The following is a 122,776-nucleotide window of genomic DNA, read 5'->3' as shown; positions in this document are numbered from 1 at the left end:
GGAAGAAAAGAAGGAAGGAGGAAGGAAGGAAGGAAGGAAGGAAGGAAGGAAGGAAGGAAGGAAGGAAGGAAGGAAGGAAGGAAGGAAGGAAGGAGAAAGAAGAAAGAAAAGGAAGAAAAGAAGGAAGGAGGAAGGAAGGAAGGAAGGAAGGAAGGAAGGAAGGAAGGAAGGAAGGAAGGAAGGAAGGAAGGAAGGAAGGAAGGAAGGAAGGAAGGAAGGAAGGAAGGAAGGGAAAAATCTTAGCTCCTTTGGTCAATGTTGCAACTGTAAAACTGGTCGAGATGCAAGGTACATTCTTTAAAGGAGTTAAAGAACAGTTTTATCAAAGCACCTGCTTTTCAGATGTCTCATTTTTTTTATAAGTAGTTTTTTATCTGTAGTCTTTTGGCTGGGACAACCACAAACAATATTGCATTCTTCTGTCATCACATGAAAGGGCCAGGATGTCTGTCCCTCATCTGTGAGAGTAACTCTGTGACTTCGTTTAGATCCTGCCCATTCCCCCCACCCCACACTCACCCAATTTTTTTTCTATTAAGCATTCACTGTGAGTATAACAGCATATTCTCAGTAGCTGAAAACAGGACTGGAGAGATAACACAATGCTTTGCACACAGCTGGTCTGGGTTTGATGCCCAGCACTGCTGGGAGCAACCCCCTGAATACAAAATTGGGAGTAGACCCCAAGCACTGCTGGGTATGGTTCATTCTCCCCCTCCCCAAATAGCAAAAAACTGAAACCTAAGAGTGTATTTTTCTTATTTATGGATTTGGGGGACTGGTGAGGTGGTTCCATGGAAAACCACTTGCCTTGAGTGTGTGCTGCCCTGGATTCAATTCCTAGCCCTGTCCAAAAAAAGTAGAAAAGAAAAAGAAGAAGAAGAAAAGGAAGAAGAAGAAGAAGAAGAAGAAGAAGAAGAAGAAGAAGAAGAAGAAGAAGAAGAAGAAGAAGAAGAAGAAGAAGAAGAAGAAGAAGTGTTCACAGAATAATTTATAACAAAAGAAAAATGAAAAACTACAATTACACTTAAAAACAGACATCTTTTAAAAAAAAAAGATTCCATTTGTCATGGTGCTGGGAAAACTGGACAACTACATGCAAAAAAATGGGCTCAGATCTCTACCTAACACCATGCACAAAGGTCAGATCAAAATGGATTAAAGACCTCAACATCAGACCAGAATCCCTAAGGTACATTGAAAACATGGTCGGCAATACCCTCTATGACATCGAGGCTAATGGTATCCTTAAAGAGGACACTACTCCACTGGCCAACCAGGTGGAAACAGAGATAAACAGATAATATTACCTCATACTGAGAAGTTTCTGCACTGCAAAAGACATAGTGAACAGAATTCAAAGGCAATCAACAGAATGGGAAAGGATATTTCACCCAATACCCATCCGATAAGGGGTTGATATCAAGGATTTACAAGGCACTGGTTGAACTCTACAAAAAGAAAACACTGAACCCCATCAGAAAATGGGGCGATAAAATGAACAGAAACTTTCTCAAAGAAAAAATCTGAATGGCCAACAGGCACATGAAAAAAATGCTCTTCATCACTAATCATAAGGAAGATGCACATCAAAACAACAATGAGATATCACCTCACACCATGAGACTGGCCACATCCAAAAGAACAAAAGCCACCGGTGCTGGTGTGGATGTGGGGAGAAAGGGACTCTCCTTCACTGCTGGTGAGAATGCCCACTGATTCAGCCATTTTGGAAAACAATATGGACGATTCTCAAAAGATTAAAAATGGAGCTCCCATTTGACCAAGCAATACCACTTCGGGGAATATATCCCAGAGATGCAAAAAAGTATGGTCGAAATGACATCTGCACCTGTATGTTCATTGCAGCACTGTTTACAACAGCCAGAATCTGGAAAAAAACCCAAGTGCCCGAGAACATATGACTAGCTAAAGAAACTCTGGTACATCTACACAATGGAATACTATGCAGCTATTAGAAAAGTTGAAGTCATGAAATTTACATATAGATGGCTCAACATGGAAAGTATCATGTTAAGCAAAATGAATCAAAAATAGAGGTACCGACATGGAAAAATTGCACACATTTGTGGAATATAAAGTAACAGAATGGAAGACTAACACCCAAGATTATTAAAGATAAGTACTGAGTGGATTACTCCACAGCTTAGAAACTGGCCTCACATACTGAGGGAAAAGGCAGTTCAGTTAGAGAAGATATCACCAAATAAATGGTGCTAGAAGGATCTGCTCAGGATGGGAGATGACCCTGGAAGCAGGCTATAAACCAAACATGATGACCACTCAATACCTCTATTGCGAACTACAACACCCAAAAGGAGAGAGAGAGCAATAGAGAATGCCCTGCCACAGAGGTGGGTGGGGGGAGGGGGAATGAGGGTAGGGATGGTGGGAGGGATGCTGGGACCATTGGTGGTAGAGGATGGGCACTGGTGGAAGGATGGATACTTGACCATTGTATAACTGAAATATAAACATGGAAGTTTGTAAGTCTGTAACTGTACCTCATCGTAATTCACTAATAAAAATACAATTTAAAAAAATTCAATTTGTCTGTATTTTGTTTATTTATTTATGGTTTGGAGGCCACACTGGTTTCTCTGCACCCAGGAATCACTCCTGATGAGCTTGGGGGATCATATGGAATTCCAGAAGCAAACCTAGGTCAGCTGAACACAAGGCAAGCGCCTTACTTCCTATGCAATCATTCCAGACCCTGTCAGTGTTTTAAAATACGCTAAACTGGTAGTAATCAGAAACTACTCTCAGCTTAGTGCTCAAAGACCAAGAGGTGTCGGGGATGGCCCCCAGGCCTCCTGCATGCAGAGCATGCGCTCCTGCCATTGACCCATCTCCCTGGCCCCTACACACTGTAGAAGAAGCACTGTTGTCCCATTGTTCATCAATTTGCTCTATTGGGCACTAGTAATGTCTCCTTTGTGAGACTTGTTGTTACTGTTTTTGGCATATCAAATACACCACGGGGAGCTTGCCAGGCTCTGCCATGCAGGTGGGATACTCTCGGTAGCTTGCCGGGCTCTTCAAGAGGGATGAAGGAATTGAACCCGGGTCAGCCACATGCAAGGCAAATGCCCTACCCACTGTGCTATCGCTCCAGTCCAGACCCTACGCAATATTATTTAATTATATATAAATACACAAATATATTTAATTATACATTATTTGATCATATAATATATTTTAATGGCATGTAATTATATAAACATATAATTAATTATATTTAATTATATGCAGCATTTATATAAAGTACACAAAATATTATTTTATATGGGGTAAAACTAATAAAAAGACTAAAAAGTAGCCAGAACCAAAACTTTGCATAGTGGTTTTATTTAAGGTAAAAGGAAGGGTGTGGTTGGAACCAGGTTACATAGAAACATTGACCTCAAGTTCTAGAAGCAAACACACACATACACACACACACACACACACACACACACACACACACACATACACTTTTTAAAAATATGGACCCTTCTCTATTATGACAATGATGGTTAGAAGGGATTGCTCTGGATGGGAGATGTGTGCTGAAAGTGGGTAAAGGACCAAACATGATAGCCTCTCAGTATCTGTATTGCAAACCATAATGCCCAAAAGGAGAGAGAGAGACACACAGACAGACAGACAGAGACAGAAACAGAGAGACAGAGAGAGAGACAGAGACAGAGAGACAGAGAGAGAGACAGAGAGAAGAACCAAACCGTGCCTGTCATAGAGGCAGGTGTGGGTGGGGTGGGGATTGATGGGGTGGGGGAGGGGATATTTGTGGTGGGAAATGTACATAGATGGAGAGATGGGTGTCAGAACGTTGTATGACTCAAACCTGATTATGAAAGTTTTGTAACTGTCTCACAGTAATTTAATTTAAAAAATTATAAATTAAAAATATTTTAAGCGGGCTGGAGTGATAATACAGCGGGTAGGACTTTGCTTTGCACATAGCTGACCTGGGTTTGATCCCCAGCATCCCATATGGTCCCCAAAGCACCACCAGGAATAATTCCTGAGTGCAGAGCCAGGAATAAGCCCTGTGCATCGCTGACCCAAAAAGCAAAAAAACAGTTTTTTTAAATGAGTAAAAATATTTACTTATTTTTAAAAATTCTCATTTTTAAAGTCAGTTTGAGTCGTCTTTAAAGTCAGGTAGGGTTCATAGGGATAGACTCTTACCCCGCAACCCGTCCTGAACACTTGGCCTCTGCTGACATGTCATCTGACCATACTCACCAATAAAATGTCATCATCTCTCATTACACTTAATTCAGACTCTCCAGGTTCAGCAGCATTGGGCCATCTCGGGACCATATTCCTTTGATGGGGAATTTTATAAAGTTGCTCAGATCCCACTTCCACAAGCCGATGCTCTAACCACCTCACCACCATCACCACCACCACCACCACCCCCATCCCTGCCCACTTCTGGAGGAGGCGACCCAGGGTGGGTGAGTGAGGCTGCACTCTGGAGGGCAAGGAAGGTGTGGAGACAGGCCTGGGTGATGCTTACCTTTGAGGAACAAGGTGGGGGAGGGTAGGTGGAGACAGAGTAACCAGCTTTCCCAGATTTCCCATAATTAGTCAACCCCTGCCTTTCTGAAGCGCTCTGCAGCTTTCAGAGCTGTGTCTGAGAGTGTTCCTCCCTGAAGGAGCCAGTGACAAATTCTGACAAATTCTCTTGTGCCATGGATATGTTCATTCTTTCCATATCTGCGTAGATCAGCCTTACCTCAGGTCTTGCCTTGAGCACTAGAATACAGATACAAATCAGACAGAGTTCATTGACTGCAAGGAAAAAGGAAACTGTCTATTGGGAAGGGGGTTAGAGGGGGGACTGCGGAGATACTCCGAGAGTTGGAGCACCAACTCTTCATTCATTTGGAGCACCTGCAAATGACTCTCAGATTCAGTTACCTGCACCATACCGTTCCCCAAACACTGCTGGGGGAGGAACTTGGGGGCTACTACATGTGATGAGTAGCCCCCAGTAACTCCCAAATTCAAAAAGAAAAAAGATTTTGTTTTCATTTGTGATTTAAACCTATGGTGAACTCCTATTGTGAGTCAGCCTCTGCTTAGAGAAATAATGATTCCTACTTCAGGAAACTGAGAGGCAGGGCTAGACAGCCAAGGATGCTTGCCTTTGAGGGCCAGTGGGGGTGGAGGAACCGGCTTTCCCTGACGCTCCCCCGTAATTAATCAAAGCCCTCTTTCTGTGAGTAAGTCTTCCATCAGAGCTAAATCAGAGACACAGAGAGAAATCTCTGTGAGCCCCCAGGGTACCAGGAGACAGTCTCCATTCCTTCTGGTTGCTGTAATATAACTCCCAGAGACCAGAAGGTCACAGCAGAGAAATTTCTTTTGCAGTATCGGGGGGCTGAGATGTCCAGGGTTGGTGAGAAATATAAAGTCTGGAGAAATAGTACAAGGGTCACAGCACTTGCCTTGCCTGACACTGTTTTAATAAATAAAGTCTGAACAGAGTTGGTATTTGATGAGTGATTTTCTGGCTCCAAGCTGGAGGAAGGGGCCAGGGGGTGGTCTGGCATCTCTGTTCTAAAGGCACTCAGCCCATTCATAAGGACCCTCCCTTCTCTGATACCCCCCAGGGGCACTGGGGAGTGGCTTTCAACATGGGTATATGGGGTTGGGGGAAGGACACAACCAGGGGGCTGGAGTGATAGCACAGCAGTAGGGCATTCGCCTTTCACGAGGCCGACCCGTGTTTGATGTGTTTGATTGCTCCGCCCCTCTCGGAGAGCCTGGCAAGCTACCGACAGTATGGAGCCCGCACGGCAGAGCCTGGCAAGCTACCCGTGGCGTATTGGATATGCCAAAAACAGTAACAATAAGTCTCTCAATGAGAGACGTTACTGGTGCCTGCTCAAAAAAATCGATGAGCAATGGGATAACAGTGACAGTACTCATCTGGTCTGAGGCTGTGCCCCAGATCAGTGAAAGAGACCTCCCTTAAACTCCTCTAAAGGCTATGGAAAGATGGACCAGTTGGTGACTGGAGCAGAACAGAAAAGGAAATGATTCTGGCAGAGGAAGCAACCCAGGCAAAAACTCACTTGAGGAAGAAGATGTTGAGGCTAGAGGTAAAAACACAGCATAGGAGAACTCCAAACGATGCCTATAAGACAGAGAAGGATGTGCCACCAGCCCACCTCCAGCTCATCAGGTCTCTCTACACCCAACCCCCACTGTCTCTGCAGAGGCACATGCACATTTCAAACCACACGTCTGTTCTGTTTGACCCACCCTACTCGCTTAAACCTCCTACTAGGAACCTACAGAGGCTCACTGTAGATCCGCTTCTACCAACACCTCCCCCATCATTAGAATTTGCAACCTGACTCCACCCAGCCTCTCCTGCGGAAAAGAATCCTGGTAAGGCAGCAGTGGCAGCCAAAAATCAAGCCACATAAATAGAAGCTTGACACAGCGAGCAGCAGGCCAGGTGACTGCTCCTACCATCTGGAATTTGCAGTTCCCTCCGTAGCACCCACAAGGCATTAGGAGCAATGAGAAAACAGAGGAATTCAATGGCTTTAGCAGACAAAGGCAGAAGTCCAGCTAAGTCCTCAAATTTATTGAAAAATTTCCACACTGCCCAAGGATAACCTCAGTTGCTCTCTTCAGGAGAGCAACAGTCTCTTCTGGAATAACTGACATTTAAAAAAAAAAAAATCAGGGGGCCGGAGCAATAGCACAGCGGGTAGGGCGTTTGCCTTGCATGCAGCCGACCCGGGTTCGATCCCCGGCATCCCATATGGTCCTCCAAGCACCGCCAGGAGTAATTCCTGAGTGCAGAGTCAGGAGTGATCCCTGTGCATCATTGGGTGTGACCCAAAAAGCAAAAATAAATAAATAAACAAATAAATAAATAAATAAGCATTGAAAATCACTCAGGTTGAAGAAATATTGGTGAAAATCATTGCTCCTTCAAGGGTCAGAGAGATAGCACAGTGGGTAGGGCATTTGCCTTGCATGAAGTCAACCAAGATTCAATCCCTGGCACCCCATATGGTTCCCTGAACACTGGCAGTAGTGATCACTGAGCACAGAGACAAGAATGAGCCCTGAGTACTGCCAGTTGTTTCCCCAAAATCAGAAAGAGTTAAAAAAAAAAACCCACATTATTCATTTAGTTAGAATTGAAGGAACTAAGGAATGCAGTGGTGAGTCATGGCAGTAGAAGTGAGGAACTGAACACCAAATTGGAGTACTGGAAGACAAGACAGAAGACATTAGAAAGAAGAGGCAATAGAAAGGAGACACAGAGTCTGGGAAACAAGATAGGGGTTAAGTGAAGACAGACCAGATGACTGCTCCAGCCAGATGGAATTTGCAGTTCCTTCTGTAGCACCCACAAAGCATTAGGAGTGATGAGAAAACAAAAGAATTCAGTGGCTTTGGCAGATAAAGACAGAAGTCTTGCTTTGCACTGCCTTGCACATATAAGCTTTTGAGCCCCATCAGAAATTATCCCTGAGCACAGAGCCAGGAGTAAGCCCTGAGTACCATAGGGTGTGTACTGCCTGTAACCTTGTGAGGGCAAGGCAGGGGGAGGGGCAAGGGAAGGAAGAAAAACAAATGGAGAAAATTTTGAAGAAAATAGAAAATATCGGAGGTTGATGCTGCCAACAGGTCAACCTGTATCTGCAGGGCAATTGCATCAGCAGCCTGATGGTGCCTTCAGGCTTCCTGACACCCCAAAATTGCTGCTGTGCCTTTGGCCAGACCCCAACAATGTGGGACCAAGTTTACCAAGAAATTAAACAGCCAAAATTTAGGTATGTGGGAGCCACACCCACAAACCACCTCTGGCTCAGCTAGACAAGCTCATTTGTTGGCCTTATTTTAGAGACCCATAGGTAAATCTTGGAAGAGACCAAAAGCCACAGTTAATCTCGGACCCCCCACATGTCTGGACAGACTGGGGTAAATCAGAGGGGGACGGGTTGGCCTGGTGGCCTGCCCAAGCAGAGCCCTCAGCAGCTGCTTACTTCTGCAATCCAAAATCACCACCATACCCCTGGCCTGACTTCACCGTCTTAGGACAGACCTCACCAAGATATAATCTGCTGAAAATTCTGGTATGCAGGTTTTCTGACTGAAATCTCCAGGTTTTCACGGAGGTGGGTTACCTCCCCCCACTTCTCGATGTACGTGGAAGCACTGGCAGTCACCCCCACAAACCAACTCTAGTGCCACCCTGTAAACTCTATTACTGGCCTTGCTTCAGAGACCCATAAATAAATCTTGAAAGAGAGAAAAGCCAGAGACACAGCAGCAAGTCCCAGAAGACACCACAGAGCCAGAGATCTCTCTGGGCCCACACCAAGCCAATTTCACTGGGGCACCCCAGATCGAGCAGGTGCAGTCTCCCCGCCTACTCCAGATGGAATCCCAGAGATCAAGAGCTTCAACAAGCAAGCCCAGGTATGCGGGTTCCAGGACTGAATCTCCATGCTGCACAGCAGCAGAGGCACCTGGCTGTCCCTTCCCAGCTCCCCGCCCACTCATTGTCCTGTCTGTCACCTCCACAATGTGCCTCTGGGCACCATCTTCATGCTCCAACAGCCCTGGTCCAGAGACGCCTAATTGAATCCCAAAATGAATTAGTGCCCTACAGAAATGTCTCTGGAACCCAACCACTTACAATCTAGGATTCCAGAAGCACACAGCCGTGGCACCTAAGATATTCAAAATGAGCAATGGGCAATAAATGATCTAGCCTCTGCCCCTGGCAGGCACGCTTGACTGGTGGTGGGAAAATTCGAGCAAAACATAATGCCCAAAAGTAGAGAAGAGAGTATTGGGGAAATTGCCTGCCATGGAGGCAGGGTGAGGACTGGGAAGGGGGGGTGGATATTCTGGGAACATGGTGGCAGAAAGTGTGCACTGGTGGAGGGATGAGTATTAGATCATTGTAGGACTGAATCTCAAACATGAAAGTTTTGTAACTATCTCACGGTGATTCAATTAAAAAAAAAAAGGAATGTGGAGTTCATTGATTAGGCAATTCAAACAGCCTAATCAATGACTGAATAAATAGCAGTACTCCTACATTTTTTAAAAAAATAGAAGGGGCTGGGAGCAATAGCACAGTGGGTAAGGCGTTGTAAGTGGGTAAGGGTAAGTGGGTAATGCATTGCCTTGCATGCGGCCAACCTGGGTTCGATCCCCGGCATCCCATATTGTCCCCCAGCACCGCCAGGAGTAATTCCTGAGTGCAGAACCAGGAGTAACCCCTGAGTATCGCCAGGCGTGACCCAAAATAAAAAAAAAAAAATCTCCTGCACCTGCTGTGATACAGTCTGTGGGGTGGGGTGGAGGGGGTGATGGGACGGAAACTGGGCTCACTGGTGCTGGCAAATGTACATTGGTGAGGGATGGGTGTTGGAGCACTGTATGACTGAAATCTAGTCATGAACAGCTTTGTATCTCACAGTGATAGGACTAAAAAAAAAAAGTGACCTAAATGGAACAATGTTGCCATTTTGATTATAAGACACATTGTAACCAAAATGGCAAGAACCAAAGAGAGTGGCAGATTATGGTTACTTACCATAGCAACAGAGAAACAAAACTGTAAAATTCATAGATAATCTCACAGGAAACCCTGCAGACAAAGACTGAAGAGACCCAGAGGGACCCAGATCCCATTTCTAAGCAGCTGGGCCTGCAGTGTGCCTGGCAGCAGAGACACCTGCGCCAAACTGTTCGTCCCAGGATGAATCTAGTTCATCCAGCTATAGGCCCCTCCTCTGTCTCTCAGAGGCTCCTTTTCCCACGGCAGGGCTGAATTTACCCGTCTTTGGGGGTGCTTATATTTTGATTTATCATTGATTTATAACATGATAGAATTTAGGAGACTACTTTGATAGCACTAAATGTGCATAAGTCTCACCACAACTACCACCAAAGTTCTATTGTCGTGCCACACTCCCAAAACTCCTCAATCAGTTCTTCCCATCCCTTTTGATGTCAAGGTAGCTTGTGGCTTATCCTGGATCCATCCAAGTCCCTAGCCGGGACCCTCCTTTTGGGGGTGTTAGGAAGTAAGGGCAACTGAGGCTTAACTCAAATAAATATGGTGGATGCCCAGGAGTAAAAAATTAATTCCCATGTACAAAAGCATAGCATCAACTGTCTTCCTGTGTCTACACAAAAAGGACATTGCTAAACCATAAAGGACAGAGAAAAGCAATATGGGATTAGGAGTGTCTGATGGAATTGGGTGTGCCTCAGGAGCACTGTGATGGGTGAAACCCAATAAACCTAAGTTCCCTGAAGTAGGAGCAAGGACAAACCAACACAGCCCCTTTTAATTTTTTGCTTGTTTTTGGCCATTATCTGACTGTGCTCAAGGCTTCCTCCTGGCTTTGCATTGGAGGAATACTTCTGGTGGGGCTTGGGGGACTCTATATGTAGCTGGGGATTGAACCCAGGCAGTTTTATACAAGGCAAGTGCCCTGACTCTGTATTATCTTTCTGGCCCTGGGCATGGAGTTTCAACAGTCATTCTTCTTCTTCTTTTTTTTTTTTCTGAAGGTGGCCTCATGTGGGCAGTTTGTGTTTTCAGATCTCTCAAACCCCCCAAAAGAAACTTTGAGGACACATAGACAAGGTATGGGCACCACCCCTCCCCCAGCCCTTCATGACCGCCACATGATGTGACCCAGTTCCTGATACTCAGCAGCCATACCACTGGAACTCTGGGGGAAGCTGTTGCTGATCATTCCACAGCTTTATCTTCCCAAGGTTTCATAACCATGGGTGGTTGCACAACGTATTTCCAAGGCACAGGTCTTGGGACTTCTGTTCCTGAAAAGTTGAAGATATGTGAGGATAAAGGATAAAGAATTCCTGTGTTGCAGAACTGCTCATGTCTATAGGCAGATAGCATTATCTTTTTAGTTCTTTTTTTTTTTTTTTTGCTTTTTGGGTCACACCTGGCGATGCACAGGGGTTACTCCTGGCTCTTCACTCAGGAATTAAGGAATTACACTTGGTGGTGCTCAAGGGACCATATGGGATGCTGGGAATCGAACCTGGGTCGGCCGAGTGCAAGGCAAACGCCCTACCCGCTGTGCTATCGCTCCAGCCCCGTATCTTTTTAGTTCTTGAAATAAGTTTTTATGAGGGTGGGAAAGGGGGGTATACCTAGGATACTGGTGGTGGGGAATGTGCACTGGTGGAGGGATGGGTGTTTGATCATTGTGAGATTGTAACCTAAACATAAAAGCTTGTAACTATCTCACAGTGATTCAATAAAATTTTTTAAAAAAAGAAGAAATAAGTTTTAATTTTGATACCAAATTTCCTGTATGTCCTTGATTTAACTCATCAACTGCTAAAATTTGCCTCATTGTTCTGTGTTCAACTTCTCATATGCAGGTTCCGTAGACAATATATTAAAAAATATCAAAAATATAATAAACGTATGACTATATCATTATAATTTGAGAGTAAATTACAAATATTACCCCCTGTATCCCTAATTCTTTCAGGGCTGTGGAATTCCTTTTTCTTTCTGTGGTTTCCTTGGCCCTGTGGAGAAGCCAGAGTTCCTGAGTTCTTTCTTAATTGCTTCTCTCTCTCTCTCTCTCTCTTCCCCCCACTGTCCTCCTATTCCCTAAATTAAGCAATTTTACATTTTAAAAAATAATTGTTTTTTACTTTGAGCATTGGCACATTGTCATTATCAAACTTAGAACATTTAACATTGTTCCAGTATAATTTTCTAACCCACAGCCTATGTTCAATTTTTGTTCATTGTCTCAAGATCCTTTTTTTCCCTCCCTCTTAATACTTTCTGTATCACTGTCACTGTAATGTCTCCATTCATCCTAGCCTGAGATTTTAGCAGCCTCTCTTTACTCATCCTTCTCAATGGTGCCGCATTAGAGGTTCTTCAGGGTCAGGTGAATGAGACCCATCATTGTTACCGTATTTGGCATATGACTACATCACGGGGAGCTTGCCAGGCTCTCCCCCGTGCTGGCAGTAAACTCTCAGTAGCTTGCCAGGTTCTCCGAGAGGGAGAACTAGGCTTTCCCTCTTTATTAAAACTAATACTAATTAATACTAATACTTTCTACTTTATTAAAATGAATTCAGGGAGATGGCTTATGAGGAACCACCAGTTTCTTACCCAGTTGTGAAATTACTATTCAGCAACTAAGAACAAGAAGAAAATTCTACTTGGGGCTGGAGAGATAGTACAGTGGGTAAGGTGTTTGTCTTGTACATGGCCAATCTGGGTTTAATCCCCTATACCCCCATAAGGTCCCCAAGTAACACCAGGAGTGATTCCTGAGTGCAGAGCCAGGAGTCAGCCCTGAGCATTGCCGGGTGTGACCCAAAAAGCCAAAAAAATAAATAAATAAAATAGAGAACCCACTCCTGGCCAGGGTTCCACCAACTACCAATGCAGTGTTGCTTGGGTGAGTGGTTGTTGGAAGCCTCTCATAGCCTTGGGGCGTCGGGGGAGGGGCCTTGGAGAACAGACACTAGGTCTTAAAAACTAAGTCCAGAAGGACTTGCCGGTTGTTTTGCTTGCTCATTTCCCCTCTTCCCTTCCATTGTTGCTGTGACAGGGGGTTTGCACACTTGACTGTGACAGTTGGGGTCTACTCTGAGGTGGGGGGGGCAGCACTTGGTCTCACAGTTTAGTGGGGGTTCTTGTACAGACGTGGGTGCGTGAGACAAAGATCACACTTTGTTATGGTGTCAGAGGCCCCCAATGGTCATGCCACGTTGTATCCTAGAGGATGGAACTAGTAAGCTGAGTTCAGGTCACAAGAGCACAGGATGTGATAAAGGATCACAAGCTGTGATGAAATAAATGCTAAAAGAGGGACATACCTCTGAGTTACAACCCCAGCACCGTAGGGACAAACAACACTGTAGGCCTGGGCTAAAGGGTCACAGGTGTGGGCCCCGCACGAAAGCCTTCTTGGGAGGCCCTGTCATGTTCGGGGCTGGGGCAAGCAGTGACCTTACAAGGAATGAGCCTCTACGGGAACAAGGGAACCATCCTCCTGGCCCCCAGAAAAGGATGTTTTTTGGAGATGGGGCACACCCAGCTGTGCTCAGGGCTTCTTCCTGGTTCATTCCTGACAGGGCTTGGGAGAACCCTATGGGATGGGATACCATGGATTGAATCTAGTTAGGCCTTGGCTAGGCAAGCACCTTACCCACTGTCCTATCGCTCAGGCCCCTGCAAAGTGTTGATACCAGACCTTTTTCTGGTGAAGCAAGATACTTTCTTACTAAAACTTATTTAGAAAGGTGTGAGGGGGAGAGAGAGAGAGAGAGAGAGAGAAAGAGAAGTATATGTTTAAGAGAAAACAATGGCTTTTCCAGAGCAGATAAGCAAAAAAAAAAAAAAAAACCTTAGACAAGCAAGGGAGATAACACGTTCAAGGGAGAACACGGGTTTGAAGAGCAAGCTAATACTGATGTAGGCAGGTAGATAGGGAAAGGCCCTGGACAATGAAACAGGTCACCAAAAGTTCTGGGAGGAAAATTCCAAGGCTGATCCACTTTGTGGATATGGATAAGACCTTGAGCAGTGAACCCTGAGGAGACTGGACCCCTCCCCATGAAGGAAATTCCTCGAATTCCCTCGGACCTCTCCCTCAGTCAGAGTAATTCAGCCCAAAGACCATCACCACTCCCAACCTCCCCGGCAACCTCCTTAGCAACGAACTTTTACCTGGGAAGAAGCCCCATGCGGGGGCAGGTTGGAGAAACCCTATAAAGGCCACCTTGAACAAAGGAAGGGCGCGCATATGCAGCCTGAGCCCATGTGCTGGTTGCGCCCACGTGGCCAAGCACATGTGGTCCCTGATCACATGTGTCACCCGAATCTCCCCTCTTGAGATGTGTACTTTCATGCTTTCGTGTCTAGTGCTAGGATGTGTGTAGAGGCTCTCTCCGCCCCTGGAGAAGCCCATGTTCTCTCTTGAGTGCATTACTCTTCTCTCTTACTCTCTCCCCCTCCACACCTTAGAAAGCCTCCAAACAAAATCTGTTTACTTCACTGCTTGTCTACTCTTGAAATTCCTTTCTGCGAGGTGAGACAAGAACCCAGTAACCCTGGGTCTCGGGTGGCAGAGGTGGTTGGGGAGAAAGTTGACCCTCTTTCTCCTCCCTGCTTCACATAAGTCACCTCTAGGGCCCACCGACATCAATATCAGATTCTTTGCTAGTGGTAATCAGCAGATGCAAGCCAGTTATCAAGGTGTCAAAAGATCTAACGCTATTTTAGCTCCCTCAAGTAGAGCTGCGGGCATTGCAGACATGTGGAGAGGCTCAAGAGCAAAACCAGAGGGTTAAGAGGTACTGCTTTGGAGCTCTCAAAACACAACAATGAAATCCAAATTCTGCAGATCCAGGAGCTTTGAGAGGCGGCGCTGGCAATCATTTTGGCACATCTAGAGCGCTTGAAACAGGTTTTTAAACTTCCGCACTAACAGGAACAGCCCTGAGGTAAATAATAAATTATTTTTTATTTTTCCTGGACTCCGTCCCTAGAATTACTGGAGGCCCCGGAACTTGCCTTTTAACCAGTGCCAGGGATACGACCGGTTCCAAGGGGGCCTCCAGGTTTGCTGTGTTGGGAAGAGCTGCGAGATTCTGCCTAACCCGTGGGGCCTTAAGAGGTTTGGAGTTCCTCCTTCGGTCACGTTAAAGCAGCCAGGGAGCCCGGCTTCCTGCAACACCCAGGGCGCGTGATCTGGCTGCTGACAGCCTGGGGGCGCCCCCGGACGGGCCCTTCCCTGGGTCCTTGCCCTCGGGCAGCGGCCCCTAGTCACCCTCCAGGAATCACGCGGTCGCCGGGCCCCGGGTCCCCGCCCGCAGCGGGGCGGGGCGGAGCGCAGGGCGGTGCCTGGCGCGGGTCCTTAGTCTGGGGACGCCGAGCGCCCTGCGCGGGTGCCGGTGGCGGGGCCGAGAGGCTGCGGGGAGACAATGCCCGGGCTCATCCCTCTCCTCTCTTTGCTCCTGGTGCCGCTGCAGACGAGCGCGGCTGGCCTGCTGCGTGTAAGTCCACCCTCTCCTGCGCCGGGACGCGCCGAGCGGGCACGGGCTGGCGGAGGACCGGGCAAGGACCGCGGCCCCGCGCTTCTGGGCTGCGCGGGGCGCGGGGCGCGGGCCCCCCAGGACGCAGCGCCGAGCCGACAACAGCTGGCGCGGCAGGCAGTGGCCGGGCCCTCCCGTCGGGGGCGGGCCGGGCGGGGCGCGCGTCCTTCTCTGCAGCGCTGAGGCTCCTGGGTTCCGCTTCGGCTGCCCCTTTGCTCCCGGTCACGTTCCCCATCGGCGTCACGAAGGGGCTAGTAGCAGGTGCGCCCCAAATTTGCAGCGGGGCATATACAAATTGAGGGGGGGGAGTTGTGTTATCTCGGGAGAGCGCGTTTTTGCAGGAGGCGGGGGTGGGCACCTGAGACTTGGGGACGCCCTCCCTTGCCCAGTGTATGCTCTGCTGGAGCGCTCCGGAAGGAGAAAAATAAAACGGGGTCAGGAGAGAGGCCCCCCCACTCACGCTGCCAATGGGAACTTGGGGCTGAGCGCTTCCCAGGCGTGCGCTTTCAAACGGCTCGCGCCCTCCGCTCGGCGCTCCCCGCCCCCGATCCTCCGGGGTCTGGGATTTGCCAGCCGCGGTGGAGGGGGGCGGGCCGCCGGCTGGCCCCCAGCGGCGCTGCAGAGGGTCTGGCGCGCCAGGTAGGCGAGGTGCCCGGGCTGGCGCCCGCGGCCCAGCGGAAGCTCAGCCTCTGCCGCACCGTGCGCGCTCGCGGGGGCGCAGAGGCCCGGCCGCGGACGATGGGGGCCGGGGGGATAGAGGGGGGAGACGTGGGCGCCCGCTCCAAGCAGCTGACTTCCGTACCTCCGGGAGCTGGGGGTGGGGCGGGGCCCTTCTGGAGCACGTTTGATGTAGATAAATGCTGGCTTGGGGTCCGTGGCTTGTAAATGACACGCTTTGATGAGTAGGTGCCGAGGTCGAAGAAGGTTGGGAGAACGTGAAGTATTTGAACAGTAGCCGCTGAGAATATTTTTATATTGGGTTCTTAGTGGGAGGTGCGGGAGGGCGGGGAAAGCAAATATTTGCTGACCTCTGTGTACCTGCCCCGACTTCCAGTTTGGAGTGAAGCGGGGCTTCTGGGAGGCCTGGAGGAGCCCCGGGTGAGAGCTAGCTAGCTCTGAGACCCCCTGGTACGTGGAACTGTTGCGCTCTCGGGAAATATTTGGAAGGAACGCTGTCAGGGAAGGGGAGGCGGGGCGGGACAGATGTAACCCGCCTCTGGGAGGTTTGAGGGAGGGAGAGAGGATTTATGGGTGAGGGGCAGGATAGCGCCTTGTGGGTAAATGTTGCTTTTCACTCTGTGCAGCTTGGTTCTGCAGAGGGCGCTCTGATTGCCACAAGGGAGGCTTCACCCCAGCCGTCTCGTTTGTTCTCCCTGGACCTAATCCTGGAGGCCCCCAGTAGGCCAGCGTTCAGTGATCTCTTAGAACCGTGGTTCTCAAACATTAACTACCCTAGTCATTGAGACAGGGAACTTTGTTTCGTTTTGTTTTCTTTGTCCACACCCAGTGTTACTCGCGTCTTAACTCCTGGCTCTGGGTTCAGGGATCACTCCTGGCAGGGCCCAGGGGACCTTGTGGGGTGCTGGGAGAGAGACCCCTGGTTGAACGCCTGCAAGGCAAATGCTGATACTGACTTCCACCAGACAGAAAACTTTATTTATTTATTTATTTTGCTTTTTGGGTCACACCCTGCGATGCACAGGGATTACCCCTGGCTCATGCACTCAGGATATTACTCCTAGCAATGCTTGGGGGACCCTATGGGATGCTGGGAATCAAACTCGAGTCAGCCTTGTGCAAGGCAAATGCCCTACCCACTGAAAACTTTAAAACAATAACTTGTTTAAGAAATAATTTTTAACTTAATATAATTTTGAAAAATAACAATATTCCCCCCCAATTTTTTTTTTAGGGTACAGAGTGGCATTGTTTGACGTTTTTTGTAAAACTCTCAGTCTTCATGAGTCAGGTTCTTCTAGCTTTCTGTACTCAGCCTTGACCTATCTCATGTCACTCAGCTTCTAGAAAAACTACTTTTCGGTCATGAAGGAAGGAGAGCTGGAGGGGCAGTTATGGCTTAGCACTATTAATCATACTTGGAAATCCAGTCATTTGAAAGGATTGGGGGATGGAGGGAGACTGGATCACTCTGGTGGAACTCAGGGGCTCCTAGTGCTATATGCTCTTGAGAGGGGCCCAGCCCTTGTGCAGTGCTGGAGTTCAAACTTATGTGGTCAGCCACCTGCAAGTCAGGTGCCTTAACTTTACCCTGTACTATCTCTGACCCTGACTGATTTTAAGTGGCTAAGCATCTTCCTGTGCATGGTGGCTACACTTTAATCATTCCCCCCCCCCAAAAAAAAAAAAAGATAACTGGAAGTAAGCTCAGTTCACTGTCTGTGCATGCTTTGTAAGAGCAAGCTGTCTGTAGCACCATCTGGCACTGGAGTGACTTGTACTCTAGGCGGGTTGGGCTGATGTCAGTGGCCTTCAGGTTTTGAGTGGGGACAGCATGGCTCTAATATCCCACAAAGCTGATGCCAGTTCCTGGTTGCAGGCGGAGCTGACCTGGAAACCTCTCCTTGGCCTCTGTCCTTTCTAAGGAGCTCACCACACAGGACTGGCAGGGGGGAACCCTCTTAGAAGCGGAGGAAATGGCCATCTTCAGGCAGCTGTCCATGGGCATGAAGGCCGGCCTGGCGGCGGGCACTATCCTAGTGTCCATGATCATCTCCCACTCCTATCTCGCAGAGAGCTTAGAGCTCCGGGCCTGGCGTTGGCTCTTCCGCCTGCAGATGGCCCTGTTCACCAACTCTCTCATGCTCATTGGCTCGCTATACATCTGGCGAGGCACCGTGGGCAACCTCAGCCATGCCCCCACTGCAGAGTCCACTTGCTTCCAGCTCTGGAAGATGGCTGTCTTGGCCTTTCTGGCCATGGCCCATTCGAGTTTCTTCACCACGCTCTTTCTAGTGGCCGAGGAGCCCTATCTCTTTTCCTTGGTCGCCTATTCCTGCCTGGGGGCCTACATCATTATGGTCTTTTTCCTCTGTACGCTCAGCGGCATGGAGCAGGCGTACCAACTCCTGGCCTGGCGCGGCACGAAGGCCACGGGCAGCCTGGACAAGAGCAGGAAGCTGGCACTCAGGCCAGCCCTGGCCGTGGCGGTGACCGCCGTGCTCAGTGTGGCCGGGCTTCTGAATGCGGCCCAGCCCCCTGCCGTGAAGACCGTGGCCGTGCCCATCCACCAGCTGCCCCCCTCGATGGACCGCCTCAAGATCGTGCTTCTCTCCGACATCCACTTGGGCCCCACTGTGGGCAGGACCAAGATGGAGATGTTTGTGAGGATGGTGAACGCACTGGAACCGGATGTCACGGTGATCGTGGGGGACCTCTGCGACTCAGAAGCCTCCATCCTCCGGACCGCTGTCACTCCTCTGAGCCAGCTTCGGTCCCGCCTGGGCACCTACTTTGTCACGGGCAACCACGAGTACTACACGTCAGATGTCAGCAACTGGTTTGCTCTGCTGGAGTCCCTGAAGGTCCAGCCTCTGCACAACGAGAACGTGAAGATTTCCGCGGGCCGTGCCCAGCACGGTGGCGGTGGCGATGGTGGTGGTGGTGGTGGCGGTGAGGGTGACGACTGGATCTGCTTGGCGGGAGTGGACGATATCGAAGCCAACATCCTGCACTACTCTGGCCACGGCATGGATCTCGAGAAGGCACTGGCCGGCTGCAGTGCTGACCACACCACCATCCTGCTGGCTCACCAGCCCCTGGCCGCCAAGAGAGCCCTCCAGGCCCGGCCTGATATTAACCTCATCCTCTCCGGGCACACACATGCTGGGCAGATCTTCCCCTTGAACGTGGCCGCCTACCTCCTGAACCCCTTTTTTGCGGGCCTCTACCAAGTGGCTCAGTCCACGTTTGTTTATGTCAGCCCAGGCACTGCCTACTACGGGATCCCCATGAGACTGGGGAGCCGGGCGGAGATCACAGAGCTCATCCTGCAGCGGGCTCCCTGAACCCGCCCCACCACCCTGTCCACCTCTTCCAGCCACCCCTCCCCTCCCCCTTCACCTGCTTCATCCCTTCCTGTCTCCTGTGCATCCCTAATCAACTCACCCCTGATCAAGGGTCTCCTGCGGGAATGGCGATTGGGATGGTTTCTCAGCACGGTCAATTGTAGGAGCCAGCTGATTTGCTCTGTGCATCTGGGAGGCCACTGAACGTCCCACCTCTGTGAGGACACGCATCGGCTTTCCAGCCCCGTGGAGTGAGCACCTGCCCGCTGCAGAGCGGTGTCGGGGGAAAGCTCAGTGTTTTCCAGCTGCTCCTTAGGACTCTTCTGGAAACACTGATCTGGAGCAGTGTGGCTGAGTAGCCCGAGAGAGCCGGTGGGCAGAGTGCTGTTCTCCCCATTTTTGTTTCTGTCGCTCACCGATGTTGCAGGCCTCACAGAACCCGCTGGAATCTGGGGCTTGTCCTTTGCGTGTTTTCAGCAATGCCATTCAATTGCCTGGCTCCTGGGCACTTGGGGTTGGGGCCTAGGTGGAAACGTGAGCACAGTGCTCGGTGATGCACAGGGCGTTGCCCTCCCGGCCTCACTCGCGGTGAGGCCCTTCGGGACAGATGCTTGGCCCTATTTGGAGACTAGGAAAGGAGGCAGAGAGGGCCACAGCCAGGGCAGCCAGATGAGGGCTTGGGAATTCCTGGCTCACAGGTGCTCTTCAGCTGTGCCCCGAAAGTGCTTTCCCGACACTGTTAGAAGCCACTCAGGTTTCAGACTCGCTTAGGGAGAACTAGTGATGCTTGCCTTGTGGGGGTTTTGTTTGATTTTATGTTTGGGGTCAGACCTGCAGTGCTGGGGACGGGGGGTGGGGGTGGGGGAGTTGACTCCTGATGGTGCTCAGGGGACTGTGTGGTGGCAGGGATGGAATCTGGGCTCCCACATGCACAGTATCTGGCCTAGTGCTATATGTTGTGTCTCTAGCCCAAGATGATGTTTGTTCATAGCATTTCCTTGAGGCTGGTTTTAGGATTTTTTTTTTCCTGATTTAAGTTTTTTTCCCCCCTTAGTTGCAGGGGTGTCACTTAGGCAAGACGTCTTCTGCCCTGAGCTACATCCTCTGCCGCTGAGGCTTGATGGCAGTCAGGGTTAGCCCGTGTCTTTGGGGGTCAGGGAGAGAGCTCAAGGGGCTGGCAATGTGAGGGAGGCCAGGGCACAGGAGAAATGAAATGTGTCTGAGGTGTGACGGATCCCCTGCCCCCCACTCCTCTGCAGGCCCCCTTCAAGCTGGGAGTCAGTTGGGACTATGGTGGAGGACCACGGGCCTCCAGCTGGGCTGAGGTGCCGTTTCCAGCTCCCGGCTCCCCGACTGCCTTCATGATCCCATGCCCAAGAGCACCCTGCCCTGGCCTTAACAAGTGTGTTCCCTCAACCCTGTCCGTTTGCTGTGACCCTGTTCCATTTGGGGGGTGGGGGTGGTCATGTGATTTTGGAGAGGAGCCGTTTTTGGCCTTATTGGATGATGCTCCAAAACTATTCCTGGCTCTGTGCTCAGGGTGACTCCTGGCCATGCTCGGGGATTGTATGTGGTGCCAAGGGATTGAGCCTAGGTCAGTTGCGCACACGGCAAGCACCTTAACCTCCTGTACTCCGTCTCCAAGTCTTATTTTTGTTTTGCTTTGGGGTCATACCCGGCTGTGCTCAGGGATCACTCTGGCAGTGCTCAGGGAGTATGTAGTATGTGGTAGCAGGGACTGAACCCAGGTCAGCCTCCTGCACAGCACGCGCCCTACCTACTGTGCTATCTCTCCAATACCCCCCACTACCCCAGTCTTAATTTTTGAATTGATGAGCTTGTCTCTTTCTGTCTCAAATGCTACTGTCCCCCCTCCTTACCTTGAATTTCTAGCTGGACTGATTTCTCTGTTGGCAGAAATGAACGCCTGAGGAGTCAGCACCTTCTCGTGGCGAGGGGAGTGTCCTGCAGTGCTTCCCTCTAGTGCCCAGCTGGGACCCTCTTTTTCTTCTTTATCCATTTACCTTCTTTATTTTCTTTGCTTCTGCCTAGGGAAGTGGTGAGAAACATTTACTTGAAGTTTGAAAATTCCTTCAATTCTAGTTGAACCTTTTTTTAAAAAAAATCTATCAAGTGCAAGTGAAAAGGAGAGTCTGGGGAGATGGCTCAAAGGGTAGAAACACATGTTTGCATGTGGGAGCCTTGCGTTCAATCTCCAGCTCCACATGATCCTCCAAGAGTGGCTCCTGAGCACTGTCAGGTGTGGCCCCTCTCCCACCTAAAAGTACAGGTTAAATGGAATACTTCTGATAAATAATGTAGAATGATCATATTGTTATCGAATCTCAAATTAATCCTACCACCATCCATAGATCTTTTTTAAACATTGTGTTTGGCCCAGGGTTGGAGCTGAGTAGTCGAGACTTTGCCTGGCCTGTGCGAGGCCCGGGGAACATCTCCAGCACCACACACCAGAACTGGTATTGTCTGACATTTTTTAATGAGGAATATTTAGAAGTATTCACCAAGTAGAGAGAACTGCATACAAATTCCCACGTATTCCTCACTCAGCATCAACACTGCTCTTCTCACCTCTCTCCGTCCCTGGGGGCTTCCTCCCCTCTCTCCGCCCCCACCACCCAGCTGTAATATATGAAGACAGATCTTAGAAAACATTACTTCACGCTGGAATACTTCAGTATAGACCCTCGTAAAGAAGTATATTCACGGTGCCATTATCGCAGCCGTTGAGATGAACAATAATTCTTCTGTTTGCGTTTGGGCCACCCCCGGCAATGCTCAGGGGTTACTTCTAGCTCTGCCAACAGGAATTATTCCTGGTGGTGCTCAGGAGACCATATGGGATGCTGGGGATCGAATCTGGGTCAGCTATATGCAAGGCAAATGAATGCCCTACCTGCTGCTGTTCTATTTCTCCGACCCCCTGAACAGTAACTCTTTAAGATCGGCTACTGCCTCGGTTTGGGGCTAAAAGCCAAGTCTTCTACATCACACCAGAAAGAGTGGCTTTCCACTGTCCAAGTAAGTGGCTATATCTGTTACAGAGATCCGGATTCAAGTACAGTTAATTATGTAAAGAGTGTTCCATTTTTTTCTGATTATCTCAATTGTTGTTTTTAAAATTATGGTTAAAAAAGCATGGCATAGAACATACCATCTCAGTGGTTCTAAGTGCACAGTTCATTCCTGTTAGGTCTGCTCACATGTTCTGAAACAGATACCAAGCCTTTTCATCTTGCACGTCTGATGCTCAGTTTCCTCTGAGTAACTCTTCTCCCCTTCTCGTGAACCCCTGCTATTCTATTCTGTTTTCTGCTTCAGTGCAGGATAGAATTGCGCTGCTCCTTGTATGTCATTTAAGTGGAATCCTGCAGTATTAGCTTTTTGTGTACCCTTTTTATTTTTTGTCCCAGTTAATGCCCTTTGCCTTTGTCCAGTTGTAACTTGTGGTCACTTTTTTATTTTTATTTTTTAATTTACCCGTGGAGACAATATTCCAGCCTAGGCATGGACCGTGTTTTGTTTATCCATCCGTCCATCCGTGGATATTTGGCTCATCTTCACTTGTGAATAACGCTGCTAAGAACAAGGGTGTACAGATATCCCTGCCACACGCTGCTTTCTATCCTTGTGGCTTTGCGCTTACACTGTAGGATTGCGGGACCATCTGGGAGTTGGAACTTTATGTTTTTAAAAGGAGCCTTCGTACTGTTCCCTCTAGCACTGACCCCATGTCACTGTCCCATCAGCAGGGCCTCACGGTCCCTGTCACCCTCAGATTCTCTAGATCTCTGTTGATTGTCTCCATTGCTTATGCGGGACTTGCTTCTCCAGCCTTGGGAGGTAATGAGCTTTCAGTGACTTTGGAGGTTGGAGAGGCGCTTGGCTCTGGAGTAACCAGTCATTTTCTAGTTCTCTGAAATATTCCTCCCCTTTCTCTTTGTTCTGTGGAAATGAGAGTCTGGGAGGAGCATTTGGGCAAACACCCTTCCAGTGTTTTTTTTCCCCTTCCCCAATCCAGTCTTCTCTCTTCCAAGAGGGCTAGCAACCTGGGAGGAGGTGGTCTCTACCCCCGCCCCTCCCCAACCAGAGCTTAATAGCTTGTGCCAGGAGTGCCCAAATGTTGCGCTCTACCCGGAAGTGGAATGGACGTAAAGGCTCCTGTCAACGGAGACGCACCCGTCGAATATGCGCTTCTCAGAGTTCTAGGAAGGACTCCCAAGTCTTCACCTGATCAGCATGGCCTATGACCTGCGGTCGCGCCCAGCTCCTTTCATTCCTTCCAGTTGAGGAACAGGCCCCAGCATTGTAAATGCAATGCTCTTTAGTCCGGAGGGTCAGGAAGCATGCGGAATGTACCCGTCACCTGGTAATGGCGTGTATTAGTGTTAAATTTAATGTCCTGTTTTTTAAAAAAAAAAAAGTGCTTCTTGACCACCGAAATCGCCTAGGACAGATCACTTAACTGTGCACATGCTCCGCTGAACAGTATTTGGTCCTGCTGTGTGTCTGGCCCACGTGTATGCTGCTGTTTTCCCTCTCAGTATTATACCACATGCAATATGTACACAGGGGAGAGGGGGCTGGTGGGGTGAATTTTCCCTTGCTGGGAATTGGGGTTTATTTTGTAAATTTTTTTTTTTTAATGATCACATCTGTTGTAAATAACAATGCTGCTGGGCCTGTGTGTCTGAAATAAAGCTGTCCTGCTTCAGTCTGCCCGGCTTGGCCAGTTCATTCGGAGAGGGTGGTTGTCTCCGCAGCACTTCTGTGGGTCCAGAATTCAGCCTGCAGACAACCTCCCCGAGGGTGTGACTCCACTCTGAGGGGACGGGAGAGGTGTTTAGAAAGTTGGGGACTGCGTCCCCCAGGGGACGGGGGCCCTTAAATATGCAGAGCTTCAAGGAGGAAGTAGATTCCCTTGAATTTCTTAGCTGGCACAGATTGAAAGTGCCCCCATGATCCTGCCTCTGTATGTGGCCACCACCCTCCCCGCCAGGTCACTTGTCACTGTCCCCTAGTCCAGAGAACCTGGTGTTTTATCTGTATCCAGTGGGGTGAGGAGTGAGTCCAGGCCTGGGGGTAGGGGAGCCCCTGGAGAGAGTGTGTGGAAGGTCTTGCCCAAGACACACTCCTTGGTTCTTTTTTGTTTTTCCTTTTTGGGTCACACCTGGCGATGCACAGGGGTTAGTTACTCTTGGCTCTGCACTCAGGAATTACTCCTGGCGGTGCTCAGGGGACCATATGGGATACCTGTAATCGAACCCAGGTTGGCCGTGTGCAAGGCAAATGCCCTACCCGCTGTGCTATCACTCCAGCCTCTACCCCATCCCCCCACCCCCCGTTAGTTCTTTTTGTTGATAGCTTCAAAATAGCGAGAACAGCCAGCTGGACACCAGAGGCTATGGATCTCTTCCAGGAACAGCCCTGCTGGCTCAGGGGCTCCCACTGGGAGGGGGAATCGGGGCTCACAGGGGAATGGGTTGGAGGCTTATGGGGAGCACGGATCCCTGTGGTTCCAGGAAGATTGGACCTTCTCTCTGCAATGGCCCCTGGCCCATGGTGAGAGCCTCACGTCAGCCCGTCTATTCATGTCTGGGCTCAGGCAGTGGAGATGGGACCCCTGAAGGCCAGACCCACCTCCTCTGGTCTGCCTGAGAGGTAGGGGGCGCTCAGGACACCCTGACCCCTGAAGCATCTCTGACTCCTCAGCAAATGACACCACGTCCCTTTGGACATCACAAGTCTCACTAGGAAAGGATTGGGGCACTTTTCCCCCCTTAGTTTGGGGGGGCCACACCCAGCGATTCTCAGGTCTGAGTCCTGGCGATGCTCATGGGTGCCAGGGATTGATTGAACCTGGGTCAGCTGCGTGCAAGCCAAATGCCATAACCCCCATCTGCTTTCTCCGGCCCCAGGACTCGGGGACTCTGCAGTGTGTGTCCGGGCGGTGTCACTGCAGGGCCCTACCTTGAGAGGACCCAGCCACCCCTCTATTTCTTTCACTTCATTTTGCAGAGGGAGAGCCCCCCAAGCAGGAAGCCAGGGATGTGTGTGGGGCTGTGCGGGCGGCCCTCAGTGCAGGCATCCAACTCAGGGCCTTGCGCATGCAGGACTAGCACGGCTGCCCTTTGAGCTCCTTCCCCAGCCCCAAACTCTCCCTCTCGTCACTGGACTGTGTGTGTGTGGGGACTTCCCCAGAGCCCTGGCCGGAAGGAGTGGCTTTTGCCTTGCAGCGCTGACACTGCCTTTGGCCCACACATTCTTGATGAGTCTTACAGATGGACATGTCAGGGATCAGTGGCAGGTGGCCCGACCTCCTCACACTCCAGGAATGCTGTGGCCGAGTCGGTGTGAAGGTGTCTCTGGCCTGCACACCTGAGCAGCAACTCTGACCTTTGCCGGTCGAGGCAGCGGGCTGTCCGTGTGCTTCGGATGGTGACATGGGTTCTGTGCATCCTGCCAGGATCTCTGTGTCCCTCCCCTGTGTCACCCTGTTTCCTCTGCCCTCCTTTGCCCACACAGACAGCTCTCAGGTCGCTCCAGGGCCCTGGTCCCCACCTTCCCTGCCACAGCATCATCCTCCGGGCTGTCCAGGGAAAGGCGGTCAGGTGGGAGGTCATCTGGCCCCCGCTTTTTTTTTTTTTAATTTATTCTTTTATTGAATCACCATGTGAAAAGTTACAAAGCTTTCAGGTTGGCCCCCACTTTTATGTTTTCACCCTGGCTGTGCTTGGTAGTACTCCTCATCTCCCCGTCACAGTGGCCGCTGGAGCTGAGACCAGCTTCTGGAATTTACTTCCACCCCAAGGGGCACTGTGTGAGGTGCCCGTACAAAGATGATGATAGGGAGCCAAGAAGCGTCCCCCTGCTGACACATGTCCACCAGCCGTATCACCCCTCAGCAGCCTCCTCCCGAGACCCCAGGGCTCCCCCTGAGGTCAGCTTTTCTGATAGAACTACAGATTCCTTCGAGGAGGCAGTTTCCAGAATGTTCAGAGTGTTGGAGAATGTTCCAAGTGGGACCCTGTTCTGAGCCTGTCAACAACCCAACTTTCTTTCCTCTTTCCCTTCCTTCCTTTTATTCTATTCTTCTGCCACATCTAGCTCTGCTTGGGGCTGATTCCTGGCTCTGTGCTCAGGGATCACTCCTGGAAGTGCTGGGGGACCATATGGGTGCTGGGGCTCAAACCTGGGTCTACCATGTGCAAGATGGGTGCCTTACCCACCACAGTCTCTCCAGCTGTCAACCAGTCTCTTCAGAGCTTCCAAATCTATTAACAGAAGCCAGGCAAACACATCAGGACGCATGACCTGCCCATTCCAGGGGTGGGGCTGCCACAGATGCCAGCTCCTCCATTTCCGTCTGTGTGCATGCCGTGGGATGTCACAACTCACCTAGCACCAGCTCCAGCGTCTTGTTGTTTGACTTCTAGGAAAGACTCAGGTAAGGCTCACAGGGAGGAGCAGCACTTCAGGCTATTCCTGAGGCCTGTTTCTTCACTGGGGTTGCCCTGGAAGCAGAATGTGAAGCCAGGGCTTGGGTGCAGGTGAGCGGAGAAGTCATCCAAGAGCCCAGGAACCGGGGATGGCAGAACAGGGACCTCAGTAACCCTGACTGCCAGAGCTGTCATTCTGCATGATCGCCTGGGAAATATGCGAAAGGTCTCCGGAAGGGGGAGAATGTGGTTCTCCAGCCACTTTGGTCGGGGCCGCTCTGGCACATAACTTCCCCGATGTGGCGCAGCAGGTGCCAAAGCCTGGAGGAGTGGGTCTGAGCTGAGACACTGTCACGGGCCCCAGTATCCTCAGCTCCTAAAGCTCTAATTAAGTTCAGGCCGAACTGATGGGAGGAGGTTTGGAGAAACGTGTCTGCCTTCTCTGTTCTACTCTGTATGGACCTGAGATCTGGCCCCAGCTGGTTTAGGAGAGCATCGTGCTAATCTCAGGAGCTGCATACTGTGCCAACACATATGGGGGTAGGCACACACTGCATATATTATCCACGCGTCGTAGACAGCTCATTTATCTAATCATCCTCCTTCATTTCTCTCCATATTTGACTAGGAGAAACCTTTCAGAGAGCTGAGTGTTAAAGCATTTTAGCGTGACCATAGAGATGCTTCCATGAACATAGCCCTCCCCATCTGTCCCTCTGTCTGTCCACATTTTTTTTTTCTGGATGCATTTCAATGAGTCGAAGACATTGAACACTTCCTTGTCACACTTTGCCATCGTGGGGTAATCATTATTAACTACAGGTTGATATCTGCACAGAACTCTTTAATAGATAGATGTGTGCGTATGTGTGTGCGTGCGTGCGTGTGTGTGTGTGTGTGTGTGTGTGTGTGTGTGTGTGTGTGTGTGTGTGTGTGTGTGTGTGGTGACATATATAATGAAATGCACAATTTTTTTTTGGAGGGAGTATTTGGGGCCGCTCTCAACTGCTCTAGACTTATCCTGGCCTGTGCTCATGAATCACTCATGATAGTGCCCAAGGGACCATATGCCATCCTGGGGATCAAACCGCTATCAACCCTCTGTTAGGCCTGTGTATTAACCTCAGTACTCTCTCTTCAACAATGCACAGATCTCAACTAGACCATTTAAGGAGTTTTGACAGATGTACAGACCAGTATAGTCCAAAGCCTATCTAATATTCCCATTATCCCAGAAAGATCCTTTGTGTTCCTTCCCAGCTCTCTCCTTTGCCCTGCTGTTTTTTGGCCCACACCCAGCGGTGCTTAGGGCCACATCCTAGCTCAGACTTAGGGGACAGGTTCAGTCTGTTGAACTCTCTCCAGCCCTCTAACAGTAATCTGGTTTGTTTTATTTTAATGCCATTGCTGTGTGATTCAACTTACAGAACGTCACACATTTTGGATTTGGCTTCTTATGCTGCCGTCAGATTCCAGTTCACCCGAAATGGAAGTTCCGTAATGAGTGCATGAGTGCTGTGCAGGGCGAGGATGTGTACAGAATGTTGAGTCACAACACTACAGGCGTGATGGTGCCGGTTCCCTCTTCCAGGGAAGAACCTGAGTCACAGCATCACGTGGGGCCTGCTGGTGCCTCCTTGCTAAAGTTCCAGCAACTGTACTAATCATGGTTGCAGTATTTACTGACGGATGGAGCTCAAATCTGTCATCACACGAAGTGTAAGATAAGGGTGATTTTTTTGTTTCCCTGTTTAGATTCTGTTATTCCACCTGCTTGTATTAGCTGGAACAATGTGAAGTATCTTCCACTCAACTTTCTGGATGCCCTGGAATATCGTGTTTATGTCAATGGGAAGTGAACAACTGAATTTTTTCCCTCTATTATTTTATTTTTTTTCAGAGTAATGACTTTACATTATTACAATGAGGACAGACTCCCCACCGGTGACTGGTGGTGACTTTTGTGTATCACCATGAATCATAACAGTCTTGAAGTTCCCACCCACCCCACCCCTGACCAGTACCAGTACCTGAGCACTACCCAAGCTCAGTTAAAACCTGAATGGCTGAGGGTGAGGTCCAGCTTTACCATTTTAATTTCTTTACACTTTTTTGTTTGTTTGTTTCCACTGTAGGTTATACCCTGCAGTAGTTGGGGCCCATGGACCAAGCCCAGGGCCTCACACATATAAGACATTTGCTCTACCACTGCAGCCACATGGCCAGCCCTGGGTCTGCTCATTTTTTGGTGGGGGAGGGACGACCACACCCATGATGTTGGGGGGCTACTCCCATCTTATTGCCCAGAGGTTGCTTCTGGTGATACCTGGGGAGACCCGTGCAATGCGGGGGATTGAACCCAGGGCTCCTACGTGCAAAGCATACAACCCAGTCCTTCGAGCTTCCTCGGCTCTGGCTTTGCTCTTTTTTGGTTTAATTATAAGGGTGGTGCCAGGACTCAAACCCAGAACCTCAGTCAGGCTTGAGCTCCATCCCTCAACCACACCCCCACCCTGGCTTGGCTAGGTAAACGCCTGCACAGATGGTTCGGACGTGGACAAGGTGAAGACAATTGAGGCAGCTTCCGGGAAGCCAGCCCTTGCTACACGCCCCCAACCTTGCCCTGCCACCCCATGCCTGGTTGACTGGCCAGCTGTGACTGTGATGCTGAGCTTGTTGCTCCCACGCCACTGGGCTGCCCGAGGTTGCACTGGAAACTGGCTATCTCAGGACAGTTCCCCTCTGTGACTCTGTGACTCCTCAGCCCACAGGCAGTACCTGGGCATACTTGGGCTTGGATGGAAGGAGACTTTCGGGCTTGCCCGGGAGGGGACTGGAGCAGAGATGCGGACGCTCTGCTGTGTGGGACAAACGCAGCTCCCACCACACAGAAGCATTGTCCCCCACAACCCCTTCCTGCTGCGCCCAACCCTATCCCTCCAGGGAACCTCAGGTAGTCCTTCCCTCTGCCCATGTCTGCCCAAAGATTCTGACTTCTTTTCTACCTGTCCAAGAATTGCCTTCATGCACAAGTCCCCTTTACACTCAGAACTTGTAAGATGGAGATTGGAGAGCAATAGTACAGCGGGTAGAGCATTTGTCTTGCATGCGGCTGACCCAAGTTTGATCCTGAGCTTTGCATATGGTCCTTCAAGCAACTGAGCATCGCTGGGTATGACCCAAAAAGAAAAGGAAAAAAAAAAAAAACCTCGTGGAAAAACACTTCTTTGGAGAAGATGTTTTTAAAGGCACCACTGGGGGCACCCTCTCTGATTTTTATATTTATGTGAATTTCTTACCTTTGAATGGCAATTAAAGCTTCTTTTTCTAGTAAGTAAGATGACACTCAATTGACACCCCTGCCTTAAAAATTTTCTTTTTTTTTCAATAATGCCGGAGGTTTGGGGCTCTAAGGAGCTCTTGGGGGTGTCTAGGGACTGTATCTGGTGACACTTGGCTGTGTGGGTCTACTCAGGCCCGGTTGTGCTTGGGGCCACCAGGGCCATCCCCAGCAGTCCCGGGGTGGGAGGGGCAGGATTGTATGCCAGTCCTTTGAGATATCTCCTAGGTCTTAGAATTTTATTTTTCTTTCTGCAGCACCAGGAATTAAACCTAGGCCCTCATACATGCAAGTCAAGCACTCTACTGCAAGTGCTCTAATCTAGGCCTTCAAAGTGATAATTTTGGAAGGGTTTCCCAGGCAGTGCTCAGGGACCTTTCTTCTGCATCCCCCCGCCCCCGAAGCCACAGCCAGCAGTGCTCAGGGCTTACTCCTGGTTCTGTGCTCAGGGATCACTCCTGGCAGGCTTGCGGACCATATGGGGTGCTGGGATCAAACTTGGGTTGGCCACGCTCAAAACAAGCGCCATACATGCTGTTCTACTGCTACACCCTTCCCCCACCCCCCAGTGACTTTTAAAGTACTTTCTTTTTCTTAGTTGGCTTTCTTGTGGCATAACTCATAAGGCAGTGATCCCTGAGCACAGCTGGGTGTGCCCCCACCCAAAGCTGAAAATATTGTCACCATCACTGTCATCCTGTTGCTCATCGATTTGCTCGAGTGGGCACCAGTAATGTCTCTATTGTGAGACTTTTTGTTACTGTTTTTGGCATATCAGATACACTACAGGTAGCTTGCCAGGCTCTGCTGTGAGGATGAGATACTCTTAGTAGCTTGCCGGGCTCTCTGAGAAGGACGGAGGAATCGAACCCGGGTCAGCCATGTGCAAGGCAAATGCCCTGCCGCTGTGCTATCGCTCCAGCCCTGAAAATATAGTAATTTTTTTTTTTTTGGTGTGTGTGTGGGGCACACCCAGCTGTGCACAGGGCTCACTCCCAGCTCTATGCTCAGGGACCCATATATAGTGCTGGAGATCGAACTCAGGTACCACATGCAAGGCAAACACCTTTCCTACTAAACTATCATCTGAACCCCTAATTTCCCATCTTCTGAGTGGTTTAACTTGGCAGTCCTAGTGCTCTTTCCTGGATTTCAGGTTCGGTCTGATCCAGGACCCCTGTTCTTACAGTGGCTTGCAGGTATGACTTCAGGGCAGCCCCAAGCTCTCACAGACTATGAAGTTACAATGAAAAGCTCATTTTGAAAAAGCTGGTACTGTGACCTTTGAGAACTTCAAGATGTACAAGGGAACCTACCTCATAAAATGTGATGCTGGTCCCATAATTGCCTGTTGCCTGTGGCTTCCTTGCTCACCCACCAGAGAGCAGTGTTCCACTCTGCCCAACTCTCCCCAGCAAGGCAAGTCAGCTTGTAGGACCCGGTCAGCAGAACTGCTGTGAACTGGGTTTCAGAAATCATGCCTAGCAGGCATATTCCCCAGAGATGCTTTTGTTATCTTCAGAGATAACATCCTTATCTCAGAGCCTCCCCATGTTCAATGGGCTGATTTTGCACAAAGCTGGGACATGGGGTAAGTGTGGGCTCACTACCCCACACCACATCTAGAGCCCCACTGAAGCACCCCCCACTTCATTTAACTGTTTGGAGGTTTTGGGGGGCTGCAAGGAGTTCTTGGAGGTGTCTAGGGACCATATCTGGTGACACTTGGCTCAGGCCCAGGAGTTGAGGCCGCCAGGGTTCTAAGGTTAAAGAATTTTTAACACCTTTCCAATTTTAGCACTTAAGTTTCTGAAGATACCCCCAAGAAAGCGTTTCTTTTTTTTCTTTTTTGGCCTTTTGGGTCACACCCTGCGATGCACGGGGGTAACTCTTGGTTTTGCACTCAGGAATTACTCCTGGCGGTGCTTGGGGGACCTTATGGAATGCTGGGAATCGAACCTGGGTGGGCTATGTGTAAGGCAAATGCCCTACCCGCTGTGCTATCGCTCTAGCCCCAAGAAAGCGTTTCTTGACATGTAAGCTGACTGCTGGAAATGTCTTGCACTGCAGCCCTATGGAGACTAATAACATAGGCACCTCTCTGTGTATCACAGAAGTTTCATAGAATAATGTCTGTACTGTGTGCAGTACACTCCAGTATCTTTATTCTCTGTTGTCAACACTATGTTGATTTCCTGGTTCACAAATCTGGTCTGAGCCACAGCTACTGTGTGACAAATACCGCCTTGCAGTTGCTGAGCCTGTTCTGCAGAGAGGAGAAGATGTCGGTGTCGATGTAGATTGGGGACCCCATGGCCTAGAGACACATCCAGTATGAGACTCCTAGGTTTTGGGGTTTGAGCCTGCTGTTCTCGGTGCATGTTTATAATGGAGTGTGGGAGGATGTGCACTCCCAGTGGTGGTCATGGGCTGCTTCTGACTCTGCTCAGGAGTGCCCCTGGTTGCGTTGGATATACAGTACAAGGGTGCAAGAAATGGGGAGGTGAGGGTGGAAAGTGGGGGGCAACGGCAGGGGGGTAGAGGGGATGGGCAATCCACAGCAGGCAAGGCACTCGCTTAACCCGTTGAACTATTTCTGACCCCCACTTCGAATTGTCTTTGTTTTGGTTTGTTGGTTTGGGGTCCACACCTGGCAATGCTCAGGGGTTACTCCTGATTCTGCACTCAGGAATCACTGCGGGCCGTGCTCAGGGGCCACTGTGGGGTGCCAAGAAATGAACCTGAGTTGGCCCTCTGTAAGACAAACGCCCTACCCACTGTACTATTGCTCTGATCAACTTCGAATTTTCTTAATGGATCTCGGGGGTCCCAAAGGCATTGCTATGGAGGTAATGACAGTATTCAGATCACAGTCACTGCATGCGTGAGTACGTGAGTGTGTGTGTGTGTGTGTGTGTGTGTGTGTGTGCATGTGTGTGGTTGCGCGTGCGTCTGTGTTCTGTTTCCATAGCCCATGGATTTTCTCTCTGGGCCTGTTGCTTCTGTGTATCAAACATAGGTGGTCAGATCCAGGCTGGCTAACCCCGTGGACCCCACATGGTCCTTTGACTTAAGTAGCCCAGAAACCAGCATCCCATCAGCCCACCACTGCCCCTCGGTAACCAGGGAGTCCCCCACCACGGCTGGCCACCGTGCGCACTGCAGCTGGTGGCAATGCTGACGTGATGCCGTCCTCGCTCTAGAACACCACGAAGAGGACATTTGCCATCGACTACGAGCACAACTGTTTCCTCAAGGATGGCCGGCCCTTCCGCTACATCTCGGGCAGCATCCACTACTCCCGCGTGCCCCGCTTCTACTGGAAGGACCGGCTGCTGAAGATGAAGATGGCAGGGCTGAACGCCATCCAGACGTGAGTAGGGGGGCATGGCAGGCTCGCCCAGAGAGGGGGCACAGAGGTATTTCTCAGGAAGATTATTTTTGGTTTTTGTTCTGTGAGCCAGCTGTGTTCCAGCAGTGCTCAAGACTTATTCCAGGCTCTGTGCTCAAGGATCACTCCCAGTGAGACTTAGAAGGGGCCTCTTGCAGTGACGCTGAATGAACCCATATCAGCCATGTGCCAGGCAAGCGCCTTAACCCCTGTGCTATCTCTCCAGTCCCCAGGCAGCCAGAGATTTGATGTCAGTGGGCCCCTTGGGTGGCTTATGTGAGGTGGGGAGGAGAGAGTAGGTCACTTTCTCCCCATCTGCCTCTGCCACCCATGACCCAGCTGGGAAAAGTAGGACTGATAAAGACTGTGATGGGCCCAGGCGGGGCATGGGCCAAAGCCCCTGCCAGCCCCACCAGATGGCTGTCAAGCCACACCTGACATCTGCTTGGTCTTCTCTGTGCGAGAGTTGATCCCCGCCATTTGATTTCTCGGGGAGCCATGGACGCAAGTTGGGACAAGGAATTGCTCTTTGTCGGAAAGTACAAAGTACAGTCGAGTCCTAGCCCTTACCCAGGGTTACCAAGTTTTTGTCTTTCCTCACAGAAAAGAATTTCAGAAGTAGATCAATACTGTTTGCTTCACTAAGTAACACAGATTTTATGTGGAGGATTTTGAAGGTGAGGAGGGGAGAGAGAGAGAGAGAGAGAGAGAGAGAGAGAGAGAGAGAGAGAGAGAGAGAGAGAGAGAGAGAGAGAGAAGTGGGAGAAAATGCAGGCTTCTCCAAGGGCAGAGAGAGCCCCTACGCACATCCCAGCACTAGACAGAAAAATACGCATCTCAAGAGGGGGCAGGGGGGTGAGGGGGTTCCCTAATCTACCTGCCTACATCAGTTTTAGTGCAGAAATAGGAAGGAGCCAAGTCCCATCTTCTGAGAGGGACTTATGAGCTGGATTGGTCCTTTTAAAAATTTTTTTTTTATTTTGTAAGTTACTTTACAATATTTGATTACATTTAATATTCAAACACCAACCCACCACCATTACACCTTTCTACCACCAAATTCGGGATGTTTCCATCCCAAGCCCCAAGCCCTGTCCCAAAACACAACCCAAAGAGTATATTTTGTATTGTTTGTTATGAAGAACTGCTGAACATGCTTACAAAAAAGTGTTCATATAGGAAACAGTGTGAAAATTGTTCTGTTTTTGCAGGAGCCATTAAGACATCCTATAGGATATCACTAACATGTTGTTAAAGTTTGGGTGATGTGAGCTCGGGTATATATGTCTGAAGATATGTATGTATGCATAAATATATGGTGTATCCACAGGACAAAGCTCTAATCTACCACTGGACAAGGTGCAGGAGCCCAGGATATGGCTCAGAGGGCTGGAGAGTTCAGTGTGGCCCAAACACAGCAACTCACAATTTTTTTTTTGTTTGATTGGTTTTTGGACCACATCCAGCAGTGCTCAGGGCTTTCTCCCGACTCTGCATTCAGGGATCACTCCTGGCAGGCTCAGGGGACCGTCTGTGGTGTATGCAGGTCAATGCAGGTCAGCTGCATACAAAGCGAGCACCCCACCCTCTCTACTAATCTCCAGCCACACCCCCTCACCTCTCCCTGCCCCCTAACCCCCCCCCCCCCCCCGGCCCCGCCAGCCAGTTCATTCATGGAGAGATGGCTCAACAGGCCAGGTGCATGCTCTGCATCTACATGCAGGAGGCCTAGGTTTGTTTTTCAGTTTTTGTTTCAGGCCTCACCTGGCAGTGCTCAGGGGTTACTCCTGGCTCTGCACTCAGGAATCACTGCTGAGATGTGGTGTGCCCAAGTTCCCAATCCCCAATTGCGGAGAGACCAAGTCCACACATGATAAATGCAAAAGCAAAGGAACTTTATGACTAGCCCGAGCTATTGTTAGCTATTGCTCGCTCTTGCTAGCTCGAGCTAGGGTCCAAGTCTCATCCAACACAGTGAAGTCTCGACAAGGATCCCAATTCCAAACCACAAGCAGTTATATGGGTGCAGAGTTAAGAAGCAGTTTATATACTGGTCTGTTTTCAGCATCGGTCCTGTTACAACAGTGGTCAGCAATTAGATGATAGTTTCCAGTATCAGTTAGTAACAGTTTCTAAGGAGGATACAGTGACCCCTCATGACCGGCCAGATCCAACTGCCCGATTCCTTATCTAGCAAATTACTCAACTGGGAATTTACCAGAAACTGCAAGTCCTGCTTTGGGGAAACAGAAACTGAAGCCTCGTTGAGACTTAGTGTTAGTGGCAGCTTCTCCTGGCATCAGTTTCACCCTCAGAGTATCGACCCTGCATCAGCCACATGCAAAGCAAGCGCCTTCCCCACTGTACCGTGTCTTTAGCCTGGAGGCCTAGGTTTGATCCCCAGCACTTCATGGTCTCCTGAGTACCACTTGGAGCAACCCTCAGGCACTGAACCAGGAAAAGTCCCTAAGTACTACTGCTTGTTAAGCCCCACCCCGAAAGAAAAATAGAAATAAATAAAAAATTGAAAGGAAATGCAGGGGCCAGGAGATAGTACACGGCAGGTTAAGGCACTTGCCTTTCATGCTGTCAATCTTAGTTCCATCTCAGTGCTTACATACATGGCCCCCTGAGCACTGGCCTCGGAAAAAGAAAATGCAGGGCAGAGATAGTACAGCAGGTAGGGCACTTGCTTTGCACCCAGCCAATCTGGATTCAATTCCCAGCATCCCGTATGGTTCCCTGAACATTATCAGGAGTAATTCCTGAGTGCAGAGCCAGGAGTAAACCCAGAACATTGCCGGGTATGACCCAAAAACAACAGAACAAACAAAAAAAGGGAATGTAGTCTCCTTTTGCCTTATTTCCAAGTTGCATATCACCTTCCTTCACCTTGCCTTTTCTATTCTTCCCAACACACACACACACACACACACACACACACACACACACACGCATGTGTGCGAGAAGCTCACTCCCCCCACCCCCATTACATTTCTGTACTCTGCCATATGACCAGGAGACACTGTGTGTGTTGGCAGGTATGTGCCCTGGAATTTCCATGAGCTCGAGCCAGGAAAATACCAGTTTTCTGGAGACCAGGATGTGGAATATTTCATTCAGCTGGCGCAAGAACTGGATCTGCTGGTCATCCTCAGGCCGGGACCCTATATCTGTGCCGAGTGGGACATGGTGAGTGTGTCTGGACCAGCCCCTCCAGCCTGCTGTGTGCATGTCACGGCAGGTGCACAGAGAGGGAATGAAATCCACTTGATGAGTCTCACAACCTGGAGTGTGTGACTCTAACCAGCAGGAAAACGCCGTGATGGTGTGGATACCCTTGCAGAGCAATTGGAAATTAACTGGAATTGTCAACATAAAAACTTTGCTTTTCTGCTTTTTTTGGACCACACCCGGTGATGCACAGGGGTTAACTCCTGGCTCTGCACTCAGGAATTACTCCTGGCGGTGCTCGGGGACCATGTGGGATGCTGGAAATCGAACCCGGGTCAGCCACATGCAAGGCAAACACCCTACCCACTGTGCTATCGCTCCAGCCCCAACTTTTCTTTTCTTTTCTTTTCTTTTTTTGCTTTTTGGGTCACACCCGGCGATGCACAGGGGTTACTCCTGGGTCTGCACTCATGAATTACTCCTGGCAGTGCTCAGGGGACCATATGGGATGCTGGGATTCGAACCCAGGTCGGCTGCGTGCAAGGCAAACACCCTACCCGATGTGCTATCGCTCCAGCCCCCCAACTTTGCTTTTCTATGTGGATCTTCCCTGGGTTCTATCCCTGGCACCATCAAAATAATAATAATAATAAAATACTTTGAATCTCAAAACACTATTCATACACAGTGATCTTATCTTAATTGTTACAGTTTCTAACTTCTCTCAAAGTGGGACTGAGCTGAAATAATTTTTCTTCATGAGCTTTCTGTCCCCCCCCAGCAGTAATTTTGTTTCTTTTTAAGTTCAATTATCTTTTTCCCCCCACAGTTACAAAGTTGTTCATGGTTGGGTTTCAATTATACAATGTTCCAACACCCACCCCTTCACCAGTGTACATATCCCAATGTCCCCAGTTTCTCTACTGCCCCTCTCCACCGTCTGCCAGACACATTCTGTCTCTCTCTGTCTCTGTCTCTCTGTCTCTGCCTCTGTCTGTCTGTCTCTCTCTATGTCTCTGTCTCTGTCTCTCTCTCTCTCTCTCCTCTCATTCTCCTCTCTATTTTCTTTTGGGCATATAGTTTTCTGAAAACGGAAAGATTACCGTATTTATTCCTTTCAGCATTCAGTTCTTATCCAGAGGGATCATTTCCAACTATTATTATCATAATGGCCCTTTCTCTGTCCTAACTGCCTTCCACTCCCTACACATTTGTGGCAAACTCCCAACCATAGACCAGTCCTCCTGGCCCTGGGGCTATAGTTGGTAACATGCTGGGAAAATGTCCTGCTGTCTGTGGGGTGGTGGGGGTGTGGGGGGTTATTCCTAGCAGTGCTCAGGGAGCCATGAGGTTCAAATCCAGAGCTCCCACATGGACATGCCCCCTGCTCACTGAACCAGCTCTTCTCTGACCTTGCTAGTTCTCAATTCTATTTCCCCTGGAGTGAACATTATAATAACTTCTACCCCTTGTTCTAGGGAGGATTACCTGCTTGGCTGTTAGACAAAGAATCAATTGTTCTGCGTTCTTCTGACCCAGGTAGGAGGCTATTGATGTCTAGAGAGAGTTTAGGAAAGCTGAGATCATTCACCCAAAAGGCTCAGGCATTTCACGTACTGCATGTGCAGTAAACAAGACTTTTGGGACTTGCTCCATCAGAGCTCGCTGACAAGCTGGCCTCTCTGCAGCTGAGCCACTGGGTGAACGTGTCCCGCCTGCAGTGCTCGTGTGTTACAGGGTCAGTGCATGCATCTGGCTTTCAAAATAGCAGGTGTCACTTCTGGAATTATCTCACTGTTTGACTTGCCCAGTAGTCGAAGCAGCTTTTATTTCTTTGCCTTCTTTTACAGAGTGATATTTACATGATAGAAGTCTTTCCTTGCCTTTGTAAATCACTAGATAGCACTTTATCTAGAAATCGATCAACTGCAAGGTACTACTTCGTTAGGCTTTTTTTTTTTTTCAATTTTTTGACTTGTTTTTTGGCGGGGGTGGGGGTGGGGGGGGTGTTGTGATCACACCTGGCGATGCTCAGGGGTTACTCCTGGCTCTGCACTTCAGGAATTACTCCTGGTGGTGTAATTCCTGAAGTGCTATGGAATGCCGAGGATCAAACCCAAGTTGGCCACATGCAAGGCAAACGTCCTCCCCACTATACTATCACTCCACCTCCTAGTTATGCTTTTAAATTGTGTTTATGTTTTTTTTTTTTCTCCCTTCCCCTCTGTTGCTGTTGTGGTGGTGAGTGGGGATCACGAGCCTCTGTGTGCCCCCAGAGGTTATACTCCTGCCACCATGCTCATGCATCTTTAGATGCAGTGCTCACACATATGCCAGGCTGCTGTGCGTGTACCGGAGCTCATGTATGGTGTCATGAGAGCACATGAAAAAGGTGCTGGGACTATGCTTGGTGCATGTGGCCAGTGCTGGCATCCACACTCATGCCTCAACCTGCACGGCAGGTGCTTTTTGCTACTGAGCCATCCCTGGGTCCCTTTGCTGTGTTTCTAATCTTCTTCTTTTTTTTTTTTTTTTGGTTTTTGGGTCATACCTGGTAATGCACTCAGGAATTATGCCCTGCGATGCTCAGGGGACCATATGGGATGCTGGGAATCGAACCCGGGTTGGCCGAGTGAAGGCAAATGCCCTACCCGCTGTACTATCGCCCCAGCCCCTGTTTCTAATCTTCTGAAGACTACTGTTTCCCTTGGTGATGATGGTGCTAAAGTCAAGGGCAGCAAATACCCACTGCACCCACGAGATAGATGCCAAGTCTCTTACATGTTTCATTATTGTATTTGCTTTAAAGAGTTTCTGCGCTCTTTGTGTTTTTCACATACTATCTCATTTAATTTGTATAGTGACCATATGGTCTGTGTGTATTCCTAGTGTACCCATTTGACAATGTTCATATTTTATGTCATTTATTAGTTTATTAATTAATTGGTGGGGAGGTTTGGGGGCCCTACACATTGGTACTCAGAGTCTACTTTTAGCTCTATGCTTGGGGGTCACTCTCAGCAGTGATGTGGGTATCAGGTGGTGCCCGGAATAGATCTGGGATCAGTTACATGGGAGGCAAATGCTCTAAATCCTGTGCTCTCTCTGGCATCCAACAATGTGTAAATTTTGTTAGAATTTGATTTCAGAAAACATAAACTTTAATTTTAAAAAGGAAAACAAATTGAACCCTGGCAGAGAAGGCCACACCATTACCTCACTTACTGGTTTTTTTTTTTTTGTGTGTGTGTTTAGTTTTGGTTTTTTTTGCTTTTTGAGTCACAACTGGTGATACACAGGGGCTACTCCTGGCTCTGCACTCAGGAATTACTCCTGACGGTGCTCAGGGGACCATACGGGAAGCTGGGAATCAAACCCGGGTTGGCCACATGCAAGGCAAACGCCCTACCCGCTGTGCTATCACTCTAGCCTCTGTTTTTCTTATTAAACCTTAGCTCATGCCTTCTGCACGCTGAGCATCACCACACTGGGCCTTGTCCACTTAGAGCTGAGCTGAGGGGACAGCATCCTAAAGGATACCTTTCCTCAGACATTTAGCACATGTGGCGGGTTCCCTGTGACAGGTCGCTGGAGAATAGGGAATATAGATCTGTGTGTCGGGCCGGGTTGTGTGTTTGTACTGAAGAGGAAGTGATGTACGTGATGGTGGGACTCTTCTTTCCAGACTACCTTCAGGCTGTGGACAAGTGGTTGGGAGTCCTGCTGCCCAAGATGAAGCCGCTCCTCTACCAGAATGGAGGCCCCATTATAACTGTGCAGGTAACCATGGCAATAAGCGTGCACGGAGGTGGGGGCTAAAGGAGGGTCCCCTCCATCCTCAGTAGACACAAGGGCAGTCCAGACTGGGCAGTACTCAGCGTAGCTGTGCAGGCCTGATGGTTTAACCCTCAGGCCGGGGGATGTGGTGCTGCTTGGGCCCAGTGGTACCACCCCTGCTAAGCTCTAGGGGGCAGGTGGTTCTGGGGATCCAACTCGGAGCCCTGTGCATGCGAGACAGGCACTCCAGTCCTTTCTGTTATTAGTAGCCCCGAGTCTGCTGCTCTCATCAGTGCCAGGATAGCTCAGGGAGTGTCTGTGCAGCGTCTCTGGAAGTTGTGCTTCTGAATGCCTGCCTCATTCCCAACTCGGGGTTGTATGCCCTGAAAATCCATTTCAATTCGTCATCCACATTTTAATTTTATTTGATTATACTCATTTAGTTTTATGGTTGTCTTGTTTAAATTTATTTATTTCACTTTATGTGATTTCTTAATAATTAAATCAACTGATTTATAATAATGATAAAATGGATTTAATATAATTAATAATATAAATAGTTACATATTCATTTCTATGTCATTGATTTATGGTTTTGGTTTGGGATCATACCCAACTGTGCTCAGGGTTTACTCCTGACTCTGTGCTCAGGATCACTCCTAGCAGGGCTCAGAGGACCATATGTGGTGTCAGGGATTAAACCTGGGTCAACCGCATGCAAGGCATAGTCCTTCACCGCGGTATTATCTCTCTGACTCCTTAATTAATGTATTCTTTTTTTTTTTTTTTGCTTTTTGGGTCACACCCAGCAATGCACAGGGGTCACTCCTGGCTCATGCACTCAGGAATCACCCTTGGCGGTGCGCAGGGGACCATATGGGATGCTGGGATTTGAACCCGGGTTGGCCGCGTGCAAGGCAAACGCCCTACCCACTGTGCTATCACTCCAGCCCCTTAATTAATGAATTCTTATTCAATTTTACTATTTAATGTAGTAACTTATTTTGTCCTTCATTTAATTTAACTCTTGAGGTATTCGTTTTTATTTTATTTGTTTTCATAGTTTATATCTTTATTTTACTTTTTATCTTTCTCATAATATTGATTTTATTTAAATTTTTTTCAGTTAACTTTTATTTCTGGGGCCAGAAATGTGGCTCAGATAGACCACTTGCCTTTTATATGTAAGGGCTTAGGTTTAATTCTCAGCACCGCAAAGCCTCCCCAAGCACCATCAGGAGCTACCCCTGAGCAGTGTTACTTATTTATTTATTTATTTATTTTTGTTCTTTGGGGCCACATCCAGGTGCTCAGGGCTTAGGGTACCATGTGCAATGCCAGGGATCTAACTGGGATCTTAACCCCTGTGCTGGCTTTCCAGTCCAGGTAATTTTTAATTGTATTCATTCTGTTTAGCTTGAGGTTATTTATTTTTGGTGGGTGGTTGGGCACTCTCAGTGATGTTCAAGGGGTTGTTTCTGCCTCTGTGCTCAGGGATGACCCCTGTCAGAGCCCAGGGGCCCAATGTGGTGCCAGTGAAAACTTTTCTTTGATATTGCTTTGCAGAATAATTTGGTTTAAACACTAGATGCTGTAACTCTGCTTCACCTCTTTTTCAGGAGTAAGCACTCAGGGCTTACTCCTGGCTCTGTGCTCGAGGGTGACTCCCGGTGGTGCGTTGGGGACCTCATATGATACAAGGGACAGAGCTGAGTTCCACCATATGCATGTGCAAGATGTGTTAGCTCTCTGGCTCAAGTTATTTTCAAATTTCGTTTTATATTTTAAATCTAAGTAAATTTATTTTTCTTTTCTTTTTGATTTATCTATATTAATTATCTGATTTTTTTGCACTTTAAGTTATTTATTTCTACTTACTTTAGTACATTTTATTTTGGTTTTTATTTTTTTGCTTTTGCTTTATTTAAATTTTTTAATTATTTTATTATTCTACCTTATTTCTGTTGATTAATTTGTTTTAGACTTTTTTTTTTTAAATTTAAATTTTATTGAATCACCATGTGGAGGGTTACATAGTTCTCAGGATTATGTCAGTTATACAATACTCAAACACCCTTCCCTTCACCCGTGCCCATATTCCATCACCAACCACCCCATTATACCTCCCGCCCCCTCCCGCCCCCCCAGTCCCCGCCCTTGTAAGTGATAAGTTTCACTTCGTTTACGCTTTATCTTGGTTATAGTCCATGTTTCAACACATAACTCACTATTGTTGCTAGGGTTTCCCCCCAAAAAAGAAAAGACAGTCCCACTGTCAAGGAAGCATTTGATGGCTCTCCATTGCTGAGAATGTAGAGATATTAAGTCCCGCTGTTTGTTACATAACTTTTCTATTTTTTTCCCCCTCGTCCCGCGCCACCGAGATCACGCCTGTTTAGTAATCACCACGCTGCCTGACAAAGGGAAAACAAACCAAAAAAGATGGTTATTTCTCGTCATCAGCCGGCGTGGGGCTCTGGCTTAGTTGATAGTCTGGTAGAATGTCTGCAAGCAGTTTCTGGAACCAAAAGTAATACGCTGGTATCGGCCCCGGCTCGAGATTCCACCAGCGTCCCGGTGTTCCAAGTACATAATAATTTATTCCCTTGTATCCCATTCCCACGCCACCAGGTCCGTGTCAGCTTAATGGACATCATACTATGGTTAACGCCACGCCGCGTATCTTCCCGAGAAAGAAGGATATTTCTTCTCAGCCGGCGTGGGGATATGGCTTAGTTCAGTCTATAGAGATGGCTACCACTTTGGTAGCCTTCAATATTTCAGCAAAAGACTTACTATTCTTGTTAGGATTTCCCACCAAAGTCCCACCCGATAAAAGGGAACCATTTCATATTGGTGATGATTAAATGACAATAGGTTGCGCGGCCATGGCAGCGGCCTCTCGGCTTTGAATTTCTGTATAAAGTCCAGGGAAAGTACAGCCAGAAATTACACGTCGCTACAAACTTTAACCCTATTATGGTCCCCCCAAAGTCCAACCCATTACAAAGGAACCATTTCATATTGCTGATGATTAGATGACATTAGGCTGCCGCGGCCGCGCGGTTTTGGGTTTCTATATAAAGTCCAGGGAAAATTCTGCCTAAAATTCTGTCGCTACAATCTTTTACCCTTCAACAAAAAACTCAGTACTATTGTTTGGAGTTTCCCCCCACAGTAAGCCCTGCCAAAAAGGAACATTTACACGTTGCTGACAATCAAGAGATATTAGGTCGCGCAGCTGCTATTGCAGCCACGCGGTTTTGGATTTCTACATGAAGTCCAGGGAAAATTCTTTTGGTAATTGCATCACTCGCTGGCAGCACCTGGGCCAGAAGCTCCGAGCACACAGTTTGGAGGCATTTTGGGGGCGCCGCTCGTGTCCAAAGTGGTTCAGTTGCCTCCGGGGTCGATCTCGCGCGGGGCCGGAAAAGGACTGTTTTAGACTTTAAATATATTTATTTTCATTTGTTTTTTATTCTTTTTTGTCTTATTTAATTTCAATTTTTATAATATTAATTTAATTTTGTATTTTTTAACTTTCTATCCTATTTTATTCTATACTATAATTGAATTTATATTTTATTTTTAAATTTATTATATTTTACTTTTATAATTTGATAAAATTTAATGTGCTTAGTTTTTTAATTACTTGATGTCTGTTATTTATTTTGCTTTTAATTGTTGCTTTAGCTTATAATTATGTTTAATGCATTTGTTTGGTTTTTTCTTTTTTTTTTTTTTTTTTTTTTGCTTTTTGGGTCACACCTGGCGATGCACAGGGGTTACTCCTGGCTCTGCACTCAGGAATTACCCCTGGCCGTGCTCAGGGGACCATATGGGATGCTGGGATTTGAACCCGGGTCGGCCGAGTGCAAGGCAAACGCCCTACCCGCTGTGCTATCTCTCCAGCCCCATTTGTTTGGTTTTTTAATCATTTCCCTACTCTATTTTTAAAATTTAATTTTATTCATTTTATTTTATTTTATTTAAAATTAATTGTGCCATATTCAGTTTATTTAAAAATGCATTTAAATTTATTTTCTTATTAAATTTGTATTGTATTAAATTCATTCTATTTTTTTTTAATTTATTTTATTCATACTTTTTTTCTTTTTGGGGGGTTGTGATCCCTATGCACAGAGCCAGGAGTAAGCCCAGAGCACTACCAGGTATGGTCCTAAAACAAAACAAAATTTTAATTAAAATAAAATCTATTAAATCTTTTGTTTTACTATTTTATTTTATTAACTTATTTTAAGTTTAATAATTTGATTAATTTTTAATCTAGTTTTATTCTATTATTTTCATTTTAATTTTTTCTATTGGTTTCCATTGGTTTTGTTTTGGTTTTTGGGTCGTACTGACTGGTGCTCAGCTCTAACTCCTGGTTCTACACTCAGAAATTATTCCTGATAGTGCTCAAGGAATCATATGGGATGCCAGGGATCGAACCCAGCTTGGCTGCGTGCAAGGCAAGCGCCCTACCTGTGTACTATCACTCTGGCCCAAATTTTGTTATTGTTTAATATGTTTTATTTTCTTTTAATTCATTTGATTCATTTGACTCTTTTTTTTTTTTTTTTTTTTTTTTTTGCTTTTTGGGTCACACCCAGCCTTGCACAGGGGTTACTCCTGGCTCATGCACTCAGGAATCACTCCCGGCGGTGTTCAGGGGACCATATGGGGTGCTGGGAATCGAACCCGGGTCAGCCGCGTGCAAGGCAAACGCCCTACCCGCTGTGCTATCGCTCCTGCCCCCTCATTTGACTCATTTTTAATCGGAATAATTTTCACACCACATTTCCGAGTTGAATTTTTTTTTAAGTTGCTCTGTGTCATAAGCATTTAACTCTCATTAAGTATTCTTTGACAAATAATTCATGGTTGCCCGACTTGTCATTGAGTCACTGTTTGGAAGTCTTCTGGGGTGACTATCTTGGCATGGCTGGAATCTCAGAACCTTCAGTCAGTGCCTCTGTTTGTCAGGCCTTGGAGCAGGTCACCTGCTTTGTCCCATCTCTAAGTCCTCTGATCCCCACACTTCTCTGCCTGGCAGCCCTGGGCCTCACCACACCTGTGCACACATCACCTACCTACCTTCCAGATAATTCTGGCAGAGACCACAGGACTAAACAAGGGAGAGGCTGGTCTAATGTTCCTGGTTCCTGTCTTTGGACCACACCTGGCAATGCTCAGGGGTTATTCCTGGTTCTGTGCTCAGGAATTACTCCTGGCGGGCTTTGAGGCTGGAGATGAGAGGTATATGAAATGTCAGAAATCGAACCTATGTCACCTGCCTGCAAGACTGGTGCCCTTCCTTCTATATTATGGCTCCGGCTCCTGGTTTCTGTCTTAATTTGGATGCAGAGTCATGCTGACTTAGTTCAGTTCCCAGCAATCCAGGGCCAAAGTGATTCTTGTGAGGGTGTTTGGAACTTTCATGGCTGCTGGACGCCCAACTGGTCCTTTATCCATTCTGATGATTCAACCACACGTGCTCTTATTTTTTTCCCCCAGGGATTAGCCAAACCAGCGCCCACTGAGCTGGTTCTTTATTTGTGGTCACTTAGCTCAGTTGGTGCCAAGACTGCACCTTAAGTAAGTAAGTAAAGCTGCAAATGCCTGCTGATAATATCCAGGGTGAAAATAATTAGGAGTAGGCTTTGTCCACCCACATCTTGCTCCGACTGATGACTGGAGCGTTTCCCATGGGATAATAGCCCTGTTTATAGCCCTTGTTGCAGAAGAGCAGCAACTGTTAAGGTCTGTGGTGCTCTGTGGCTTCATTAAGGAGCAAGATGGGAACACTACTGGAATGCGGGTATGCAGGCCGTGGCCCCTGGGAACCCACCAGCAGTCTGGTTAGTAAGCACAGGACCGTGGAACACAGCTGTGCCCGCTGTGATCCTAGAAACTGTGGTTGCTTGGGTTTTCCCACAGCACGCCCGTGTTACCGAAACAAAAACATGACCCAAAAAGAAGTGTACAAACAAGGGAAAAACAACCCCTTATCCCCACACCCCTACCCCAACTTACACTTTGTTCCCCTTACAGTTGGCAATAATAATAATTAATAATAATAATAATCCATCCATATGTCATTGGACACCTACGTTGATTCCATATCTTAACTATTGTACTGAATGCACCAGTGAATAATGGTGTGCATAATAATGCCCAAGGGGGGAAATAATGTTCTAGCTAGTGTATGTGACATGATACCCCATTTTGAGGGCAGAAAACGAAGACTATATTACATGTGTATGTTTAAAGAGAGAGAGAGAGAGAGTATGTACGTGTTGACCAGGAAGAATAACAAAATGTTAACGGTAGTTATTTTTGAATAATCAATTTAACAGATTCCCCCTCCTTCCATTTTCTAAATTTCTAACATAGAAAAGTCTTCCGGGGGCTGGAGTGATAGCACAGCGGGTAGGGTGTTTGCCTTGCATGTGGCCAACCCGGGTTTAATTCCTAGCATCCTATATGGTCCCCCAAGCACTGCCAGGAGTTATTCCTGAGTGCAGAGCCGGAAGTAACCCCTGTGCATCGCCGGGTGTGACCCCCTAAAAAAAAAGGTCTTCTTTAAGTTATCTGTGGTAGGGGAGAACCTCTACAATCTGAGAATTAGCTGGGTAATTTTTCAGTTTTTTGTTTTGTTTTGGTTTTTGCTTATTCTGGGTGGGGGTAATTCATACACTGATTTGCTCTTGGAGGACAGAGCTGAGTGGAGGTGATATTTTCAGCCAGCACAGACCTTTGTCTCAGCAACTGCCGGGGCGCCTTCTCTAAACTCAGGAGCGCCTTGGGCGGAAAGCTTGGGCATCTTCTGACCTTTCCCTCCTCCTCTTCCATTTGCAGGTAGAGAATGAGTACGGCAGTTATTTTGCCTGCGATTATGATTACCTGCGCTTCCTGACCAAACGCTTCAGGGAACACCTGGGTGAGGACGTGGTTCTCTTCACCACTGATGGAGCGAATGAAAAGTTTCTGCAGTGCGGGGCTTTGCAGGGGCTGTTCGCCACAGTCGACTTCGGAGCAGGTTGGTGTTTGTAGTAACAGAAAACCCAGGTGGCACCTCCGGGCCTCTTTCTAGGGCCTTTCTTTTAGTCGGTCCTTCTGGATAAGCCGTGTTTTATATTTACTTGCAGTGCTGGAGCCAAGACATGTCAAAAACACATGGTCTAGGGCTGGAAAGATAGTACATGTGATCTATCACTGAGCTGGTTTTAAGCTGTTTTTGTTTGTTTGGGGGTTTTTTGGGGGGGGATCGGGTGTTGTTGAGGCACACCCAGCTGTGCTCAGGGCTTACTCTTGGCTCTGCACTCAGAGATCACTTTGAGGACTCGGGGGACCATATGGGATACTGGGAATTGAACTGGGGTCAGCCACATGCTAGGCAAGTGCCCTACCCATTATACTGTCTCTACTCCAGTTTTAAGCTGTTTTGATGAGCGTATTGAATGAGAGTTCTCAAATTTGCATTTCTACAGTGACAGATAAACTGAGATCACTGATCAAGGACCTCACTCGGCAAAGGGTTATTGACTGATTTGTACAGGAGCTGATTTAAGTTATGCTTGTACAGTTAAGCTGATTTGTATGGGAGCTTTGTTCTCAGCACACCCCACCCACCCCCTGCTGTGACACCAACCCAGAACCCAAGTGCTGTTCTCTGAGCACTCAGCAGCTCAGGACAGCTATGAATGACTAAACCCTGAAGCATTTGCTTTTGGGCATCCTCAACTTTTCTATACCTGCCCCCATCTTGCTGGAGCACATCGTGCTTTGCATGCAGGAGGCCTGGGTTTGATGCCCAGCACTGCTGCGTCCTTGAGCACCATCATGAACCCGCCCAGTACTGACAGGTGTGGCCCAAAAGAAAAAGCAGGAAAACAAACAAAAATGGCCAACTTCAATCTTTGAATCAAGTCTATTTCTATAGGTTTTGGTTTGGTTTGGAGGCCACATCCAACAGTACTCAGGGGTTACTCCTGACTCTGCACTCAGGAATTACTCCTGGCTCACTAGGGACCACATGGGGTTCAACCACAGTAGTTGAACCCAGGTCAACCACCCATAAGGCAAGTCCCCTAGCCACTGTACTATCACTCTGGCCCCCTTAAGTGTAGATTAAAGAGTAGCATTTCCTGATTTTTATAATTGTCTACTGTTTATTCAGTACTCTCAGGGAATACCACCATGTCTGCTGTTTACTCCCAAATGACTGCGAAGAAAATATTATGTATTTATAGAGAGACTAATAAAGATGGGTAAAATGGGCCATCTGCAGAAAAGGAATATTCTTCAAAATCATTCTTGGGGGCTGGAGCGATAGCAAGTAGGGCGTTTGCCTTGCACGTGGCCGACCCGGGTTCGATTCCCAGCATCCCATATGTTCCCCGAGCACCACCAGGAGCAATTCCTGAGGACAGAGCCAGAGCCAGGAGTAACCCCTGAGCATCGCTGGGTGTGACCTAAAAAGAAAAAAATAAAATCGTTCTTTGTCCTATTCTCACAACTTCTCTAGGATATCAAAACAAAAAGTCTCCCAGCCCCTCTTCTTCCCCACCAAAAGCAGTTTTTCCAGTAGCACAGAGATCACCACTTCCCCTGCCGACTAAGACACTCGCCCTCACTGCATGCCCGCCCTCGCGTGCTCTGGAGATGCATGTGCAGAAGGTGTATTTCTTCCACATCATCAGATAAGGATAACTGAGCCAGGGACACTCTCGAAGAGCTGGAGCACATGGTTTGCATGCTGGGGGCCTCGGTTCAATGCCTGGCACCTCATAGTGCCCCAGGGACTGAACTGAGTTGCAATGAACTGAGTGTGTCTAGGACGGTGGGACCTTGCTCGGAGCATTTGGTGAGGAAGTCAGTCAAGTCCAGAGAGCTGCATAGGAAACGCCGTGCGGGTCGCCACCTGCTCTGGCACACTCCTACCTCAGGGAGGCAGATGCACTGCATGTCCATGTGGAGGAATCCATTGATGATCACTGGATTCTTAGGACAAGGGGTGAGAGCATCTGCAGCTGGGGCTCATCGGACAAATCGCTGGTGTGCCTGGGCCAGGGACTTGAGCGCGTCTGCTTCCTTTGCCGCTCTTTTGGTTTAATTTTGGTTTGGGGGGCCACACCTGGCAGTGCTCAGGACTAACTCCTGGCTCTGCTCTCAGGGATCACTCCTAGTAGAGCTTGAGGAACCCTATAGGTTGCCCGGGATCGAACCCAGGTCAGCTGCATGCAAGGCAAGTGCCCTATGGAATATGCTCTCTCTCCAGCCCCAGCTTTGCTTCCTTGGAGTCTTGTTTATTTTTGTTTGTTTGGGGAGCAGGGGGGCATGCCAGAGATACTCAGGGCCTACTCCCAGTTTCGTGTTCAGAGTTGCTCCTAGTGATGCTCAGGGGACCAGTCGGAGCCAGAAGGGACCCAGTACTATTTCCAAGACCTTATTTCATTTATTTGTCCATATGTTTATGTACTCACGGGATTTTCGTTGTTGTTAATTTTGGTTGTCTTGCCGCTCCAGAGATGTAACCCAGAGCCTCACACATGCAGAACATGAGCTCCCTGCACTGAGCCATACCCAGGGTTCAGCGGGGGGTTTGTTCTCCAGTGTCCCGGCTATGAAGTTTGGGACCGCGGGGTCCTCTGCTCTTGTCAGAGAGGCTCGTCCTGCCGGTGCTTTCGCTGACGAGAGGCAGGGCCTTACTCTTGTGCACAGGAATTCTCCCACTTGCTGGAGGGGGCAGGGAGAGCAGAAGCTCTGGGAGGCACGGCCAGGCCCAAATATCCACACAGAAAGCTTCAGGAAGAAAAATAAAGAGCAAGGGGCCTGGGATGGCCGATGAGCCCAGATCGAAATGAAAATTCAGGGTGTGCACATTTATTCAGGGCCCAATGCAGTGAAGCAAGGATTGCTCGTTGAGCAAGGATTTGTGACACTTTCCTGAGGGTGGCACTATGGGGGCTATGAAGAACACAGGCCCATCCAGGAGGGAGCGTCTGATCAACCGAGGTACATGTGTAGAGACCAGAACACAGAACACATGGGACAGAGAATTAGTACCACGGCTACCCCATTTGCCTTGCATACAGCTGACCCGGATTCAATCCCCAGCCCAGGCATTGATCATAGGCATGACCCCTGGGCAGTATGTTTGGGTTTGAGGTCACAGGGCCCTCTGCGTGTGACCCCAAACATAGGAGTGGTTTCCTAAACACAGAGCCAGGAGTAAGGGAGTAAACCCAGAGCACCACAAAGCATGGACCAGAAAACAAAAATCAAAACCAAACAAGAACAGTGGCCAGGCGCCCAGACTCCGGGGAAACACAGACAAAGGTGCCAGGCCTGTGACTGTACTCAGGAAGGGCCTGGGGACCTGCTCAGGGTGGAAACCAGTGTTTTCTGCCCGCCACCCTTCACCCTCCACCCCTTCTGCCAAATGGATGGTCTGGGGCCAGCCCAGAGCTCACTTGCTGTTTTTTGTTTTTTTTTTAAACCCATGGGGTGTGCAAAAGGGCAGGGCCTCAGGCTCCCGCCTCTGAAGGTCTGTTTTTTATTCAACTTCTTATTCCCATCATTGATCTTTCTCTCCCCTCTCATAATTTTCAGGTTCTAACATCACAGCTGCTTTCCTAACCCAGAGGAAGAGTGAGCCCAAAGGGCCCTTGGTAAGCAGTGGGGCGAGGTGGGTGAGGTGTAAAGACCGTTGGCTTGAACTGACTTCGTCGTGGTTGTTGGGAACTTAAGCGATCAGCCATGGCAGGGTCAGGCTCATTCTCTGGATTGTCTGGCTTCACTCTGGGGTCAGCAGCTGATGGGATTATGGCCCACAGTTCGCTGAGCCCACGAGCTCTGAGCTCACACCTCACACTGAGCTTGGCGTCTATCAGTATCAAAACAGCCAGTGCAACTGGGATATAATGAACAAGGAACCCTTGTCCCAGTTGCTGGGAGGATGCTCTGGTTCAGCCTCTGTGGAAAAGGATTTAGAGAATTCTCCACAAGTTAAAAATTGAACTGCCATAATGACCCATCGACCCCATTCCTTGGCATCTGTTCCAAGAACACAAAAAACCTGAACTCGAAAAGAAGATGCGAGCCTGTGTTCGTTGCAGTGTCGAGCACAGTAGCCAAGATAGGAAAGCAACCCAAATGCCCAGCAGCAGATGAGGCTGCTGTATGTGGTGTATTAAGGAAACTGGTGTATGTGCACGATGGAATACATAGCTGTGAGAAAAGATGACATTGTGCCTTTTGCTCCAATGTAGATGCAACTAGGAGTCAAGTTAAGCTAAATTAGAGAGAGGACAAATACCCGATGATGTCACTCCTATGTGGTGTGTGAAAAAACAATGCAAGGGAACAGACCATGTCTAATGATAACAGACTCTTGGTCTTTTGTGGGGGCTGGGGCGGTGGTGATTGGGTGATTGGGTCACACCTGTAGGTACTTGAGGCTTAGTCCTGGCTCTGTGCCCAGGGATCATTCCTGGCGGTGCTCAGTAGGCCATATGGAATGAACCCCGGGTTGGCCGTGTGCAAGGCAAATGCCCTACCCACTGTTCTAATAACTCCAGCCCCAGATTCTTGGTCTTTGATCACAAGCCGGGGTGGTGAAGAAGAAGCTGACTTAAAGTAACATAAAGACACTGGTGCAAGGTCTTCAGTGGTGCTTAGGTGTAGTGATTTACGCACCAAAAGACAGCACTAACACTCTACTAACCATGTTTCCTCAACCATAATTGCAAAAATATATATTTTAAGGCAAATTTAAGGGGGATCAGGAGATAGTTTAGAAGTCAAGTCTTGTTCCTCACTTGGGCACCATCCAAGTGATCACCGGCAGTACATAGTCCCCCGAGCATTGCCAAGTACAGCCCCAGAGGCCGCGGGATGACCCTCCTAAGGGCCTGAGCAGCACCACATCCTTGGGCCCTGAGCACTGACTGAGAGCACCCCAGGACCCCAGCACCACTTGGGAGTCCCCACCCCCACTAAGAGAACCAAAATACAAAAGGGGGGAAAACCCAGCCTTTTCTGAATCTGGTTAGTGAGCACTGCAGAACACACCCTCGCAGAGGGGACCTGTGTCTGGGCCCCTCAAAATGACCCTCTTCCCTTTTTCTGGGCCAAGGGCTTAGCAGGGTAAAGCCCCAGAGCAGTGGGAGATGCTGGGCAGGGGGCCCGACAGGTGAACCCACCCACACTGGTACTGGCGAGTGCGGACTCCCACAAAGAGAGGGTTTGGAACTGATTGTTTAAAAAAAGTTTTTTTTTTCTTTTTGGGTCACACCTGGCGATACACAGGGTTACTCCTGGCTCATGCACTCAGGATTACTCCTGGCGGTGCTCAGGGGACCATATGGGATGCTGGGAATCGAACCCGGGTCAGCTGCATGCAAGGCAAACGCCCTACCCGCTGTGCTATTGCTCCAGCCCCAATAAAAGTTGTGTTTTTTTTCTCACCTAGCTCCTTAGGCTGGGCTGGAGAGTTGAGAACAAGGGTTCAGACACTCGCCTTATACCTGGGTTCAGTCATCCGCACCCCAACTGGTCCCCCAAGCACCTCCAGGAGTGGTTTCTGAGAACAGAGTCAGGAATAAGCCCTGAGTAGAGCTGGGTGTGGACTCCCTCCCTGCAAAACAAACAACAACAACAAAAAAAACAATTCCTTTATTCAACAGAATTTTCCACATACTTAAATGCAGGGCTGGGTAACGAAACGGAGGTGCAGGTCAGCTTTTCAGGACGCCCTGTCTTGCTGGCACCTGAAAACTGGCTTTGGGCAATGCTTTTGTCAAGAGTCCTCTTTGCGGGGCTGGAGTGATAGCACAATGGGTAGGGCATTTGCCTTGCACGTGGCCGACCCGGGTTCGATCCCCAGCATCCCATATGGTCCCCTGTGTACTGCTCGGGGTAATTCCTGAGTGCAGAGCCAGGCGTAACCCCTGAGCATCACCAGGTGTGACCCAAAAAGAAAAAAAAAAAAGAGTCCTCTTTGCTCCCTACCTCTGGGTATGAGCACGTCTCATCTCCCCCTTCTATGTACTTCTTGGGAAGGAACCTAGGTCGCCAGCTATAGGAAAGCACTGCCTTGCAAGCTTCTTCCAAGTTCTTCTTCAAGCCTTTATCTTTTCAGGTCAATTCTGAATTCTACACTGGCTGGATTGACCACTGGGGCCAGGCTCACTCAACAGTCAGCACCAAAGCTGTCGTCTCCTCTCTCTCCGAGATGCTGGCCCAGGGAGCAAACGTGAACATGTGAGTGCTGGGTGTGGAGGAGAGGGTGCCCGCCATCCCCGCGGCCCGCGGTCACCGCTGTCTCTTGTTTTCTTTTAGGTACATGTTTATAGGTGGGACCAATTTTGGCTATTGGAATGGTAAGAGCAATTTCATGTCTGTTTGTGGAAGCTTTGCTAGAATATTTTTGGGCTTAATGTTAGGGCGGAGAATGCTATGGATGTTTTTTTTATTTCCTTTTTGTTTCTCTCCTAAATTTTTTCTTTTCTTCTTCTTCTTTTTTTTTTTTTTTTTTTTTTTGCTTTTTGGGTCACACCCAGCAATGCACAGGGGTCACTCCTGGCTCATGCACTCAGGAATCACCCCTGGCAGTGCTCAGGGGACCATATGGGATGCTGGGATTTGAACCCGGGTCGGTCGAGTGCAAGGCAAACACCCTACCCGCTGTGCTATCACTCCAGCCCCCAATTTTTTTTTTTAACTTTCACTTTGGATCACACCTGGCAAAGCTCAGGGTTAATCCTGGCTCCTCACTCAGGAATTACTCCTGGCAGTGTTCAAAGGACCATATGGGATGCCAGGAACTGAACCCGTGTCAGCTGTGTACAAAGCAAATGCCCTCCCTGCTGTACTAACGCTCCAGCCCTGTCTCCTAAATTTTCTCCTATCAATGAAGTGTCTTTATCATTTTAAAAATCAAGGGCAAGAGAGAGAGCTCAATGGACTGTGTGCATTCTTTACTTTGGGTTTTTTGAGTTGTTTTTTTTTTGTGGGGTATGGAGTGCCACATCTTTGGTGGTTATGGCTTATTTCTGGCTCTGCGCTCAGGGATCAATTGTGGCAGGCTCAGGGCACCATAAGGGGTGCCAGGCATCTAACCTGGGTTGGCCATGTGCAAGGTAAAAGCCCTACCCACTGTACTATCTCTCTAGCCCCTGAGTGCATTCTTTGCATGTGGGAGTCAGATTCAGTCCCCAGCACTGCCAGGAGCAGCTCCAAGCACAGAGCTGGGAGTAGTCCCTGAAAACTTCCAGGTGGGACCCAAAAATCAAAAGAAAAGAGGGCCAGAGAGATAGACTAGAGGTTAAGGCACTGTCTTATATGTGGCCCGCCCCAGTTTAGTCCCCAGCACCACACCTGGTCTCCTGAGCCCCACCAGGAGTGATCCCAGAGGTGTGTGCCTCCCTCCCACCCCCAAGCACCCCCCCCCCCCCCGCCACACACACATATAAGAAAGAAGAAGAAAGAAAAAGACTGTAACAACCTGGCAGTTTAACTCAGCAGGTTAGAGCGTAATGCAGATATGAATACAAATTTAGTCTTCTTAAGAAATCTTGATTTTTTTGTTTGTTTATTTGTTTGTTTCCAGGCCACATCTGGCAGTGCTCAGGGATCTTCTACTTGCTGTACTATTTTTTTGTGTGTTTTTTGGGTTTTTTTTTTTTTTTTTTTTTTTGCTTTTTGGGTCACACCCGGCGATGCACAGGGGTTACTCCTGGCTCTGCACTCAGGAATTACTCCTGGCGATGCTCAGGGGACCATATGGGATGCTGGGAATCGAACCCGGGTCGGCCACGTGCAAGACAAATGCCCTACCTGCTGTGCTATTGCTCTAGCCCCCTTGCTGTACTATTGCTGTAGCCCTTTAAGACATTTCTTATGGGATACCACTTACAGGCCCTCACTGCTGGCCTTCCTGCTGGCCTCATTGCTGGCCATGATTAATAAGGAAGTGGAGGGGATTTGGGAGCTGGCTACCCACCCAATCCTGCAGGAACTTGATCAGAATTTCTACCTCTTGTATATAAAATTGAGATCGGATATGAGATTGTTCTAGTTTATTCCCGCATTTGTGCACTGCCAGGGCTCTCTGGGGTCTGTGTGTGTCTTAGAGGGGTGTGTATGTGTGGGGTAGCCCCGAGCAGCTGCACCATGGTCACATGTCGCTTCCTCTGGCAGCCAGCTAGAAATGAGTCTTTTTTTTTTTTCCGCTTTTTGCTTTTGGGGTTATACCTAGCGATGCACAGGGGTTACTCCTGGCTCTGCACTCAGGAATTACTCTTGGCGGTGCTCAGGGAACCATATGGGATGCTGGTAATCGAACCTGGGTCAGCTGTGTGCAAGACAAATGCCCTACCTGCTGTGCTGTCGCTCCAGCCCTGAAAGGAGTCTTGTGCCCAGCCTAAGACCTTGCCAAGTCAGAGTCTCCAGGGAGGCCCAGGAATCTGGGTTTGAACAAGCCTCCCCTTGACTCTCACGCATGACTAAGTGCTGGCAACAGGATCCTACCCAGTATTGCACATGACCTTGAACCTCACCTGTGGAAAAGTTTGGAGTCTCCAGGTTAGACTCTGCCCTCAGACAGTCACTGCCAGGCCCTTGGCTTCTCTCCTCCTTCTCTTTCAACAGCATTGGCATTACTCACAAGTCTCTCTTACAGGTCATATTCCCTGGGGATCAGACTCTGGGATTCCCCCATAGGGAGTGTACTGGGACAATGCTCACGTATGTGGATGCAGGCCGGGGCAGAGGAAGGAGCTGGGCTGTGAGACAGTGTCTGTCAGCCATGACTCGGGCACCGGGGAGAGAGCACAGCTGGAATGGTGCTTGCCTTGAATGCAGCCAAGCACCGTATATGGCCCCCAAGCCCCACAAGAAGTGATCCCTGAGAACAGAGCCAGGAGGAAGCCCTGAACACTGCCAGGCTTACCCTCCCCAATAAAAAGTGGGGGGCTCCGATGATTCTAGAGGGAGCATGGACTTGGGAAAAGGTCCTTTGAGGCAGAGGAACCTGATTGTCATCACTCCGCGTCGGTCGGTTCTGGATAGCCACTGGCTCTGCATTCATCCATACCCCATGTTAGTTCAGCGTTGGCTGTGAGCTTTCCCAGAGGGTCTGAGTATTGGCCAAGGGTGGGGGGTTCCCAATGCCGGACACAGCAAAGGGTCCTGAAAGGACCTTTGGAAGACACCCTACAGAGCCCCCCTGCCAAGGTTCCCTGGAAATCTCTGGGCTGATGGGGTTGGTGGCAGTATCAGCTCCCCCAATTTGGCTTGGTGACCCCCTTCCAATGGTTCCCAGCCACTCCGTAGACCCTGCCGCGTGTCTCCACCCCCACCTTCTCGGATCCACACCATCTGTAGTCCCGGGAAGAACCCAGGCTGCCGAGTTCCCAGCCAGGGACCGGTGTAGTGCCACTCCTGGGCATGAGACATAGAGCGGGTTTGCAGGGGAGCTTACCTGAGGGTTCCGGCACCTGCTGGGTTTGTGAGCTCAGGCTGAGGAAGTGGACAGAGAAAAAGCCGTGTAGATGCTCAGGGACTGGCCAAGTGCCACCTGTCAGAAGAAACTCATTTCTCTAAAGCCCCCTCTGTCATTTAACTACCAGATGTTGTATTTCCTTTCTGTTCTGTTTTTGTTTGGGGGCCACCTCTGGTGATGCTCCAAACTTACTCCTGGCTCTGCTCAGGAATTACCGCTGGCAGTGCTCAGGGGACCATAAGAGATGCCTAGGATTGAACACAGGACGGCCTCTTGCACGGCAGACACTCTCCCAGCTGTACTGTCGCTCCAGCCCTGTATCTGTCCCTTCTTTTCTCCCTCTACAGTGCCAGCCATACCCAGGCGGTTCAGAGAATGCCCCCAGGGCACGGGGAGTGACAAGTGGTGTGTTCTTTGTCTCCTAGGGGCCAACATGCCATACCAAGCCCAGCCAACCAGCTACGACTACGACGCCCCACTGAGCGAGGCGGGGGATCTCACCGAGAAGTATTACGCGGTGCGAGACGTTATCGCGAAGGTGAGTCTTGTGCGGGTTGTGGAGGCCACTGTGGGGTGAGACCTGCCATGCTCCCGCCTTCCTGAAGGCCATGTGTTCAAGCGGCGAGGAAGGAACTGGTGGATAGACCTGCCTGGGCCCAGCCGCCGTGAGAGAGCCTGGTCTATTCCCTGGTAGAACTGGGACAACAGCAGGACCAAAACAGAACAGAGGTGGGGCCAGAGTGATAGTCCAGTGGGTAAGGCACATGCCTGGCATGTGGCTGACCTGGGGTTCATTCTCCAGCGCTGACCCAGGTTCAGTCCCCGAGACTCTCGTGTGATACCCCCCGAGCAGTGCCAGGAGTGATCCCTGAGCACAGAGCCAGGAGTAAGTTCTAAGCACCGCCTGGAGTGGCCCAAAGTAAATAGTTAAATTAAAAAAACATCAACCATCCTGATCCATCTTACCTGACATGTGACCACCATGACTGTTATTTATGTGGCTGGTTAGAACATGTTCGTGACTAGCTCTTGCTGTAGAAAGAGCTACGCTTTGCAGTCCTTGTTTGCTGCCTGGGCTCAGCCCCACCAACATAGTAACCTCCCAAGGTATCTAAAGCAGCAGGTGGGGTTTCCTGTCTCTGCTGTGGGTTGCAAAAAAAAAAAAAATGCAAAGCAAAAACCAAAGTTTTTCTGCTCAGTCACCTGAGTTTTGAAGTTAAAAAAAAAAAAGGTTTTATTAAAGCTCTTTTAAATATTCATCCGTTTTTCTTTACCTAACCCAGTAGTCTTAAAATATATATCTAAGCAGTTTTCTTCCATAAAATAAAATGCAAGACAACTGATTGCTAATAGTTCAGGCTCCTTAACGTGACTTAACACATTGACACAGCGTGTACCACCCATGGCTCACACCTGAGTGTACTTTAATTAACACAGAGTACAGCGCCAGTGCCAACTGTTGAAAGCATTTATGTTCTCAGTGAAATCGGAGACAATGTCTGCTGTATTGCATTCTTTTCTTTTTTTTTTTCTTTTTTGGTCACACCCAGCGATCCACAGGGGTTATTCCTGGCTCTGCACTCAGGAATTACTCCTGGCAGTGTTCGGGGGACCATATGGGATGCTGGGAATCGAACCCGGGTCGGCCACGTGCAAGGCAAAATCTGTTGTAAATGGAGGAGAAATCACCGGGGTCTTTATTAGGCAGTAAAAAGAAAAGATCAGGGTGCGAGAACAGGAGAGAGTTCAAGTCCCCAGTGAGACGGGAAGTACAAGTCCCTGATCCTACCAGAACACGATGAGTTTTGTTGTGTTTCGGTTTGGGGAGGGGCTCCCAAACAGTAATCCAAGGCCCAGGGGCCACTCCCAGTGAAACTCAGTCAACCAGGCCAGTGGTTGGGTCCACGGTATCACCCAGCAATGTGTAGATCATGGATCAAACCTAGTATGTGCCCTGACCACTGAGCTATCTCAACCCCTCCCCACTGAAGCGTGAACATTCCGTGCCTAGTTCTGTAGCCAGAGCGTGTGAAAGATAGGCAGAGCAGGCCGCCAAGCCACAACAGAGCAGGAAGTGCTGATTACAAGTACATGAGGACATTCAAGGGCAAGTATGGGATCATTCCAGAATGCTTTTTCTTTTTAAGAATTTTATTTTATTGAATCACCATGTGGAAAATTACAATGCTTTCAGGCTTAAGTCTCAGTTATACAATGCTGAGACAACCATCCCTTCACCAGTGCCCATATTCCACCACCAAAACAAAAAACAGTACGCCTCCCATCCTGTCCCCCCCCCCCGCCTTGTAACTAATAAATTTCACCTTACTTTCTATTTACTTTGGTTACATTCAATATTTCAACACAAACCTCACTATTATTGTTAGGAGTACTCCACTAGAGTCAGACCTGTTGTGAAGAGATATGAGGTTGCACGGTTTTGGATTTCTGTACTTTAGCAACTAAGTCCAGGGAGATTTCTTCCAGATATTGGATCATTGCAAGCTTGTAAACCCCGTCTGTAGTCGTCATAATATGGCGGTCACCACGCCCTTCACCCCCGGCAAGGAAGAGGCGAGAGAGAGAAATACCTTTCCCCTCCTGGGCGGGCATGGGGCCAAGGCTTAGTTCTCAGTCTGGAGACATTCTGCGAGGAGCTGCCCATGCCAAAAAATTTAGCTGGTGTCTGAAGTCACGCTCATGCAGCTGCGGAGAGGCCGCACACATGTGCGGCCCCCAGGATCACATCTTGGCGGCTCATTCCAGAATGCTTAAGCAGTTGAAGGGAGTATATCTCTCCTATTCGTGAAGGAAAATAGTTGGAAAGGAGAGAAGTAATATATTTAATGACATCAAAATTCAGGATTGCCTTTTATAGAACAGCAGAGAACACCTCAAATGAAAAGTGGCGTAACATTGGGGCTGGAGCGATAGTACAACAGGCAGGAATTTGCCTTGCACGCATCTAACCCAGATAGTCCCCTGAGAACTATCAGGAGTAATTCCTGAGTGCAGAGCCAGGAGTAACCCTTGCACAACTGAAAAAGGGGGTTGAGGGGGAAGCCACAATAGAACTCTTGAAAGTGATTTTTTTAAAAAGAAGAAAAAATTTTCAGGGTCCTAGGGACCTCCAGGACCACCCTTGGTGGAGCTCAGAGGGCACCCAGGGCTTACCAGGCACTGCTATGGGGTGCCAGGAATCAAACCCAGGGGACACATTCCTGATTTCCACCCTAACATCTGTACTGCTGGCCTCTTGGGTAGGGCTGGTGTCAGCAGCCAAGACTGAGGGGACAGAGAAGGAATAGACTGGGAAGGGGCGGAAGAATGGGATCAGCTCTGGCTTTGTGCCTCTCCAGCATCTCTGGAAAATCTAGGTAGGGCATGAAAGTTAAGACTGAGAAGCCTGGGGCTGGAGTAATAGCACAGTGGGTAGGGCGTTTGCCTTGCACTCGGCCAACCTGGGTTCTATTCCCAGCATCCCATATGGTCCCCTGAGCATGGCCAGGGGTAATTCCTGAGTGCAGAGCCAGGAGTGACCCCTGAGCATAGCTGGGTGTGACCCAAAAAGAAAAAAAAACTGAGAAGCTTGTGGCCAGAGGGATAGTACAGCATGTAAGGCATTTTCCTTCCATGCGGCCGACCTGGGTTCGACCCCTGGCATCCCATGTGGTCCCCCAAGCAGTGCCAGGAGTGATTCCTAAGTGCAGAGCCAGGAATAACCCCTGAGCTTCACCGGGTGTGACTCAAAAAGCAAAAAAGCAAAAAAACCTGAGAAGTTTCAGGGGCCAGAACCATAGCATAGCGGGTTGAGTTTGCCCTATACACAGTTAACCTGTGTTCAACCCCTGACACCCATATGGCCCCCCAAGCCCCACTAGGAATACTTCCTGAATGCAGAGCCCCGGTAAGTCCTGAGCATTGCTAGATATGCACGGCCGCCCCGCCCCCGCCACCACCCCCTCAGTAAAAAGTTCAAGAAGCTTCATTAAGGTGCCAGCAAGAAGGCCAGATGCTGGGGCAACTTTAAGAGCTAGTGGAGGTTGAGATGGTGCGGGAAACCTGTGAAGACAGGGGGACAACCCCAGATACTAACCCTTTGTATCTAATCAGAGCAGAGTAAGAGGCCCACTTCAGAAATGAATGTTGGGGCTGAAGCAATAGCATAGCCGGTAAGGCGTTTGCCTTACATGCGGCCAGCCGGGTGTTCAATTCCCAGCATCCCATATGGTCCCCCGAGTACCACCAGGAGTAATTCCTGAGTGCAAAGCCAGTAGTAACCTCTGCATCACCGGGTGTGACCCAAAAAAGAAAAAAAAGAAATGAATGCAACTAACAGTTTTAGGAGATAAATTGCAGGTTGACCTGGAGTTTTCATTCCCACCATTACTCCATTATTTCTCTTATTTTTAATTTTAGGTTTGGAAGAGAGAAGCTCTGTTCGGTGTGGGCTGTTTCTTATGGGGCAGAGGGGTGGTGCTTGGTTGTTGTTTTTTTGTTTTGCTTTCTTTTTGTTTTTTGAACCACACCTGGCAGTGCTCAGGGCTTACTACTGGGCCTGCACTCAGGCACCTACTCCTGGTGCTGCTCAGGGATTGAGTGATGAGATCACAGTTGGCTACAATTACAAGGCAGGGGCCTTAGTCCCTGTACTACCTCTTCAACCATATATCTCATTACTGAAATGGTTTTGTTTGGGTTTGGGCCATACCTGGCTATGCTCAGGGCTTACTTCTGGCTCTGTGCTCAGGGATCACTACAGGTGGGCTGGGGGGACCATGGGCAGAGCTGGGTATTGAACTCAGCTCTGCCTCATGTAATGCAAACACCCCACCCACTATACTATTCCCCTGGTCCCTGGGCCTGTTTCTTTTTTTTTTTTTTTTTTTTTTTTTGCTTTTTGGGTCACACCTGGCGATGCACAGGGGTTACTCCTGGCTCTGCACTCAGGAATTACTCCTGGCGGTGCTCAGGGGACCATATGGGATGCTGGGATTTGAACCTGGGTCGGCCGCGTGCAAGGCAAACGCCCTACCCGCTGTGCTATCGCTCCAGCCCCCTGGGCCTGTTTCTTATGAGACTTTATAGACGTTCAGTTTGCTCTCCTGGCAAAAATATTTAAAATATTTTCTGGGCCTCTGCACATATTGCACATAGCCCGTTGTGCTGTCTCTCCTGCCCATGTGCTGAGTTAAGACTCACATAAGCGCTGAGGATGTGGCTTCACAACAGAGCTCAGGCCTGGCATATCTGAGGCCCTGGGCTGGAATGTGGAAGGGAAGAAATGGAATCATAAGTATCTCCCTATACTCAGTGACTGAGGGCTATTTCCTTCACCACGTTTTTTTTTTTAAAGTGGTCTGGGTCAACACTTTAATTCACTTTAAGAGTTGGAGGGTGGGGCTGTACAATGAGCTGAGAGATGCCTTACATACGGCCAATCTGGGTTCGATCCCCAGCATCCCATATAGTCCCCTGAGCACTGCCAGGAGTGATTCCTGAGTGCAGAGCCAGGAGTAACCCCTGAGCATCTGCCGGGTGTGACCCAAAAAGTTAAAAAAAAAAAAATGCTGGAGGGGCTGGAGAGATAGCACAGTGGGTAGGGTGTTTGCCTTGCACACGGCAGACCCGGGTTCGATTCCCAGCATCCCATATGGTGCCCTGAGCACTTCCAGGAGTGATTCCTGAGTGCAGAGCAGGAGTAACCCCTGAGCATCACCGGGTGTGACCCAAAAAGCAAAAAAAAAAAAAATGCTGGAGGGTGAAAGACAAAATCTTTCCTGGAGAGTGATTTCCCTGGAGGCAGGGCTCAGGGAAGGGCTGTAGACAGGCCTTTGCAAATGATTCTTCCAGGCATGACAAAGCTCCTGACATTAGTTGATCTCTTTGGTGTGGGCGAAATTCAGCCATCTACGGTGAACCCTGTGACCTTGAGGAAGAACAGGAGTCTGGAGGGCCTGTTTTTGTTGTCTTCCCTGCGACTCCTGAGGGGGGCAGTGCTGAGTTACTGTTGCTCTTAAGACCTTTTTTTCTTTCTTTGTTAAATGTAGTCCCCTGAGATTGGGTCCCCAGGAAGTGGCTTTTGGGGTTTGGGTTTTATTTGGGGGGTAGTGGGTTGGTTTTGTTTTTTGTTTTGGTTTTGGGGTCACCCCAGCCATACTGGGCCGAGGGACTACTCCTGGCTATGTGCTGTTGGAGGAAAAGGGGAAGGTTCACTCCCAACAGTGCTCCAGAGAGGTGTCAGGGTTGAAACCCAGGCCTTCTGCCTGCAGAGCATGTCACAAGGAACCATATGTGGTGCTGGAAGTCAAACTAAGGTTGGCTGAAGACAAGCCAAGAGTCATAATCCCTGAACTATCTTTCTGCCCCCCATGTTTTTTCTAATAAATCCCCAAGTGACGGATATCAGGTCAAATAAGTACTTTGTTGAGATTTCTTTCTTGTCCTGCTGGCAGTGTGGTGGTTCCAGCCCAGGCCCTTACACCACCAGGCAAGGGCTCTAGGGCTAAGCTCCATCCTCAGCTCTTATGTGAATCTTAACTCAGTCTATGGGCTGGAGGGACAGCACGATGGGCTGTCACAAAGCACAAGCCTTGCATGCATGAGACCTGAGTTCAGGCCCACAGTGGGGCCGGGGGATGGTGCTACTGGGGCCAGAGAGATGGTGGGGTACTGGCCTTGCCTGTGACTGACCCAGATTTGATCCCCCAGCACTGCATCTTGTCCGCCAGCCCCGCCCAGGGACACAGCCAACTGTGCACAGGACTTGCTCCTTGCTCTGTGCTCAGAGAACACTCCTGGTGGGGCCCAGGAGACTGTATGTAGTGCTGGGGGTTGAACCTAGGTTGACTGTATGCAACACGGGTGTCTTACCCTCTGTACTCTCTCTGGCCCTGCAGTTTTGTTTTTTTTTTTTAAAGAAAAAGAATAAAATTGAAATGCCTTGTATGCATAAGACCTGAATTTAATATCCCTGGCAGAAAAACAGAAAGAGAGAGAGAGAAGGAGAAAAGAGAAATGATATAAAGATGAACTTTCTCAGGGCCACAGTGCTAGAGAGTAGATTAGACACTTGCCTTGCATGTGGCTGACCCAGGTTCAAATCCCACATGGTTCCTAACCACCAGGAGTAATTCCTGAGTGCAGATCTGGTAATAACACCTGAGTATTGCCAAATGGTCCACAAAAAAAAAAAAAATAAAGGATGAACTTTCTCTTTGTTTTGGAAGAGGGGGAAAGGTACAAGAGATTGGTAGCCACGATTAGTGATGCTCAGGAGATATTCCTGACTCTGTGGTCAGGAGTAACTCTTGGTGGTGCTTGGGGGATCATAAGTGGTACTAGGGATCAAACCGGATTCATCCACACACAAGGCAAGCACCTTACCCTGTACCTATCTCTCAGGCAGGCCATGGAAAGATGCTTTTTTTCATAGAATTCTCCATTCATCCATGTTGTCAAAAAAATAAGACCAAACATGCCAGCAGAGTGTATATAGCAGTGCCAGAAACATCTTATGCTTCTTATAGCGTGAGCACTGTTGATTGATTGTGAATTTAGAGTCACTAAACAATGAAGGGGAATGTATGATGACTGAACAAATGTTTCACTGTGACACTGTAAAGATACACTGGAGGCCTGGTTCTGACTCCGCTGCGCTCCTGGGATGACTCCAAGGCCTGAGACCCAGCAGGTGTAGCCCCAAAACAAACAAAAAGAGCGTAAAGGGGCTAAAATGATAGGAAAATGGGTAAGGTGCGGCCTGGGTTTGATCCCCAGCATCCCACATGGTCCCCCAAGCACCACCAAGAGTAATTCCTGTGCCCAGAGCCAGGAGTAAGTCCTGAGCATCACTGGACATGGCCCAGAGACCTCCTCCCCTCAAAAAAAAGTGTAGACAGAAAAAATAACTTGTTAAGTGCTGAACTAGGAAATAACAATGTAGGATATTATCTACAACTATAAAGGTAGCCAGTAGAGAAAGTGAAAATGGTAACATAATCATGTTGATAAGAAAAGGGCGATAATCCAGACAGTACGACTAAGCTAAAACTCTCACATTTGGGGGAGGGGCCCTCCCCAGGGCTACTTCTAGTGGTGCTTGGGGACCATTGGGCCAGAGAGCTCACCCAGGGCTCTCACATGCAAAGCTTTGTTCCAGCTCTTGGAGCCATCTCCCTGTCCTCTGTTTATTTCCCCAAAAAACTTGTTTTGTTTTATGGTTATTTTTTTAGGGGCCACACCCAGTGGTGCTCAGGGCTTATTCCTGGTTTCCCGCCCAGGGTGCACACCTGGTAGGGCTCAAGGGACCGTACAGGATGCCCGGGATCGAACCTGGTCAGCCGCATGCAAGGAAAAACCCTCCCTACTGTACTCTCTCCAGTGTGCCTCTGCTTGTTTTTGCTCTCTGTTTTGAATTCTTTTGTTTAGAATTCAGTGGTTCTTGCTTAGAACAGACACAAAAAAGACATGTACTTAGAAGGGGAAATCACCAGAGTCTTTTCTGGAGAAAGTCGTTCCCATGCCTTTCCAAAAGTCACTTATACTATTTTTTGAGCCCAGGATATGGCTCAGTGGTAAAGCACTTACCTTGCATTGTGGGTCCTGGTTTCAGTTACTGGCACCACCTCCCCGACCCATGCCAAAAACAAAACAAAATAAAAAGCTATCATTTGTACTGTTTTCTGTGTCTTCTCACCTTTTGTTTTTCCAGCTTTGATAGTTTTTTTTTCTTTTTTTTTTTTCCATTCTGATATGTAGTTTGAAAAGTTACCAGAAGGTTTCATCCCTCCATCTACACCGAAGTTTGCCTATGGGAAAGTTGCTATGGAGAAGGTAAGAAAAGAAGAGAGGAAGGTTGAGAGTGCACAGTGGGGATGTGGCAGCCGTGTATGAAAGTGTTACCCTGGGGAATTAGTCTCTTACCCTCCGGGAGACTGGAGGAGTCAGTGGTATTTGTGGAAATCAGATATGGAGGTGAGAGGATGGGGCATACATAGTGGCAGGTGAGCAAAGCGGGCATGTGCGGGAGAAGGGAGGTGAGCAGAGGGTGTGTGCAGGAGAAGGGAGGGTACCTGGGTCATTCCAGTCATTTTGCAACAGTCATCAGGAGCTGTTGAGGTCCGCTTTTATGACTGGCAAGCTTCTTTTTCAGAATCAGCTTTCTTAGGGGGTTCCCATAAGCCACTGGCAATTAGATCAATCTTTGCTCTAAATCATATGGTCTCCTCTATCTCACAATCATGTCCTAATTTTTTGTGGTCAGTATCTTACTGTCCCATGGTAAATGGGACAGCACAGAGGAAAAGCTAGAAATTAATCACAAATAGAAGCTCTGGGGCATTTTTTTCTAGGAAAAGAGTAAAGAGAGAGAGAGAAAGGTTTCATTTAACAGTCAAAAGTGAAATAAGCCACTATTTGTTTTGATCATCAGTGTCTGCAGGTTTTCCCCTTTTAGAATCCCTAACTCCTACATGTGTTAACTCACAAGAAAGCAAAAAAAAAAAGAATATATAGATATTTCTTAAGAATCTTGATATTCTACAACAGCATGGTAAGTTTTTATCTTTAAGCAGAATGCCGACTATGATTGTGTAATTTTTCCATTCACACAGCTGGATAATATGGTTGAGTTCTTGTAAAGTTTCCACCCCGTGTCAGAATTGTAGCACATTCTTAAAAAGATTGTTCTCTCTGCCTGAAAGAAATCTTTAGATCTAGCCAAATTTGACTCACCTTAGAGAAGGGAGCACTTGTTGATTGCTACAGCTAATTAAGGGAAAGGTTGGGGTGGTTGGGTGAATGGTTGATTGATTAGTTGGTTGACTGGTTGGTTGGTTTAGAGCTGTGAGAAATCCATGTTTATGTAACAGAAAAGAACTCCAAATGTTTAAGACAACAACACTGCTAGAGCTAAATTAGCTTAGTAGCCTGGCAAGCTACCCATGGCATATTCGATATGCCAAAAACAGTAACAACAGGGGCTGGAGTGATAGCACAGTGGGTAGGGTGTTTGCCTTGCACGCGGCCGACCCAGGTTCGATCCCCAGCATCCCATATGGTCCCCTGAGCACGGCCAGGGGTAATTCCTGAGTGCAGAGCCAGGAGTGACCCCTGAGCATCACTGGGTGTGACCCAAAAAGTGGGGGAAAAAAAAACCAACAGTAACAAGTCTCACAATGGAGACATTACTGGTGCCTGCTCGAGCAAATCGATGAACAGCGTGACAACAGTGCTATCGTGCTACCAAAAGCACACTCTGTTAATCCTGAAGGAACATTATGTGAGAAGAAAGGTGTATTCATTGTTAATTAAACCTCCACAATTGTAGGATAGTCACAAATCTACACAATCACATAGATTGGCAAGAACAAGTTAGTAAGTGTAACTGGGCTGGGCTTTGGAGCATAGTACAGGCCCGCTCTGAAGGAGCTGACAGTGGAGAAAAAGGGCAAAGAACAACTGGAAGATGCTGGAAGTGCCTCCGACACATCTGAGGAGGGCTCTGTGGTATTTGGGGAGCCCGCCCAGAGACGCCCAGAGAAGCCGCCTGCGGCTGGGCTTGCACGCATCTCACACACAGCTCTTTCTCCCGTCCTGTAGGCGTTTGTGTGTCTGCACTCGTATGTTTGAAACTCCTTTTTTTTTTTTTCTTTTTGGGTCACACCCAACGATGCACAGGGGTTACTCCTGGCTCTGCACTCAGGGATTACCCCGGGTTCAGGGTACCATGTGGGATGCTGGGATTCGAACCCGGGTCGGCCGCATGCAAGGCAAACGCCCTACCCACTGTGCTATTGCTCCAGCCCCAGCACATATTTTTCAATAAGGGTTCATGGATGGGCAGGATCAAAGGCATCGCTGAATGAATTTGAGCAATTCAGGTTTATTTACAGATTGAGTCCAGTCCCCTAATGTCTTGGATTATTTGCAATTAACTTTATCCTCTGTTCACAGTAGCAAATGCTGCTTTTGTTTCCTTTCAGTTGGTGACAGTGGAGGAAGCTCTGGGTATTCTGTGTCCCGGTGGGCCCACTAAGAGCCTTTACCCCCTGACGTTTACCCAGGTGAAACAGGTGAGCCTCCGGGGGCAGTACTCTTCCTTTGCTCTGCGGACCAAGTGCGCTTCTTCTGCTGTCTTACAGCACTGAGTCTAAGAGTCTGGGGGACACCAAGGCTACACCCACAACATGGTAGGTGTTGTGGGGACATGCGGTGTCAGGGATTCAGCCTCAAACTCTGGAGTCACCTCTCTAGCCCTCAATTACTTTTGCTTTGTTTGGTTTCTGTTTGGGGCACATCGGGCAGTGCCACCAAGGGACTCCCAGCTCTGTGCTCGAGGGGTGACTCTCAGCAGTATTTGGGGCGAACATACTGTTCCAAATACTGTGGGACAACCCTCTCCCCCGCCAAACCCAGGCCTCTGACCAATCAATCTGGCCCCGTCTGTTCCTTGTTTTTCAGTTGTGCTTCTTTGGACAGGGGAGCCCCCAAGGGCCTCTCGGGGAGATACTGGGTGGACTGTTCAGTGCGTGGGCCGGTTTCTGCGATGCTGTCTGGGCCCAGGAGAGCCCTGTGGTTCCGGGGATTGAACTTTGAGCCTTGCACACACCAGCCTGTCACGCCAACCCCCTGAGCACTGCACCTGTGATTTTATTCCAATAAAATCTGGCTTCTGGGGGCTGGAGCATAGTACAGAGGTTAGGGTATTTGCCTTGCCGACCCATGTTCGATTCCCAGCATCCCACATGGTCCCCAGAGCACCATCAGGAGTTATTTCTGAGTACAGAGCCAGGAGTTAACCCCTGTGCATCATCGCTGGGTGTGACCCAAAAAGAAAAAAAAAAATATCTGGCTCCTGGGTAAGTAAAATGGATAAGGAAGCAGCCCTCCCTAGGTCTTCATGCACTTTGAGTGGAGCCCTTCGTCTGGCTGTCTCATGCCCTCATCTTTAAAACAGAAGCCGCCCTCCCCCGAGCAGGGCCTCTCAGCACTGCCGTCCACCAGGTATGAGCCATAGAGCAGGTGACACCTTGGAATTTGGAATGACCTCCAGGCTCAGGCACAGGCACCTGTAGACATCCCTTCCCAGAGCCCCGGCTTCTGAACTCCGGCCAAAGCAGAACTCTTGGATCAAGTGGGCAGCTTGCACCCTGGCAGCCTCAGGCCCGGGCGAGCCCACAGAACATTGATTTCTAGGGAACCACATGGAGGGCACCGCTGCAGGAGTGCAGCCCTGACCTTTCGCAGCCGCACGCCTGCGACCTGTTCTCCCACCTCCGAGGCCAGCCACAGGCTACAGGGAGCAGCACATTTCCACTCTCCTCCCGGAAGCTCTGTGCAAAGTTTCCCTCCTTCTGTCTGAGTTAGAACCTGCGACTTTGGTTAGTTTCAAAAGAGGAGCTAGGAAGGGGTGGAGAGATAGTACAGTGCACACGGCTGACCCAGGCTCAATCCTCCACAACACATAAGGTCCTCCGAGCACTGTGAGCACAGCCAGGTGTGGTCCAGAAACAAATAGAAGAAATAAGAGGGCCAGAGTGATAGTACAATAGGTAGAGCACTTGCCTTGCCTGTGGCTAACCCACGTTCAATCCCCAGAGCCTCACGGGGTTCCTTAAGTACAGCCAGGAGTGATCACTGAGTGCAGAGTCAGGACTGAACCCTGAGCACTTCTGGGTGTGACCCAAAAACAGAGAGGTGTGGGAAAGGGGGGAGTGGCGGCTAGAGATACAGCTCAGCAGACTAAGTGCAGGCTATACCTGTGGAGGGCCCAGGTTTGATTCATCCCTGGCATCACATGATCCCTTAAGCTATGCCAGGCGTGGCCCAAAAACAAAAAAAAAAAGAGAGAGAGAGAGAGAGAGAGAGATGGCCAGGGTCGGATTTAGGGACCAGGAGCCAGGACCCTTATGCATGAAGGTTTGGATACCCGTGACGTTGAGTTCAACCTTTCCCTGCAGAACAAGGATTGACTTGTTTTTTCAGCTCCTCCAAATCACCTCTTGGCTTGCCTGAGGTGCAGCCCATTCTTTGCTTTTGGGGGTCCCCCAGTGGTGTTTGGGCGACCGTGTGCTCCCAGGGCCCTAACATAGGACACTCGCATACAAAGCAGATGCTCCAGCATTTTGCCACTGTGCTCTCTGCTCTTTGGAGGCCCTGGGCATGGAGAACTTTCTGTTTCATAGAGAATTTCCATCTCTTCTCTGACTCAGCACTTGGTCCATCTCAGCCCGGCTCGTGTCCACCCAGGACAGGGACCAGAGACATAGTACAGCGGGTAGGCGTTTGCCTTGCACACCACTTACCTGGATCTGACCCTTAGCATCCCACGTGGTCCACCAAGCCCCACCAGAAATAATCCCTGAGCACCGCTATGTGTGGCGCCAAAGCTAATTCAAAATAGAGAAAGCGCACTCGGATGGCTGCTACCCAAGGCTGTTCCTGATCAAGCAGAATGTTGGATCTCCCGTCAGGGATGCCAGCGTCTGAAAATATCTTCTGCCTTAGCAGCAGGTCACACCCCCACCTCTGAGTCTCTGTTTCCCCCTGCTCCTGCAGCTGAAACAGTTTCTAGTTGACTCTTGTTTTGTAGTTGAGAGCAGAGGGACCACACCAACCTGGAGAATGTTTTGCCAAACAGAGCTTCGTCTCTTGGGCTTTGTTTGGGGGTTTTGTGCTTACCTGTTTTGTAGTATTGGTTTTTCTCTTGGAGGTAGATGATGCATCCCTCTGGATTCCTAGCAGAGCACTAACCCCGTCCAGGATATTTCCTCAAAAAGGGGAAGGGGGATTCAGCGAAATGCGCTTCAAGGTTGCTTGTGGCTGACAGCTCTGGTCTTCTGAGCTGAAAAATTAAGCCCATTCTCTTTTCTCCAATGAATATGTCAAGTCTGGGGATAACAGTTCATTCCCGATGGTTTTAGAAATATCACTGGGGTTGGAGTGATAGCACAGTGGTAGAGCGTTCGCCCTGCACGCAGCCAACCCAGGTTTGATTCCCAGCATCCCATATGGTCCCCTGAGCACTGCTAGGAGTAATTCCTGGGTGCAGAGCCAGAAGAAATCCCTATGTATCACCGGGTGTGACCCAAAAAGCAAAAAAAAAAAAAAAGAGAGAGAGAGAGAGAGAGAGAAAGAGAAAGAGAGAAAAAGAAACATCACTAACACCAGGATTAAGGCTGACCAAGTTCTGTTTTTGTCCTTTTCGGGTTGATTTTGGGTTGATTCTGGTGGTGCTCGGGGGACCATATGGGATGCTGGGAATCGAACCCGGGTTGGCAGCATGCAAGGCAAACGCCCTACCCGCTGTGCTATCGCTCCAGCCTCTACCCACTGTATTCTTGCTCCAGCCATCTTGACCCTCTTTTTATAAACATCAACCCTCTCTTCTGCTTGGTCCACTCCCATCAGGAAAATTCTCCTTATTTCTCTTCTTTTCTTTCTTTCTTTTTCTTTCTTTTATTTTTGCTTTTTGGGTCACATGTATTGATGCTCAGGGGTTATTCCTGGCTCTGCACTCAGGAATCACTCCTGGCAGTGCTTGGGGGAACATATAGAGTGCTGGGGACTGAACCCTGGTTATTACATGCAAGGCAAGCATCCCACCCACTGCACAGTCTCTCCACCCCTTCTGTTTTTGTCTTTAAACATTAGGTTTTGGGGGCTGGAGAGAAAAGTACAACAGGCACTATCTTTGTTTTTTCTTTGTTTTTCTCACACCCACTGTGGTTTAGTTCACATATTTTATGTTCGTCATATACAGACTCAATAAGTTATTAGAAATGTGGGCCTGGACTCTGGTTACTCATTTCTTCGTTTACACTTACCCTAAGACCTGACTCAAGCTGTCTTCAGTGATTACACAGCTTTTTGCCTTTTTCAGGCTTGTCACAAAGTAAGTGAGACCAATTATAGAAGATGCCAAACATCATCTTTCGTCTTCTATAGTCTTGTCTTGGAGGGTGGGACAGTGGAGGTGGGCACACCCGGTGGTGCTCAGGGCTTACTTCTGGCTCTGTACTCAGGGATCACTCCTGGTGGAGCTCAGGAGACCCTGGGGGTGTTCTGGGGATCAAACCAGGGTCAGACTCTTGCAAGGCCAGCACCCTACCCACTGTACTATCTCTTTAGCCCTGCTTATATAGTCTCGGACTATAGAAAGCCCTGAAATTTCTTTTACTGAGGAATCTAATGCTAGGTGATTCCTAAGTGCAGAACCAGGAGTAACTCCTGAGTGTTTAGTTTCTGGGCAGCCAGGGGAGGCCCCGACAGCTCTCCGTCTCGCCACCTGGGTTGGGTGGTCTCGGGGCCACTCGCAAGCCAGCCGGGGTGGCATGGGGCAAATGGAGGAGGAAACGAGGGCCAAGGTGGTCAATTGATCTGTTGCTATTTATTCCATTCTCCCCACGCGCCTGTTCCAGTCTCTCTGAGCCCCCATTCTAGCCTCACACTGCCCCTCATTCCCGTTTCCTCCTGTCTCTCCTGCTCATCTCTCCGCACTCTGTCTTGCTCCCTGCTCTCTCTCTCCTCTCCTCCAACTCTCTCATCAACCCGTGCCTAGCACTCTGGGCCAGTCCGGTAGCAAAATCAAAAACTCTAGACCCAGTTCGGTAGCAAAATCAACATAAGAAAGCCCTTCCTGACCACCCATCAGGCTCAAGGGGTGTTCCTAGGTGTGTTCCTCTTCTCCTCAGTCCAATAACTTAATTAACATCTTAATATTAGTTATTTTTGTATGGACCCAGTAAGAGATACATTGAGGCTTGTAGGGCAGCTCTCCTGGGAACATCTTGCCACTGACTCAGACTACAATGCTCAGGCCAGATTAATCATTCCTAACCCTAGCAGGGCCAGAATTTAGTTATTACTTTTGGATCATGACAGAATTTGTCCATGACCAAGCTCTTAACTTACAGTTAAGCATTATGGCACTTTGGCCAGGCCCATCTCGATGCCAGGGTAGCACATAGCTCACCACTTGCCCTGGGTCCATCCAGTCCCTCGTCGAAACCCTGCTTTTGGAGGGTGCTAGGAAGTTAGGGCAACTGAGGCTTAAGTCAAGAGAACAGATGTCGGGGCTGGAGAGATAGCACAGTGGGTAGGGCGTTTGCCTTGCACGCGGCCGACCCGGGTTCAAATCCCAGCATCCCATATGGTCCCCTGAGCACGGCCAGGAGTAATTCCTGAGTGCAGAGCCAGGAGTAACCCCTGTGCATCGTCAGGTGTGACCCAAAAAAGCAAAAAAAAAAAAAAAAAAGAGAGAACAGATGTCCAGGAGGTAAATATCACTGAGAGTCGATTAACTCTCATGTTACAAAAGCATAGCATTTACTCTCTTCTGTGTCCATACAAAAAGGACGTTACTCTGAATTAACTATGCAAAGGACATAAGGAGAAGAGAAAAACAATATTTACAAGTCAACAGAGCACAAAGAGAGAAGTTACAAATAAGCACAGAGGAATGGGAGCACTGTGATGGAAGTAACCTAGTAAACTTAAGCATCCTGCAGCAGGGCAGAAAGGACAAACCAGTGTTATCCTACACCTGCGCATTGCCAGGTATGACCCAAAAAGTGAAAAATAATGTCATCTGTGGAGAGAGTTCAAATACGTGTCTTAGAATCATCCACGGAATCACTGGGCCAGGTAGGTAGGGTGTGAAGTGTGGGACCGTGGAGTTTGGGTAGGCGAGGAGGTTACACGGGTAGTGGAAAAGAAGGAATATTGTGACGTGAGATCTTGAAGGTCTAAGTGGAGGGCTGTTCTGGTTGGTAACCGGCCCCCAATCATTTATACACCCATTACTTCTCAACTTTCACCACCTTGTGAGTTGTTGGACCAAGTTCTTTTAAAATGAATGACACCAGGGGCTGGAGCAATAGTTCAGTGGGTAGGGCTTTTGCCTCACACAAAGCCGACCCGGGTTTGATTTCCAGCATCCCATGTGATCCCATGCATCCCATGAGCACCACCAGGAGTGATTCCTGAGTGCATGAGCCAGGAATAACCGCTGATTGCCAGGTGTGACCCAAAAAGCAAAAAATAAAATAAAATAAATGTGTTTAAAATGGATGACACGGGTGATTTCTTGTTTGTCTCCCTTCCTAACCAGTACTTTGGATTCGTGCTCTATCGAACAACGCTGCCTCAAAACTACAGCGACCCGACACCCCTCGGCACACCCTTTTACGGAGTCCACGATCGGGCCTACGTGGCAGTGGATGGGGTAAGAGCCATGTTGCTGTGTGTGTCCGCCGGTGCATTTGCCTGTCTTTCCCCGTCTTGCTCAGCTCCTGCCCTGGATGGAGTCCCACAGCTGTCCCCTGCTCATTCTTGGTCCTCCCGCTGGGTCCCTGACCTCTCTTAACCCCCAGGACTGGGCTCCCCGTCTAACACTCTCTTCTCTGGCTGACCTGTGTCCCGTCAGCTGTGCCTCCTGTGTTCCCGGAGGTGGGGTTTTATGCCCACCACAGATATGCCTCACTTAACTCGGCCTTTCTTGAGAGCCAGAAGACCCCCAAGAACTTTGTTTCATACAGACGTGGGGCAGAGAGAAATCAAAAGAAATCACAGGGCGGGCAGGGCTTTTGCCTGGCACACATTGACCCAGGTTCGATTGCTGGAACCCTGTATGGTCCCTCGAGCCCCACCAGGAATGATCCCTGAGCACTGTGCGGTGTGACCCCTCCCCACCTCCCCCCCAAAATATGCAGGCTCAGTTCAAGGCCATCTTTCTCACTGAAAGAACTTTATGAAAGAACACGTGAGATTTTCCTAACCCAGAAAACTGGTTGGGAAACTTTTAGTTTAAGCATCTCCATGCTGTCGCCCTCCGTGGCTCGAGCTTCTGAGGAGAGGGTTTCTGTGTACGGTGCAGTTGGCAGCTTTTCCAGGAGCCAGGCCAAGGTTGTCCTAGCCAGCAGTGATGTAGTAACAGTCATCTTCATTTTATTTTATTTTTATTTTATTTTGGCTTTTGGATCACACCCAGCGATGCTCAGGGTTTACTCCTGACTCTGCACTCAAACATTACTCCTGATGGTGCTCAGGGGGACCACATGGGATGCTGGGGATCAAACCCATTTGGCCACTTGCAAGGCAAACGCCTTCCCTGCTGTACTATAACTCCGGCCCCTTTCTCGTTTTAAAAGGGGAGACCTTTCCAAACAGAGGAACAGGTTCCTGCTTGAACACCTGTTGCTTTCCTCCCTCTCTTACCTGACATTTAGGGGTGCTCATCCTGTCAGGGATCTGGGCTTGAGAATATTCCTAGCTAGTAGGTTTCGTTGACTTCATTTGTCACCTCACTGCCTGTTGAATGGGAGTGATTTGGTGATGATGACTTTTGTGCTGAGACAGCACAAAGCAGTTCCTGGAAAAGGGATTCTCTGCCGGAATTTCCCCCTTTCTGTTAGAAATAGAGGCGGGGGGCTGGAGCAATAGCACAGCGGATATTTGCCTTGCACGCGGCTGACCCCAGTTCGATTCCCAGCATCCCATATGGTCCCCTGAGCACTGCCAGGGGTAATTCCTGAGTGCAGAGCCAGGAGTAACCCCTGTGCATTGCCGGGTGTGACCCAGAAAGTAAAAAAAAAAAAAAAAAAGGAAGGAAGAAAAAAAGAAAGAAAGAAAGAAAGAAAGAAAGAAAGAAAGAAAGAAAGAAAGAAAGAAAGAAAGAAAGAAAGAAAGAAAGAAAAAAAGAGAGAGAGAGAGAGAGGGAGGGAGGGAGGGAGGGAGGGAAGGAGGAGGAGGAAGGAAGGAAGGAAGGAAGGAAGGAAGGAAGGAAGGAAGGAAGGAAGGAAGGAAGGAAGGAAGGAAGGAAATAGAGCAGGGAAAGCAGCCAAGACCTCTCCTTGCTCAACGCAGTGTCTGGTGAGCAGTGATGGGGAGGGGGGGTAGAGGAAAGGAGGAATGTGGCCTCCCGGTGGTGGCTCGGGCAGGGCAGCCGGCTCAGCTTTGCCTCCCAGGTACAGGGCAGGGCGGGCTCCACCTGCGGCACTCTGCGGCTCTCCTCACCCCTGCACCTTCTCACTTGCTGTGAAATAATCCGCAGGTCCCCCTGGGAGTCCTGGAGCGAGACGGTTTTCTGACTCTGAATGTAATGGGGAGAGCAGGAGCCACTCTGGACATCCTGGTGGAGAATATGGGGCGCGTGAACTACGGCCCGAATATCAGTGATTTTAAGGTAAGACCAGCCGGACTGTTGGGAAGGAGCTTCCGCATCTGAGTGGCCCTGGGAGGTTTCTGTGAATCCAGCCTGTGGATCCGGGCTGCATTCTTTCCTTCTAGCCCTGCTACAGTAGAAGCACTTTATTGCATTTTATTTTAGGGTATGGGGAGTCTTCCATTTAGTGTACAGGGGCCCCCACACTTCCTCCAGCTGGGCTGGGTAGTTTATTGCTCAGGCCCAGAGCCACCCCAGTGGTGCTTTGGGGCCACCAGGCCTAAGCCCAGAGGAATCCAGAGCACCGTGCAGCACCAATGACTGAATTCATTTCTTGGCCTGTGCACCCCTAACTCCTGAGCTATCTCCTCCAGCCTAGAAGCAATTTGCTTTCCTCTGTGGAGGAGCCACCCCTAACTGTGTTTGGGGTCAACTACTGGTATGGTGTTCAGGAGTCCGTGTGGTGCCAGCATTGAACCTGCGGTGCCCCCCCACAAAGCCCTCTGAGCCTGCCCCAGAAGCAGCTTTTCAAAGCACATGATCCGTGTCGGACTGATGAGTGAGTGTACCCAGATTTATTTTTCAGTCTGGTGGTTGGGTTGTTTTGAAGGTCCGTTTTCCTCTGCGGGTGATGAGAGAGTTGAGCTTTTTAGCATGTTTCCCTTTCTGCAGAATGACACGGAGGGAGGAAGCCACTCATAACGCTTTTTTTTTCCTCTGAGTTTGGTGGGGAGGGTAACACATCCAGCGGTGCTCAAGGGCTCCTCCTGGCTCTGAACTCAGGATCAGGACACCTGTCGGTGCTCAGGGGACCATATGGGATGCCTGGGATTGAACCTGGGTTGGCCACGTGCAAGGCAAATGCCCTACCCACTAGACTATCGCTGCGGCCCCCACTCATGATGCTTCTTATTTGCTTGAAAAACCCACTTGCTTTATGCCAGGTGCACCCTCCCAACCCCTTCCCTGCTTTTTACCCTCCCCAGCTCCCTCACCCCACCCCCATGCAGCCCTGGGCTATTCTTATCTGGGTGCAGAATCGTCCATGACATGACAAAGCCTTTCCCTGCCTGGGTACCTCCATCCTCTGTTGGCTACCCTGTGTTAAAATGCCTTTTTCTACACCGGAAGCTTTTTTTTTTGTTTTTGTTTTTGGGTCACACCTGGCGATGCACAGGGGTTCCTCCTGGTTTTGCACTCAGGAATTACTCCTGGCGGTGCTCAGGGGACCATATGGGATGCTGGGAATCAAACCCGGGTCGGCCACGTGCAAGGCAAAAGCCCTACTCTCTGTGCTATCACTCCAGCCCCCTATACCCGAAGCTTTTAATCAAGCACATTTTTCGAGCTGGATTCAGTAAATGTTCATTAAGCTCCTTCTCTCTGCACAGTGCTCCATGGGGTGCAAAATGCTGAGACACCCACTCCAACTCGGGGAGCTGGTTTGCTGCTCTGGGACTAAGGCTGCCCCAAGGGGATTGGGGACTGTCAGGTCTAGGACAGGACAGATGTCTAAGAAACTCCCTGACTCCCTGGGTGGCAGCTCAGAGGCAAAACAGTGACAGGCTTAGGGACCGGTTCATGCAGGCCTCCACCTTAAACAGCCCCAGCACTGCCGGAGTAATAGCACAGCGGGTAGGGTGTTTGCCTTGCACGCGGCCAACCTGGGTTCAATCCCTGGCATCCCATATGCTCCCCCGAGCACTGCCAGGAGTAATTCCTGAGTGCAGAGGCAGGAGTAATCCTTGAGCATCGCTGGGTGTGACCCAAAAAGAAAAAAAAAACACCTTCAGCACAGTCGTGTGCTCCAGCTAGACGGGTGGCCTCCCTGCTGACTGTCCACTGTGCAGAGCCAGCACTGATGGGCTTCAGCTGTGGTCTCGGCAGCATTCACCGATCCTGAACTACTCAGTGGGCAGCTGAAGCTTGCTACGGAGGCGTGGGCTGGCACCAACTGTGGAGTCTCCCTTCTGTTGCCTCATTTAGTCCTATAAAAAGTGTGTGAACCCAGGGGCTGGAGCAATAGCACAGCGGGTAGGGCGTTTGCCTTGCACGCGGCTGACCTGGGTTTGAATCCCAGCATCCCATATGGTCCCCCAAGCACCGCCAGGAGTAATTCCTGAGTGCATGAGCCAGGAGTAACCCTTGTGCATCGCCAGGTGTGACCCAAACAAACAAACAGAGAAAAAAAAAGTGTGTGAACCCAGGTGTGGTCATGCCTGAGAGTGAGCTGAAGGGGTTCAACCGTTCTGGATAAGGGTGAGGGGCGCCATCCGCCCCCTTCCTTCTGTAGCCTGCACACCAGGCTAGCAATGACTTGGCACCAAACTGGGTTGGGGGATCAGAAATTAAAACCAAAAAATAACAGGAGCTAGAGAGAGAGAATACAGCAGGTAAGGTGATTGCCTTGCATGCAGCCAGCCCAGGTTTGATTCCAGGCACTGTACATGGTTTTCTGAGCACCACCAGGAGTGATCCCTGAGCACAGAGCCAGGAGTAGGCCCTAAGCTCCGAGGCCCAAAAACAAAAATGAAAAACAGGGTCAGGAGATGGAATGGCAGTTCAGGGGCATATCTAGTATACACCTGACCCAGGTTAGATTCCTGGCACTGCCTGGTCCCCTGAGCATCAGCGGGTGCATCCCTTAAGACCCCTAGCACTGCCTGGGTGGGTATTCCTGGCACTCCAGGGCCCGAGCAGCACCACACACATCCTTGAACCCTTGCATTGAGCTATAAGGCTGGTTGTCTTGGAATCACCATTGGAACCCGGGCCCTCCTGTGTCCCATCCCATGGGACTTGGTCAACGTGAGTAGCCGGGAGAGGATGCGAGAGTGAAAAGGAGACAGACGCAAGGAGAAAGAGACAGACACAGACAGACACAAGAATGGGAGAAAGCTCCACCTTTATTTCTCCTATGCTAGTCTTTTATAATTGATTATATGAGGAAGTGGGCAGAATGGGAGAATAGCAAAGAATGCAAACGTTTAACGAAACTGGATGTGGGCCCTGATGGCAGTTTCCCTGGGCATTGTTCTGCAACCTTTCCCAAGAAGCGGTTCTTTCTAGTTACAGGTCAGTTTGTACTGACATATTGGTTCCCAGGCATTGGTTTCTGGCCGTTCCCAAGGCATTGGAACCTGCGCCCTCCTGAGTACCGCTTGGGACCCTCCCAAATACAAGCTCTTCTAACTCAGCCCCCGTCTGTAGAGGCGGAACTCTGGCCTGTTGTGAGGCCGGGCTGTCCTGGGAAGCAGAAGGAAAACTAGCTGGGGACGGGCCTCACCCTGGGAGACGTGTTTTCCCTCAAACGGTTGAGGCTCGGTCACCATCGGTGCCTCATCTGCCATCAGCCTGGCCCTGAATTGGGGGTGGGAAGGACGACCCTGAAACCGTGTCCTCATGGCTCTGCTCACCTTCCCTCTGCTTCACCCTGGCAGGGACTGGTTGCCAACCTGACCCTCGGCAACAACACCCTCACGGACTGGGCCATCTTCCCACTGGACACGGAGGAGGCAGTACGCAGCCACCTGAGAAGCTGCAGTAGCCGTGACAGCAGCCACCACCACGGAGCCCCTGCCCGACACTCGTCTGCCTACATGCTCCCCGCCTTCTACATGGGGAGCTTCTCCATCCCCAGTGAGATCCCAGACCTGCCCCAGGACACCTTCATACAGTTTCCCGGATGGACCAAGGTAAGCGCCAGGAGTGATTCCTGAGGGTAGAGTCAGGAGTAACCCCTGAGCATCACCGGGTGTGACACCCCCCCAGAAAAAAAAAAACTGAAAAAGGAAAGGAAGAATGTGAACTGATTTTAATGCCAAATGAAAATATAAGTCCACACAAGGACTTATACGTAGATGTCCATAGAAGCGTTATCTATCATTTTGAAAGCTGGAAATCATTTTCTGTAGCCGTTGATGGAGGGGTAAATTAAATGTGAGATGCCCATCATGGAAATGCTCTTTTACAGTGAAAGCAACTGGAGGGCGGATGGGGAGATCCCCCACTCTATATGAATTGGAGAAACATATATAGGTTTGTGTGGTTAGGGTTGTGGTTCGGCAGCAAAGACCCATGCCTTGCTTTAGAGATCTGGGTTCGAGCCCGGGCACCCCAATAAAAGAAAGACATGGTGATAAGTAAAAGATGCTAGCCCTAAAAGCTCGTGCAGTGTATAACATTTTAGAAAACGCTGAAGAGACGAAATGTAAAGCCCTGTGTGAGTGCCTCGTGCTAGAGGTAGAAATGCAGAGTAAATCTCAATGGGTGCAGGGCCCTGGGCAACGGGAATGTTCCAGAGTTAAATGACCATGGTGCTTGCAGTCTTCTTACATTTATTGTGCCTTGTTTGGTTGATTGATTGATTGATTGATTGATTGATTGATTGATTGGGGGGCCACATTTGGTGCTCAGGTACTGTTTCTGGCTTTGTACTGAGGAGTGACCCCTGGCAGGTCTCAGGAGACTTGTGTGGTTGCCAGGGATGTGAACTAGGGCCACGGCCGCTCTAGTCCCCTGGCTTTAAGACCCAGCATAGGGTATTTCCTTTTCCCCTTTTTCTTTTCTCTTCATCTCTTGTGGTACTAGGGATCAAACTCAGGGCCTCACTCGTGCAAGCCCAGTGCTCTTCTGCCGAGCAGCTGAGCTGTAGCCCCCACCCCAAGCATAAAGCTTTCATTTAGACGCCCTCGCTCAGCAGCTGTGCTGTCCGTGGCTCAATTTCCTCATCCGAGTCGTGAGACAGGCGCCCCAGGAGCTGCGGCGAGGATGGAAACAGCAGGTATCACCGAGCCAGGTGGATGTCATGTTCCACAGCTCATCTGCTGTCGTCCCTATGTCCATGTTACTCAGATGAAACTGTTGTTACTTGATGTGAGAATAAGGTTGATTCCAGTCAGGCTGTTCTTTATTTAAAAGGATCAGTATCGGGGCTGGAGCAATAGCACAGCGGGTAGGGCGTTTGCCTTGCACGCGGCCGACCCAGGTTCGATTCCCAGCATCCCATATGGTCCCCTGAGCACCGCCAGGAGTAACTCCTGAGTGCAGAGCCAGGAGTAACCCCTGAGCGTCGCCGGGTGTGACCCAAAAAGCAAAAAAAAAAAAAAAAAAGGATCAGTATCCTTTTAATTATTTGCACTTTTCTGATTGTATGAAATTTTTCAAAGTTTTTATTTATCATTATTATTTTTTGCTTTTGGGGTCACACCCGGTAAATGTACAGGGGTTACTCCTGGCTTTGCACTCAGAAATTACTCTTGGCAGTGCTCAGGGGACCATATGGAATGCTGGGAATCGAACCTGGGTCAGCCGCTTGCATGGCAAACACTCTACCCACTGTGCTATCTTTCCAGCCCTAGAAATTTTAAAAAGCTAATGTCCTATTTTTCTGGATTTAGGAAAAGGAATAAATTGCAATTTTTTTTTATTTTCTCTAAATAAATAAATAAATAAAAGGGATGACCAGGAATATGGTTTTTCTTGGTGAGCATGCCCTATAAGCCCTGATGTCCTTTCCTGTTAATGTTTATATTCTTCCAACTCTCAGGCCTCCTAGCCAGTTCTTACATCTTATTGATGGCCTGTATTAGGTCATTCTCTCTCTCTCTCATTTCCACTATAATTTTTCTTTTTGTAATTTAATCTTATTTTAATTTTGGTTTGGGGCCATACCTAGCAGTGCTCAGGGCTTGCTACTGTCTCTGTGCTCAGGGATCACTCCTTGAGGCAATGGGGTGGGGTTCCCAGGGGACCATTTTAGCGCTGGGAATTGAACCCAGGCTGGCCACATGCAAGGCAAGCACGCTACCTGCTGTACAATCTCTCCAACCCCATATTTTTTATTATAGTTTAGGTTATAGCTTATATTAGTGTTGACATTCATGGTCTTGGGTACACATAGTTACCTCAGTCCAGCCCCCACCTGTGCCCTTTTGTCACCTCCTCAGAGAGTCAGCAATCCACTCACCCCCTCTGCCCTTCCACTCTTATTTGGTTTGGGTTTGGGGTTTGTGCTCAGGGATCACTCCTGGAGGTGTTCAAGGAACCATATGTGGTGCCAGGAGTCAAACCCGGGTCAGCCACATGCAAGGCAAACGCCTCTGTACAATCTCTCTGACCCCGACCCATCTGCTCTATCTCCTTAGAGTGCACCTGGCAGTGCTCAGGAGTCACTCCAGGAGGTAGTCCTCGCTCAACCTTTTGAGCTGTCTCCCTAGCCCACACCCCCCATTTTGATGAGTCCGCCGTTGGCCTGTGTTGATGCACCACCTCTGGTGTTCTCAGAGCCACATCCCCTCTCTGACTTCGGCCTCTGAATCCCCTGCCTTGCCCAGCAGCTCCTGGTCACTGTCTTCCCCTTTTCCCAGTTGCCCTTTCACGCCTAGGCCACTCTCCTGTGACCACCTCACCCTCCTCCCACCCCCTCTGCCCACGGCTGCCCTCCTCCGCTGCTGTCAGGGGCAGCTCCTTTTCCTCAGCTTCCTGTCAGGCTTATCTCTCCGCCTCCACTCTTGCTTCCTGCCCCAGGCGTGCGTGAGGAAGCCTCGGCTCTGCCTCCCCGCCTTCTTCCTCCACCCCAAGATCCTGTTCTCACAGGTCTTCCTGCTGCATTTTTGTCAGCCTTTCTGCCTTCGTGCCATTTCCAGCCAAGAAGTGATATCATGGCCCTCAACAGTAAGGAAAAGCCTCACCTCACCCCACGCCATCTCCCTGTGCTCTTTGGTGGCCTCATTCTTATCCCCTCGTACCTTCTTTGCCCCTGCCTTCCTTCTCCCAGCCTCTCTCTTGGTCTTGCACAGACTTGGCTTCCTCCCGTCATGCCCTCTTGTTGGCTCGTTCAGTCCTTCTGACTACCTCGTGCTCTGTCAAGGCAGGCGATCTTCCTTCCAGAACCTTCATAAGCCCTTAATTTGAGAAAGGACCGGCCCTGCCTCCTCTGAGCCCTCTCTGTGCCCGCCATGGGCTCAGCATTGCAATGGTTCCCGGCACCAGGACAGCGTTGGCCTTTACCGACTGAGTTTGCACCATCCTGAGTGGCATGAATGCACACGTCCTTCCCATCCTGCTCTGTCCCCAGGACCTGGCAGTTATGTGAATTGATAGAAGTTCTGTGAATTGACCCCAAAGCCCCCGAGAGTGTGACCCTGGAGAAAGTGGGTGAGGAGGGTGTATCCTGGGGCTGAGCCGTTTGTGTTGGGCTTAGCGGGGCGCTCTGGACTCAGAGCCAAGGCAGGTAGAAACACTCAGATCTGAATCGTTAGCTGCCCAAGAGGAGCCAGGCCGGGCCCCCGGGGAAGATGCTGTCAGGAGACGTGAGACAGCGGGAGAGAACATTTCAGAGGGGAATGAGAAGAGCCGGGCTCGAAGCAGACCCGAAGGGCGGAGAGCACAGAGGGGCAGACGGCGGATGCGCTGGGCTTTGCAGGTCAGAAGGGGTTCGCCAGCTCCAGGTCATAGGGGACCCGCTGGGCTTTGGAGCTCTGCTCAGAAGCCAAGGCGCAGCCTCTGCTCACCGCAAGAAGCACCTGTGGCAGGATGTGTCTCGTCATCACACTCCCGCTGCAGATGAGCCACACAGGGGCCCCCCCTAGGACAGAGCGGCAGCCCTGGGGCTCCCTGAGCCCCGAGTCTGTCCAGGTACAAGGCACATCTGCCGAGCCTGAAGAGGAGCTTGCGGGCACCAACGCTCAGAGAGTCAGCCCCTTGCCCTTTGTCAGCCCTTTGTCAGGGTAAAGCAGAAGGAAGGCGCTGACCCAGAACCCAGTGTCCACAGGTCCTGCCCACTGCCGACTGCAGGGAACCGCTTCCATAAGCCACTAAAACAAGGGACAAGGGACAGGTGGGAAGGGCAGGCTTCTGGGAAGCAGCACCTTCAAATCAGAGCCCCCTGACCGAGCCACTGTGCAGAATGCACCCACGAAGGTCAGCCTCCAAGCCCCCCCCCCCCCCCGGTAGGCTAAGTGGCACGCCAGCCTTGACCACATCCCTATCCTGCACACCTTTCCTCTGCTGGCTCAGGGCTTCCGTGCACCCCATCATTCCACCCATTTATCAAGCGCCTGCCTGGGGCTCAGAACCAGTGGTACTGTGGACTCAGAGTGATCCGGGTGGTGACCAGAGAGACGGGGCACCCTGCTGAACCTGAGTCATACGGCCTTCAGTGCACAGGTTTATATACCGTTCGTCACGGGGTTCCCCACATCAGTGACGCAGGGAGCTGCCCCCATCAGCTCTCACCCTCGAAGTGAGGGGGAGGGAAACAGCGAGGGGAAGGGGGGGGGAATTCATCTGCCGGTCTCACCCACCTCCTGAGGGACATGGGCCAGCTGTGACTGACTGCTTCGGGCACACGCTCGTCCTTGAATTTTAAACCTCAGCACATCTCTCCTCTCTATAAGTACAAAATTTCACCCTTTTCTTCTCTGACATCATTAGATGAGCAAATAAATGCTTGTCCCTCTCCTTTGCCCGCTGCCCCTCATTCTGCAACAGGCTATAACCGTTAAGCGAGACTGGACTTGGCCGATTACCCATCTTAGGGTACTTATTCCTCACAGAAGCGGCTCAGAGCCAAATAGGCTTATCTCAAAGTGTTCCACCGCGTGCTGGACAGAAGCAAGCCTCCCCAGGGGTGGAGGGCAAGTGGGTGTGCCCTCAGCCTCCGGAAAGGACAGGAAAGAGAGTGACCGGCTAGGGTGCCCTGGGTAGCCCTTCTTCCTGTTTCTTCTTTTGTTTTGTTTTTTGTTTGGGTGCCATGCCCGGCTGTGCTTAGAGCATCCTCCTGACTCTGCACTCAGTCCTGGCAGTGCTTGGGGGAACATGGGATACTGGGGATTGAACCGAAGTCGGCTGCTTGCAAGGCAAGTGCCCTCCCACTGTCCTATCTCTCCAGTTCCAACCTTCCATTTTTAACCATTTTTTGGAGCTCAGCCCCACGCAGGAAAGGGCCTCAGGAGTGGTCCCTGGGAAGCTGAAAGGCGTGGCTCAGACTCTTGAGCTCTCAGGGCTGGAGAAGTAGCTCAGAGGGTAGGGTGCTTGCCTGGCATTCGGCCGACCCAGCTTCGGTCCTCAGCACTCCTCTGTGGGCCCCTGAACCCCACCAGCAGTAATTCCTAAATGCAGAGCCAGGAGTAAGTCCTGCACATCTCTAGGTGTGGCCTCAAAAATAAACCAAGGGGCTGGAGAGATAGCACAGTGGGTAGGGCGTTTGCCTTGCACGCGGCCGACCCGGGTTCAAATCCCAGCATCCCATATGGTCCCCTGAGCATGGCCAGGGGTAATTCCTGAGTGCAGAGCCAGGAATAACCCCTGTGCATCGCCGGGTGTGACCCCAAAAAAAATAATAATAATAAACCAAAAATGCCTTGAATTCGCTGATGAAGGACACCTCTTCTCAGAGTATCCTGCAGCCATATTTCTGTCTCAAAGACAAAAATCTGATTATTGGAACCAACAATTTGGAAGTTACTAAGTGTGACTTTGTCCGTGATGCACAGGGAGGGAAGGGGCTGGGCAGGTATAGTAGCACAGAGGGTGTGTGACTGGTGGATGCCAGTGTGGGATGTCATCCGCACTGTAGCACTGTCCTGCTGTTCATCGATTTGCTCAAGCGGGCACCAGTAACGTCTCCATTGTGAAACTTGTTGTTACTGTTTTTGGCATATCGAATACGCCACGGGGAGCTTGCCAGGCTCTGCCGTGCAGGCTGGATACTCTCGGTAGCTTGCCAGGCTCTCCGAGAGGGATGGAGGAATCGAACCTGGGGCGGCCATGTGCAGGACAAATGCCCTATTCGCTGTGCTATCACTCCAGTCCATAAAGAGAGAACTTTTCAAAGTTCAGAATAGAGGCCAGAGAGCTAGGACAGCGGGTGAAGCACTTACTTGCCTCAATCCCCAGCATCACACGTGATTCCCCCCCCCCCCCCCAATATGCCAAGAGTGATTCTTGAGCACAGAGCTAGGCGACAACCCTGAGGAACCACCAGTGTGACCCAAAAGCAAAATAAGTAGAAGTGATGGTCCAGTGGGTAGGGCGTTTGCTTTGCACACAGCTGATTCAGGTTGGATCCCTGGCGTCCCATATGATCCCCTAGCTCCACCAGGGGCTGAGTGCAGAGCCAGAAGTCACCCCTGAGAAACGTCAAGTATGCCTTCCTCCCCATCAAAAAAAAAGAAGAAGAAGAAAACCACCAACAGGAAGATTAGATTCTTCCTAGAGCAAGAAGAAGGGAGTGTGTGGGGTGAGGGGCAGAGTGTTTGGTGAGTCTCATGGGTACCGAGTTTCCTTCTGGAGGCACGAAACAGTTCTCAGGATCATTGTGCTGAGTTCCTTCGCTCTGTGTCCCGTAAAGTTCCCTGAATCATCTGCTTTCAATGAGAGACTCAGCACCCCAGGCATGTGGTTGAGGCATGAGACTTTGGACACCTTCACCACACCTCCATGCCTGATGCCATCCTGGTGGCACTGCCAGTACACTCCCTAGTGCCTCGAGATCCTTCAGTCCTCATAGCAGAAGCAAAAGGGACAGAAAGTGGGGACATGCCGACCTGGTCGTGTGGGGTGTGAATTGCATCTCTGTAGAATGTCACACACACGCGGGCCCAGGAGAGGGCGAGGAGGCCCGAGTACACACTTTGAGGCCAGTGCTCAGGGTTTGGGGGGCTCTGCATGGCCCTCCCAAGCATCACTGAGAGTGGTTCACGGGGAAGGGGGGGGTTGGGGGGGAGTTGTAACATTGTATGATTGAATCTCAATCATAAACAACTTTGTAACTGTGTATCTCATGGTGATTCAATTAAATAAAAGATAAAAATTTAAAGAGGACTTTTAGGGCCATACTCAGCAGTACATGGGGATCACTTCCAGCTCGGGGGACCAGTGGCCACATGCAATGGGAGTAACTTCATCCCTGTTCTGTTTCTCCAACTCTACTTTTTTTTTTTTTTTTGGCTTTTTGGGCCACACCCAGTGATGCTCAGAGTTACTCAGGGCTCTGCACTCAGGAATTACTCTAGACAGTGCTCGGGAGACCATATGGGATGCTGGGGACTGAACCCGGGTCAGCCACATACAAGACAAGTGCCCTACCCACTTGATTATCGCTTTGGCCCATCCAACTCTTTTATTTATTTTTTCCTTTGGTGGGGTGGGGGGTGTCACACCCAGCAATGTTTGAGAAAGTAAGCCAGAGCTTACTCCTGGCTCTGTGCTCAGAGATTTCCCAGTGCTGTATCTAGTCTAACTGTTTGGGTGACTTGGGTTAGGGGATGCGGCCACACCCAACAGTGCTCAGGGGAACTTATGTGGTGCAGTGGTTGTGGCCTCACGCAGGGCAAGCACCTCACCTCCTGTCCCATCTCTCCGGCCCCATTGGACTTTTTTTTATTTTAATTGAATCACCATGAGATACACGGTTGCAAAGTTGTTTGTGATTGGGTTTCAATCATAGAATGTTCCAACACCCATCCGTTCACTACTGTACATTTCTCCCCAGCTTCCTCCTGACCACCCCAACAGCCTGCCTCTGTGACTGACACCTCTCTCTCTTCTCTCTCTTCCCTCTCTCTCCCTGTCTCTCTCTCCTCTCTCTGTTTCTCTCTTTTTCTCTCTGTCTCTCTTTCTTTCCTTTTGGGCATTATGGTTTACAGTACAGGTCCTGAAAGGTTATCATGCATATCCTTCTCAGCGCTCAGTTCTTGTCCAGAGTGATTATTTCCGACAGTCATTGCCACAGTGGCCCGTTGGACTGACCCAGGGATAACCCTAGGTCATCCGAGAATGACTGGGGAAGACCTGAAAGGTGGGACTAGGCCATCCATGGGAAGAGCCACAGCTAGAACATTCTAGAACCAGGGAATAATCCAGAGCCAGAAAGATGCCAGGAACAAGAGGGACATTCGTGTGGGAAAGGAGGAGTGAGAGATGGGGGCAGTGCCACCCAGGGGGTGGGGGTGAAGTAGGAGTGGAAGAACTTATTTGTGTTGACAAGGTCACTGCTTGGTGGAAAGTGGCTTGCAGCAGGGAGCAGCTGGAAGCAGGATAATAATCCTGTCCGAAAGGGTGGGCGTGGTGGTGATGGGTGGGGAGAAGAGCAGGGTTTGGAGCAAAAAGGCACGATCTGAGCAGGAATTTGGATGTGGGGAAAAAGATTGTCCAGGGAGGCCTCCAAGAGCTGGTGGGGACTGACTGGCAGCGAGCATGTGTGTGGGGCGTGCTCAGTCTGCAGGTGATCTGGCGAGAGGAGCGTCAGGGCCCGATGCTTCTGTCTGACGAGCAGAGAAGTAGGTCAGGCATTTCCTGGAAGCTAACATTTATTGAACTATTAGTATCACCTTGGTGATAAAAGCAGAGGGTGCAGTGTCTGCCAGAGGTCAGGCCATGGTTAGAGAAAGTCAGACTGTGGGGTTGTTGCTTCAGGGGCTGTCCCGGGAAGTCCCAGAGGACATGGGGGGTTCACTCTGCAATTGCCTGGCCCCCTAGGGACTCCCTGTCTGTGCTGGGCTGGGAGCTGGCTCAAAGGGGAAGCACTTGGCTTGCAGGCTGGAGGCCCCAAGTTCGGTCCCTGGCACACACAGACCACCCCCCCAACCCCGCACACGTCCCTCTGCCCCAGCCAGCACCTTTAGCACAGCTCTTTTGGCCCTGAGAGCCAACCCAGCAGGCCAGCATAGCTGGACTGTGGTCCCCAGGCCCCCCGAAACCCTCCCAGAGGGGACCCGCTTCCCGTTTCAGAAGGTCGTCTCGCTGCAGGTGGGCTCTGATCACGGCCCTGTAGGGAAGGGAGTCTGCCCGCCCAGTGTGACTTTGATCCCTGGGGCCGCCCACACGTGCACAGCCCCAGGGCTGGGGGACTCTGCACAGGGTGAGTGAGCGTCAGCATGGGCCCATAGCTGGCTTGTGAAAAATTAAATTGCAAGCCCCAAAATGAAAGATGTGTGAGCACCCCAACCCGGCGTGCTCAAGGACATCCTGATCAGCACTGCAGCCCCAGGGCGTGTGTGGGCGGGCAGTGCAGCTGAAGGGTCTGGCCCTGGAATGAGCACTGCCACAAGGGAACCCTGCAACCAGATGAGCAGACACCCCCGGCCCCGTCACAGCCTCGGCAACAAAGGAAGGAGAAGAGGGGCCAGTGTGTCTGCTTTTGCTCATTATTATTTGGGGGCCACACTCAGCAGTGCTTGGGGGCAACTCCCAGTCTGTGCTCAGGGGACCATGCAGTCTAACTTGAACCCAGAGCTCAGGCATGCAAAGCGTGTGCTCTAGTCCTTTGAGCCGTCTCCCTGGCCCTGTGTCAATCAATAGATCACCTTTTTTATTTTATTTTATTTTATTTTATTTTATTTTATTTTATTTTATTTTATTTTTGGGTCACACCCAGAGATGCACAGGGGTTATTCCTGGCTCTGAACTCAGGAATTACCCTTAGCAGTGCTCAGGAGACCATATGGAATGCTGGGAATCGAACCCGGGTTGGCCACGTGCAAGGCAAATGCCCTACCCGCTGTGCTGTTGCTCCAGCCCCACAATAGATCACCTTTACCAATTTGTACATTCTCCTCGTGAGCAAATCACCCCAGCAGAACTTTTTTGTTTTTTTTTTGAGGGGAGGACACACACCCAGTAGTGCTTAGGGATTACTCCTGGCTCTGTGCTCAGGGATCACTCCTGGCTATCCCAGGAGACCATATGAGGTGCTGAGAATTGAAGTTGGGTCAGACACATGCAAGGTAAGTGCCCTGCCCGTGGTACATTACTCCAGCCCCTCCCAGGATAACTTTCAAAAGAAACAAAAATGGGGCCAAAGTGACAGTACAGTGGGTCGGGCCTGTGCCTTGCATGCGGCTGACCTGGATTCGATCCCGAGCATCCCATAGGGCCCTCCGAGCACCGCCAGGAGTAACTCCTGAGCTTAGAGCCACAAGTAACCCCTGAGCATTGCCAAGTGTTACCCAAAAAGCCGAGAGAGACAGAGAGGGAGGGGGGGGAGAGAGAGAGACAGAGACAGAGACAGAGAGAGACAGAGACAGAGAGAGAGACAGAGAGAGAGAGATCAGTATGTATAGTTTTCCTTGCTTTTGTTTGGGGGGATATTTGGGAGATGGGGCTTGTGCCATGCCAGTGGTGCCTAGACTCGACTCCCAGCTCTCTGCTCAGGGCTCGCTCCCGATGGTGCTCGCAGGCGGTGCTGATGCAGGGCTCAGACCTGCATGCAAACTACACACTCAGCATGTTTCATTCTCTCTGACCCAATTTTTTTTCAATTGATTTATTTTTTTTTTTAACTTGACTCTGTAAGGGAGGAGGGTGGTTTGACCACACCTGGCTGTGCTCAGGGCTTCCTCTTGGCTCCGTATTTGGGTATCATGCCTGGCAGTGCTCAGGGAATGGTAGGGGGTGCCAGGGATCAGATCCTGGTCAGCCACGTGCAAGACAAGTGTCTTGCCCACTTTACTATCTCTCTAGCCTAAGTTCGACCCGTTTTTTTGTTTGTCTTGGAACCACACCCAGCAATGCTCAGGTCTTATTCCTGGCTCTGTGCTCAGGGATCACTCCTGGCAGTGCTTGAATTATACAGGGGTTCAGGGGTGTTAGGAATCAAACTTGCTGAACCATCACTCCAGTCCCAACTTTGACTCTCTTTTTGTTTTTTTTGTTTTTTTTTTAGTGAATCACTGTGAGGTGCAGTTACAGACTTACAAATTTTTGTGCTTACATTTCAGTCATACAATGATCGAGTACTCCACCAGTGTCCATTCTCCACCACCAATGTTGTATCCAGTATCTCTCCCACCACCATAACCCCATCCATCCCACCCCGCCTCTGTGGCAGGGCATTCCCTTTCACTCTCCCTCTCCTTTTGGGTGTTGTGGTTTGCAATACAGGTATTAAGTGGCCATCATTCTCAGTCTATAGTCTACTTTCAGCACACATCTCCCATCCTGAGCGGGGCCCTCCAAGCATCCTTTACTTGGTGGTCCCTTCTCTATCTGCACTGCCTTTTCCCCCAGCATGTGAGGCCGGCTTCCAAGCCGTGGAGCAACTTTGACCCTCTTTTTTTTTTCTTTTTCTTTTTTTGCTTTTTTTGGGTCACACCTGGCGATGCACAGGGGTTACTCCTGGTTCTGCACTCAGGAATTACCCCTGGCAGTGCTCAGGGGACCATATGGGGTGCTGGGAATCGAACCCGGGTCGGCCCAGTGCAAAGCAAATGCCCTCCCCGCTGTGCTATCGCTCCAACCCCAACTTTGACCCCCTTAAAGTGATTTTCAGCACTTTAAAAATTCCTTTAGGGGGCTGGAGTGATAGCACAGTGGATAGGGCATTTGCCTTGCATGCAACCGACCCGGGTTCAATTCCCAGCATCCCATATGGACCCCTGAGTATGGCCGGGTGTGACCCAAAAAAAGCAAAAAAAAATTCTTTTAGAAACTTTCATATATTGATGAGAATGTATACTGATCTAGCCCCTTGGGAAATCAGTATGGAAGTTTTTCAAGATGTTAAAAAAAATAGTAGATTTACCATATAATCCACTCCTAGGTATATGTCCCAAAGAATGCATTTCAAAGGCCATCGCTCTTGTGTGTTGATTGCAGCACTGTTTACCATAGGCAAGTTAAGGGATCAACCCAAGTGCCTAACCACAGATTAATGGATAAAGTTGTGGCTTCAAGGGCCAGAGCAGTGGTACAGTGGGTAGGGTGCTCCCCTTGCACACAGGCCAACCCAGATTCGATCCCCAGCACCCCATATGATCCCTCGAGCACTGCCAGGAGTAAGTCCTGAGCACCACTGAGTGTGCCCACCCCCTTTCCCTCAAAATAAGAAATTGTGGTTTCTGTACACAATGTACAGAACTTCTCAGCTGTGAGCAAAGACAAATTCTTGTCATTCGTAACCACACTAAGGGAACTGAAGGACGTGAGGCTACATAAATTAATTAGAGAAAGAAAAAAATTATGTTGGTTTGCTTGTCGGTAGAATATGAAAAAAAAAAAGCAGGGGGAGAAGCAAAGCCAACCTTGGCTTCATATCACAGAGTTAAGATTGGGGGTAAAGGGGCGGAGGGCAGCCACACTGGGGGACACTTAGGTGGTTGTGGGGTGACATTTGAATGAGGTGATTTTGAGGGAAGTGGTTGTTTTTGGTTTTATGTCTAAGGATTTCCTTTCGCTTACAATGAACAGTGCACTGAGGTTTAAAGCCAGAGGGGCTGGAGAGATAGTACAGCGGGTGAAGGCTCTTGCCTTGCACGCAGCCAACCTGGGTTCGATCCCCAGAGCCCCTTATGGTCCCCCAAGCCCACCAAAAGTAAATGCAGGATGAGGGAGGATTGTGGAGCCATTTAACTAAGCTGGGAAGTAAATACTGTGCGTGTGTTGAAGGCTCAAAGTGGGCACCAGGCATCATTAGGGGGTGGGCGGGGGGCAGGGGGGCGCGGTGGCTGGAAAACTTGGGACTTTGAGGTTCCAGCCTCAGGGAAACTGGGCTGCTTGAGGACAGTGACCTCTGCACAGAAGGGCAACAAGGAGCAACAGTTCACTCCCTCCTGGGAAGTGGGGGAGCTGGGGACACACAAGCAGGAAAGAGGCCCCAAGACCCCCCCCCCCTTCAGCAGCTGGTGGCGCCACCTGCAGGAAGCACTTGGGAGCATCTGGAGTTTCTGGAGTTTCTGAATACTTTTGTTTCAACTTGTTTCAATTTGATTCCTCCCTTTTTTCTTCCTTCCATCATTTCCTCCCTCCCTCTCCCTTTTTTCTCCCTTCCTCCCTCCCATTTTTTCAATTACCATACCCAGAATAAACAAAGCTCCTCATTCTTGCTTGTACCCGCCTCTCTAAGATAGCTCAATAATTCCCAAAAACTGTCACAGATAATATATTTTATACATAAAGTATCCACACAAATTTACTAATATTTCAATTATGGAGCATATGTTGTTATATTAAAAAAAACACATGGAAATGATCTAGAAAAATTATCTCTTTTGGTTGTTAGAAAATAAAATTCTAGATTAATTAAATATGCAAAGGTTTCCAGGTGCTATAGAAGGCTCTGAGAATGGAAAAATAAAAAGGAATCAAAGTCTTTTTATATATCTAAGGAATTATGAGTAATATGTAGTTTTACTACCATTTTATATTTTAAGATATTCAAAATATAATAGTTATATAAACTTTGTGGATCGCACTGTAGCACAAACTGAAGCAGGTAGAGCGTTTGCCTTGCATGTGGCCGACTCAGGCTCGATTCCCAGCATCCCATATGGTCCCCCAAGCACCACCAGGAGTAATTCCTGAGTGCAGAGTCAGAAGTAAACCCTGTGCATCGCTGGATGTGACCCAACAAGCAAAAAAAAATTGTGAACACAATTTTTTAAATATTTTTGTTTGTTTGTTTTTGAGCCACACCCAGCAATACTCAGGAGTTAGGAATTAATCCTGGCGATGCTCTGGGACACTGGGGGTTAAACTTGGGTTGACTCTGTGCAAGGCAAGCACTCTGCCCACCACTGTGCTGTCTCTCCAGCACCAAGTTTCAACAATAAAATGTTTTTAAATGACTATTTAAACAAAAAGTTTGTTGAAAACACCAAAAGAATAAATAAAAGAAAGTATTTCACCCATTCAGCCAACTGTTAGGCCCCACCCTGTGAGCACATGTGGCCCCAGCCGAGAGGCTGCACGCACCCAGGAAAGGGTCCTGTTCTCCGGCCTCCGCAGCAGCTTCTGCTCCCAGAAACGGCTTTGGGCAGATACAGCACACTGGGGAGGGCGTTTGCCTTGCGTGCAGACAGCCGGGGCTGATCCCTGGCATCCCATATGGTGCTCTGAGCACTACAGGGTGTGGTCCAAAATCGGAGAGAGAGAAACGACCTTGGCGGCCTGTGGGTTCCTCTGTGCTCCAGGGGCCCAGTGCCAGGCTCCCCGCTCCCTCTGCTGGGATGGAAACCGTTCAAACAGCGTCACACAGGAAGCTACCGGCTGGGCCGTATCCCTCTTAAGGGGGGCTTTGGGGCTACACCCAGAAACTCTGCCCTGGCCGCTGACCCTGTTCTTACCCAGTGCAGGGAGGTCACATGAGCAAGACCCGCATGTGGGTCGATGGGAGGTCCTCTGAGGACCAGGATGAAATTCACATCAGGACCTGTTGAAACCAATGAGAGAGACCCAAGACGCTAGTTTTCTTGAGGCAGGAATGGCATCTGGGACACGTTTTTTGTTACCTCTCTCACCCACCCACCCCAGCCTGGTTTGTCCAGTCATCCAGGAGACTACTGGACCCCCGGAAGCAGAGGCCTGGGCCCCAGGCGGCCGTGGGGAGAACATTTCTTTGTTTTGTTTTGTTTTGTTTTGTTTTGGAGCCACACCCAGCAATGCTCAGGGCTTACTCCAAGCTCTGCACTCAGGATTTACTCTCGGCAGGCAGGGCCCAAGGGACCATGCAGCATGGAAGGCAAGCGAGCTACCCACTGTGCTATCTCTCCAGCCCCTGGGGAGAGCATTCCAGGGCCACTGTCCCCAGTGACCAGGCCTTGGTGCTCCTAGGGAATGTGGTGCTGCTGAAGGTGACAGTTTGTTTTTTTTCCTCTCTCTCTCTGCAGGGTCAGGTCTGGATCAACGGCTTTAACCTTGGCCGCTACTGGCCAGCGCGGGGCCCCCAGATGACCTTGTTTGTGCCAAAGCACATCCTGGTGACCTCGGCTCCAAACAACATCACAGTGCTGGAGCTGGAGCATGCTCCCTGCGGCGATGGCGACCCTCAGCTCTGCGCCGTGGAGTTTGTGGACAGGCCCGTGATCAGTTCTGAAGTAGCGGTAGGTCTCAGACCCAAGACTGTATCACTATCACTGTCACTATCACCCCGTTGCTCATCAATTTTCTCGAGCGGGCACCAGTAACCAGTAACATTGTGAGACTTGTTGTTACTGTCTTTGGCATATCGAATATGCCACGGGTAGCTTGCCAGGCTCTGCCGTGTGGGTGGGATATTCTTAGTAGCTTGCCAGGCTCTCCGAGAGGGGCGGAGGAATCAAACCCGGGTTGGCTGCGTGCAAGGCAAATTCCATACCCGCTGTGCTAGCGCTCCAGCCCAAGACTGTGTCATGTTTCTTTTTTTTTTGGGGGGGGGGTCACACCCGGTGATGCTCAGCAGTTACTCCTGACTGCACTCAGGAATTACTCCTGGCAGTGTTCAACAGACATATGAGATGCCAGGAAATGAACCTGGGTCAGCTGTGTGCAAGGCGAATACCCTACCCACTGTACTATCGCTCTAGATCCTGTGTTGTCTTATTTTTTAAGCTAGAAGTGTGGGGACCAGAGCAATAGTACAAGGGGTCAGGTGCTTACAAACCACCAACCTCTGTTTGGCCCTCAGCACAGCCTAGGCTCCCGTGAGCACCTCGGCCAGCACCCCCCAAGCATGGAGCAAGGAGTAGCCCCAGAGGATTGCTGGGGGAGGCTCAAAACCTCAGTCTTTCCCCCAGTTTTTTAAAAATAGATACAGATAAGTAGAAGCTAGAAATTTTTATTGTATTTTGGAAGGAGGTCTGTGCAACACATGGCAGTGCTCAGGGGTCACTCCCGGGGTACTCAAGGTACTATTTGTGGTACCAGGGATAGGCCATCTGCAAGACCAGTGCCTTGTCGCCTATACTGCCCCCTCTCCCGCCACCTGGTGTATTATCATCTACACACAGTAGAGCCATTCAGGAGCCACTGACTGACAGGGACCTTCCTTCGATCTCCAGTTGGGCAGAAACACCAACTCCCTGGGGTGCTGTGTCAGATCCCTGGGAACCATATCTGCCCTAGACCTGAAAGTGGGGAAAGTGATGCTGCCTTCTCCTGCCCTGGCATCTCCTCAACCCCGCGGAGACCCCCCCTACCAACCCCCATGAGCTAGCTGAGCACCCTAATCCCCACCCCCCACCCCGCCCCCACCACCACCCCCAGCACTGATGCTTAGGTCATGTGGTGGCAAGGGACCCCAAAGGAACAGGCCTCTTGGAGGGGCCACCAGGCACAGGCCTTTGGGGTGGGCCAGTCCAGCTCTAGGAAGGGCAGGACACGCCTGGGAAGGAGCACTGAGGGGTGAGAGGAAGTGGTGGGCTTGCCCTGGGGGCGTATTCCTGCCTTAGGAGGAGGACGGGTCACTGGCAGAGACAGGACTGGAATGGGGGGTGTCTTCCGGCCTTCCACTTGCCCATGCTTGGTCTTCAGGGAATCCATGAGAAGGTCCAACTCATCCCAGTGTCTTCCCTCCTTCCACAGAGAAAGAAGATGTGGAAAGGCCCCTGGCACAGCGGAGCTGTTCAGGAGCTCTAGGGAAGCCACTGACCGGCTCTGCACCCTGAGATAAATCCCAGCTGGAGCCCCACTGGGAACAGAACCTCCTGCACACGCTGGTGCCAGCCCCGGACATCCTCGGGCCCCAGACACCTCCGGACCCGGAAAGCAGAACCCTGTGCTGGAGGAAAATGTTTTACGTTAGCCCTTCACCTCCCAAAATACCGACTGGGAACCAGCATCTTGAACTTGCCCACACTCAGAGGAGACCCATCAGAGGTGAGGGGAGCCGTTTCCACCTCGCCAGGTGGCACCCAGTGCCCTGAGATGGTGGCACATCCCCACCCCCCGCCCCCCCATTCTTTGACAGTAAAAAGCAATACTGCGTTTCCAAAGGCCTCTCGATCGCCAGCTTTCCGGATCCGTTGGCTAATGTGCTGGGAAGATTCTGCTGAGCGTCCTTGCAGCCTGGTCTTTCGGTCCCTGTTGAGTCCCCATCGTGGTTCTGCTGGCCTCCACCCTCCTTTCCGTAGCCGTCTTGGGGAGAATACAAAGTGGGCAAAGCCGCTGCCACGGCTGCCACATCATTCCCTGGGAAGCCTGAGCTACGACATCCTAAATACTGAGTGTTGAGGTGGCGGACCACAGGAACAGGCGTCTCAGAGGCGTTTCAACAAGTTCAGGGCCTTAAGATTGTTGCCGGGTGTGGAGGGGTGTCTCGGCTGGCCCCTGGTGCATCCCCAGCCTTACAAGTATCAGCCCGAGATCTCTCAGCTCCGGTGGCAGGAGGGGAGGGGCGGGGCATGAGGAACTGCGGACACTGCCAGGAAGAGAGACCCAGCCGGCTTCTGGAACTCTGCTTCCCCACAAGTACTTGCTCTGATTTTTCATTTGGAATTAATTCTGTTTTCTTCTACTCAATAAAATTTGTGCACAAATCATGTTACTGGTTTGGTTTTGTTTTTTGATTTTTTAATTATTTTTTAAAAATTAGTGAATCACCGTGAGGATACAATTACAGATTTACACACTTTCAGGACACGCCTCTCCGCTTCTCTGTAACACCCAAACTGTCAATCAGGTACTCACGCTAGGATTGTGATCCCGCCTACCCCGCCCTGTTCCCCAAGAGATTACTGGGGGCGTGGCCTGTATTTCAGGGGCGTGGCCTCAAAAGAGGCGTGGCCACTCGCAGCTGCTGGGCGGCTTACCCCCATAGAGTTGTAGTTTTTCTTACATTGTACTCTGTATAACCTATATCTTCGAAAAACACCCTGGCCATCTCAATTATTTTTTGCCAAATAGTCCTTTAGCTTTTTTTTTTTTAATGTTAAGGCCACATCCTGCAGTACTCAGGGATGCTTCTGGCTCTGAGCTTGGGGATCACTGTCGGGGTTTGAGGGCTAGCCATGTGGTGCGGTGAATGCACTGAGGTCAGCCATGTGCAAGGCAGCACCTTAACCTTCACCCCTGCCCTAACTCTCCAGCCCCAATGTTAACTGTTCTGGTTTTAGTTTTGCAGGGGGCAGAGCAAGGCAGGAGGCTGACCACACTCAGCAGTGCTCAGGGCTTACTCCTTGCTCTGTGCTCAGGAATCACTCTTGGCAGGGCTTGAAGGACCATATTGGTGTGGGGAGTGAACCTGGGTTAGCTGCGTGCAAGACATGCACCATAACCCTCACAGCAGCTCTCTGGCTCGATGCTCCTAAGCAGGTTGTAAATTAAAGGTTCTGATCTCAAGCATAACCGCACCAGAGCAAGTGAAACAGACCTCTTCACTAGCTACAGGAAGGGGAACCGGTCAAGGTCAGCCTCGTAGACTGCTGCTTCCTGAGCCCTCCTTAAATTTCTTTTGAATTTCTGGGAAATCTACTAGATATTCCGTAAATACAACTCAAAAGGATCCTGCCAGCATCTTAAATGAGCAAGTTAGGGAGAGGATGTGGTTTGATTTGTCTAAACAATAGTATACTATGCTCCATAATGATGATTTTTGTGAAATCCTGTATTTATGTGAAAATCCTTCCTGGTTAAGTTGTGGGAGGAAGAATGGATCACCAAGTTTGACATCATGGCACATCAGGCCCCTGTGCTGCCTGCACCCATGTGGCTGAGCACATACGGTGCCTGAGCACATGTGTCACCCGCATCGCCCCTCTTTTTTTTTTTTTTTTTTTTTTCTTTTTGGGTCACACCCAGCAATGCTCAGGGGCTACTCCTGGCTCTGCACTCAGGAATTACTCCTGGCGGTGCTCAGGGGACCATATGGGATGCTGGGAATTGAATTCAGATCAGCCGTGTGCAAGGCAAACGTCCTACCCGCCATGCTATAGCTCCAGCCCCATCTCCCCTCTTAAGATGTATACTTTCATGCTTTCATGTCTAATGCTGGCATGTGTGTAGGGGCTCTCTCCACCCTTGGAGAAGCCTGGGTTCTTTCTTGAGCACATTACTCTCCACTCTCTCCCACTTCTCCCTCCTTCCCTTCGAAAACTTCCAAATAAAAACTGTAATTTCAGAAAAATAGTTTGACATCACTTTGCATGATTAGGGCCAGGAGAGATAATACAGCCAGTAGGGTGCTTGCCTTGCATGCACCCAAACCAGATTCAATCCCCAGCACCCCCCTTCTGGTTCTTGGAACACTTTCAGGAGTGTTCCCTGAACACAGAGCCAGGAGTAAGCCCTGAGCACTGCCAGGTGTGGCCCAAAAACAACAAAAATCACTGGCTAGATATAGGAATAGCTCCTGTTTACACTCCTGGCCTGCTCAGCCTCTGCACCATGGGCAGGTGCACACAGGGCAAATGTGATGGACACACACACTTGATGGGCACATCCTGTCCTGGCCGTGGCACTCTGGGGAATACTTATCTCCTCTCCTGCCCCATTCTAGGCATTTTCTATATTTTATTTCCATGCCCCTCGAAAGAATTCTGAGGATGGCGTCTCCCTCTTTTCTCACCTGACCGAGTGGTGTAGACAAGTTGAACCCAGCTGTCCTGGCCCAGTGCTCCAGTGCACTTGATTACATGACACTCAGGAGAGCTTTAGAAAGACACGTCACTGTGGTCACAGCATTTGATTTAGGTTTTTTGTTTTGTTTTGATTTTTTTGGGTCACACCCAGCAATGCTCAGAAGTTACACGTGGCTCTGCACTCAGGGGACCATACGGGATGCCGGGGATCGAACCCAGGTCGGCAATGTGCAAGGCAAGTGCCCTAACCACTGTGCTATCACTCCGAACCCCAGTCACAGTATTTGAAAGGTCTTCCTTCTTCATTTTTTCTTACCTGTGTTTTGAGTTACAAAGAAGATGTCAATTTTTTAAAGAGGAAGAACAGGGCTTGTTGCTTGTCTACAACCTCTTTTGATGGTCACTTGTTTGCCCCAATCTCGTAGACCTCAGACCCAGGCGGGCTGGGAGGCTGTGGCAGAGTGGTGAAAAGTGCCTACACTTGCAGCAGAAGGCTTCTCCGGGTAGAGACAAATCATTTTATTCAGGACATTTCCCAGAGATCTTCTTCAATGTCCAACCTCGTTTGATGTTTGGACCTACCACAGGGTCAAAAAAAAGGCGCTCTTGAGACTGCACGGCCTCATTTTCTTGCTCTTTTTCCACTGCACAGCTACCAAAAACTTAATACTTGAGAGCTGTGTCTAGTGACCAGCTTTGGAAAGAAATGTGAGACAGTTCCTGGGAGAGCAGCAAGTATACAGAGTCACGCTCCTGCCACATCTGGGAGACCAGTGAGAAACCTCACGGGCCCTTGCGTGGAAGGCCTTGTGCCATGTACTCTCACAATGCTTTACACCCTCCCAGAACCATCTATGGGAGGCAGCAGAAGTCCATATTATAGGTAGAACCATGCCTGTTTCTTTTTTTTTTTTCTTTTTTGCTTTTTGGGTCACACCCAGCGATGCACAGAGGTTACTCCTGGCTCTGCACTCAGAAATTACCCCTGGCGGTGCTCATGGGACCATATGGGATGCTGGGAATCGAACCCAGGTCGGGCTGTGTGCAAGGCAAATGCCCTACCCACTGTGCTACCGCTCCAGCCTCTCCATGCCTGTTTCTAACATGATGTTTACAGGTAGAAACATTCTCCCCCTCTCTTGTTTTGTTTTATTTTGGGGGGACTACACCAGCACTACTCAGTGGTTACTCCTGGCTCTACACTCAGGAATTACTCCTGGCAGTCCTGGGGGATCAAATGGGATGACGGGGATCAAACCCGGGTTGGCCCTGTGCAAGGCAAATGCTCCGCCCACTGTACTATCTCTCCAGCCCCAAAAGGAGCGACTTTTCTTCTTTAGGATTCTATTTACTCTCCTTGGCCAAGAAACACCCGGCGAGTAAGAATCACTCCAAGAATGTGCCTCCAGCCTGTTTAAGTTTGTTTGTCTAACACTTCTGCCTCTAGTTTCATGTGATTTCCACAGATAAAACGGCAGGGAAAGTCTAGAATTGTCATTCATTTACTTCCAGATTGAGTTTTTGATGAAGGATCATCTGGCGGTTTGGGGCCATGTGCAGCTATGTTCAGGGGCTATCCTTGGCTGTGGGCTCAGGGGCTGCTCCCAGTGGGGTTCTGGGGACTTTTCAAAGCAGGGTCGGCCACATGCAAGCCAAATGCCTTAACCCCCACACCTACCCGCTGTGCTATTACTCCCGCTCTCACTATCTCTTAGAGATGGAAATGGCTTCTAATCTGGTCTGTCCCCAAAGCTCTATCTTGACACTTGTGAGGGAATCTTTTGGGATTCTCTTTATTCCCCAAAACTAGGGCATCCCCTGTTATCAGAGAGAGAGAGAGAGAGAGAGAGAGAGAGAGAGAGAGAGAGAGAGAGAGAGAGAGATCATACTCATTATACATAAGTAACTCCGCCCCTGAGTCCACTGACAACCATCCAACACTCTGGACTTCTGCAGGGCTGATGTTGTCTTCTCCAGCGTCATGCTATTGGTCTGGTTTTCTTAAATCTGTATAAGGTTGTATGGAAGCTGCCTCTTTTTAAAAAAAATCAGTATTGCCTTTATTTGTCTTGGAACCTTATTTGGGGACGAGGGGGATGGGTCACACCTTGTAGTGGTCCATTCCTGGTTTTGAGCTTGGGAGTGACTTCTCACAGTGTTTGGGGACCACATATGGTACCAGATTCAAACCCCAGGGTTGGCCATACATAAGACAGTGCCTTATTTCTTTTTTTGTTTGTTTGTTTGTTTTGTTTTGTTTGGGCTTTTTGGGTCACACCCAGAAATTCTCAGGGGTTACTCCTGGATCTGCACTCAGGAATTACTCCTGGCAGTACTCAGGGGACTATATGGGATGTCAGGGATTGAACTCAGGGTGGCCACTTGCAAAGCAAATGCCCTCCCCGCTGGACTATCACCTCCAGCCTGTGTGCCTTATTTCTTGTACTCTATCTCCAGCCCTATTGCTTTATAAACTTTATTTTACATGTGTCTTCAGGCTAAGCTGAACACTTTATGTCATGGGACGGGGACGTGGCTCAGCATTCCCGTCAGCATCCCCATCCCAAACTTATTATATAGTCCTGTAATTATATAACCTATAGAACACCTGTGCTTCAACCGTTTTACTGAAGTGTAAGTTATGTACCATAAAACTTACCCATATTAAGTTAGTTTAAGAAAGTTTACTAAATATACACCGTTGTGCCCCCATCACCATAATCCAGTTTTAGAACATGTCTGTCACCCCAGGAAGTTCTCTTGGGAAGAAAGTCTTTATTCCATTCCCACCCCTCACCAAAGGCAGTCAGACAGCTGTTTCCTGTCTATGGTTTTTCCTTTTGTTTTACTGTGGGGGCCACGCTCAGAGGTACTCAGGGGCTACTCTGAACTCTGTGTTCAGGCGTTCCCTCCCAGTAGTGACCAGGATAGTATGTGGTGCCAGAGATTCAGCCTAGGGCTCCTACATGCAAACACCTCTCCTACCCCTATTTTTGCCTCTTGCAGGAATTTCACATTACCAGATACACAACTAGATTCCTGTATCCGACATCTTTCATTTAGCAGGATGCATTTGCGACTGATCCACAGTGGAACGTATTCAGACATTTGTTCCTTTCTATTCCTGCATAGTATTCCATTCTGTGGCTTGCATTCTGTTTATCGATGTCCTGTAATAAACATTTGAATTATTTCCACTGGGAGACTCCATTGAATAAGGCTAATATGAGCAGCCAAGGCAATCCTTTGTGAAGTCGTATTTTTCATGTTCCCTGAGTAGATACCAAGGAATGGAATCGTTTAGTCATATGGTAAAGGAATAGTCAACTTTCCAAGAAACTGCCGAACAGTTTCAGAACTGGCAGTTTTGCTCAGATGAGTATGAGGAAGTGTCCTTCCTCCCCCCACCACCCCTTTCTCCTGCTCTGCCCAGCCCATTTGGCAATGACTTGTCTCGGGCAGCCTTGGTTCTCAGCGACTCCAACCGATTCAGAATGAAATTGTTTCCTGTTGATAGTGTCTGGGTTTTTTTTCATTACCTACCACCGATCACCCACCACCACAACCATCACACACACACACACACACACACACACACACACACACACACACCCCACGTTGTGTCTTTTTGGTGAGACAGCACAAATAGGAAGTGATCCTGTATGGCCTTTGCTTTGCTTCTCTCTAGTCTTGAGAAAGCAGAAAGTCAGTCTCTGAAACCCACCTTTGAGTCAGCGTGAGGGATTCAGTTTGGCACATGGCGGGACAAACCGCACTGGGGCCTGTTCCTTGTGGTTGGGACCAAGGCAGGGGGCAGTTCTGGGGTGAAACCCAGCCCTCGGGGTCTGCCCAGCCTTGCTCTCAGGGGGATCTTATCCTGCTTCCAGCCCTGGGGTCTTTAACAGGACCCAGCAGCTGCCCACCTGTCTGTACAGGTTCCATAACAACTGAACTCACAACCTCCCCCCTACCAACAGACACACACACACACACACACACACACACACACACACGGCTCCACTTCCCCCCGGAAGTCTCCCTGGGGAGTTTCAGGCCTATCTCCTGTGTTCCTGGCTCCACGCAGCACCGTCTCCACCAGGTTTGGGATAGGCTCAATCGACCAGGTCCAGAACTAAACAGTAGGATGGGCGCCTTGTGTTTAGCAGACATCAGGACCCCACCAACTGGCGCCAACTTCAGTCCTTCGGTGACAGAAACTAAGAGTTTTTCTCCCTCTCTGCCATGCTCAGTACACACCAGCTGGCAGTTGCCAGGCCCAAAGAGAGAACTTTGTTAAGTCCTGGCGCAGCCACTCCAGAGAGCTGCTGTGGACTTCATCTGAGGTGACCCGGATGAGTCGTCATGGTGTGCTGTATTGTGATCGCAGAGGCCAACAACTGAAAGGTCAGATCCACTAGACAAGCTCTGTGCTTGTCATCTACCAGGAAGAGGAGTTTTACAGAAGACCTGAGTAGAGAACTAGTTTCATCTTTCTATGAAAAGATCCTGTGATTGTCTGACAAACCAATAATCAGAAAGTGTTGGGGCTGGAGCGATAGCACAGTGGGTGGGGCATTTGCCTTGCATGCTGCCGACACCTCGTTCGATTCCCAGCATCCCATATAGTCCCCTGAGCACTGCCAGGAGTACTTCCTGAGTGCAGAGCCAGGAGTAACCCCTGTGCATTGCTGGGTGTAACCCAAAAAGCAAAAAACAAAAAACAAAAAAAAGTGTTAGAATACATCTCTGAGATTATTACATGTGTTTATTTTCTTTACAAATGCTACAGAAGGCCCAGAGCGATAGTACAGAGCATAGGGAGTTTGCCTTGCACATGGTCAACCCGGGTTCAATCCCTGGCATCCTATATGGTCCTCTGAGCACCACCAGGAGTAATTCCTGAATGCAAAGCCAGGAATAACCCCTGAGCATGCTAGGTGTGACCCAAAAAGACCAAAACAAAACAAAACAAAAAGAAAACAAATGTTATGGAGCCAAAATGGATAGAGGTGGAATTCTTATTGCTCAGAAGGACAGAGAAGGATCAGGGAAAAGGGAGATCAAGGGCCAAAGAGGTAGTGCAGTGGGTAGACTACTTGCCTTGTGGCCGTCAGTTTTTGATTTCTGGCACCACACAGTATTCCCTGAGCATCGTGAGGAGAGATCTCTGAGCACAGAGCCAGGATTAAGCCTAAGCACTATCAGGTGTGGCCCAAAAACAAACCAAAAAGGAAAAAGAAAGATAGGGTGATTAACATAATTATCTGATTATTTTTCCTAAGAATTTTGCCCCTTTGCAGCTAGGGAACCACCAGGCTCAGGTGTGCCACCAGGCTCAGGTATGCCAACAGAGCAATGTTTCTTGAGAACAAGCAGCAATTAACATTAGTATGAAAATTCCAGGTCCCTGATGCCTGCAAGGCAACTGGTGTAGAATGTGAAAATCATGCCGCAGGTCTAAATCAAATTTTCAACTCCTCCTCACTGAGAAGGGCCCTTCAACATCATTCTGGTCTCCTCTTTCCCATAGTAACAAAATTCCATCTTTTCTGGTTTCGATAATTTATTTCTTTATTTGCTTTTTTTTTTTTTTTTTTGCTTTTTGGGTCACACCCAGCTATGTTCAGGGGTTACTCCTGGCTTTGCACTCAGGAATTACTCCTGGCGGTGCTTGGGGGACCATATGGGATGCCGGGGATTGAACCCGGGTCGGCCGCGTGCAAGGCAAACGCCCTACCCGCTGTGCTATCGCTCCGGCCCCATCTTTATTTGCTTTTTGAGTCACACCCAACGATGCTCAGGGGTTACTCCTGGCTCTGCACTCAGGAATCACTCCTGGCGGTGCTTGGGGGGCTTTATGGGATGGATGCCAGAGATTGAACCGGGGTCAGCCGCTTACAAGGCGAATGTCCTACCCGTTGTACTATCACTCTGGCCCAGTTCCCATAATTTTCTACATTGCGATTGCCCTCCTTCTTCATTTTGGAAATTTTATCACCCAATATCCAGATCTTTGTAGTCAGTTAGTCCCTTAGATCCACTCCTTAGGGCAATGCAATTAATCTCTAATAAAGAGTTAAAGAGGCAGCTCAATGGGTTGAGTACATGGTTTGCATGTGGGATGCCTGGATTTGATCCCTGACACTGCATGGTTCCCCCAAAGGGCACTGGAAGTGACTTCCCAGCACATAGCTGGGAGTAGCTGCTGAGTACTGCCAGGTGTGTCCCCAAAACAAACACATGAAAAATTAATCTTTACTATGCTCTACAAATGCGCTTGTAGCCTACATCTTTATGTTAAATTTATTCTTTTATTGGTGAGTACCTAAAATATACTAGGAATTCAGGAGAAATGGTAATCCCTTTATCAACATTTCTCTCAACCTCTCTCTCTTCTCTCTCTAATCTCCCTCCCTCTCTCTCTTGCTCTCTCTCTCTCTCTCTCTCTCTTGCTGACTGTGCATCAGGTTGGAGTGATAGTACAGCAGAAAGATGCTTGCCTTGCAAGCAGGCAACCTGGGTTCCATTTCCAGCACCTTATAAGACCCCTGAAGCCCACCAGGAGTGATCTCTGAGTGCAGAGCCAGAGTAAGCCCTGACTACCGCAGAGTGTGATCTACCCAAAAAAACAAAGCTGATGACGAAGTTTCTAGCAACCACAGTGGAAACCGTGACCTATGCCGTCAAGGGTTGCTACTGGTAGGAGAGGTGAGTAAACACCTAAGTGATCTCCTGGAGTTGCCATTGGAGACGGTATCGAGTGGTGGAGCAGCATAGGAGGGGCTCACAGTCAGAGTCTCCCTTCACCATCCAGGGACTCAGTTTCACTGCTAAGCCCCAGAGCAGGGCTCAGGTACATGTTGTTTTTAGAGGCGAGGTTCTGGTAACTTAGGAACAGTGGAAGAGCAGAGAGTAAGTATACAGGTAAACAAAGACATGGCCTTTAGTTTAAAGCAGCTGATTACAGAGCCCGAGAAAGGGGCCGGAGCAATAATATAATGGGTAGAGTGTTGCACACAGCCTTGCACATAGCCAACCCGGGTTTGATCCCTGGCATCTCATATGGTCCCCCGAGCACCACCAGGAGTAATTTCTGCATGCAGAGAAAGAAAGGAGTAACCCCTGAGAATTGCTGGGTGTGTTGGGGCTGAAGCAATAGCACAGCGGGTAGGGCATTTGCCTTGCATGTGGCTGACCTGGGTTCGATTCCCAGCATCCCATATGGTCCCCTGAGCACCGCCAGGGGTAATTCCTGAGTGCATGAGCCAGGAGTAACCCCTGTGCATTGCCAGGTGTGATCCAAAAAGCAAAAAAAAAATAAAATAATAAAATAAAATAAAAAGAGAATTGCTGGGTGTGACCTAAAAGCAAGAAAGAAAGAAAGAAAGAAAGAAAGAAAGAAAGAAAGAAAGAAAGAAAGAAAGAAAGAAAGAAAGAAAGAAAGAAAGAAAGAAAGAAAGAAAGAAAGAAAGAAAGAAAAGCAGAGCCAAAGAGAGGTGTTTGCCTTGCATGCGACCTACCCATGCTTGATTCCTCGCACCTTATATTGTCTCCTGAACCCCACCAAGAGTGATCCCTAAGGGGAGAGCAAGGAGAAAGCCCTGAGCATTGCCAAGTTTGCTGCCAGAATCTAAAAAAAAAAAAAAAAAAAAAAATCTTATGACATACAGTCAAAACCATGTTTCAGGCCTAATAATTTTGGAGAAGAAAATTTAGTTAACAAATCACCCTTTTCAGGGCTGGAGTGATAGCACAGCAGGTAGGGCATTTGCCTTGCACTCAGCCAAACTGAGTTCAATTCCCAGCATTCCATATGGTCCCCTGAGCACCGCCAGGGGTGATTCCTGAGTGCATGAGCCAGGAGTATCCCCTGTGCTTCATCAGATGTGACCCAAAAAGGGAAAAAAAAATCACCCTTTTCAAGAATTTAGGGGGAAGAAAAATAAACCAAAAAAAAAAAAAACACCCAAAGAATAAAGAAGAGAGTAGGGAGATGGCTCATAGACTTGGAGCAATATGGCCCCATCCACACCCCAAACAGATACACACACACACACACACACACACACACACACACACACACACACACACACACACTTATTTCCTTCCTCAGTTCATAAACTCAGAAAAGTTGGTTTCTTTTGAGGACCATTGCTATGGAAAATCCAGGGCTGGGGGTTGCATTTTTCATTGTGCAGTTAAAGAAAACAGGCTGACTCATAGAGGCAGGGGGAGGGATGGGATGGGGGGATACTGGGACATTGGTAGTGGAAAATGTGCACTGGTGGAGGAAAGGGTGTTCGATCATTGTATGACTGAAACTCAAACATGAAAGCTTTGTAGCTGTATCTTACGGTGATTCAATAAAAATAAAAAAGAAAAGAAAAATAGGCTGACAAACGTAACTGCCTCACCCAGACCCCCATGCACCAAAACTGCCCCCAGAGCCCAGCCAGGGTTTGCCGGGCAAGAAGACACTTATGTCACCTGCTCACAGACTGCGCGTGGACGAGGCATGACCCAGGTTCCTGGATGCACGTCTGACATGGCCGTCAGCAGAAATGAGATTTGTCTTACAAGCCCCTCCAGGAGGCCGTGGGGCTCTGCAAGACTGACTTTCTCAGCACTTCCTCTGGCGAGACGCCCGCCTCAGCTTGCTCTGAATTAACGCCGTGTGCGTGATCTCACCGGCCCACGTGTTCTTTTGCTGTGTCTTGACTCAAATGTGGAGCTGAGCCCCTGGGGTTTTACAAAAACCTCAGCCACCCCAGGCCTTTTCATCTTTCGAGCTTTACAGAAGCTTCGGAGAGACCGTGGGACGGGCCCGGCGGCCTCAACTCTGTGACATCGAACACGAGATACTTCACCTGCTCCTCCTGTTAGAAACATCGCCCCTCTCTAGGGCCTGGCCCCCCCTCCCCCCATCATTACGGCATTTCTCATTTCTAGATTAAACTTGTGCCACCATGGTCCTGGAATGACACCTGCTCTCCTTTCCTCTCGGGCTGCAACTTCTGAGGAAGGGGCCCTGATGAACCAGAGGCTCCCAGGGGCTAAGGGGGAAGAAAGAGGCGTCTGAGGAAAAACAGAAAAGGTGGGTGCTTCTGAGCATCCCTGAGGGATGGCCTCTCACTGCCGCCTCCAGGGGCCAAGCTCTCAGGCTGGGAAATGCAGCAGAAGCCCCAGCAGTCACGAGGTTTGAACAGAGGGAGTTTTTGAGCCTCCATCCTCCAGGTCGAGGTACATGTTTAGCTTTGAAATAAGAAGATATAGGGGCCAGAGCAATAGTACAGCAGATAAGGCATTTGCCTTGCAAGTGGCCCACCCGAGCTTAATCCCTGGCATCCCATATGGTCCCCCAAGCACTGCCAGGAGTGATTCCTGAGTGCAGAGCCAGGAATAACCCCTGAGCATCGATACATGTGACCCAAAAAGCAAAAATGAAAGAAAGAAAAAGAAAGAAAGGAAAGAAGAGAAATAAGGAGAAATTTCCTGATGGGAGTGGACCAAGCAGAAGAGAGGGTTGATGTTTATAAAAAGAGGGTCAAGATGGCTGGAGCAAGAATACAGTGGGTAGAGGCTAGAGCGATAGCACAGCGGGTAGGGCGTTTGCCTTGCATGTTGCCAACCAGGTTCGATTCCCAGCATCCCATATGGTCCCCCGAGCACCACCAGAAGTAATTCCTGAGTGCGTGAGCCAGGAGTAATCCCTGAGCATCGCCGGGTGTGACCCAAATAGGGAAAAAAAAAAAAAGGATACAGTGGGTAGAGTGTTTGCCTTGCCTGGGTTCAATTTCTGCCATCCCATATGGTTCTCTGAGCCCTGCCAAGAGTGGTCCCTGAGTACAGAACGAAGAGTAAGGGACCAGAGCAATAATATAGCGGGTAGGTGCTTCTCTTGCACATAGCTGACCAGGATTTGATCCCCAGCATCCCATATGGTCTCCCGAGCACCTCAGGAGTCATTACTGAGTGTGGAGACAAGAGTAACCCCTGAACAATGCCTAGTATAAGCCATCAGCAACGCCAGGTGTGACCCCCCCCAACATAAAACCCAAAACAGGGGCCAAGCATCATGGTTCAAAGTGGAGATTTGTGCATGTGGATCAAGGCAGCTCTGCAGGGGTCCCAGCAGTGGGGTGCCAGCAGATATCCCCTTCCAGCCATAGCAGCAGGAGACAGCCAGAGCGCAAGGGGGCCCCACTCAGCCTGAGATGGGAGACATTTCCAGTAAGGTCTGCAGGGGAGAGGAGAATGACTCCAAAGAGAAATGACTCAGATGGCGCTACCCTGTCCCAGGCTGCAATGCCACTTGTCACCGAGGAAGAGGTAGGGGTCAGGGAAAGGCTGAATGGACTCAGAGTAAGTGCCTGACCTCCTGGAATACTTGGGTCTCAAGTTCTAGTTTTGTTCTGGCAGGATGTTTGCACCGACACCTGTGTCTATCTCCGACACCTCTGGGTAGGAACAGGCCCTCCTGGTGCCAGCAAATATCTCAGAACCTTTTGTTCTTTGTTAGTGGGTATATTACTTCCTCCAAATGAGTCAGCATATTTATTTCAAAGTGTTTCCCACCCTGATCTTTTATATTGTATTCGTTTCAAGTGGGCTACAGTTTGGGCGATTGTTCTAGCTCATTGTTTTAGAATTGTATTTCTTCCTTAGACTATGGGGTTTGGGTTTGCATTTCCATTTTGTCTAGAAGGACCACACCTGGTCTTATTCCTGGCTCTGCATTCAGGGATCAATCCTGGCGGGGCTTGGAGGACCATATGGTTTATCAGGGACTGAACCTGGGTCAGCCACATGCAAGACAAGTGCCTTGCCTGCTGAGCTATCTCTCCAGCCCCTGTCTGGGAGAGTTTTAATTATTTATTTTTGGAGGAAACCATTAAAAAGGGTATCTAAGGCATCCCAAATTATAATCTGAATCCCAGACATTTCATGACAGAAGACAGACATGCGAATCTGTCCCCTCTCTGGGTGGAGCCCGGAGGGGGGTCCTTTCTTGGTTTGTTTTTGTTTTGCTTTGTGTTGTTTGGGGGGTCACACTCAGAGATGCTCAGGAGTTACTCCTGGCTCTGCACTCAGATCACTCCTGGCAGTGCTCAGGGGACCATAGAGGATACCGAGTTGGCAGCAGGTAAGGCAACTGCCTTATCCACTGTACTGTCTCTCCGGTCCTTCCTTTAGTGTATCTTACCCCTCTGAGCTCATGGAAGTGCAGAATACCTTGCAGTGAGGCAGTCCGGAGTAACCACAGCATGTCCATGACTTGGGGTCTCCTGTAGACAGAAACCAACAGACCTCAGCACCAAGACCCAACCTTGGGACCCGAGCAATAGTACAGCAAGTGGGGTGTTTGCCTTGCACACAGCTGACCCAGGTTTGATGCCCAGCACCCCATAGGTCCCCCTGAGCACCACCAACAGTGATAACTGAGCACACCAAGGTGTAACCAGAAGAAGAAGAAGAGAAGGAGGAGGAAGATGAGGAAGAGGAGGAGGAGGACGAGGAGGAGGACGAGGAGGAAGAGGAAGAGAAGGAGGAGGACGACGACAACGATAACCACGATGACGACAACAACAACTCTGTTCACCAGTGTAGGGAGATACTTCCAAAGAGGGGAGCATCACTTTCTAGATCTGAGCCCAGAGGCAGTGGGCACGGCAGGGTTGGAGAGCAGGTGTCTCCCAGGGGCTGGGCCTGGACCTGGAGCCCCAGCTGCAGGGACACTGCTGTTGCTGAGACTTCTTGTTGCCATTCCTGATCCTTTATTCCAAAACCATGTCTGGGTTCCTGAACACAAAGAGTCCCAGAGACCAATGCAGAGAAGGGCACAAAGGAATGAGGGGAGGAGGGGGCTGTTTGCTTGCTTTCCTGCTTTCCTGGTTTGCTTCCTTCCATTTCCTTCCTTCCCTCCTTCCTCCCTTCTCTCCTTCCTTCTCTTCTTCCTTCCCTCCTCCCTTCCCTCCCTCCTTCTTTTCTTTTTTCCATCCTTCCTTTTCTTTTTCCTTCCTTCTTCACTATTCTTTCTCTTTTTCTTTCCTTCTCCTTTCTCTCCCTTTCTTCAACTTTCTTCCTATGTCTCTCTTTCTCTTGCCCTTCCTTCCTTCCTTCCTTCCTTCCTTCCTTCCTTCCTTCCTTCCTTCCTTCCTTCCTTCCTTCCTTCCTTCCTTCCTTCCTTCCTTCCCTCCCTCCCTCCCTCCCTCCCTCCCTCCCTCTTTCCTTCCTTCCTTCCTTCCTTCCTTCCTTCCTTCCTTCCTTCCTTCCTTCCTTCCTTCCTTCCTTCCTTCCTTCCTTTCTCTTTCTTTTTTTCTTTCTTTCTCACTTTTGTCTCTTTCTTTTTTTGGTCTCTTTTTCTTTCTCTCTCTTGCTCACTCTTAATTTTTATTTTTAGCTCACACCTGACTATGCTCAGGTCTTACTCCTGGTTCTGTGTTTCCCTGAGCTAGGGGTCAAAACCAGATCGGCTGCATGCAAGGCAAGAGCCCTGCCCATTATCCTGTCTCTCCAACCCTTGTTTCCTTATTTTCGTTTTGGGGGCACACCTCATGGTGCTTGGGGATTGATCTTTGCAGTGCTCAGGGAACTATTCAGTGTCAGGGATCAAAACCAGGGCTCCTGCATGCCTTCCACCTGTCTCCTAACCTGTCTCTCTCAGCCTTCATGGTTTGCTGTTAAAGGTCAGTTTCCCTCTGTCTCTTTGTTCACAGGCTCCTCTACAGGAATATATTTTGGTTTCTTTTTTTTGTGGTGTGTTTTTGTTGTTGTTGTTAACTTGTTTGTTTTTGTCTTTTTGGGTCATACCCAGTGATGCTCAGGGGTTACTCCTGGTTCTGCACTCAGGAATTACTCCTGGCGGTGCTCAGGGGACCATATGGGATGCTGGGAATCGAACCCAGGTCGGCCGCGTGCAAGGCAAACGCCCTACCCACTATACTATCACTCCAGCCCCTAAGTCGGGAAGATTTAAAATGGAATTTTCTCCTAAGTAGTTAATAGTTTTATTTCTACATTTTTTTTTCACCGGGGTCAAATGTGGCCATGTTCAGTGGGTTGTGAGGTACCAGGTGTCAAATCCTTGTCCTCACACATGCTGGACACATGCTTCACCACTTGTGCTTTCTCCCCTAGCTTAGCCTGATGGGTGTTTGGAGCTGTTGTCCAGTGTAACTTTTTTTTTTTATGAAATAAAGTAATTCATGACCCAACTACTTTATTGTGAGCCTATCCAGCTGTTCAACACAAGCTGTTGATGAGAACACTAAATTATTTTGGCACCTTGTCAACAGTTAATTGACTATCACCACAGACAGGGTTTTGTTGCTCTTGTTTTACTTGGTTCTATTCCTTTGATCTTGTCTCTCCTCACGCCAGACCACATTGTCATGAGTGTAGTAGTTCTGAAGTTAAGTTTTAAAATTGCCCCTTGTGAGTCTACCACTTTGTTCTTTTTCAAGACTTTGTTTTAATTCTCTGTGTTCCCTTTCATTTTCTTTTTTTTTTTTTTTTTTTTTTTTTTGCTTTTTGGGGTCACACCCGGCGTTGCACGGGGGTTACTCCTGGCTCATGCACTCAGGAATTACTCCTGGCAGTGCTCAGGGGACCATATGGGACGCTGGGAATCGAACCCGGGTAGGCCGCGTGCAAGGCAAACGCCCTACCCGCTGTGCTATTGCTCCAGCCCCTGTTCCCTTTCATTTTCATATAGAGTTTGTTGAAAAGTTCTGTGACTGGGCTGGAGAGATAGTACAGAGAGCAAAGCCTCACCTTGCACGCAATCAGCCTGGGTTCGATATCCTACACCTCACCCCCACCAGGAGTGATCACTGAGCACAGACCCAGGAGTATGCCCTGAGCACAGTTGGGTATGGCCCCCCCGAAAGAAAAGAAAGTAATGTCTACAACAATCTTTGAGACAGATGTTTTCAAGGAACAGTATGTTTTTCTTTTTTTTTTAACTGAAGCTCCATGATTTACAATGTCATTTACAACTGGTTTTAGACACACTGTGTTCCAACACTAATTCCACCACCGGTGTCATCTTCCCTCCACCAGGGTTCCCAGGTTCCCTCCCACCCCCACCTTCCTCACCCCCCGTGTGCCAATTAACAGGCACATCTTTAAGTTTTGGTTGTTGAGGTTTGGATCTCTTGTTTTCCATGTTGCTGACTCTGTGGTTTGAATACTTAGCTCTAGGGTTCTATTCCCAGCATCCCATATGGTCCTCTGAGCACTGCCAGGGGTGATTCCTGAGTGCAGAGCCAGGAGTAACCCCTGTGCATTGCCAGGTGTGACCCAAAAAGAAAAGAAAAAAGAAAAACGAATATTTAGCTCTACCACTGCTCTCCACCACCAGTTACTCGGATCCCCTGGGCCCTTGCTCCACTTCCTTCCCTCCATCTCTTCCATTCCTTTCATTCTGTGCCCAAGGAACAGTTCTCGGACTGACAACGACGATGCTTTTCCACTGCATGGACTTCTCCTCTGCCATGCCTCTGAGAGGAGTTAGACCACAAACTATTCCACCAAATCCATTTGGTGCATGTTTTCACGGTGGTGGGATGAAACAAGGAAGAATCCCTCCTGCAGCGATAGCAGGGGGGGTCTCCACACTTCAGTCCTGCTGCAGATGTCTCCTACCTGGCTGGGCCCCAGAAGTCTCAGTTTGTCTCCTATGATCAAAAGATCGAGAGATCAGAGGAGATAGTCACACATCCTGTGAGCTCCTGATGCTATCTTGTCCCCATCTGCTGCCCACCCAGACTGACGTCAGCGCTTCTCCGAAACCTCACACTTCTCTGCGGCCAGGATCACCTCAGCTGAGTGTCCAACTACTGTCCACACCTGGGAGCTCCCTTTTCTGTAACATCCCTGTGATTCCTGAGTTATCTTTTTTTCAGTGTGATAAACTATCTCTCCTTTTCAAGTTCTGAAATGGAAATATCTCTGTTTGGGCAAATGATGGGAAGAATGGATGTTTAAAGAAAGAAGGATGAAACTGAAGAAATAATACTGTGGGGAGGGCATTTGCCTTGCATGCAGCCAGGACAGGTTGATCCCGTGCCCCCCATATGGTTCCCCAAGTCTGCCGGGAGTGATCTCTGAACACAGTCAGGGGTAAGCCTTGAGCACATCCAGGCATGCCCCAAAAAACAAAAAAAAAGAAAAGAAAATGCCTAAAAGGTATAAAGCATGATTATTCCCCCAATAAAATTACTAACATTAGGGGCTGGAGCAATAGCACAGCAGGGAGGGCATTTGCCTTGAACTCGGGCCGACCCGGGTTCAATTCCCAGCATCCCATATGGTCCCCCAAGCACCGCCAGGAGTAATTCCTGAGTGCATGAGCCAGGAGTAACCCCTGTGCATCAACGGGTGTGACCCAAAAAGCAAAAAAAAAAAAAAAATTACTAACATCAGGTCAGAGAGAGAGTATGGTGGGTAGAAGCCTTGCCTTGGAAGCAGCAAAACTGGGTTCTATCACTGGTATCCCATATGGTCCCCCAAACACTGCCAGGAGTGATCCCTGAGTGCAGAGCCAGTAGTAAACCCTGAACACTGCCGTTGTGTGGCACCAAAACTAACAAAATTTAATTTTTTTCAAAAAATAAGAAAGAAGTGAGGCCAGAGCCGTAGTACAGCAAATAAGTGTTTGCCTTGCACCTGGCTGACCCAGGGTTTATCCCTGACACCCCCTAGGGTCCCTGAGCCTTACCAGGAGTGATCCCCAGGAGAGACAACCCTGAGCACTGCCAGGTGTGGCCCAAAAGCAAAAAAGGAAAAAAGAAAAGGAAAATAAAATGGAGTTCATGGGTTTTAAATTCAATCTTCTTGCTATTGTCTCACAGCTCTCCAGAAGAGATAAAAATGCAGATTTGTCTGTGTGTTCATACCACAGGTTTTAGAGAAGTAAGTTCTGACCCCAAGATCGCCCACAAATTTCTGGAACTAGGAGACAATTCAATCAATCTGTGAATAGTGTCGCACAGTATTGTTAGAAACATAATGGGGATTTTTGGAGAGAGGACCCGTGACCTTTGGGTAGTGAAATAGAAACCTGAATGGTCTGTAGATAGTACTTACCAAGAGATAAGGACACTCACTGGCTCACCCCGTTGGAGGACTGCTTTGTGCTAAGCCTTGGTGGCAGTCATGGGTAGTGGAATTAGTGGAAGTCGTGATTAGAACGTTGTTTCATCCAAGCCTCAGTTTCTTGGGGAATAACATTATTTTTCTTTGGTCTCCTCGTTTCCCGCCTCGTTCCTCCCACACACCCCAGATTCACCTTGTCCCTATTCTGCATATTCACAATAACTACTAAAAACTTACTCGCCACTGCCTGTATGCCTGGTGCTCTCACCGCCTTTTGCTATTTCATCAGCCCACAATGCTCTTCCTTCTTTCTTTTTGCTTAAGTTTTCATCAGAAGCTCAACCTTAAGCAAAAAGTTTCTGTGATTTCGTTTATTTTTCTATAGGCAACATCAACTGACTTTTTTTATTTTTGGAGGGGGTAACACTCCTCTCTGATCAGGGATCACTCCTGGCTGGGTTGAGGGGGCCATAGGTGGTGCCAGGAGTGAGCTAGGAGTAAGCCCTGAACCCCATTTGCTACATACAAGGCAAGTGACCTTCCTACCTGTTGTACTAACTCTCTGGTCTCTCAGTTTAATCTTTTAAAATAATTTTTCTGAGGGGTTATAAAAAATACAGGGTTTAACACACTTTCATTGCACACAGCTGACCAGGGTTGGATTCTCAGCACTGCAAGAATCCCCCAAACCCTGCCAAGAGGGATCCCTGAGCTACCACAGGTGTGACCCAAAAACAAAACAAACAAAAAAATCACTTTCTGAAATGACATTTTCTCAAAGCACGTTCTTTATAAATGCATGTAATCATGTATAAGCCTACAGAAGATTTTTTTTTCTTTTTTGGGTCACACCCGGCAATGAACAGGGGTTACTTCTGGCTCATGCACTCAGGAATTACTCCTGGTGGTGCTCAGGGAACCATATGGGATGCTGGGAATCGAACACGGGTCGGCTGCATACAAGGCAAACGCCCTACTCTCTGTACAATCACTCCAGCCCCCAGAAGAATTTTTAGCTGTTTAATTCAGTGAATAGATGACCAGATACGTCTTTGATTTTTTGGACGAATTAAAAGTCTTCCAGGGCCTGGAGCAATAGGACAGCAGGGATATCATTTGCCTTGCATGTGGCCAACCTGGGTTCGATCCCCAGTATCCCATATGGTTCCCCCAAGCAATGCCAGGAGTAACCCTTGAGCATTTCTGGATCTTATCCAAAAAGCAAAATATAAATTAGGAAATCAAAAAAAGTAAAAAAAGTAAATGTCTTCCAATTTTATTCAAGTCCTTATTTAAGTCTGATTAAGGTCGGTAGTGAGAATGGATTTATTTTAACAGTGTACCATTGTTAATTAATTGGCCTAGGACTTGTAATAAATGGCTGACCAGGAGTTGGAGAGAAAGCATAGAGGTTAAGTTGTCTTGCATCTTGCTGACCCCAGTTCAAATTCCCGTCTATGGTGCCCAAGCACCACTAGTGAGCCAGTGCCACGAATCAGCCCTGAGCACTGCAATATAGGAAAAGCCTAGAGACACTAGGTGTGTCACAAACGTCCCCAAACACACCAAAAATAAAAGAAACAAGCAAACAAAGAAAACTATAAAACTGGCTCACCCAAAAGTTAAAAATCAGGGCCAAGGGAGGGTACAGAGTATACATCCTGCTCGTACAGTCCTGGGGTCCACCCCAGCACTTAAAAAAAATACAAAGTGGCCAGAGATATAGTACAGTGGGTAAGGTACTTGGCTTGCATGCGGCTGACTTGGGTTGGATGCCAGGCATCCCATATGGTTCCCTGAGTTTGTCAGACATGGCTCAACAACAAAGCAAAACAAAAAGTACAGACAGAGAGCCATTAACTTAAGAGCTGATGGAGCCTGAGAGCGCATGCAATGGGCTAGAAAGCAGGCTTTAATATGGGGGACAATTTCACTATTTGGAGTGACCCCTAAGCACCAAGCCAAGAGCAGGAGAACTCCTCGGGATGCACCCCCAAAATATTTTTTTTAATTAAAAGAGAACGAAGGCTAGGGAGACAGTTCAAGGGATTGGAGTGCATGCTTGCATGAGACAAGCTTAGGTTTTATCCCCGGAACCACATAAACTCCCGGCATTGCAAGCAACAACCCAGAGCTCTGGATCCAGAGTAGACTCTGAGCATCACCTGATATGATCCCAGAGCAAAAAGATGGGGAGGCGGTGGACTATTTTCTTTTTCTTTTCTTTTCTTTTTTTTTTTTTTTTTTTGCTTTTTGGGTCACACCTGGCAATGCACAAGGGTTACCTCCTGGTTTTGCACTCAGAAGTTACTCCTGGCAGTGCTCAGGGGACCATATGGGATGCTGGGAATCGAACCCGGGTAGGCCGCGTGCAAGGCAAATGCCCTACCCGCTGTGCTATTGCTCCAGCCTCTTCGGTGGACTATTTTCAAAATATCATCAGTATGCCTTTTTGTTCTGTTTTGGGGCCACACCTAGAGATGCTCAGGGGTTACACCTAGCTCTGCACTCAGGAATTATACCTGGCCATGCTCAGGAGACCATCTGGGACATCGGGGAATGAATCTGGGTTGGCCACATGCAAGGTAAGCCCCGCATCCGCTGTACTGTGGCTCAGGTCCCACAATATCATTATTATGCAATTATAGCAGCAATTACTGTTTTGTTCCTTTTGGGGCTACATCTAGCAGTGCTCAGGGCTTACTCCTGGCTCTGTGCTCAGGGAATCACTCCTGGAAGTGCTCTGCAAACCCTATGGGGTGCCGGGACTGAACCTGAGTGATTTGTGTGCAAGGCAAACACCCTACCCATTGTACTATCACTCCAGTCCTGCGATAACTGTTTTTTTCAGGTACTCGGAATAGGATCCAGGGCCTTCCACCAGCAAGGCAAGTGCCTTATTACTGACCCACATCCCTGGCCCAGCAGTAATTAAAAAAAAATTGTTATTAAATCACTGTGAGATACACAGTTACAAGGTTGTTCATGACTGGGTTTTAGTCATACAATGTTCCAATACCATCCCTTCTCCAGTGTACATGTCCTACCACCAATGTCCCCAGTTTCCCTCCCTGCCTCACCCCCCGCCCCTGCCCCAGCCTGCATCTATGGCAGGCACTTTTCTTCTTTATCTCTCTCTCTCTCTCTCTCTCTCTCTCTCACATTCTCACCCTTTTTCTTTATTTCTGAGCATTATGGTTTGCAATATTGAGAGGTTATCATGTGTGTCCCTCTGCCTGCTTTCCGCACTGAGGTCTTGTTCAGAGTGATCATTTCCAATTATCATTGTCTTATTGGTCCCTCCTTTTTCATTGTTGAGACACTTTTAAAATAATCAAGGAGGCAACAGCATACTTTATTAGTCTTTACTAGTTTAAATTTTGATGACATCATAAACACATAAAGACCCCCCTATGGGTGTGGGGAGATGCACAAAAGACTGACACATGATTTGCATGTCGGTGGCCCGGCCTCAATCCTCAGCACTTCATGGTCCCCCAAATCATTCTCCTGAGCACCAAGCTGGGAGAAGCACCTGAGCACCTGAGCACCTCCAGGTGGGACCCAGTCACCCCTTATCCACCATCACCACCCACCAAAGGCCCCAAATAAATGAACCTGATACTTTGTGCTATTTTTTTCACTTGAATATGGATAGGTATGATTACAAAATATGTCCACAAACCCATGAAAGTGTGTTGGAAGTTCACGCATAGGTTTCAATTTTGAATACTTTGTATTTGATGTTTGGGGATCAGACCAGGCTCATGCCTCATACCTTCACACGCGCAATCAGCACAAAAGGTTGGGCCTCCAACAGTTAATTCCTGCTTTGTAAGAAAAGAATCAAGGTCTAGGTCAATTGCTTCTGCACGCGCTGACTTGCCACATGTCAGCTCAGAGGAAACCACTCAGAGGAAACCTCTGGAACAGCAGGCCAAAGGTTTCACTGCTTGTCCACAAAAGCCAAAGACCCATTAGTGGGTCCGTTTGCACAGCATGAAGTAGCAGTCTAGGGGCCGAAATGATAGTACAGAGGGTAGGGGATTTGCCTTGCAGGTGGCCGATCCAGGTTCAATCCCTGGCATCCTGTATGGTCCCCCAAGCACTGCCAGGAATAATTCCTGAGTGCAGAGCCAGGAGTATAAACCCTGAGCATCGCTGGATGTAGGCCAAAAAGCAAAAAAAAAAAAAGACAAACCAAAAAAGTAGCAGTCTGCTGCTCCAGTGAATTCTCTGCCATTCCTTCTGGAAAACCCCACCAGCTCAGGTGAGGATGGGCTTGGTCCTTCCTTTCCCCTCGATCAATAACTTCACCGCAACAGCTCTCCCTCTCCCTGCAGGCAAGTGCCTGGGTCAGGGGTGCTCACCCACTGAACTAGACTGGCAGAAGGAGACGCTGGCTGGGGCCCAGAAGCGTTTCTGCCCAACCCTCGTTCCAGGCGCTCAGAGGCCAAGGACAGTTTTCAGTCACCAGGGGAAGCTCGTTCACTTGATTCGGGACCTTTTCCCATTACAGGGCATCATAACGGTCATGATCCACAGTGGACTGCGTGTTGGAGAAGCTGTTGTTGTCAGAATACGCCTGGGGGAGCCGACAGACCTGGCGGAGCCCCAGGGGGCCCCTACAGCTCTTGAAGAACTTTATGATGTACGTGCGGAATTTCTCCCCCAGGAAGAAGTAGATGACGGGGTTCAGGCAGCAGTGCACGAAGGCCAGCGTCTCCGTGGCCTGGAGGGCGTAGTCCAGGTGTTTCTCCAAGGCACAGTCCTGGAGGACCTCGAGCTCCACGAGGCTCTCCAGGAACAGCACCACGTTGTAGGGGGTCCAGAAGCCCAGGAAGAGGACCACCACAGCCAGGATCATCTTGATCGCCTTGTTCTTCTTCTCGTTCTTGCACTGCTGCAGGGTCCTGATGATCTTGGAGTAGCAGACCAGCATGACCGCCATGGGCACCACCAGCCCCAGGACATTGATCTCCAGGGAGCTCAGCACCTTCCACCCCGCGGCCTGGGCCGCGAACTTGATTCTGCAGAAAGTGTGATTGCCCTCGGCGTAAGAAGTGCTGAATAAAAGGTTCGGGAGGGAGGCCACGATAGCCACTGACCACGTGGCCACACTCGTGACCATCCCATAGGTCACGGTCCTCGCTCTCAAGGAGAACACGGCGTGCACGATGGCCAGGTAGCGGTCGATGCTCATGAGCACGATGAAGAAGATGCCGCCAAAAAAGCCCAACAAGTATACCCAGGAAATGATCTTGCAGAGCCCCAGCCCGAACACCCACTGGTCGGCCGCGTAGTAGCCCCAGAAAGGGAGGGAGAAGACAAAGAGCAGGTCGGACACGGCCAGGTTGAGAAGGTACACGTCCGTCATGGACTTGAGCCGCTTGTACTTCAGGAGGACCAGCACCACGGTCGCATTTCCCAGCAGACCGAACAGGAAGACCAGGGAGTAGAGGGGAGGCAGGAAGAGACCCCCGAATGCCCTGATGCCTTCTTTGGTGCAAGGTTTGGGGATCCCCTCATAGGCATAATAGGCGTTATAGTCTACGGTGGTTTCTGCTCGCTCGGTGGGGTTCATTTTGGCGCCGAACAGGTTCCTCCAAGTGGGGTCTGCGCCCTGACAGAAGCTGCTCACGAGGGAAGAGCAAACAGGATTTCTGTGAGAAGAAAACCAAACACAGTGGTGCTGAGCACAGCTGCTCCATCGTGTTTGGGGTCTTGGCCCCGCCACGCCCCAACCATCCCACATGCAGCGGCCCCAGCCCTCACCAGGTACTGCAGCCACGTTAGCCAGAGCCCAGAGCCCTACTCGCCACCTTCCTCAGTCCTCTGCTGGGCACCTCAGCTCTCACATTTTCAGACAGGTGTGAAAAAACCTTTCGAGGGTGTTTTTTTTTTTTTTTTTTTTTTTTTTTTTTTTTGCTTTTTGGGTCACACCTGGCGATGCACAGGGGTTACTCCTGGCTTTGCACTCAGGAATTACCCCTGGCCGTGCTCAGGGGACCATATGGGATGCTGGGATTTGAACCCGGGTCGGCCGCGTGCAAGGCAAACGCCCTACCCGCTGTGCTATCTCTCCAGCCCCTCGAGGGTGTTTTTCCGAGAATGTGTTTCTAAACAGAAACCCCATTGCCAGGAGTGACTGGAGTCACTTGTAAGGATGGTGAGACTGATTGCTACCCCCAACAGCTCTCTACCCAGGAAAGGAAAAAATCAAGTTAAAAATCTACACATTGGGGGGCTGGAGCAATAGCACAGTGGGTGGGCATTTGCCTTGCACGCGGCCGATCCAGGTTCAAATCCCAGCAACCCATATCGTCCCCTGAGCACCGCCAGGGGTGATTCCTGAGTGCAGAGTCAGGAGTGACCCCTGTGCATCGAGGGGTGTGACCCAAAAAGCAAAAAAAATAAAATAAAATAACTACACATTGGTTGGGCTGGAGTGATAGCACAGCGGGTAGGGCATTTGCCTTGCACGCGGTCGACCCAGGTTCGATTCCCAACATCCTTTATGGTCCCCTGAGCATGACCAGGAGTAATTTCTTTCTTTTTTTCTTTTTTTTTTTTCTTTTTGGGTCACACCTGGCGATGCACAGGGGTTACTCCTGGCTCATGCACTCAGGAATCACTCCTGGCGGTGCTCAAGGGACCATATGGGATGCTGGGAATCGAACCCGGGTCGACTGCGTGCAAGGCAAACGCCCTACCCGCTGTGCTATCGTTCCAGCCCCCAGGAGTAATTTCTGAGTGCAGAGCCAGGAGTAACTCCTCTGCATTGCCAAGTGTGACCCAAAAACAAAACAAAAAAAATCTACACGTTGGAGTAAGAGAGCTAGTACAGAGGATAAAGTATACACAACCAACCCGGGTTTGATCCTCAGCATTCCATATGATCCCCCAAGCCCCTGAGGAGTGATCTGTAAGTGCAGAGCCTGTAAATATAGAGCACTGCTAGGTGTGGCCCATAAAACACACACACACACACACACACACACACACACACACACACACACACACACACTTTTCCCTTAAAACCAAAAATACAAAATTTTAGAAATTTCTTAGGCAATTATTAGGCTAGAATAAAATCAGGCTGTTAACTTGCCTTTATATGAAAATTCTAATTCCTGGGGCTGGAGAGGTAGTGCAGAAGGCAGGGTGCTTCCCTTCCACACAGCCAAGTCGAGTTCAATCCATGTACCCCATATAGTCCCCTCAGCAGTGCCAGGAGTGATCCTTGAGCACAGAGCCAGGAGTAAGTTGCCAGTTTTGTTTGGTCCCAAGAAACAAACAAATGAAAAAAATTTCATTTCTGGGGCTGAAGAGATGCTACCGCAGGCAAGGCATTTGCCTGGCACATGGCTGGCGCCACTTCAACCCCTGGCACCACATAGGATCCCTCCTGAGCACCGCCAG

At 49.4% G+C, this 122,776-nt stretch overlaps 3 protein-coding genes across 6 annotated transcripts; 2 read left to right on the top strand and 1 right to left on the bottom strand.

Annotated features, from left to right (window-relative positions):
• The first annotated feature begins 14,926 nt into the window (after positions 1-14,926).
• GLB1 (galactosidase beta 1) lies at positions 14,927-97,219 on the top strand. Its single transcript, XM_055135272.1, has 17 exons — positions 14,927-15,099; positions 33,167-33,336; positions 36,396-36,546; positions 38,007-38,067; positions 40,214-40,308; positions 47,170-47,350; positions 50,926-50,984; positions 53,456-53,577; positions 53,656-53,696; positions 57,244-57,356; positions 65,579-65,653; positions 67,804-67,893; positions 73,932-74,045; positions 75,873-76,004; positions 79,424-79,678; positions 94,592-94,804; positions 96,264-97,219. Exons 1-17 carry the CDS (start codon positions 15,028-15,030, stop codon positions 96,315-96,317), a joined length of 1,998 nt encoding a protein of 665 aa, XP_054991247.1. The 5' UTR covers positions 14,927-15,027; the 3' UTR covers positions 96,318-97,219.
• TMPPE (transmembrane protein with metallophosphoesterase domain) lies at positions 14,985-23,892 on the top strand. Of its 4 annotated transcripts, none has more exons than XM_004603855.2 (2): positions 14,985-15,099; positions 17,696-20,012. In XM_004603855.2, the coding sequence occupies exon 2, from the start codon at positions 17,793-17,795 to the stop codon at positions 19,161-19,163; it is 1,371 nt and encodes a 456-aa protein (XP_004603912.2). In that variant the 5' UTR covers positions 14,985-15,099; positions 17,696-17,792; the 3' UTR covers positions 19,164-20,012. The 4 variants fall into 4 exon arrangements, with proteins under 4 accessions (XP_004603912.2, XP_054991250.1, XP_054991249.1 ...); XM_055135275.1 differs by lacking the exon at positions 14,985-15,099 and adding an exon at positions 15,312-15,399 and having other exon boundaries at positions 17,696-23,892; XM_055135274.1 differs by lacking the exon at positions 14,985-15,099 and adding an exon at positions 15,664-15,777 and having other exon boundaries at positions 17,696-23,892.
• Positions 97,220-119,867: 22,648 nt separating the features above from the next.
• Positions 119,868-120,938, bottom strand: CCR4 (C-C motif chemokine receptor 4). Its single transcript, XM_004603854.2, has one exon. It carries the CDS (start codon positions 120,936-120,938, stop codon positions 119,868-119,870), a length of 1,071 nt encoding a protein of 356 aa, XP_004603911.2.
• Between the last annotated feature and the right edge of the window lie 1,838 nt (positions 120,939-122,776).

This window comes from Sorex araneus, chromosome 4 (genome assembly GCF_027595985.1).
Source record: "Sorex araneus isolate mSorAra2 chromosome 4, mSorAra2.pri, whole genome shotgun sequence".
In the NCBI taxonomy this organism is placed as follows: domain Eukaryota; kingdom Metazoa; phylum Chordata; class Mammalia; order Eulipotyphla; family Soricidae; genus Sorex; species Sorex araneus.
This window is presented reverse-complemented; position numbering and strand designations above follow the sequence as displayed.

Bases quoted from the DNA above. Each gene is read 5' to 3' on its own strand.
- GLB1 (XM_055135272.1), top strand. From the start codon at position 15,028: ATGCCCGGGCTCATCCCTCTCCTCTCTTTGCTCCTGGTGCCGCTGCAG. The intron at 40,309-47,169 runs GTAACCATGGCA...TTCCATTTGCAG, and splicing joins GCCCCATTATAACTGTGCAG to GTAGAGAATGAGTACGGCAG. The intron at 94,805-96,263 runs GTAGGTCTCAGA...CTCCTTCCACAG, and splicing joins TGATCAGTTCTGAAGTAGCG to AGAAAGAAGATGTGGAAAGG.
- CCR4 (XM_004603854.2), bottom strand. From the start codon at position 120,938: ATGAACCCCACCGAGCGAGCAGAAACCACCGTAGACTATAACGCCTAT.
- TMPPE (XM_055135275.1), top strand. From the start codon at position 17,793: ATGGCCATCTTCAGGCAGCTGTCCATGGGCATGAAGGCCGGCCTGGCG.